General features: G+C 34.4%; 3 protein-coding genes and 1 long non-coding RNA gene across 4 annotated transcripts in view; 2 read left to right on the forward strand and 2 right to left on the reverse strand.

The window, feature by feature from the left end:
- Window positions 1-3,064: 3,064 nt before the first annotated feature.
- Window positions 3,065-5,407, forward strand: LOC138326093 (uncharacterized). The gene is made up of 2 exons (XR_011208870.1): window positions 3,065-3,310; window positions 3,598-5,407. It is a non-coding gene; the product is annotated as an uncharacterized lncRNA (long non-coding RNA).
- A 31,976-nt stretch (window positions 5,408-37,383) lies between these two features.
- On the reverse strand, window positions 37,384-75,124 carry LOC138326571 (phosphotriesterase-related protein-like). The gene is made up of 10 exons (XM_069272669.1): window positions 74,857-75,124; window positions 61,111-61,320; window positions 53,881-54,043; window positions 52,481-52,553; window positions 51,191-51,214; window positions 51,022-51,046; window positions 46,834-46,961; window positions 46,161-46,335; window positions 39,956-40,173; window positions 37,384-37,800 (listed from the first exon to the last, which is right to left on the reverse strand). The coding sequence occupies exons 2-10, from the start codon at window positions 61,127-61,129 to the stop codon at window positions 37,657-37,659; spliced, it is 969 nt and encodes a 322-aa protein (XP_069128770.1). The 5' UTR covers window positions 61,130-61,320; window positions 74,857-75,124; the 3' UTR covers window positions 37,384-37,656.
- LOC138326095 (solute carrier family 2, facilitated glucose transporter member 12-like) lies at window positions 61,336-114,914 on the forward strand. The gene is made up of 14 exons (XM_069272234.1): window positions 61,336-61,582; window positions 65,388-65,457; window positions 77,343-77,573; window positions 78,767-78,883; window positions 80,587-80,693; window positions 82,411-82,494; window positions 84,097-84,200; window positions 102,589-102,697; window positions 102,868-102,951; window positions 103,366-103,563; window positions 103,783-104,137; window positions 105,425-105,547; window positions 107,393-107,525; window positions 113,854-114,914. Exons 2-14 carry the CDS (start codon window positions 65,430-65,432, stop codon window positions 113,984-113,986), a joined length of 1,806 nt encoding a protein of 601 aa, XP_069128335.1. The 5' UTR covers window positions 61,336-61,582; window positions 65,388-65,429; the 3' UTR covers window positions 113,987-114,914.
- Window positions 114,915-140,803: 25,889 nt separating this feature from the next.
- Window positions 140,804-144,179, reverse strand: part of LOC138326572 (PCNA-interacting partner-like) — a 32,435-nt gene continuing 29,059 nt past the window's right edge. The window contains exons 9-10 of the mRNA XM_069272670.1: window positions 142,345-142,475; window positions 140,804-141,581 (exon numbers count right to left, since the gene is read on the reverse strand). Coding sequence (XP_069128771.1) covers window positions 141,248-141,581; window positions 142,345-142,475 — 465 coding nt within the window. The 3' untranslated portion in view covers window positions 140,804-141,247. The remainder of the gene's footprint in view (window positions 141,582-142,344; window positions 142,476-144,179) is intronic.

Below are 144,179 nucleotides of genomic sequence, written 5' to 3' on the forward strand. Positions count from 1 at the left end.
AATAACTTCAGGCTAACAAAATGCACATTGTGACTTTGTAATTAGATAATCAATAAATAACTTCAGGCTAACAAAATGCACATAGTAACTTTGTAATTAGAGAATCCATAAATAACTTCAGGCTAACAAAATGCACATAGTAACTTTGTAATTAGAGAATCCATAAATAACTTCAGGCTAACAAAATGCACATTGTGACTTTGTAATTAGATAATCCATAAATAACTTCAGGCTAACAAAATGCACATTGTGACTTTGTAATTAGAGAATCCATAAATAACTTCAGGCTAACAAAATGCACATAGTAACTTTGTAATTAGAGAATCCATAAATAACTTCAGGCTAACAAAATGCACATAGTAACTTTGTAATTAGAGAATCCATAAATAACTTCAGGCTAACAAAATGCACATTGTGACTTTGTAATTAGATAATCAATAAATAACTTCAGGCTAACAAAATGCACATAGTGACTTTGTAATTAGAGAATCCATAAATAACTTCAGGCTAACAAAATGCACATAGTAACTTTGTAATTAGAGAATCCATAAATAACTTCAGGCTAACAAAATGCACATTGTGACTTTGTAATTAGATAATCAATAAATAACTTCAGGCTAACAAAATGCACATTGTAACTTTGTAATTAGAGAATCCATAAATAACTTCAGGCTAACAAAATGCACATTGTGACTTTGTAATTAATGAATCCATTAATAACTTCAGGCTAACAAAATGCACATTGTAGCATTGTAATTAGAGAATCCATAAATAACTTCAGGCTAACAAAATGCACATTGTGACTTTGTAATTAGAGAATCCATAAATAACTTCAGGCTAACAAAATGCACATTGTGACTTTGTAATTAGAGAATCCATAAATAACTTCAGGCTAACAAAATGCACATTGTGACTTTGTAATTAGATAATCAATAAATAACTTCAGGCTAACAAAATGCACATTGTAACTTTGTAATTAGAGAATCCATAAATAACTTCAGGCTAACAAAATGCACATTGTGACTTTGTAATTAGATAATCAATAAATAACTTCAGGCTAACAAAATGCACATTGTAGCATTGTAATTAGATAATCCATAAATAACTTCAGGCTAACAAAATGCACATTGTAGCATTGTAATTAGATAATCCATAAATAACTTCAGGCTAACAAAATGCACATTGTAGCATTGTAATTAGATAATCCATAAATAACTTCAGGCTAACAAAATGCACATAGTAACTTTGTAATTAGATAATCAATAAATAACTTCAGGCTAACAAAATGCACATTGTGACTTTGTAATTAGATAATCCATAAATAACTTCAGGCTAACAAAATGCACATTGTGACTTTGTAATTAGAGAATCCATAAATAACTTCAGGCTAACAAAATGCACATAGTAACTTTGTAATTAGATAATCAATAAATAACTTCAGGCTAACAAAAAGCACATAGTAACTTTGTAATTAGATAATCAATAAATAACTTCAGGCTAACAAAATGCACATTGTAGCATTGTAATTAGAGAATCCATAAATAACTTCAGGCTAACAAAATTCACATAGTAACTTTGTAATTAGAGAATCCATAAATAACTTCAGACTAACAAAATGCACATTGTGACTTTGTAATTAGATAATCAATAAATAACTTCAGGCTAACAAAATGCACATTGTGACTTTGTAATTAGAGAATCCATAAATAACTTCAGGCTAACAAAATGCACATTGTAGCATTGTAATTAGAGAATCCATAAATAACTTCAGGCTAACAAAATGCACATAGTAACTTTGTAATTAGAGAATCCATAAATAACTTCAGACTAACAAAATGCACATTGTGACTTTGTAATTAGAGAATCCATAAATAACTTCAGGCTAACAAAATGCACATTGTGACTTTGTAATTAGAGAATCCATAAATAACTTCAGGCTAACAAAATGCACATTGTGACTTTGTAATTAGAGAATCCATAAATAACTTCAGGCTAACAAAATGCACATTGTGACTTTGTAATTAGAGAATCCAATAAATAACTTCAGGCTAACAAAATGCACATAGTAACTTTGTAATTAGATAATCAATAAATAACTTCAGGCTAACAAAAAGCACATAGTAACTTTGTAATTAGATAATCAATAAATAACTTCAGGCTAACAAAATGCACATTGTGACTTTGTAATTAGAGAATCCATAAATAACTTCAGGCTAACAAAATGCACATTGTAACTTTGTAATTAGAGAATCCATAAATAACTTCAGGCTAACAAAATGCACATAGTGACTTTGTAATTAGAGAATCCATAAATAACTTCAGGCTAACAAAATGCACATTGTGACTTTGTAATTAGAGAATCCATAAATAACTTCAGGCTAACAAAATGCACATTGTGACTTTGTAATTAGAGAATCCATAAATAACTTCAGGCTAACAAAATGCACATTGTAACTTTGTAATTAGAGAATCCATAAATAACTTCAGGCTAACAAAATGCACATTGTAACTTTGTAATTAGAGAATCCATAAATAACTTCAGGCTAACAAAATGCACATAGTAACTTTGTAATTAGAGAATCCATAAATAACTTCAGGCTAACAAAAAGCACATAGTAACTTTGTAATTAGATAATCCATAAATAACTTCAGGCTAACAAAATGCACATTGTAACTTTGTAATTAGAGAATCCATAAATAACTTCAGGCTAACAAAATGCACATTGTGACTTTGTAATTAGAGAATCCATAAATAACTTCAGGCTAACAAAATGCACATAGTAACTTTGTAATTAGAGAATCCATAAATAACTTCAGGCTAACAAAATGCACATAGTAACTTTGTAATTAGAGAATCCATAAATAACTTCAGGCTAACAAAATGCACATTGTAACTTTGTAATTAGAGAATCCATAAATAACTTCAGGCTAACAAAATGCACATTGTAACTTTGTAATTAGAGAATCCATAAATAACTTCAGGCTAACAAAATGCACATAGTAACTTTGTAATTAGAGAATCCATAAATAACTTCAGGCTAACAAAATGCACATTGTATTTGTAATTAGAGAATCCATAAATAACTTCAGGCTAACAAAATGCACATTGTGACTTTGTAATTAGAGAATCCATAAATAACTTCAGGCTAACAAAATGCACATTGTGACTTTGTAATTAGAGAATCCATAAATAACTTCAGGCTAACAAAATGCACATTGTGACTTTGTAATTAGAGAATCCATAAATAACTTCAGGCTAACAAAATGCACATTGTGACTTTGTAATTAGAGAATCCATAAATAACTTCAGGCTAACAAAATGCACATAGTAACTTTTGTAATTAGAGAATCCATAAATAACTTCAGGCTAACAAAATGCACATTGTGACTTTGTAATTAGAGAATCCATAAATAACTTCAGGCTAACAAAATGCACATTGTAACTTTGTAATTAGAGAATCCATAAATAACTTCAGGCTAACAAAATGCACATTGTAACTTTGTAATTAGAGAATCCATAAATAACTTCAGGCTAACAAAATGCACATTGTAACTTTGTAATTAGAGAATCCATAAATAACTTCTAAATAACTTCAGGCTAACAAAATGCACATAGTAACTTTGTAATTAGATAATCAATAAATAACTTCAGGCTAACAAAATGCACATTGTAACTTTGTAATTAGAGAATTAAACTATTGTGTTAAGATAAACTACCGAGAGTGCTATCGGCCTTCACGCATGACAACTAACCAACATCACCAGCTTCTCGCACAACAACCTGCACGTGCTTCTCGGTCAAGGTCATGCATTCGTAATCAGGAAACATAGCGACATGCAAGGTTGTTTATCATACAAATTCTTCTATCCATGATAAGGATAATCTAGAGCGAATTCAAAGCTGACTATGGATACGTTGATAGATATCAAACAAAATGTGTTTAATGGAGATTAAAAGTTCACAAATGCGTCTAGTAACAATATGTTGGTTAGGCTTTTAAACAAAAAACACATTGACATTATACTCTTTACCGTCTTTGCATATTATAGTGTTAGCTCCCTTGCGGGTAAGTATCGATTGTTACGTCATTATTTTGTGAACTCAATTCACGTCTTTTTCTCCAAAAATTATGACGTTACGCTCGCAAACACATGATGTCACAATCAATACCTACCTGCAAAGGCTGACAATTTTGTAATATGCAAATATAGAATACTGCAATCTAACTGGCGTTGTCATCTTTATAAAGTTGTGATGTTCGACATTTCAAACACTTTTTTATGTTATCGCATACGACGCCTATTTCATAGTGTGCACTTGTATTACTATTACATACTACTTACCGATATATAACTTACCGACAATCTGACATATAGCTTACCAACATTACCGACATATAACGTGCCGACATTGCCGACATATAGCTTACCGACATTACCGACATATAACATACAACTTTCCTGATCAGATGTATTTACTATTTTCGCCTTAACTTGCTATGAGCGTATCAGTGTGTTCAATAACTCTGTATTACATCACGGAGAGAGTTTTGTTTTAAAGAACGCAATTCAAAATTTGTAGAGAAATAGTTCATTCTCTTGACAAACATTAGGTTACTATTAGTTTATAAATAATACTCACTATTTTCTTTTTTTGATAAACAGTCCTTTTTTTTAAAAAAAGAAGAGTTTTTTGTTTACGGTGAAATGTTGTTTAGTTTTGTAGCTTTGTATACTTACTGACAATACTTTTACGTGTTACATTTTTTAAAAGTTATTTCATTAATGGTGTAAAAGGAGTGAAAGTGAGAGCACGGAGCGGGATATTATGATTGGAATGGCGTGTACGTGTTGAGGAACATATACAAATGTCATATGCCTGCTGAAAGACAGACAGTGGCAAACTGAGAGAGAAGTTTTGTAAATGTAATTAAAGAACAATTCATTATAGAATGCTCGCATGTCAAGGAAAGATGATTTACCGGGACTTAATCATGATGTGAATGTTGTTTTCCGATCTGAAGAAACTGAATTCTCTCGTGGGACCAATTACAGCCATGCGCTTACACATGCGCGTTTGAGCAATCGTATCATTTATCTTTCCATTATCTTCGCATCATAAACACTAGATGTAATGGATTTTATATTATCGTCGTTCTACTACAACTTATTCTGATTTGGACATTTTTTCCGCAATTGAGATTTTATATACTTGTTGCTATATGTGTTAATATGTCATTTTTATACTGGGTTATTTAATGTCTTTTTAAAATTATGATGTCATTTCTATATGATATTTGTTATTACGTCACTAGCACGATTATCATTAATGAATATTGTAAATAGTGTATAAAGTACAACAAATTAACTCAAAATTATTTTATGTAATAAAACCAATATCTGGTAACCACATCTTGTTTTGTTTCTACCTCCGACTTTTGATAGAATACACGCTTTACCGAAAACCGCGTTAAACTTCCAGGCTAAGTTTTTTCTAAAGGCAATTAGCTTAATAATTTGATTAGTGCAATTTCTCATTTCTCATTTGGCGTAAAAGCTTTTGTTACATCTTTCTTTCCATAAATTTTGTAACAGTATTGCAAAACATAACTTCCTTTTTATTTGAAAAGTGTCGTTAAATTGTGCCTTTTGAACAACTGAGTCCAGGAGGTTACTTATTTAAAGGTAGGTCAAATCTTAGTTATATCACAGATACCATCGATGTAGATACGACTGTTACAATATGTAGTAATAAATGTCAAGCAATGTTTATACAATTGTTGCCATATCAAGTTACCAATATCAACCGATGTAGATAGAGTCATCACCATATCTAGATACCGATATCAACCAATGTAGATAGAGTCATCACCATATCTAGATACCAATATCAACCGATGTACATAGTCATCACCAAGTCTAGATAACAATATCAACCAATGTAGATAGTCATCACCATGTCTAGATACCAATATCAACCGATGTAGATAAAGTCATCACCATATTTAGATACCAATATCAACCAATGTAAATAGAGTCATCACCATGTCTAGCTACCAATATCAACCAATGTAGATAGAGTCATCACCATATCTAGTACCTAATATCAACCAATGTAGATAGTCATCACCAAGTCTAGATACCGATATCAACCAATGTAGATAGAGTCATCACCATATCTAGATACCAATATCAACCAATATAGATAGAGTCATCACCATGTCTAGATACCAATATCAACCAATGTAAATAGTCATCACCATGTCTAGATACCAATATCAAACGATGTAGATAGAGTCATCACCATATCTAGATACCAATATCAACCAATATAGATAGAGTCATCACCATGTCTAGATACCAATATCAACCAATGTAAATAGTCATCATCATGTCTAGATACCAATATCAACCGATGTAGATAGAGTCATCACCATAACTAGTACCTAATATCAACCAATGTAGCTAGAGTCATCACCATATCTAGATGCCAATATCAACCAATGTAGATAAAGTCATCAGCATATCAAGTTACCAATATCAACCGACGTCGATCGTGTCATCACCATATCTAGTACCAATATCAACCGATGTAGATAGAGTCATCACCATATCTAGATACCGATATCAACCAATGTAGATAGAGTCATTACCATATCTAGTACCTAATATCAACCGATGTAGATAGTCATCACCATGTCTAGATACCGATATCAACCAATGTAGATAAAGTCATCACCATATCTAGATACCAATTTCAACCAATGTAGATAGTCATCACCATATCTAGATACCAATATCAACCAATGTAGATAGAGTCATCACCATATCTAGATACCAATATCAACCAATGTAAATAGAGTCATCACCATATCTAGATACCAATATCAACCAATGTAGATAGAGTCATCATCATATCTAGATACCAATATCAACCAATGTAGATAGAGTCATCATCATATCTAGATACCAATATCAACCAATGTAGATACAGTTGTCACCATATCTAGATATCAATATCAACCGATGTAGAATAAAGTTGTCACAATATATCAACCAATGTAGATACAGTTGTCACCATATCTAGTAACCAATATCAACCGATGTAGAATACAGTTGTCACAATATCTAGTAACCAACGTAGATACAGTTGTCACCATATCTGGATATCAATATCAACAAATGTAGAATACAGTTGTTACATATATCAACCGATGTAGAATACAGTTGTCACAATATCTAGTAACCAATGTAGATACAGTTGCCACCATATCTAGTTACCAATATCAACCAACGTAGATACAGTTGTTACCATATCTAGATATCAATATCAACCGATGTAGAATACAGTTGTCACAATATCTAGTAACCAATGTAGATACAGTTGCCACCATATCTAGTTACCAATATCAACCAACGTAGATACAGTTGTCACCATATCTAGTTACCAATATCAACCAATGTAGAAACCAATTGTTACATATATCAACCGATGTAGAATAAAGTTGTCACAATATCTAGTAACCAACGTAGATACAGTTGTCACCATATCTAGTAACCAATATTAACCAATGTAGAAACAGTTGTTACCAAAACTAGTTACCAATATCAACCAATTCAAAGTAAAAACACATTTTAGAAATCGAAGCCAAAGTCAACAGAATATTAATTTTTTTGCAATCATTATCTTATATTTTCCCACGTTCATGCCTAGAAACACAATATAAAACTATGGTAAGATCGGTAATGGAATATGGCAATATTTTATTTGATAATTGTAGTCAGCAAGAGTCTGACCTTATTGAAAGTGTTCAGCGTAGGGCTGCATTAATGTGCACAGGTGGTTATAAGGTAACCAAATATACTATACTGTTGGGTGAATTAGGATGGGAAAAACTAATTGATAGACGAAAATTGCGGACTAAAAATGTTATTTAAAATTAAGCCTAATCCGTGTCCACCATATTTGAAAACTATCTGCCAATTCAGACTCATATGACACAAAACTTCAACTTAGAAATTCTAATACTGTCAAGAAAATCTTTATATCATCAATCCTTCTTTCCAAAATCAATACGCGACTGGAACAATCTACCTGACACATTAAGAAATAGCTCTTCACTAACGTCCTTCTCTCTAGCACTGTCAAATCTATCCACTCCACAAACAATCCATTTATATACATATGGACACGGGAAAGGTAAAATCAATCACACTAGAATCAGAATGGGATTAAGTGCTTTAAACAAACATAGACATTCTTACAACTTAACCAATAACAAATTCTGTTACCTTTGCGTGAACTCCTCCGAAGATGAAATTCATTTATTTTACATTGTCCAAAGTATAACAGAATCCGTTCCAATATGCTCCGCAGTTTGTCATATATTCGCTCCAAATGTCAATTCTAACCTCATTGTAGAGCTCATGCCAAATGTTCTTGTCAAAATAATCTTATGTGGCTTAGAAACTCTAAACGAAATTGAGAACAAAGCATTATTTGACCATGTATTTGAATATATAATAAATTCTTAACCCCCCTCACCTTCCTCTCTCTCACCTCTCTCACTGTCTCAGTCACCCCCCTGTCCCTCTGTGTGTGTCTCTGTCTCTCTCTCTAAAGTATGTATCGACATTTGAATGTCTTTTGTGTAATGGTACATATTGTTTGTTTGATATATGTTGAGGAGAGCATCTAGTAGCCTTCGGGCTGTCTGTAATCCTTGTTAAATAAATAAAGGATTAAATTAAATTCACCAATTTAGAAGCAATTGTTTCCATATCTAGCAACCAATGTAGATACAGTTGCCACCATATCTAATTACCAATATCAACCAATGGAGAAACAGTTGTCACCAAAACTAGTTACCAATATCAACCAATTTAGATACAGTTGTCACAATATGTAGTTACCAATATCAACCAATTTAGATACAGTTGTCACCATATCGAATTACCAACATCAACCAATTTAGATTCAGTTGTCACCATATCGAATTACCAACATCAACCAATGTAGATACAATTGTTGCCTTGGATAAGCGGTGCGACAGTTAAAAACATCTAGTGACCGAATCCAATAAACATATTATCTAACAATTCTCGCCAATTCTAACCTACATACTACCAACATTTATCCGATCTCCTTAACGTGAAAATTAGCATTACCAAATAGTGCGAATGAATTTGAAGTTTTTTGGAATTCGTTTAGTAAGTCAAAAGTATTACGAGGAAAATCGACTCTCTTATATGACCAAACTTGTGGCTATATGTATTTTCGTAAACTTATCTCCAATACTCGAAGCATTTAGGGCCCCACACACTATAAAATAACAAGGTTGGACAGTATATCATAACCAACTAAAAGAATTTCTCTTTACTAACCTTTCTCTTTTATGTCTTCCACTACATTTCCGACAAAATAGGTAATAGGTTAATCTATGCTTAACCATTGAATAACTGTCCGACACAAAACAATTTTTTAGAGAAATCATTGAACAATAAGTGTTTTTGAGATCGCATGCACAACATGGGGACAATGTGAAACAGTTAGGACCGCATTAGTGCATTTAAGATCATTTGTGTTCATATGTTTTTAATTGATCAATTCACATTTGTAATTTCTATCATTATTCTAGGCTTTAGTGCTTGAGTAAATCACAAAAGATATGTAAACGTTAAGCTGGACATCCGATTAGGACAGCTTTATTTATTTACTGTAGGGGTCAGAAATGTGACACGTATCTGGAAAACTATATTTAGAATATATCTTGAAAAGAGATTCCTTTTTAGTCGGACAATTTATAAAAAGCTCGAATAGGCTTTGGTTAGAAATGATGATGTGTTAGAAGGACCGAATGTATGTCTAGTACATTATCCAATGTTATCCAAATATAATTTCAGAATTGCATTTATATATTTGTCAGCTTGAACCGCGTTGCTGGATCATTAGAATTTACCATTTAAGTTAGTTTGTTTGATTATTTTAACGTCCTATTCACAGCTAGGGTCATGTAAGGACGGCCTTCATTGTATGCAGTGTGTAGCGTGTGTGAAGTGCGATGTGCGTGTTTTAAGAGACTGCGGTATGTTCGTGTTGTGTCTTCTTATATAGTGGAACTGTTGCCCATTTAATATAGTGGGGGAGGAGAAGTAGGTTCCCATGTACCCCTCTGGCAGTTTTTCGAAACAAGGTTGTTTAGGACCGGTATGATGTCTAGTTTCATTTTATGCTTGTTACCATTGAAAACTAATGTCCCATGGGGGTCATATGGCGGCCATCTTGGATTTCAGGTATCAAAACTGGCCAAAATGACACATTCACATATATGCGCATAGATAGAAAACCAGACAACATTCAGAGACAAATAAACACATTTTTGATATGATTGAAACATACAGAATACGATTAAATCATAATAATGACGTTACGTCTTCTTATTTTTGTGAAATGATGGAAAAACAATGAAATTTTCAGCTTTTTTTTTCTAGAAAATCGATAAATGTCATAATTTTTATCACAAGTAAAAACATTGATGGACAAATCACCTTGTAACAGTCATTTCGAATTGAACCAAGTCTTATGTAAACATATGTGTACTATAAAATGACAGATCGCATCAATGAGGTCGGAAAAAAGAGGGACCCCCCCCATAAAAAAATCACAAAAAATGGGCAAAATGACACATTCGCATATATGCGCATAGATAGAGAACCAGACAACATTCAGAGGCAAATAAACACATATTTTGATATGATTGAAACATGCTGAATACGATTAAATCATAATAATGATGTTACGTCTTCTCATTTTTGTGAAATGACGGGAAAACAATGAAATTTTCGGGTTTTTTTCCCTAACAAATCGATAAATGTCATAATTTGTATCACAAGTACAAAATTGATGGTTAAATCACCTTGTAACAGTCATTTCGAATTGAACCAACCCTTGTGTAAACATATGTGTACTATAAAAAGACATATCGCATCAATGAGGTCGGAAAAAGAGAGGGAACCCCCCCCCCCCCCTCGATAAAGATTTATCAAAAACTGGCCAAAATGACACATTCGCATATATGCGCAAAGATAGAAAACCAAAATATCGATAAATGTCATAAATTACATCACAAGTAAAACAATTGATGGACAAAACAACTTGTACCAGTCATTTCGAATTGCATTTACGCTTGTAAACATATGTATATTTTGAAAGGATTTTATGTTTTTTAGCAGAAGTATCGTGGACATCCCCCCTCCCAACACTACTCATAGAGAAAAAAATATCATTATTATTATTACATAAATGACATATTTCCTGATCTATGATTCAGACAGTTCCAAACTACAATTACATTTTTAACAGCCATGGTCATGTAAGGATGTGCCAGGTTTATTGGTGGAGGAAAGGCGGAGTTACCGGAGAAAAATCACCGCCAGCAGTCAATATCTGGCAACTGCCCCTGTAAATTCGAACAAGCTACACAGACGTGGAGAGATTGTGGTTATATGTCGAGACATCATAACAATCAGCCATCCCGGCCCCAATTACAACTAGAACGTGGTTAGAACCGTAATAATTCACTCTCTTTTAGTGAACAACTGGAAACATAGAATTTTTCATAAATTTTCGGCTCGTGCCAGAACGAAACGTACCACTGTGTTCGAATTATTATCCTTGTTTTTTTTGTCCTGAAGACACGATGGTATAGCACAGTTCATTACCACAAAACTAAATCCTTTCGGTATCACGACTGTTACTTGGGTTTTCATCAAACTGCTGCAGGTTGGCGTAGGTTTTCATCACTCCAGGAAAATAAATGTACACATCTATTTCGACGATTCCTTCATACTCCACCAAGTCTAGGAATCGTTGGAGCGATGACAGATGACAGGTTTGGGGGCTTACCTCGACGGCCATTGCCAGTCGGGGGAGTGGTCTGGGGATCAGGTCTCCGAGCACATCAACGTGCTGGAGATAAGGCTGTTCGGTTGGCGCTGCAGGATTTCGAAAGATTCTATATTCCAAGGTGGTTTGTATGACTACAGACAACTCTACACTTGTCGCGTATCTGGAAGGAAAGGGTGGGGGCAAAGTCCCACATCCACGTCAGGAAATGCGGTTGACTCTCTTAGTCAAGCATCTTCCAGACATGTTGAATGTTGTGGCGGATACTCTTTCCAGGCGCCGCAAGCCGGTTGTGACAGAAAGGCAGCTGAATCTCCCGATCTTCGAGGGCATTTGCTAGATGTGGAGCATACCTCATATAGACCTTTTCGCCACTTCGCCACTAATTGTCCACTTTTGTCTCTCCGGTGCCAGACCAACTGACTTGGGCTGTGGACGCTCTATCTCTAGATTGGGACGGGATACATGTTTATGCATTCCCTCCATTCAACCTGGTGGACAGGGTTCTAATAGAAGTTTCGGGAGCATCATTTTCCCCTCCTTCTGATAGCGCCCCTGTGACCGAGATAATCATGGTTTCCGGAGCTCTTGTCGTTTCTCTTGGTGGGTATTCCTCTGGTTTTCCCACTCAGAATCAATCTTCTGCGCGGTCCCGGAAGATCCATTCAAGAGCGTGGAAGCTATCTCAGGAGGCCTCGCTCAGTCAGGCTTTTCTTAAGACTTGTCAGCTCGCATCGCCCGATCAAAAAGTCTTCCTCACCTGCCATCTAACATTCATGGAAGATCGTCTGTGATTGGTGTATCGACAGGAAGATTGATCAGGTCAAAGCCTCTGCCCAGCTGATTGCGGATTCCCTTCTCTATTTGTTTAGGGCTTTTTTGCCTCTAGTACTATTGAAGGCTATCGCATGGCTATTTCCAGTGTACTGTATTCTCATGGTAGACCAGAGTTAGGGTCTTCCAACTCTTTGTCTACCTTGATTAGGTGGTTCAGTCTGGACAGGCCTAGGGTACGGCAGTTAGCACCACAGTGGAATCTAGCACTTGTGTTACTGAAAGGGGCTCCTTAAGAGCCTTTGGTGTCGGTCTCCATTAAGGTTTTTACTTTTGACTTCCTGCTTGCTTTTGCATCAGGCCGTAGAAGGAGTGATATCCATCTATTCACTTTTCGTGCTTCGTTGGGCCAGATATAGCTCTGTTATCCTACTCACTGATCCTGCCTTTTTGGTAAAGATTCACAATCTCTATTGAGTCGAAGGAGAATGATCGGCTGCTTTGTCCCAGTCGGACGCTTAGGTTTTCCCTTGATAAAACAAGGGGCGATGTATTATTCTTGTCCATTAAACAGGGTTAGCAGGATTTGTCCTTCCAGTACATCTCCAGATGGATATGTTAGGTGATCAGGATTGCTTATGAGCAGTCTAATTATCAATCTGGGGCGAAATGCAAGGAGATAGCCCATGAGGTTAGAGCCCTTGCGGCTTCTTTGGCTCGGCTCTCCATAATGGGTCATGTTTCCAGGACATCATGTCTGCTGCCTTTTGGCGTGGTCAGACTACTTTCAATGACTTTTACCTACGGTCCCTGTCCTCTCATTATAATTGACTGTTTCCCTAGGATCCCGTTGTGGCGGCCCAGTCTGTGACTGTTCCTCCTCAACAGATATTATATGTATTCGTAGTTTTTAACTTATGCGACCATGAATCACAATGGTACACCTTTTTCATTGGGAGGTATATCCAAAATTGAAGGAGAATAATTCGAACCCAGTTGTTTTCACTAAAATGAAATAAATTATTACGGTTATTGGGAACTGCCTGAATTATAGATAAAACATATGAACTAGCGTTTGGATGTTAACTGGATCCGGGAATATATTTGTTTTTAAATTATTGGGGAGGGTTTTGGAGGTCATCTCGCTTCTTCTGCTAAAAACCATAAATCTATCCTTTTATAATGCACATATGTTTAGACAAGAGTCAGTTCAAATCAGAATAACCGTTACAATGTGTGTTGACAGAATATTTGGAGTTTTAATTTTTTATTTTTTTCCATTTTTTTCTGCGTTTTCTTTTCTGTGTGTGTGTGTGTAGGGGGGGGGGGGGTTGGCCCTCTCTTTTTTTCACCTCACTCATGCGATATATCTTTTTATAGTACACATGTTTTTACACAAGGGTTAGTGCAATTCGAAATGACTGTTACAAAGGTGATTTGTCCATCATTTTTTTTACTTGTAATGAAAATTATGACATTTATCGATTTCTTAAGGAAAAAAGCTGAAAATTTCATTGTTTTCCCGTCATTTCACAAAAATGAGAAGACGTAACGTCATTATTATGATTTAATCGTATTCAGCATGTTTCAATCATATCAAAAAATGTGTTAATTTGCCTCTGAATTTTGTCTGGTTTTCTATCTATGCGCATATATGCGAATGTGTCATTTTGGCCAGTTTTTGATAAATCTTTATGGGGGGGGGGTCCCTCTCTTTTTCCGACCTCATTGATGCGATATGTCTTTTTATAGTACACATATGTTTACACAAGGGTTGGTTCAATTCGAAATGACTGTTACAAGGTGATTTGTCCATCATTTTTTTTACTTGGGATAAAAATTATGACATTTATCGATTTTTAGGGAAAAAAAGCTGAAAATTTCATTGTTTTTCCGTCATTTCACAAAAATAAGAAGACGTAGCGTCATTATTATGATTTATTCGTATTTAGCATGTTCCAATCATATCAAAAAATGTGTTTATTTGTCTCTGAATGTTGTCTGGTTCCCTATCTATGCGCATATATGCGAATGTGTCATTTTGGCCAGTTTTGATACCTGAAAACCAAGATGGCCGCCATATGACCCCCATGGGACATTAGTTGTCAATGGCAACAAACATAAAATGAAACTAGACATCATACCGCTCCTAAACAACCATGTTTCGAAAAACTGCCAGAGGGATACATGGGAACCTACTTCTCCTCCCCCACTAGTAGTCTTGATGAGAAATGCAACATTTTTAACAACGTCGGAGCTACAAATACAAAGATGTAATTATGATACACGTAAGGGCGGTGCTTTTATTTAGCCAGTAATATAAGCTATACACGTCGTTTATCGGACATTGCGAACTATGAAAACTACAGTATGATGATGCATTCGCCATCTTCTACTGTACATGTATCTAGAAACCAGGATTAATAGGAAATTTGTATGTTAATCCTCGTATCAATGGTATGATCATTTTGATATTTTTTCATTCAATTTCTGGTAATATATCCTGAAATTTAAATACAGATGTATACACTTGATCGTTGTATGTCTTTTTATTTACTGCTTGTAACGAAACACCAATATAAGTAATAAAACAATTGCAGCATTTTGAATTCGGTCGACGTCCTCGGTCGATAATTTTTCTTTGGTCAATAAAAAATGCATCGACCTCATCAAAATGCTATAATTGTATAGTATATAAAACTAAGTTGTGTATAACAATGTATATGATACTAAGTTGTGTGTAACAATGTATATGATACTAAGTTGTGTATAACAATGTATATGATACTAAGTTGTGTGTAACAATGTATATAATACTAAGTTGTGTATAACAATGTATATAATACTAAGTTGTGTATAACAATGTATATGACATAATGAACTAAGTTGTTGTGTGTAACAATGTATATGATACTAAGTTGTGTATAACAATGTATATAATACTAAGTTGTGTGTAACAATGTATATAATATACTAAGTTGTGTATAACAATGTATATAATACTAAGTTGTGTGTAACAATGTATATGATACTAAGTTGTGTATAACAATGTATATGATACTAAGTTGTGTGTAACAATGTATATGATACTAAGTTGTGTATAACAATGTATATGATACTAAGTTGTGTGTAACAATGTATATGATACTAAGTTGTGTATAACAATGTATATGATACTAAGTTGTGTGTAACAATGTATATGATACTAAGTTGTGTGTAACAATGTATATGATACTAAGTTGTGTATAACAATGTATATGATACTAAGTTGTGTGTATAACAATGTATATGATACTAAGTTGTGTATAACAATGTATATGATACTAAGTTGTGTGTAACAATGTATATGATACTAAGTTGTGTGTAACAATGTATATGATACTAAGTTGTGTGTAACAATGTATATGATACTAAGTTTTGTGTAACAATGTATATGATACTAAGTTGTGTGTAACAATGTATATGATACTAAGTTGTGTGTAACAATGTATATGATACTAAGTTGTGTGTAACAATGTATATGATACTAAGTTTTGTGTAACAATGTATATGATACTAAGTTTTGTGTAACAATGTATATGATACTAAGTTGTGTGTAACAATGTATATGATACTAAGTTGTGTGTAACAATGTATATGATACTAAGTTTGTGTATAACAATGTATATGATACTAAGTTGTGTATAACAATGTATATGATACTAAGTTGTGTGTATAACAATGTATATGATACTAAGTTGTGTATAACAATGTATATGATACTAAGTTGTGTATAACAATGTATATATACTAAGTTTGTGTATAACAATGTATATGATACTAAGTTGTGTGTAACAATGTATATGATACTAAGTTGTGTATAACAATGTATATGATACTAAGTTGTGTGTAACAATGTATATGATACTAAGTTGTATAACAAATGTATATGATACTAAGTTGTGTGTAACAATGTATATGATACTAAGTTGTGTATAACAATGTATATGATACTAAGTTGTGTGTAACAATGTATATGATACTAAGTTGTGTATAACAATGTATATAATACTAAGTTGTGTGTAACAATGTATATGATACTAAGTTGTGTGTAACAATGTATATGATACTAAGTTGTGTATAACAATGTATATAATACTAAGTTGTGTATAACAATGTATATAATACTAAGTTGTGTATAACAATGTATATGATACTAAGTTGTGTATAACAATGTATATGATACTAAGTTGTGTATAACAATGTATATGATACTAAGTTGTGTGTAACAATGTATATAATACTAAGTTGTGTATAACAATGTATATGATACTAAGTTGTGTGTAACAATGTATATAATACTAAGTTGTGTATAACAATGTATATGATACTAAGTTGTGTATAACAATGTATATGATACTAAGTTGTGTGTAACAATGTATATGATACTAAGTTGTGTATAACAATGTATATGATACTAAGTTGTGTGTAACAATGTATATAATACTAAGTTGTGTATAACAATGTATATAATACTAAGTTGTGTATAACAATGTATATGATACTAAGTTGTGTGTAACAATGTATATGATACTAAGTTGTGTATAACAATGTATATAATACTAAGTTGTGTGTAACAATGTATATGATACTAAGTTGTGTATAACAATGTATATAATACTAAGTTGTGTATAACAATGTATATAATACTAAGTTGTGTATAACAATGTATATGAATACTAAGTTAAGTTGTGTGTATAACAATGTATATAATACTAAGTTGTGTGTAACAATGTATATAATACTAAGTTGTGTATAACAATGTATATGATATTAAGTTGTGTATAACAATGTATATAATACTAAGTTGTGTATAACAATGTATATGATACTAAGTTGTGTATAACAATGTATATGATACTAAGTTGTGTGTAACAATGTATATGATACTAAGTTGTGTATAACAATGTATATAATACTAAGTTGTGTGTAACAATGTATATAATACTAAGTTGTGTATAACAATGTATATGATACTAAGTTGTGTATAACAATAACAATGTATATAATACTAAGTTGTGTATAACAATGTATATGATACTAAGTTGTGTATAACAATGTATATGATACTAAGTTGTGTATAACAATGTATATAATACTAAGTTGTGTATAACAATGTATATGATACTAAGTTGTGTATAACAATGTATATGATACTAAGTTGTGTATAACAATGTATATGATACTAAGTTGTTGTATATATACTAAGTTGTTATAAAATATATAATACTAAGTTGTGTATAACAATGTATATAATACTAAGTTGTGTATAACAATGTATATAATACTAAGTTGTGTATAACAATGTATATAATACTAAGTTGTGTATAACAATGTATATGATACTAAGTTGTGTATAACAATGTATATGATACTAAGTTGTGTATAACAATGTATATGATACTAAGTTGTGTATAACAATGTATATAATACTAAGTTGTGTATAACAATGTATATAATACTAAGTTGTGTATAACAATGTATATGATACTAAGTTGTGTGTAACAATGTATATGATACTAAGTTGTGTATAACAATGTATATAATACTAAGTTGTGTATAACAATGTATATAATACTAAGTTGTGTATAACAATGTATATGATACTAAGTTGTGTATAACAATGTATATGATACTAAGTTGTGTATAACAATGTATATAATACTAAGTTGTGTATAACAATGTATATGATACTAAGTTGTGTATAACAATGTATATAATACTAAGTTGTGTATAACAATGTATATGATACTAAGTTGTGTATATAACAATGTATATAATACTAAGTTGTGTATAACAATGTATATAATACTAAGTTGTGTATAACAATGTATATAATACTAAGTTGTGTATAACAATGTATATAATACTAAGTTGTGTATAACAATGTATATAATACTAAGTTGTGTATAACAATGTATATAATACTAAGTTGTGTATAAACAATGTATATAATACTAAGTTGTGTATAACAATGTATATAATACTAAGTTGTGTAATAACAATGTATATAATACTAAGTTGTGTATAACAATGTATATAAGATACTAAGTTGTGTATAACAATGTATATGATACTAAGTTGTGTATAACAATGTATATAATACTAAGTTGTGTGTAACAATGTATATGATACTAAGTTGTGTATAACAATGTATATAATACTAAGTTGTGTATAACAATGTATATAATACTAAGTTGTGTATAACAATGTATATGAATACTAAGTTGTGTATAACAATGTATATGATACTAAGTTGTACATAACAATGTATATGATACTAAGTTGTGTGTATAACAATGTATATAATACTAAGTTGTGTATAACAATGTATATGATACTAAGTTGTGTATAACAATGTATATGATACTAAGTTGTGTATAACAATGATAATTATACTAAGTTGTGTAACAATGTATATGATACTAAGTTGTGTATAACAATGTATATGATACTAAGTTGTGTATAACAAATGTATATGATACTAAGTTGTGTGTAACAATGTATATGATACTAAGTTGTGTGTAACAATATATAATACTAAGTTGTGTATAACAATGTATATGATACTAAGTTGTGTAATAACAATGTATATATACTAAGTTGTGTTATAACAATGTATATGATACTAAGTTGTGTATAACAATGTATATGATACTAAGTTGTGTATAACAATGTATATGATACTAAGTTGTGTATAACAATAATGATAATACTAAGTTGTGTATAACAATGTATATAATACTAAGTTGTGTATAACAATGTATATAATACTAAGTTGTGTATAACAATGTATATATAATACTAAGTTGTGTATAACAATGTATATATGAATACTAAGTTGTGTATAAACAATGTATATGATATACTAAGTTGTGTATAACAATGTATATAATACTAAGTTGTGTATAACAATGATATGATACTAAGTTGTGTATAAACAATGTATATAATACTAAGTTGTGTATAACAATGTATATGATACTAAGTTGTGTATAACAATGTATATAATACTAAGTTGTGTATAACAATGTATATAATACTAAGTTGTGTATAACAATGTATATAATACTAAGTTGTGTATAACAATGTATATAATACTAAGTTGTGTGTATAACAATGTATATAATACTAAGTTGTGTGTAACAATGTATATGATACTAAGTTGTGTATAACAATGTATATAATACTAAGTTGTGTGTAACAATGTATATAATACTAAGTTGTGTATAACAATGTATATAATACTAAGTTGTGTATAACAATGTATATAATACTAAGTTGTGTATAACAATGTATATGATACTAAGTTGTGTATAACAAATGTATATAATACTAAGTTGTGTGTATAACAATGTATATAATACTAAGTTGTGTGTAACAATGTATATGATACTAAGTTGTGTGTATAACAATGTATATAATACTAAGTTGTGTATAACAATGTATATAATACTAAGTTGTGTATAACAATGTATATAATACTAAGTTGTGTATAACAATGTATATGATACTAAGTTGTGTATAACAATGTATATGATACTAAGTTTGTGTGTATATAAACAAGTTGTGTACAATGTATATAATACTAAGTTGTGTATAACAATGTATATAATACTAAGTTGTGTATAACAATGTATATGATACTAAGTTGTGTGTAACAATGTATATGATACTAAGTTGTGTATAACAATGTATATAATACTAAGTTGTGTATAACAATGTATATAATACTAAGTTGTGTGTAACAATGTAAATACTAAGTTTGTGTAAACAATGTATATAATACTAAGTTGTGTATAAACAATGTATATAATACTAAGTTGTGTAATAACAATGTATATATACTAAGTTGTGTGTAAACAATGTATATAAGATACTAAGTTGTGTATAACAATGTAATATAATACTAAGTTGTGTATAACAATGTATATGATACTAAGTTGTGTATAACAATGTATATGATACTAAGTTGTGTATAACAATGTATATGATACTAAGTTGTGTATAACAATGTATATGATACTAAGTTGTGTATAACAATGTATATAATACTAAGTTGTGTATAACAATGTATATATGATACTAAGTTGTGTATAACAATGTAAAATATAAATGTATATAAAAAGTTGTGTGTATACAATGTATATGATACTAAGTTGTGTATAACAATGTTATATAATACTAAGTTTGTGTATAACAATGTATAATAATACTAAGTTGTGTATAACAATGTATATGATAACTAAAGTTGTGTGTAACAATGTATATGATACTAAGTTGTGTATAACAATGTATATAATACTAAGTTGTTGTAAATAACAATGTATATAATACTAAGTTGTGTGTTAACAATGTATATAATACTAAGTTGTGTGTATACACAATGTATATAATACTAAGTTGTGTGTATAACAATGTATATAATACTAAGTTGTGTATAACAATGTATATGAATACTAAGTTGTGTGATAACAATGTATATAATACTAAGTTGTGTATAACAATGTATATAATACTAAGTTGTGTATAACAATGTATATAATACTAAGTTGTGTGTAACAATGTATAAAAAAATACTAAGTTGTGTATAACAATGTATATATGATACTAAGTTGTGTATAACAATGTATATAATACTAAGTTGTGTATAACAATGTATATAATACTAAGAAGTGATGGTGATAACAATGTATATGATACTAAGTTGTGTGTAAACAATGTATATAATACTAAGTTGTGTATAACAATGTATAATAATACTAAGTTGTGTGTAACAATTGTATATAATAACTAAGTTGTAGTATAACAATGTATATAATACTAAGTTGTGTATAACAATGTATAATACTAAGTTTGTGTAACAATGTATACTGAATCAAGTTGATGTATAACAATGTATAATGAAACTAAGTTTGTTAATAACAATGTATATGATACTAAGTTAGTGTATAACAATGTATAAATCCTAAGTTTGTGTGTAACAATGTATATGATACTAAGTTTGTGTATAACAATGTATATGAATACTTAAGTTGTGTATAAACAATGTATATAAATCAAAGTTGTGTATAACAATGTATAAATAATACTAAGTTGTGTATAAACAATGTATATGATACTAAGAGTTGTGTATATTAACAATGTATACCATATAATAAAGTTGTGTGTATACAATGTAATGCTGAAACATAAGTGGTGTTGATGTAACAATGAATATAAATACTAAGTTGTGTTAAGTTTGTGTATACATAACAATGAATATTGATTACTAGTTTGTGTAGTAAGATTGTATATGATACTAATGTGTACATAAATGTATATAATACTAAGGGGGGGGGGTTAATACATAACAATGTTAAAATAATACTAAAATTGTGTATAACAAAAATTGTAAATATGATACTAAGATGTGTGTAACAATGTATAATGATACCCAAAGTTTGTGTGTAACAATGTATATAATGACTAAAGTTTTTATAACAATGTAATATCATACTAAGTTGTGTGTAACAATGTATTAATACTAAGTTGTGTATAACAAATGTATAAAATACTAAGTTGTGTATAAACAATGTAAAACATACTTAAATTTGTGTACATAAAAATGAATATGAAGACTAAAGTTTGTGTATAACAATGGTATATGGATACAAAGTTTGTGTAATAACAATGTAAACAGATACTAATACGTGTGGAACAATGTATATAATACTAAGTTGTGTATACACAATTTTATAAATACTAAGTTGTGTGTAAACAATGTATAAACTAATGTAACTATATAATTACTAAGTTGTAACAAATGTAATAACAAGTCTTGTGTATGAATATGAAGTTGTGTCTACTAAGATAATACAAGTTGATGTATAACAATGAATACTAAGTTGTCTTATATCATGTATATAATACTAAAGTTGTAATATGAATTCTGTTCTACATAACAATGTATAATATGATACTAAGTTCAAGTGTGTACCAATGTATATAATACTAATTTTATATGAACAATGTATATGATACGAAGTAGTGTGTAACGCTGTTTATAATGACTAAGTTATGTATAACAATGTCTATAAAAATACTAATTGTACATAACAATGTATATAATACTAATTTGTTGATAACAATGTATATGACATTAAGTTGTGTATAACAATTGTTATATGATACTAAGTTTGTGTATAACAAATGTATTGATATTAAGTTGTGTTTAACTATGTTTTTGATACTAAGTTGGGTATAAACAAAAGTAAAATGCATACTAATTGTGTATAACAATGTATATAACCCTAAGTTGTATTACAATGTTTATGATTACTAAGTTTGATTTATAGCAATGTATAATGATTGCTAAGTTTGTTGTATAACAATGTCTATGATACTAAGTTGGGATTTACAATGTATTTAATAACTAAATTGTTGTATAGACGATGTCTATGATACTAAGTTGTGTTTAAACAATGGTATATGATACCACATTTTTGTGTCTTAACAATGTATATGATATTATGTTGGGTATAAACAATGTATATAATACTAATTTGTTTTAATTTCAATGAATATTGATACTAAGTTGTGTATAACAATATATATATAAAACTACGTTGTGTATAACAATGAATAGTTGATTACTAAGTGTGGTGTATAACCATGTATATGATTCTAAGTGTGGTGTTTAACAATGTATATTGAATACTAAGTTGTGTTTAACATTGTATACATATACTAAGTTTGTGTAAAAAACATCTGTATACTAAAACTAAGTTGTGCTATTAACAATGTACTACAATTACTAAGTTGTGTGTAAAATAATGTTTATGATACAAAGTTGTGTATACTAACAATGTATAACATTTACAAAGTTGTGTATTACATTGTGTATGATAATACTAAGTTGTGTATCAACAATGTATATGTTACTAAGCTTGTGGTGTAATCAATGTATATGAATACTCAAGTTGTGTGTAAACAATGTAATATAATACCTGAGTTGTGTGTAGAACAAAGTATATGATAATAAGTTGTGTATAACAAAGTATGTGATACTAAGTTGTACATAACAAAGTATATAATACTAATTTGTGTTAAACAATGCATATGATACTAAGTTTCTGTGTAACAATTGCTATTATAATAACTATGAGTTGTGTTGTAACAATGTATATGATTCTAGAGTTGGTGTGTAACAATGTATATGAAAATACTAAGTTGTGTGTGTAACAATGTATCAGATACTAAGTTTGTGTGGTAACAATGTAAATATGAATACTAAGATTGTCGTTTTACATTGTATAAAATCTAACTAGTGTATAACAATGTAATATATTAACTAAAGTAGTGTAAAACAATGTAAATAATACTAGGTTTGTATATAAACAATGTATATTGTTACTTAGTTGGAGTTTTAACATAAGTATAATGATACTAAGTTTGTGTCATAACACAATGTATATTAATTATTAAGTTGTTGTATTGAACAATGTATATTATATTAAGTTTGTGTGTACAAATTATATAATTACTAAGGTGTTGTATAACCATGTATATAATATCAAAGTTTTGTATAACAAAGTATATTATATCAAGTTAGTGTATGTACAAATGTATATCATTATAATTAAGTCTGTGTTTAAACAAAGTGTATTTGATACTGAAGTTGTGTTTATAACAATAGTATATGTGAATACTAATTGTTTTGTGTAACTGTGTATGATGATACTAAGTGTGTATAACAATGTATAATGATACTAATTTGTGTATAACAATTATATAATACTAATTTGTGTACATTGTTTATAATATACTAAGTTGTGTATAAAATGTATATAATACACTAGCAGTTTGTGTAATAAAAATGTTTATGATACTAAGATTGTTGTATAAACAATGTTTATCGATACAAAGTTGAGTATAACAATGTATATGATACTAAGTTGTATTCTAACGTGTGGTATATGATACTAAGTTGTGTTTATTAATTTATATGATACCAAAGTTGTGTGGTACAATGTATATGATACTAAGTTGTGTATAACAAATATATATAAAAAATACTAAGATGTACATAACAATGTATTAAGAGAATACAATGTTGAGTTTAACAAGATATAAGATACTAAGTTTACATAACAATGTATATAATACTTAAGTTGTGTATAACATGTATATGTATACTAAGTTGTGTTAAACAATGTATATGATACTAATTTGTGTGTAACCAAATAATACAAATAACTAAGTTGTGTATATACAATTATATATCTACTATGTATTAGTGTGTAACAATTGTATATAATACTAAGTTGTTGTATAACAAATGGTATACTATACTAAGTTGTGTATAAAAATGTATATCATAACTAAGTTTGGTATAAAAATGTATATAATACAAGTTGTGTATACACAATGTATATGAACTATAAGTTGTGTATAACATTGTAATATGATACTATGTTGTAGTGTAACAAATGTAGATGATACTACTAAGGTTGGTGTGTTAACAATGTATATGATACTAAGTTAGTGTGTGTACAAGTATAAAATAAAACTGAGTTGTGTGTATACAAATGTATAATAATACTATGTTGTTGGGTGTGTGTAAACAATGTATTATGATACTAAGTGTAGCTATATAACATATGCATTTGGATACAAAGTTTTGTGTAATGATAGTAGTATAATCTGACTTGTAGTGATATAACTATGTATAACAATGTATATAATGCTAGTTGCGTGTAACAATGTATATGATATACTAAGTTTGTTTGTAAATGTATATAAATACTAAGTAGTGATGTATATTACATGTATCACTGGGATACAAAATTAGTGTATAACACTGTATATAATACTTATTTTGTGTATCAACGATGTATATTATGATACTAAGTTGTGTGTAAAATTGTATATGATACTAAGTTGTGATATAAAATCAGGTCTATGATACATAAGATGTTGTATAAACAATGTATAATAAAATTATGTTGTACATAAACAAATGTAAAATGATACTAAGTTGTGTGTAACAATGTATAAGATACTATGTTGTACATGATACCAAGTTGTGTATAATATGTTTACTATATCAAGTTGTGTTACTAACAATGTATATCTGATACAAATTGTGTGTGGTAGCAATGTTATTTCATCCTATGCTCAGTTGTGTATTATAAACAATGTAATATAGAAACTAAGCTAGTGTATAACCAATGTATATAATCACTACGTTGTGCCTGTGTAAACAATTGTATATAATTACTAAGTTGTGTATAACAATGTATAATAATACAAAGTTTGTGTATATAATGTATATCAAACTTAAGTTGTGTATAAAAATGTATATAATACTAAGTTGTGTATAACAATGTATATAATACTAAGTTGTGTGTATAACAAATGTATATGATTACTATGATGTGTTTGTAACAATGTATATTATACCTAAGTTGTGTGTATAACAATGTGTGTATAACGCACTTTACATCAAACCTTCTGGCTGAGAATTAAATTTTTGGTATGTTTTATATCGGCAACTGTACATCAACCATCCGCTGGGAATTACAGTTTTTGGTTATGTGTGTATTCACGTTGCTGTAGCATCAAACCTTCCTGGATTCTAAATAAAGTTTTGTATGTGTGAATAACGACACTTTACAAATCAAACCTTCCTGGATGGAAGTAAAGTTTTGTACAATGTATGGGGATATAACGTTGCATTACATCATACCTTCCTGGATGGGAATTAAAAGTATAGGAGTTTTTGTGTAATAACGTCACTTTACATCAAACCTTTCCTTGCTGGGAAATTAAAAAGTAATGGTAGTGTGTGTAATAAACGTCACTTTACATCAAACCATTCCTTGATTGTAAATTAAAGTTTTGGTATGTGTGTATCATACGTCACTTTCATCAATACGTTCTCCGGCTGGGAAATTAAAGTTTTGGTATGTGTTAATAAACGACAGTTGACATCAAAACCTCTTCTGGAGGGGAATTATAGTTTTGGTAGATTGTGTGTATAACCATGACATTTTCTCCAACGACCTAAACGGTTCCTAAGTTTTGGTAGTGAATTAACGGTCACTTTGCATCAACCTTACCTGGCTGGTGTAATTAAATATAATGGTAAGTGTGTATAACTTCACTTTTGATGACCTTCCTGCTGGGAATTTAGATTTGGTATGTGTGTAATAGACTCAATTTACGTCCAAACCTTCCGTTGCTGGGAATTGGAAGTTTTGTATATTGTTGTATGACTTGCACTTTATAGAGTCCCAAACCTGAATGTGAATTAGTTTTGGTTATGGGAAGTATAACGTCACTTTACAATAAACAATCCTGGATGGGAATTATTTTGTTGTGTGTATAACAGATACTTTACATCAAACCTTCCCTGGCTGGGAATTAAAGTTTTGGTATGTTTATTATTGACTTCACTTTACGTCAAAACCTTCCTTGGATTGGAATTACGTTTAGGTTGTGTAATGTATAACGCTACTGTAACATCAAAACCTTCCAGTGAATGTAATTAGTTTTGGTATGGGACTCGTTACCTCAACTTCCAATGGGAATTAGTTATGTTTGTGTGTATAACGTCACTTTACGTCATAAACTTTCCTGTATGTGAAATTAGTTTTTGGTTTGTGTGTATAAACGGCCATTTACATCTAACCTTCCTGTAATGGTTATTATTATTTGGTTGTTGGTATAACGGCACTTTTACATCAAAACCTTCCTGAATGGGGAATTAGTTTTGGTTCTTGTGTGTATAACGTCACTTTACATTAAACTTTCCCTATTGAATTAGGTAATTGGTTTGGTATGTTTTTAACGTTACTGTTTCATAACCTCCTGACTTGGAAATTAGTTTTGGTGTCCTGAGTATAAACTGTACAGTTTCCTAGAAGGTAATTAGTTTGTATGTGTGGGCGGTAGTCGTCTACTTTACATCAAACTTTTCCTGGATGGGAATTATTTTTGGTTTGTTGTGTATAAACGGCACTTTAACAAAAAACCTTCCTGAATGGGAATTAGTTTGGTTTGTAGTGTAAAACGGCCACTTTACATACAACTTTCCTAGGATGGGAGTTTAGTTTTTGGTTTGTGTGTATAACGGCACTGTTACATTGAAACTTTCCTGGATGGGAATTATTTTTGGTATGGTGTGTATGACTTCACTTACGTCAAACCTTGCTGGATAGGGGAATTAGTTTTGGTTTGTATGTATAACGGCACTTTACATCAAAACCTTCCTGATGGGAATTAGTTTTTGGTTTGTATGTATAAGCTGGTCACTTTACATCAAACCTTCCTGGATGGGGAATTAGTTTTTGGTTTGTGTGTATAACGTCAACTTTACATCACACCTTCCAGATGGGTAATTATTTTGAATGATAGTTAGTATAGTACGGTACACAGATAAACGTTCCTATGGAATTAAGATTTGGTTTGTGTTAAACGGTCACTTTACATCAAAATTCCAGATGTGGAATTAAAGAAAGAAATTGTGTGTATAACGTCACTTTTACCATGAAACCTTCCTAAAAAACTCGTGCAAGTGTTAGTTAAAGCGTTGTATGGATTGGTTTTACGATACAACATCAAACCTTGCTATCAAACCCTGGGAATTAACAGTTTTTGGTTTGTGTGTATATACGGCACTGTTACATCAAACCTTCCCTGGATGGGCATTAGTTTTTTGGTTTGTATGGTGTATAACGGCACTTTACATCAAACCTTCCTAATGGGATGTCAGTTTTGTTAGTGTGTATAACGGCAAATACATCACAAACCTTCCTGGATTGGAATTTTAAGTCTTTATGGTTTAAGTGTATAACAAATAGTTTACATCAAATTATCCTGGCTTAAGTGTGACGATAGGTGTTAAAACTTTACTTTAACATCAAACCTTTGGCTGGGAATTAAAGTTTTTTGACGAGAAGTGAATACTTCACTTTTAAAGTTTTGACTGGATGGGAATTAAATTTTTGGTTGGTAAAAAAAACGGGCCCACTTTACATCTAACCTTCCTGAAAGGTCCTTTACGGTTTTGGTAATTGTGTGTAATAGACTTCACATTTACATCGTATAAGGGTTATTAATTTGGTATTGTATCAACGAGCACTTTCTTCGACTTCACTTGCTGGAATTAGCATTTTTTGGTTTGTGTGTATAACGTCCCACTTTACATCAAACCTTCCTGAGCAGGATTTAAGTTTTGGTCATGTATAGTGTCACAAATAAACCGCACCTGTAGAACTTGAGAAGTTAACTTTACATCAAACCTTCCTGTCGTGAATTAAAGTTGGTATATGTGCTATGTCGCCAACTGATCCTGAGATGAAGTATCAGTTTTGGTTTGTAAACGAATAACGGCACTTTGTCTGGACATATTAAAAAGACATCTTTACATCAACTGGATGGGAATTAGTTTTTTTTTGGTTTGTGTTATGGGGTAATTAAAACCGGCCAAGAGGCCCCCAATTAGTTTTTTGGTTGTATGTATAACGAAACTTTCACTTCCCTGAATGGGAAAAAGTTTGGCTTTTGTCATCACTTTATGGCACAATTGGTAACGCACTTTACATCAAACCTTGCTGGATGGGAATTAGTTTTGGATTTGTATGTATAACGGTGCACTTTCCTCCTGGATGGGAATTAGATTTGGTTTGTGTGTATTAACGTCACTTTACATCAAAAACCTTCATGGATTGGGAATTAAAGTTTTGGTATGTGTGTATAACGTCACTTTTACATCAAACCTTCCTGGATGGGAATTAGTTTTGGTTTGTGTGTATAACGGCACTTTACATCAAACCTTCCTGGATGGGAATTAGTTTTGGTTTGTGTGTATAACGGCACTTTACATCAAACCTTCCTGGATGGGAATTAGTTTTGGTTTGTGTGTATAACGGCACTTTACATCAAACCTTCCTGGATGGGAATTAGTTTTGGTTTGTGTGTATAACGTCACTTTACATCAAACCTTCCTGGATGGGAATTAAAAGTTTTGGTTTGTGTGTATAACGGCACTTTACATCAAACCTTCCTGGATGGGAATTAGTTTTGGTTTGTGTGTATAACGTCACTTTACATCAAACCTTCCTTGATGGGAATTAAAAGTTTTGGTTTGTGTGTATAACGTCACTTTACATCAAACCTTCCTTGATGGGAATTAAAAGTTTTGGTTTGTGTGTATAACGGCACTTTACATCAAACCTTCCTGGCTGGGAATTAAAGTTTTGGTGTGTTGTGTGTATAACGGTCACTTTACATCAAACCTTCCTGGATGGGAATTAGTTTTGGTTTGTGTGTATGACTTCACTTTACGTCAAACCTTGCTGGATGGGAATTAGTTTTGGTTTGTATGTATAACGGCACTTTACATCAAACCTTCCTGAATGGGAATTAGTTTTGGGTATGTGTGTATAACGGCACTTTACATCAAACCTTCCTGGACTGGGAATTAGTTTTGGTTTGTGTGTATAACGTCACTTTACATCAAACCTTCCTGGATGGGAATTAGTTTTGGTTTGTGTGTATAACGTCACTTTACATCAAACCTTCCTGGATGGGAATTAGTTTTGGTTTGTGTGTATAACGGCACTTTACATCAAACCTTCCTGGATGGGAATTAAAGTTTTGGTTTGTGTGTATAACGTCACTTTACATCAAACCTTCCTGGATGGGAATTAGTTTTGGTTTGTGTGTATAACGGCACTTTACATCAAACCTTCCTGGATGGGAATTAGTTTTGGTTTGTGTGTATAACGGCACTTTACATCAAACCTTCCTGGATGGGAATTAAAGTTTTGGTTTGTGTGTATAACGTCACTTTACATCAAACCTTCCTGGATGGGAATTAGTTTTGGTTTGTGTGTATAACGGCACTTTACATCAAACCTTCCTGGCTGGGAATTAAAGTTTTGGTATGTGTGTATAACGTCACTTTACATCAAACCTTCCTGGCTGGGAATTAAAGTTTTGGTATGTGTGTATATAACGTCACTTTACATCAAACCTTCCTAGATGGGAATTAGTTTTGGTTTGTGTGTATAACGTCACTTTACATCAAACCTTCCTGGATGGGAATTAGTTTTGGTTTGTGTGTATAACGGCACTTTACATCAAACCTTCCTGGCTGGGAATTAAAGTTTTGGTATGTGTGTATAACGTCACTTTACATCAAACCTTCCTGGATGGGAATTAAAGTTTTGGTATGTGTGTATAACGTCACTTTACATCAAACCTTCCTGGCTGGGAATTAAAGTTTTGGTATGTGTGTATAACGTCACTTTACATCAAACCTTCCTGGCTGGGAATTAAAGTTTTGGTATGTGTGTATGACTTCACTTTACGTCAAACCTTGCTGGATGGGAATTAGTTTTGGTTTGTATGTATAACGGCACTTTACATCAAACCTTCCTGAATGGGAATTAGTTTTGGTTTGTGTGTATAACGGCACTTTACATCAAACCTTCCTGGATGGGAATTAGTTTTGGTTTGTGTGTATAACGGCACTTTTACATCAAACCTTCCTGGATGGGAATTAGTTTTGGTTTGTGTGTATAACGTCACTTTACATCAAACTTTCCTGGATGGGAATTAGTTTTGGTTTGTGTGTATAACGGCACTTTACATCAAACCTTCCTGGATGGGAATTAGTTTTGGTTTGTGTGTATAACGGCACTTTACATCAAACCTTCCTGGATGGGAATTAAAGTTTTGGTTTGTGTGTATAACGTCACTTTACATCAAACCTTCCTGGATGGGAATTAAAGTTTTGGTATGTGTGTATAACTTACTTTACATCAAACCTTCCTGGATGGGAATTAGTTTTGGTTTGTGTGTATAACGGCACTTTACATCAAACCTTCCTGGATGGGAATTAGTTTTGGTTTGTGTGTATAACGGCACTTTACATCAAACCTTCCTGGATGGGAATTAGTTTTGGTTTGTGTGTATAACGGCACTTTACATCAAACCTTCCTGGATGGGAATTAGTTTTGGTTTGTGTGTATAACGTCACTTTACATCAAACCTTCCTGGATGGGAATTAAAGTTTTGGTTTGTGTGTATAACGTCACTTTACATCAAACCTTCCTTGATGGGAATTAAAGTTTTGGTTTGTGTGTATAACGTCACTTTACATCAAACCTTCCTGGATGGGAATTAGTTTTGGTTTGTGTGTATAACGGCACTTTACATCAAACCTTCCTAGATGGGAATTAGTTTTGGTTTGTGTGTATAACGTCACTTTACATTAAACTTTCCTGGATGGGAATTAGTTTTGGTTTGTATGTATAACGGCACTTTACATCAAACCTTCCTGGATGGGAATTAGTTTTGGTTTGTGTGTATAACGGCACTTTACATCAAACCTTCCTGGATGGGAATTAAAGTTTTGGTTTGTGTGTATAACGTCACTTTACATCAAACCTTCCTGGATGGGAATTAAAGTTTTGGTTTGTGTGTATAACGGCACTTTACATCAAACCTTCCTGGCTGGGAATTAAAGTTTTGGTATGTGTGTATAACGGCACTTTACATCAAACCTTCCTGGCTGGGAATTAAAGTTTTGGTATGTGTGTATAACGTCACTTTACATCAAACCTTCCTGGATGGGAATTAAAGTTTTGGTTTGTGTGTATAACGGCACTTTACATCAAACCTTCCTGGATGGGAATTAAAGTTTTGGTTTGTGTGTATAACGGCACTTTACATCAAACCTTCCTGGATGGGAATTAAAGTTTTGGTATGTGTGTATAACGGCACTTTACATCAAACCTTCCTGGATGGGAATTAAAGTTTTGGTATGTGTGTATAACGTCACTTTACATCAAACCTTCCTGGATGGGAATTAAAGTTTTGGTACATTGTATGTGTGTATAACGTCACTTTACATCAAACCTTCCTGGATGGGAATTAAAGTTTTGGTATGTGTGTATAACGGCACTTTACATCAAACCTTCCCGGCTGGGAATTAAAGTTTTGGTATGTGTGTATAACTTCACTTTACATCAAACCTTCCTGGATGGGAATTAGTTTTGGTTTGTGTGTATAACGGCACTTTACATCAAACCTTCCTGGATGGGAATTAGTTTTGGTTTGTGTGTATAACGGCACTTTACATCAAACCTTCCTTGATGGGAATTAAAAGTTTTGGTTTGTGTGTATAACGTCACTTTACATCAAACCTTCCTTGATGGGAATTAAAGTTTTGGTTTGTGTGTATAACGGCACTTTACATCAAACCTTCCTGAATGGGAATTAGTTTTGGTTTGTGTGTATAACGGCACTTTACATCAAACCTTCCTGGATGGGAATTAGTTTTGGTTTGTGTGTATAACGTCACTTTACATCAAACCTTCCTGGATGGGAATTAAAGTTTTGGTATGTGTGTATAACGTCACTTTACATCAAACCTTCCTGGCTGGGAATTAAAGTTTTGGTATGTGTGTATAACGTCACTTTACATCAAACCTTCCTGGCTGGGAATTAAAGTTTTGGTATGTGTGTATAACTTCACTTTACATCAAACCTTCCTGGATGGGAATTAGTTTTGGTTTGTATGTATAACGGCACTTTACATCAAACCTTCCTGGATGGGAATTAGTTTTGGTTTGTGTGTATAACGGCACTTTACATCAAACCTTCCTGGATGGGAATTAGTTTTGGTTTGTGTGTATAACGGTACTTTACATCAAACCTTCCTGGATGGGAATTAGTTTTGGTTTGTGTGTATAACGTCACTTTACATCAAACCTTCCTGGATGGGAATTAAAGTTTTGGTTTGTGTGTATAACGTCACTTTACATCAAACCTTCCTGGATGGGAATTAGTTTTGGTTTGTGTGTATAACGGCACTTTACATCAAACCTTCCTGGATGGGAATTAAAGTTTTGGTTTGTGTGTATGACTTCACTTTACGTCAAACCTTGCTGGATGGGAATTAGTTTTGGTTTGTATGTATAACGGCACTTTACATCAAACCTTCCTAGATGGGAATTAGTTTTGGTTTGTGTGTATAACGTCACTTTACATTAAACTTTCCTGGATGGGAATTAAAGTTTTGGTTTGTGTGTATAACTTCACTTTACATCAAACCTTCCTGGATGGGAATTAGTTTTGGTTTGTATGTATAACGGCACTTTACATCAAACCTTCCTGGATGGGAATTAGTTTTGGTTTGTGTGTATAACGGCAATTACATCAAACCTTCCTGGATGGAATTAGTTTTGGTTTGTGTGTATAACGTCACTTTACATCAAACCTTCCTGGATGGGAATTAAAGTTTTGGTTTGTGTGTATAACGTCACTTTACATCAAACCTTCCTGGATGGGAATTAAAGTTTTGGTATGTGTGTATAACGTCACTTTACATCAAACCTTCCTGGATGGGAATTAAAGTTTTGGTATGTGTGTATAACGTCACTTTACATCAAACCTTCCTGGATGGGAATTAGTTTTGGTTTGTGTCACATTGTATGTGTGTATAACGTCACTTTACATCAAACCTTCCTGGATGGGAATTAAAGTTTTGGTATGTGTGTATAACGTCACTTTACATCAAACCTTCCTGGATGGGAATTAAAGTTTTGGTTTGTGTGTATAACGGCACTTTACATCAAACCTTCCTGGATGGGAATTAGTTTTGGTTTGTGTGTATAACGTCACTTTACATCAAACCTTCCTGAATGGGAATTAGTTTTGGTTTGTGTGTATAACGTCACTTTACATTAAACTTTCCTGGATGGGAATTAGATTTGGTTTGTGTGTATAACGTCACTTTACATCAAACCTTCCTGGATGGGAATTAAAGTTTTGGTATGTGTGTATAACGTCACTTTACATCAAACCTTCCTGGATGGGAATTAGTTTTGGTTTGTGTGTATAACGGCACTTTACATCAAACCTTCCTAGATGGGAATTAGTTTTGGTTTGTGTGTATAACGTCACTTTACATTAAACTTTCCTGGATGGGAATTAGTTTTGGTTTGTATGTATAACGGCACTTTACATCAAACCTTCCTGGATGGGAATTAAAGTTTTGGTATGTGTGTATAACGTCACTTTACATCAAACCTTCCTGGATGGGAATTAAAGTTTTGGTTTGTGTGTATAACGTCACTTTACATCAAACCTTCCTGGATGGGAATTAGTTTTGGTTTGTGTGTATAACGTCACTTTACATCAAACCTTCCTGGATGGGAATTAAGTTTTGGTATGTGTGTATAACGTCACTTTACATCAAACCTTCCTGGATGGGAATTAAAGTTTTGGTATGTGTGTATAACGTCACTTTACATCAAAACCTTCCTGGATGGGAATTAAAGTTTTGGTTTGTGTGTATGTATAACTTCACTTTACATCAAACCTTCCTGGATGGGAATTAGTTTTGGTTTGTGTGTATAACGTCACTTTACATCAAACCTTCCTGGATGGGAATTAGTTTTGGTTTGTGTGTATAACGGCACTTTACATCAAACCTTCCTGGATGGGAATTAGTTTTGGTTTGTGTGTATAACGTCACTTTACATCAAACCTTCCTGGATGGGAATTAGTTTTGGTTTGTATGTATAACGGCACTTTACATCAAACCTTCCTGGATGGGAATTAGTTTTGGTTTGTGTGTATAACGGCACTTTACATCAAACCTTCCTAGATGGGAATTAGTTTTGGTTTGTGTGTATAACGTCACTTTACATTAAACTTTCCTGGATGGGAATTAGTTTTGGTTTGTATGTATAACGGTACTTTTCATCAAACCTTCCTGGATGGGAATTAAAGTTTTGGTTTGTGTGTATAACTTCACTTTACATCAAACCTTCCTGGATGGGAATTAGTTTTGGTTTGTGTGTATAACGTCACTTTACATCAAACCTTCCTGGATGGGAATTAAAGTTTTGGTATGTGTGTATAACTTCACTTTACATCAAACCTTCCTGGATGGGAATTATAAGTTTTGGTATGTGTGTATAACGTCACTTTACATCAAACCTTCCTGGCTGGGAATTAGTTTTGGTTTGTGTGTATAACGTCACTTTACATCAAACCTTCCTGGATGGGAATTAGTTTTGGTTTGTGTGTATAACGTCACTTTACATCAAACCTTCCTGGATGGGAATTAGTTTTGGTTTGTGTGTATAACGTCACTTTACATCAAACCTTCCTGGATGGGAATTAAAGTTTTGGTTTGTGTGTATAACGGCACTTTACATCAAACCTTCCTGGCTGGGAATTAAGTTTTGGTTGTGTGTATAACGGCACTTTACATCAAACCTTCCGGCTGGGAATTACAGTTTTGTATAACGTCACTTTACATCAAAACCTTCCTGGATGGGAATTAGTTTTGGTTTGTGTGTATAACGTCACTTTACATCAAACCTTCCTGCTGGGAATTAAAGTTTTGGTATGTGTGTATAACGTCACTTTACATCAAACCTTCCTGGATGGGAATTAGTTTTGGTTTGTGTGTATAACGTCACTTTACATCAAACCTTCCTTGATGGAAATTAAAGTTTTGGTATGTGTGTATAACGTCACTTTACATCAAACCTTCCTGAATGGAATTAATTTTTGGTTTGTGTGTATAACGTTTACTTTACATCAAACCTTCCTAGATGGGAATTAGTTTTGGTTTGTATGTATAACGGCACTTTACATCAAACCTTCCTGGATGGGAATTAGTTTTGGTTTGTGTGTATAACGGCACTTTACATCAAACCTTCCTAGATGGGAATTAGTTTTGGTTTGTGTGTATAACGTCACTTTACATTAAACTTTCCTGGATGGGAATTAGTTTTGGTTTGTATGTATAACTTCACTTTACGTCAAACCTTCCTGGATGGGAATTAAAAGTTTTGGTTTGTGTGTATAACGGCACTTTACATCAAACCTTCCTGGATGGGAATTAGTTTTGGTTTGTGTGTATAACGGCACTTTACATCAAACCTTCCTGGATGGGAATTAAAGTTTTGGTTTGTGTGTATAACGGCACTTTACATCAAACCTTCCTGGATGGGAATTCAAGTTTGGGAATTGTATGTATGTATAACGGCACTTTACATCAAACCTTCCTGGATGGGAATTAAAGTTTTGGTATGTGTGTATAACGTTGCTTTACGTCAAACCTTCCTGGATGGGAATTAAAGTTTTGGTTTGTGTGTATAACGGCACTTTACATCAAACCTTCCTGGATGGGAATTAAAGTTTTGGTATGTGTGTATGAGTATGACACTTTACATCAAACCTTCCTGGATGGGAATTAAAGTTTTGGTTTGTGTGTATAACGGCACTTTACATCAAACCTTCCTGGATGGGAATTAAAGTTTTGGTTTGTGTGTATAACGGCACTTTACATCAAACCTTCCTGGATGGGAATTAAAGTTTTGGTTTGTGTGTATAACGGCACTTTACATCAAACCTTCCTGGATGGGAATTAAAGTTTTGGTTTGTGTGTATAACGTCACTTTACATCAAACCTTCCTGGCTGGGAATTAAAGTTTTGGTATGTGTGTATAACGACTATTTACATCAAACCTTCCCGGATGGGAGTTGAAGTTTTGGTACATTGTATGTGAGTATGACGTTGCTTTATATCAAACCTTCTTGGATGGAAATTAAAGTTTTGGTTTGTGTGTATAACGGCACTTTACATCAAACCTTCCTGAAACTCTTTATTAGAAAGTAACAATGCAAATACATTTGTCCATATACAAGGATAATTAAGTTATTTGTAGAAACAATCAGAATATTAAATGTTTTTGAAATGTCTCTTTTTCCATTTCGTGTAAAGAAATAAGTAATTCTGTTTTGAATTTAAAATTATTCATGTGGAATTAAATATGGATTATAATTCTCTGTTTAAATACATGTGCTGTATCTACATTAAATCCGATTAACAGCCAATTGAAAAAAAAAGGCTGAGAAAGCTGTCAGTTTGGAGGGAGGAAGGACAGCCATCTTTGAGGATTATCTACAACCATTTTCTGTGCCACTGTTTTGGAAATGCCTCGTTGCTCCATCTTTGGAAGGATATTCAGCAATATGTGGGAGAATCCATGACCACCATATTTCATCTGAATGTTAAAAGTAAAGGATTTACATTAACCGTTAGTAGAACATAGATTTACATTAACCGTTAGTAGAACATAGATTTGTTTAGTCATACACTACAATGTTGTAAATGGCAGAGGTCCAATTTTTAAAAAAAATTCATTTTTCATTCCTTTTCTTCAATAATATCTGAGATCTTCCAAGAACTTTTAAAATGTACCTGTTTCTATATGTAACCAATTTTGTAATTCTGCAAGTGTTTGTGATTTACACTTTATATTACTATTGGATGTTATAATCTTCTCATCAAGCTTTTAGTTCAATTTTAATATCATTTTTTAGACTGCTGAAGTTCAGTTCTTTTTCAAGACAATAAAGTTGTAAATGTATTGCTTTACTAAAAGCAATATCACATTTCAATATGAACATTAGTATGTGCACTATCTTGTTTGCCGAAAATAAATTCCTGTTTTCAAATCTAAGACCTAAATTATTGGTATTATTATCGAAATTCTCAATTGTTCAATTAAAATTGATACATTTTCACAGTCCTAAAATATATGAGTGATTGTTTCTGGACATGTTTTACAAAATGCCCAAAGATGTTTGTTTGATTTACCAATTCTTAAGTAATATACATACAAGAGTGCTGTAGGTGACAGATGTTAAGTATTACTAGGATATATGTACATACAAGAGGGCATTTAGTGACAGATGTTAAATATTAATAAGATACATACAAGAGGGAAGTTAGTGACAGATGTTAAATATTAATAAGATACATACAAGAGGGCATTTAGTGACAGATGTTAAATACTGATAAGATACATACAAGAGGGAAGTTAGTGACAGATGTTAAATATTAATAAGATACATACAAGAGGGCATTTAGTGACAGATGTTAAATATTAATAAGATACATACAAGAGGGCATTTAGTGATAGATGTTAAATACTGATAAGATACATACAAGAGGGAAGTTAGTGACAGATGTTAAATATTAATAAGTAATATACATACAAGAGGGCTGTTAGTGGCATAGTTTAAATATTAGTAATATACATACAAGAGGGCTGTTAGTGGCAGATGTTAAATATTAGTAATATACATACAAGAAGGCTGTTAGTGGCAGAGGTTAAATATTAGTAATATACATACAAGAAGGCTGTTAGTGGCATAGTTTAAATATTAGTAATATACATACAAGAAGGCTGTTAGTGGCAGAGGTTAAATATTAGTAATATACATACAAGAGGGCTGTTAGTGGCATAGGTTAAATATTAGTAATATACATACAAGAAGGCTGTTAGTGGCAGAGGTTAAATATTAGTAATATACATACAAGAGGACTGTTAGTGACAGATGTTAAATATTAGTAATATACATACAAGAAGGCTGTTAGTGGCAGATGTTAAATATTAGTAATATACATACAAGAAGGCTGTTAGTGGCAGAGGTTAAATATTAGTAATATACATACAAGAGGACTGTTAGTGGCAGAGGTTAAATATTAGTAATAAACATACAAGAAGGACTGTTAGTGACAGATGTTAAATATTAGTAATAAACATACAAGAGAACTGTTAGTGACAGATGTTTAATATTAGTAATATACATACAAGAGGACTGTTAGTGGCAGATGTTAAATATTAGTAATATACATACAAGAGGACTGTTAGTGGCAGATGTTAAATATTAGTAATATACATACAAGAGGACTGTTAGTGGCAGATGTTAAATATTAGTAATATACATACAAGAGGACTGTTAGTGACAGATGTTTAATATTAAAAAGATACATACAAGAGTGGCAGAGGTTAAATATTAGTAATATACATACAAGAGGACTGTTAGTGACAGATGTTTAAATATTAGTAATATACATACAAGAAGGCTGTTAGTGGCATAGTTTAAATATTAGTAATATACATACAAGAGAGCTGTTAGTGACAGATGTTAAATATCAATGATATACATACAAGAGGGTTGTTAGTGACAGAGGTTAAATATTAGTAATCTACACTCAAGACAGCAGTTAGTGACAGATGTAAAATATCAATAAGATGCATACAAGAGTGACCTCGACAACTAATACAGAATAACCTATGTTAGAAGAATACTGCATGTCATATCTGTGTAGCGACAATTTGATGGTAAAATCTTCTTAGTGAACCTTACCAGCCTTTGTTTGGTGTGTATATCATGAGCGATTGTTACGCGGTCCTCAAAGCCAGCATAAACAAGAGACTTGATCCGTCTAATTCTCTCTGCATCATTTGGCATGTCCAAACTTTCACAAAACTGGTAATGTGAATTTTCTACCCCGAAGAGGTCATATTCACAATAGCAGCCAAGTCTGGCAAAATCTATGAGGCGATCTATGTCACTGATAGTCCCTGGAAAGGTCAACATAAGTTATAATGATACATCTATAATGCAATTTACAATACACATGACTATTTATTACTATATACTATACTGTAAATGTACTCTGTGTACTATTTATGAAAAGTACTATCTAAGTAAGACACCTGATAACTTACTATCTAAGTGAGACACCTGATTACTTACTATCTAAGTGAGACACCTGATTACTTACTATCTAAGTGAGACACCTGATTACTTACTATCTAAGTGAGACACCTGATTACTTACTATCTAAGTGAGACACCTGATTACTTACTATCTAAGTGAGACACCTGATTACTTACTATCTAAGTGAGACACCTGATTACTTACTATCTAAGTGAGACACCTGATTACTTACTATCTAAGTGAGACACCTGATTAATTACTATCTAAGGTGAGACACCTGATTAATTACTATCTAAGTAAGAGACACCTGATTACTTACTATCTAAGTGAGACACCTGATTACTTACTATCTAAGTGAGACACCTGATTACTTACTATCTAAGTGAGACACCTGATTACTTACTATCTAAGTGAGACACCTGATTACTTACTATCTAAGTGAGACACCTGATTACTTACTATCTAAGTGAGACACCTGATTACTTACTATCTAAGTGAAACACCTGATTACTTACTATCTAAGTGAGACACCTGACCAGTGATTACTTACTATCTAAGTGAGACACCTGATTACTTACTATCTAAGTGAGACACCTGATTACTTACTATCTAAGTGAGACACCTGATTACTTACTATCTAAGTGAGACACCTGATTACTTACTATCTAATGAGACACCTGATTAATTACTATCTAAGTGTGACACCTGATTTCTTACTATCTAAGTGATACACCTGATTACTTACTATCTAAGTGAGACACCTGATTACTTACTATCTAAGTGAGACACCTGATTACTTACTATCTAAGTGAGACACCTGATTACTTACTATCTAAGTGATACACCTGATTACTTACTATCTAAGTGATACACCTGATTACTTACTATCTAAGTGATACACCTGATTACTTACTATCTAAGTGAGACACCTGATTAATTACTATCTAAGTGAGACACCTGATTATTAATTACTATCTAAGTGAGACACCTGATTACTTACTATCTAAGTGAGACACCTGATTACTTACTATCTAAGTGAGACACCTGATTACTTACTATCTAAGTGAGACACCTGATTACTTACTATCTAAGTGAGACACCTGATTACTTACTATCTAAGTGAGACACCTGATTACTTACTATCTAAGTGAGACACCTGATTACTTACTATCTAAGTGAGACACCTGATTACTTACTATCTAAGTGAGACACCTGATTACTTACTATCTAAGTGAGACACCTGATTACTTACTATCTAAGGTGAGACACCTGATTACTTACTATCTAAGTGAGACACCTGATTACTTACTATCTAAGTGAGACACCTGATTACTTACTATCTAAGTGAGACACCTGATTACTTACTATCTAAGTGAGACACCTGATTACTTACTATCTAAGTGAGACACCTGATTACTTACTATCTAAGTGAGACACCTGATTACTTACTATCTAAGTGAGACACCTGATTACTTACTATCTAAGTGAGACACCTGATTACTTACTATCTAAGTGAGACACCTGATTACTTACTATCTAAGTGAGACACCTGATTACTTACTATCTAAGTGAGACACCTGATTACTTACTATCTAAGTGAGACACCTGATTACTTACTATCTAAGTGAGACACCTGATTACTTACTATCTAAGTGAGACACCTGATTACTTACTATCTAAGTGAGACACCTGATTACTTACTATCTAAGTGAGACACCTGATTACTTACTATCTAAGTGAGACACCTGATTACTTACTATCTAAGTGAGACACCTGATTACTTACTATCTAAGTGAGACACCTGATTACTTACTATCTAAGTGAGACACCTGATTACTTACTATCTAAGTGAGACACCTGATTACTTACTATCTAAGTGAGACACCTGATTACTTACTATCTAAGTGAGACACCTGATTACTTACTATCTAAGTGAGACACCTGATTACTTACTATCTAAGTGAGACACCTGATTACTTACTATCTAAGTGAGACACCTGATTACTTACTATCTAAGTGAGACACCTGATTACTTACTATCTAAGTGAGACACCTGATTACTTACTATCTAAGTGAGACACCTGATTAGATTACTTACTATCTAAGTGAGACACCTGATTACTTACTATCTAAGTGAGACACCTGATTACTTACTATCTAAGTGAGACACCTGATTACTTACTATCTAGGTGAGACACCTGATTACTTACTATCTAAGTGAGACACCTGATTACTTACTATCTAAGTGAGACACCTGATTACTTACTTACTATCTAAGTGAGACACCTGATTACTTACTATCTAAGTGAGACACCTGATTACTTACTATCTAAGTGAGACACCTGATTACTTACTATCTAAGTGAGACACCTGATTACTTACTATCTAAGTGAGACACCTGATTACTTACTATCTAAGTGAGACACCTGATTACTTACTATCTAAGTGAGACACCTGATTACTTACTATCTAAGTGAGACACCTGATTACTTACTATCTAAGGTGAGACACCTGATTACTTACTATCTAGGTGAGACACCTGATTATATTACTATCTAAGTGAGACACCTGATTATTTTACTATCTAAGTGAGACACCTGATTACTTACTATCTAAGTGAGACACCTGATTACTTACTATCTAAGTGAGAAACCTGATTACTTACTATCTAAGTGAGACACCTGATTACTTACTATCTAAGTGAGACACCTGATTACTTACTATCTAAGGAGACACCTTGATTACTTACTATCTAAGTGAGACACCTGATTACTTACTATCTAAGTGAGACACCTGATTACTTACTATCTAAGTGAGACACCTGATTACTTACTATCTAAGTGAGACACCTGATTACTTACTATCTAAGGGAGACACCTGATTACTTACTACTGATTTACTGATTATTTACTTATCTAAGTGACGACACCTGATTACCTTACTATCTAAGTGAGACACCTGATTACCTTACTATCTAGAGTGAGACACCTGATTACTTACTATCTTAAGTGAGACACCTGATATAACTTTACTATCGTAAGTGAGACACCTATGATTACTTACTATCTAAGTGAGAACACCTGATCTACTTACTATCTAAGTGAGAAAAACCTGTTTACTTACTATCTAAGTGGAGACACCTGATTACTTACGTATCTAAGTGAGGCACACCTGATTACGTTACTATCTAGTGAGGGAGGTCTCACCTGATTACACGTCTATAGTGGAGACACTTGATTACTTACTATCTAAGTGAGAACCACCTGATTACTTACTATCTAGGGAGACCCACCGTGATTACTTACTATCTAAGTGAGACACCTGATCTAAGGGAGTACCTGATTACTTACTATCTAAGTGAGATTACTACTATCTAATAGGTGAGACCACCGGATTACTTACTATCTAAGTGAGACACCTGATTACTTACTATCTAAGTGAGAACACCTGAGTGATTACTTATCTAGATGAGAGGACACGGCATTAATTACTATCTAAGTGAGACACCAGATTAATTAACTACGTCGATAACTGGATACACCTCGGTTTAAGCCTTACTTTCTAAGTGTGACAACCTGATTACTTACTACATCTCAGTTGAGACACCTGAGTAAATTTCTATCTAAGTGAGACAACGGATTAATTACTAATCTAAGTGAGGACCACCTGATTTACTACTATCTAAGTGATACCACCTTGATTGTTTACTATCTAAGTGAATACACCTTGATTACTTAACAATTCAAAGTGAGACACCTGATATCCTTACTATCTATAAGTGATAAAACATGATTAAGTACTAATATCAAGGTAGACACCTGATTAATTACTTTCTAACTGAGGACACCTGGATTAACTTACTTTCTCTAAGTGAGACACACACTAATTACATTTCTATCTTAGTGAGACACCATGATTTTAATTGACTATCTAAGTGAGACACCTCGACTGAATTACTATTCTAAGGGATTACAACCAGATTACTTACCAGATGTACTATTAAGTGAGACAACTGATTACTTAATAAGTCAGTGATACGATGATTACTTACTATTTAAGTGAAGACACCTCTATTAATTACTAATCCTAAAGGGAGACACCTGGATTATACTCTACTATCTAAGTGGAGAACCTGATTAGTACTATCTCTTAAGTGAGACACCATGTTACTTACTATCTAGGTGAGACCACTGATTATATTACTATCTAAGTGCAAACACCTGATTAACCTAGTACTATATAAGTGAGGGCACCTGATTACTTTCTAGCTATGTGTGGACTCCTGATTTTCTTACTATCTATGTAGAAACCTGATTACTTTTACTTCTGAGTGAGACACCTGATAAACTTATATCTAAGTGTGAACACAAGAGATTACTTACTATCTAAGTGACCCTATTAATATACCCCAAAGAGATTAGTGATAAATGAGAATTGTCTATTAATATTACTTACTATCTATTGTAGTCTATTATTACCTACTATCTAATGTGACACCTGATGACTATTATATGAGATACACCTGATTACTTACTATCTAAGTGAATTTGATTACTATTATTATATTACCCAAACTAGTGAGACACCTGAAACTTACTATCTAAGTGAGAGTTGATTACTTAGAATCTAATTACCTGATTACTTACTATCTATAATAAGAGACACCTGAGATATTACTATGTAGTGAGATTGATTACTATTAATATTACCCCAAAGAAGTAGTGAGACACCTGATTACTTACTATCTAAGTGAGACACCTAACAGATGAAATACTTACTATCTATAAGTTACCCCAAAGAGACCTGATTACTTACTATCTATTATTGAGTACAAACCTGATTAATTACTTACTATCTAAAAGAGACACCTGATTACTTACTATCTAAAAGAGAGAACCTGATTTACTATTATATCTAAGTGAGACACCTGATTTACTTACTATCTAAGTGAGACACCTGATTACTTACTATCTATATTACCAAAGATTACTTACTATCTAATTGTGATTGATCTATTATTATATTACCTAAAGAGAGAGACACCTGATTACTTATTCTAAGTGATTACATATTACCCCTATCTAAGTGAGACACCTGATATTTCTATATATAACCCCCAAAGAGATACAAGAGAATTGTGATTAATTTATTAATATTACTTCTAGTGTATTGGATCTATTATTACTTACAAAGAGAGTAAGAGACACCTGATTATTTACTATTAAGTGAGAACTATTTAATTATTTACCCTATAAATAACTAAAGAGAGAATTGTGATTGGTTTATTAATATTAACCCCAAAGAGACTTACTATCTAAGTGAGAATTGTGATTGGTACTTATATCTAATTACACCTGATTACTTACTATCTAAGTGAGACACCTGATTACCCAAATTGGTCTGATTACTTACTATACTAAAAGAGACAATGAGAGAAGTGTGATTGGTCTATTAATATACCCCAAAGAGAGATTATTAATAGAGAGAATTGATTATTTTCTATCTTGAGTCTATTGATTATTACCCCTAAGAGTGAGAGAGACCTGATTGATTGGTCTATATATCTAAGTAGACACCCCTGATAAATTTACTTACTATAATAAACCCCAAAAGATTGAGACACCTGATTACTTACTATCTAAGAGATACACCTGATTACTTACTATCTAAGAGAGAGACACCTGAGATTACTATTGGTCTATTATTATTACCCAAAGAGAGTTAGAGAGAACCTGATTACTTATTATCTAAGTGACCCCAAACCTGAATTAGATTATCTAAGGATTACTTACTATCTAAGTGAGACACCTGATTACTTACTATCTAAGGGAGACACCTGATTACTTACTATCTAAGTGAGACATGATCAACTTGTCCACCCTTCCTCCAGCCTCCTGGTAAATACGAACCAAATCAAATGGTGCATCAGGGTGTCGGCCAGGATGGAAGATTACTGGACAGCCCAGGTCTTGTTGTACCATTCCAGAGGCTTGGACTGCTCGCTTCTCAGATTCTGAAAGAATAAATCATATTCCAAGAGATTACAGAGAATTGATTGGTCTCATTAATATTATCTAATCAAATCAGTTAGAGAGAATTGAAAATTACATTATGTTTATAGTTAAAGCTACAAACAGTTTTTGATGTATAAAAAAAAAATGTCGTTTGAGAATTGTAGCTTTTTAAATGAAGATATTTCTACTTTGAACTTTGTTATGACTGAAAAATAGTTTTACATAAATATTGATTTTTTTTGGCAAAAAGAATAATAAGATAGATTCCAAAGCTGATACTTTGTGTCCCAGAAAAACTCTAAAATTTGGTGATCCTAATCTAAAGACCTTACACAATTACAGTCACATATCTACTGAAGAGAGTAAAATGTCAATAATTTATAACACCACCTTTTTCCTTATTACACAAAGTCACAATTGTGATTTGGACAATTAAATATCTGGTATATGAAAGTTGATTATATCTAACTGTTAAGTGCCCCCAGGAGCAGCCAATCTCCCCTATACAGCCACACTTGATATCTGTATCATCACAGCCAGTCCCCCTCCGATGTATTCGTACATCACAGCAGCCATTTCCTCAATTGTTTTACATGGCAACAGTTTCTGGTCGTCCTCCTTCTCTACATCAAAACCTAGAAATCAAATTGTTTTACAACTTTCACATTTAGTACCAAGTTGTCGATTACTCTATGCTATAAAAGTCTTATTACACATTGTTTTAATTTTGATGCCCTATCTATTCTTAACATTTTTCTTTCCATTTCTATAATAGAAAACCAAACTTTTATTTTTTTTTTTACTTCATTAGCCCCAAACTTATTGAACTCTAAATAAAAACCAAATCAATTGTTTTACATTAACAGAATTTACATGAGTCCTCTCTGTATATGTAATTTATCAAAACGAGTTCAATTGTTTTACCTTGACACAAACCTTTAGTGAGTGGCATATGAAATTATTTAATCGAGTTTCAAAACCAAAAATGTATTAGTTTCACAAGTGTACAGATTAGCCCCCTCCTCCATTACTCTACATCAAAACCAATAACTATTTTTTACCTTACAAATTAAGTAAAACTTTAAATTTCGTCTGTATCAAAACAGTACAAATCTGCCTCGGATTGGCAATTTTCCGTATAAGACAATCATGTGACGTCATATAAAGATGATGATATCAAAACTACATCAAAACCAAAATAGTTTTACGATTGTAATTGACACATGTAGTCCCTTACATTACTATTTATGACATCAAACCATGTGACATGTGCTGGATAGGTCAGTTATGTGATAAACTAGATAATTAAGAGTGATATTCAAAACAGTAAGTGCATTACACAAGGGAAATTATGATTTGAGATATGGTCTTTTATTATACCCAAAAATTGAGTAAACCTTAGAGAATTAGTGATTTGGTATATAAATAATACCCCAAAGAAAATAGAGAATTGTGTTGGTCTTACACAGATTAGCCCCCTCCTCCATTACTCTAGAGAGATCAAGAGACCAAACTGTGTTAGGTTTAATTAATACCTTAGCTCGCAAAGAGAGTAAACGATAATTTGCGATTGGTCTATTAATATAACCCCAAAGAGAGTTAAGACGAAGTGAATGTTATCTATTAATATAAGCCCCAAGAGAGATTAAAAGCGAAAGTGAGAGTGGTCCTATCAATAATAACCCAAAAGAACAGAGAGAATGTGATTGAGGTCTATAATATTACCTCCAAAAGAGAGTAGAGAAGAGTTATTGGTTCTACACAATTAGCCCCCTCCTCCATTACTCTACATCAAAACCAAATCTATTTACCTTACACAATTAGCCCCCTCCTCCATTACTCTACATCAAAACCAAATCTATTGTTTTACCTTACACAATTAGCCCCTCCTCCATTACTCTACATCAAAACCAAATCTATTGTTTGACCTTACACAATTAGCCCCCTCCTCCATTACTCTACATCAAAACCAAATCTATTGTTTTACCTTACACAATTAGTCCCTCCTCCATTACTCTACATCAAAACCAAATCTATTGTTTTACCTTACACAATTAGTCCCTCCTCCATTACTCTACATCAAAACCAAATCTATTGTTTTACCTTACACAATTAGTCCCTCCTCCATTACTCTACATCAAAACCAAATCTATTGTTTTACCTTACACAATTAGCCCCCTCCTCCATTACTCTACATCAAAACCAAATCTATTGTTTTACCTTACACAATTAGCCCCTCCTCCATTACTCTACATCAAAACCAAATCTATTGTTTGACCTTACACAATTAGCCCCCTCCTCCATTACTCTACATCAAAACCAAATCTATTGTTTTACCTTACACAATTAGCCCCCTCCTCCATTACTCTACATCAAAACCAAATCTGTTGTTTTACCTTACACAATTAGTCCCCTCCTCCATTATACTCTACATCAAAACCAAATCTATTGTTTTACCTTACACAATTAGCCCCCTCCTCCATTACTCTACATCAAAACCAAATCTATTGTTTTACCTTACACAATTAGCCCCCTCCTCCATTACTCTACATCAAAACCAAATCTATTGTTTTACCTTACACAATTAGCCCCCTCCTCCATTACTCTACATCAAAACCAAATCTATTGTTTTACCTTACACAATTAGCCCCCTCCTCCATTACTCTACATCAAAACCAAATCTATTGTTTTACCTTACACAATTAGTGGCCTCCTCCATTACTCTACATCAAAACCAAATCTATTGTTTTACCTTACACAATTAGTCCCTCCTCCATTACTCTACATCAAAACCAAATCTATTGTTTGACCTTACACAATTAGCCCCCTCCTCCATTACTCTACATCAAAACCAAATCTTTGTTTTACCTTACCAATTACACATAATCTAATCCCTCCTCCAATTACTCTACCACATCAAAACCAAATCTATTGTTTTACCTTACACAATTAGTCCCCTCCTCCATTACTCTACATCAAAACCAAATCTATTGTTTTACCTTACACAATTAGCCCTCCTCCATTACTCTACATCAAAACCAAATCTATTGTTTTACCTTACACAATTACCCCTCCTCCATTACTCTACATCAAAACCAAATCTATTGTTTTACCTTACACAATTACCCTCCTCCATTACTCTACATCAAAACCAAATCTATTGTTTTACCTTACACAATTAGTGGCCTCCTCCATTACTCTACATCAAAACCAAATCTATTGTTTGACCTTACACAATTAGTCCACCCTCCTCCATTACTCTACATCAAAACCAAATCTATTGTTTTACCTTACACAATTAGTCCCTCCTCCATTACTCTACATCAAAACCAAATCTATTGTTTGACCTTACCTTACACAATTAGCCCCTCCTCCATTACTCTACATCAAAACCAAATCTATTGTTTTACCTTACACAATTAGCCCCTCCTCCATTACTCTACATCAAAACCAAATCTATTGTTTTACCTTACACAATTAGTCCCCTCCTCCATTACTCTACATCAAAACCAAATCTATTGTTTTACCTTACACAATTAGCCCCTCCTCCATTACTCTACATCAAAACCAAATCTATTGTTTGACTTACACAATAGCTCCTTACACACAATAACCATCCCTCCTCCATTACTCCTATCACATCAAAACCAAATCTATTGTTTGACCTTACACAATTAGTCCCCCTCCTCCATTTCTCTACATCAAAACCAAATCTATTGTTTTACCTTACACAATTAGTCCCTCCTCCATTACTCTACATCAAAACCAAATCTATTGTTTTACCTACACAATTAGCCCTCCTCCATTACTCTACATCAAAACCAAATCTATTGTTTTACCTTACACAATTAGCCCTCCTCCATTACTCTACATCAAAACCAAATCTATTGTTTTGACCTTACACAATTACCCCTCCTCCATTACTCTACATCAAAACCAAATCTATTGTTTTACCTTACACAATTAGCCCCCTCCTCCATTACTCTACATCAAAACCAAATCTATTGTTTTACCTTACACAATTAGCCCCCTCCTCCATTACTCTACATCAAAACCAAATCTATTGTTTTACCTTACAATTAGTCCTCCTCCATTACTCTACATACCTACACAATTAGCCCTCCTCCATTACTCTACATCAAAACCAAATCTATTGTTTTGACCTTACACAATTAGTCCCCTCCTCCATTACTCTACATCAAAACCAAATCTATTGTTTTACCTTACACAATTAGTCCCCTCCTCCATTACTCTACATCAAAACCAAATCTATTGTTTTACCTTACACAATTAGTGGCCTCCTCCATTACTCTACATCAAAACCAAATCTATTGTTTTACCTTACACAATTAGCCCCCTCCTCCATTACTCTACATCAAAACCAAATCTATTGTTTTACCTTACACAATTAGTCCCTCCTCCATTACTCTACATCAAAACCAAATCTATTGTTTTACCTTACACAATTAGTCCCTCCTCCATTACTCTACATCAAAACCAAATCTATTGTTTTACCTTACACAATTAGTCCCTCCTCCATTACTCTACATCAAAACCAAATCTATTGTTTTACCTTACACAATTAGTCCCTCCTCCATTACTCTACATCAAAACCAAATCTATTGTTTTACCTTACACAATTAGCCCCCTCCTCCATTACTCTACATCAAAACCAAATCTATTGTTTTACCTTACCACAATTAGCCCCTCCTCCATTACTCTACATCAAAACCAAATCTATTGTTTTACCTTACACAATTAGCCTCCCCATTACTCACATCAAAACCAATCTATTTTTTACCTTACACAATTAGCCCCCTCTCCATTACTCTACATCAAAACCAAATCTATTGTTTTACCTTACACAATTAGTCCCTCCTCCATTACTCTACATCAAAACCAAATCTATTGTTTTACCTTACACAATTAGCCCCCTCCTCCATTACTCTACATCAAAACCAAATCTGTTGTTTTACCTTACACAATTAGTCCACTCCTCCATTATACTCTACATCAAAACCAAATCTATTGTTTTACCTTAGTTAGTCCCCTCTGCCATTACTCTACATCAAAACCAAATCTATTGTTTTACCTGACACAATTAGTCCCCTCCATCATAACTCTACATCAAAACTAAATCTATTGTTTTACCTTACACAATTAGTCCCTTCTCCATTACTGTACATCAAAACCAAATCCATCGTTCCCTGCCCACAAAGACGTTCAAAGTCAAATTTGGTTACATTCCATACAAAACTCTATGACTATAGTAGCGATTTAAAGGATTAACCTCTATTTCCTCTATTGGGCTCCGCCCCTTCTGCCCGGGGGGTCAGAGCCAAAAATTATACCAACTCTGTTCCCCTTCTCCCCCCCAGGATGTTTCTGGCCAAAATTGGTTACATTCTATGCAGAACTCTATGACTAGTAGCGATTTAAAGGCTTTACCTCTATTTTCCCTATTTGACCCAACCCCTAATGCCCCTGGTGGGTCAGAGCCAAAATTTATACAAACTATATACTATATTCCCCTTCCTCCAAGGATGTTTTTGGCCAAATTTGGTTACATTCTATGCAGAACTCTATGAAAAGTAGTGATTTTAAGGAAATGTTGATGGACAGACGACAGACGCAGCACCATAACATGAGTTCATCAGTTCTTCGGGCCAGGTAGGCTAAAAATATTAATACATGTACTGTTAAAATCTAAATCATATTGCTATATATGATTTAGCAAGTACAATATGTACGTTATACCCATACCCATACCTGAGCTGGTGTACCGTAAGTTAAACAAATGTAATAAATAGCTATAGAGGAGTGAAGAATGATTTGAGTATGTTGTAGAAAAAGGTTACTTTATGCCACTAGCTAGCATGGGCTAGGCTTTAGCATGCTTGATGTCGGACCACAATCTGTAATGGCAGACAGCGAGTGAGTGTGAACCTTGATGGTCGTATTACAGTGATGCCAACTGTTCCAACAGTCGTTCTGATGCACATTTCCATGCACTATTTAGAATTTATTGTCCGTTTAATGTCCATAATATACATTATACATTGTACGATATAGACCTTTGTCCATTGCAATTATGAACTGACCGTTAACCATGATTTTAACTTATTCTGTAACATCATATGAACTTGGTACTCACTTTATAATATTCCATCTCAGCTGTGATAGCTTCCTGTACATCATTTAGATACAGGTTTTTCACACTGCTGTATCTGATGATAAAAATAACTGTTATTTATTTTAATTCATAAAGTCAATTGGCATTAGAAATACATCTCAAATTATTTGTATTAATTATCTAGGATTCAGACCAAAGTAGTGTCACAGTAGTCACTACTTCATTACTACCCAGAATGTGATCCTATTGTGTCTGAATACAAGTCCCACCTTGTGTCATTCATCTCTATCCAGAAATTCTAGAAGTCTTCTGTAATTCTATGAGAATGTACAAGCAATCAGAATACACAGTTATCCTTAATCATTTGTTACTTTCTATTGGTCACCAGATCCTAAGCTTTTGATAATATAATACTGGATTATCTCCCCTAGTTGAGGAATTAGAATCAAACACAGCAAATCACCAACTTGTCCAAGCCATATTTCAATTCATCACCTACATGTGTATAATTATTCTTAAAGACTTGAGGTAAGTGAAAATAGTATCTTACCAGAATTAACATTATTTGTTTGAACTTATGGATGCTGGCTTATCCATTAATTTGTTTGAACTTACAGATGCTGGCATATCCATTAATTTGTTTGAACTTACAGATGCTGGCATATCCATTAATTTGTTTGAACTTACAGATGCTGGCATATCCATTAATTTGTTTGAACTTACAGATGCTGGCATATCCATTAATTTGTTTGAACTTACAGATGCTGGCATATCCATTAATTTGTTTGAATTTACAGATGCTGGCATATCCATTAATTTGTTTGAACGTTTGTATCAAATTTGTTTGAACTTAAATTGTTGAATTGTATCACAATTTGTTTGAACTTACAGAGGGTATCTTAATTTATATCCATTAATTTGTTTGAACTTATTAAGATTTGTTGCGTGCTTGCATATCCATTAATTTGTTTGAACGTATACAGATGCTATTGTATCACTTATCAATTTGTTTGAACTTACAGAAGCTGGCATAATCAATTGTTGAACTTAATGTTGAAATTTTGAACTTACAGATGCTGGCATATTCAATTAATTTGTTTGAACTACAGATGGCATTGTTTATAAGATGCTGGCATATCCATTGTTGAACTTTGTAATTTGTTTGACTTATGATCCAACAATTTGTTTGAACTTACAGATGCTGGCATAAATATATAATTCATCAATTTGTTTGAACTTATAAATGCTCTTGTATCAAACAATTTGTTTGAACTTACAGATGCTGGCATATCCATCAATTTGTTTGAACTTACAGATGCTGGCATATCCATCAATTTGTTTGAACTTACAGATGCTGGCATATCCATCAATTTGTTTGAACTTACAGATGCTGGCATATCCATTAATTTGTTAGTACTTACGGATGCTGGCGTATCCACCACAGGTTTTCCATGGTGATGTCATCATCCTTTTGTTCTTGTATTTTTGGGTCAGGATGTGGTGTATACATTGAATGGAACTCCATCTTTAGGTGTTCATGGGCCAATGTTACTCCAGCTTCGCTTGGCTCTATCAGCCCAAGAACTAAACCAAAAATCAGGAAATCAATCTTAATAAAATCACTTTGATACTTTTTTGAACAACTTGCATAGCTAGACCAATTAGCATTTTTTTTTATATCTAACCATTAGGTGTAACAGAAGTGCTCATTTCATCGAAAAACATGAATTTCTGTCAAGTGCCCTGACCAGAAATCAAACCATGGTCTCCAGTGTGATAGCACTGAACCAAAGAATCCTGCTCTGTCAGTTGACAGACAGCTGTTGTATAAACACTATTTCTCCTGCAACTGTCCCACATACTAATTGATAACTACTTTTACCATCCCTCTTCATACCCTTATACCCCTTTACCTCCTTCCCCCGTTCCAATCTGTTTTTTTTTCTTACCCCCTGCCCCCTTTTCATAAATAATAATAAAAAACAATGTAATTTCTAGTGTATGAGAGGAAAATGCCAGAATGGAAGGAAATTGGAGTAAAGAGTAATGTGCATGTATATGTGACAAATGTAGTCTTTGTTAGAACATTGTTTGGAAAATAAAAAAAAAATGAAAAAAAAAAAAGGTAACTACTGTCAGATAAACTTGTGCTTTATCCGTCAATACCATCACATGAATTTGTTTGACAGAACTTTTTCTAACTTGATCCAGAACTTTAGTCTTTCCATGAATGAAAAGTCATTCAGCTGCTAAAGCATGATGTCACATTCACTAGATTAAAACGACATAATTTTTATGATATTTAAAATCTTGTACAGCGATGTCGTCTTTTTTTTTGGCTCATTGCAAAGGTATGTAATGTAAAGAAATTCTTTTTTGGGTAATTATTGTTTTTTGAAGATTTTCATTTTGTGTCAGAGATATTACACGCTGAAAAGAATTACTGGTACTGTTTGCAAATGTGCTCATATATTTCTCACAGTACTAAAAAGGAGTACACTCTCATTCAGTATGGTGAATGCATTTTAATTTTCCTCTGCATCAAAGAAGCATCTTACTTCGAGCAAAACAAACTAGTAAATAACTGCAAATTTGCTTTCTTTTTGAATTCTATAATGGTTGCAGGAAACAGAATACATCACTAGTATCTTACAATACAAGTTTTGTTTTGGTGCTCGTCATTTCGGATAAAGTCTCGCACCAAAATAAACCTTGTATTGTAAGATGCTAACCATATATGCTCTATGTACACCCAACATTAATCAGCTTCTTATACACAAATACAATATAAACCCCAGGTCTACAGCATGTTAAACAATTAACTGTTATACCAACCAAACCTAAGTATCATGTAAGTGAATAATATTTAAGCTACTCATATCAACGTATTTATGGTAAAACAAAACAAGAGGCCCAGAGGGCCTGTATTGCTCACCTGGTTTGTATTGCCAATTAATGTTCTGAATACAGGTACATTGTTTCTTTTCTGAAGGAATTTTAATATTAACCTCTAAATCCCCTATTGGGCCCCACCCCTCCTGCTCCCAGGGGGTCAGAGCCAAAAATTATACAAGTTCTGTTCCTCTTCCCCCAATGATGTTTGTGGCCAAATTTGGTTATAATCCATGCAGAACTCTATGACTGGTAGCGATTTAAAGGATTTACCTCTATTTCCCCTATTGGGCCCCGCCCCTCCTGCCCCCTGGGGATCAGAGCCAAAATTTATACAAGTTCTGTTCCCCTTCCCCCAAGGATGTTTGTGGCCAAATTTGGTTACAATCCATGCAGAACTATAGGACAAGTACCGATTTATAGGATTTACCTATAATTCCCCTATTGCGCACCACCCCTCCTGCCCCTGGGGGGTCAGAGCCAAAATTTATACAAGTTCTGTTCCCCTTCCCCCAAGGATGTTTGTGGCCAAATTTGGTTACAATCCATGCAAAACTCTAGGACAAGTACCGATTTATAGGATTTACCTATAATTCCCCTATTGCGCACCGTCCCTCCTGCCCCCGGGGACCAGAGCCAAAATTTATACAAACTCAGTTCTTATTCTCCCAAGGATATTTCTGGCCAAATTTGGTTACATTCCATGCAGAACTCTATGACTAGTAGCGATTTAAAGGATTTACCTCTGTTTCCCCTATTGGGCCCCGCCCCTCCTGCCCCTGGGGGGTCAGAGCCAAAATTTATACAAGTTCTGTTCCCCTTCCCCCAAGGATGTTTGTGGCCAAATTTGGTTACAATCCATGCAGAACTCTAGGACAAGTAGCGATTTATAGGATTTACTACTATTTCCCCTATTGGGCACCGCCCCTCCTGCTCCCGGGGGGTCAGAGCAAAATCAATACAACTTCTGTTCCCCTTTCCCCAAGGATGTTTGTGGCCAAATTTGGTTACAATCCATGCAGAACTCTATGACTAGTAGCGATTTAAAGGAAATGTTGACGGACAGACAGACGGATGGACGGACGACGACGACGGACGACGGATGCCGCGCCATGACATAAGCTCACCGGCCCTTCGGGCCAGGTGAGCTAAAAATGGGACATAAGACTGTAATAAGCTCTTAGGAATAAAGAGAATAATCTTGTACATTTAGTTTTCTGATGAACTGTAAGGCTCGAAGAAATAAAGAATCCAAATGAATTGTCTCTATTAATTAACCATATATGAAAAATTAGCTGCAATATTGTAGCTCAAAAGACTTTTAGACAGAAAATGGTGTCGTCTTTAGAGCTACAATTGGTGTCTATTACTGCTAATGGAGCAAAGTAATGATTATGCAAATTGTTATAAAACATTTATTTGCATTTCATCTTACTTGTTCGATATCGCTTACTTACTAGGCAATAAAACTGAACCACATAGATTATCAAATTCCCACAGAGGCATTAGTTTTTTACGTAATACATATGAAGGTCTTTCTGAAGGGGATTTTTACGGCAAGTCCAGAAATTGTGAATAGTGACGTCGTGTGAGCGGTACGGTAGATATTAAGAATGGTAGTTATGTTTGTTTTGGACAAAAACAATATGTAAATGCATGTATACGCATAAAATAATTGGAAACCTACAAAAAAGTATAGAAAACTGTGCCCGAGTGATTTTCGGAGGCAGTGCTCCACTACGACACATAGGGACCAATTCGTACCCGGCCGAAAGGTATAGCAGGCCGGGTACGTACAGTTGGTAGTAGACTAAAGGTTACACATTGTGCACACGGTGTGAACTACGAGTGGACACGGAGTGCACGAGGTTTAGACTACAGGTAGACACGGAGTGCATGAGGTTTAGACTACAGGTAGACACGGAGTGCACAAGATTTAGACTACAGGTAGACACGGAGTGCACTACGTGTGAACACGGTGTCCACTACAGGTGGACATCGTGTCCAGGTAAAATGTCCACTACATCCAGACCACAGACAGACTAGATGATGTGCCACAGAGATATGAGAAAATATGTATTTATTCTGCAGTCTATATGGACTTTGACAGATAGAAATATTTATTGCGATCAGAAACATAATATTTATTGCAACATAAAAATTGCCGTTAATTACTGGAAATCATTCGTACTGTAATGTTTATTTGAATAGATACATATAAAGTAAAATGTATCAATATATATTATCATACAATTTAATTTATAAATAAGGACGTTTATTAGAAGTTATAAAAGCAAATTAACTGCGTACGGTAAACCACGTTCTGGTTATGTCTCATCAATGGATAGTTCAAGTCCGCATTTTCCCAGTAAAAACTATTTTTCTTAGCTAGTGATATGTAGTTTAGAGATGAAATTCTTTTTCGAACGCATTAAGTGATGGACCTTGCGTGAAGTAAGATTTTCAGTGTAAGCAAATCGTCGCCAAAGAGATATTTTGATCGGCAAAATATTTTGATTTAAAATAATATATTGATGGACATCAGAAAAGATAGGCATAATAAAAGCAAGGACATATAAACATAAACAAATCAAATTCTTCATAAAATGTTTAACTGTGTATGTGTGGAATATAGTTTTCTAAACGGCAAGGTGCGCGAAATAGTTTTAATCCTGTCAGAGATCTAAATGTACTATTTAAATCTCTGATCCTGTCAAATGTGTAATACGTATACATTTGCTACATGGAACCTGGTTCGTTGCAAAGCATAGGAAAAATGAGAAATCGTCCATAGACGTTAAAAATCGGCATTAGAAATTACATTTTATTGTGTCAACCGATTGTGGAACCTGTAATTATATAAGCACTGGCTTAAGAAAGCAAAAATTTAGTATCGGGCATGTGGCTGCTCGTGAGCATCAACACTGTTCAAAGGACCGATCGCTAAAATGTAGGTCACATGCAGATAGAATCAAAATAAATCCAACTTCTATCCATTTAAACTGTTGATTCATAGTTGTTGATTAAATTCTGAATTTGTCACAATTATTTTAATTCTAGAAACCTTGATAATTTGACAATATCCTATTCTGACCTTCTTTTACAAACCGCGTGAGTTACGTGATAACAATCACAGGTGGTAGGCTAGTTCCTGTGACTCTGAAATAAAAGTTTTGAAAGTTAATGGACATGTGTATTGGCCGAACTTTCAAATCTTTTATTTCTGAGTCACAGGAACTAGCCTACCACCTGTGATAACAATGTATGATCCACACATGTAGTATATTGTACACTTAAAATTTGCCTGCTCGAAAGGTAGACCCCTAGGCTAGGACTGCAGTTGCCATGGTCACTTGGACTTCATACTGTTCCATCAACCACACAGGTATAATAATCTAAATTACCTAACATTGGTCATAGTGGGGTCAGGGGCCTGGGGCCTTCTTTGGGCACCCTTCAATATGTTCAGTCAAGTGTATCACATACTAACAACACCTGTATATATGTAGTACCTTATCCCAACCCTAGGGGGTCCATTTATAGCATGCTGTACCTAGGTGGCAGCCTCTTTACATACATATATTGAACTCATCACACAAATACGTACAGTTATACAACAATGCTAGTCAATAGGGATATGTGTTTTAACTGGTAGTGCATTTTAATTTATTTGATAATGAAGCTTTATATATTAAAATTAAAAATAATCTAAATACCAAGTGTATAATTAATTAAAACATTTATTTCAAGATTATTGGAATATCATATTTCATCCGATATCTTTTCATTAATTTATTTTTTTTACACTGGCTTTTTACATATATCAGAAACCTGATTATCATGACTATGTACATAAAATACCATATTACAATGATGAATAAGTACCTAATTTAAATTAATTTTGATTATAATATATACATGTATTATTGGTAAATTCAATGTTGTGACAGACATGCTTGATTTACGCATTGTACAGCTCCCGTCAGCTCCACTTCATGGCTGCCTGTCATGACAATAATTGTGACAATAATTGAGGTGTGTTCAGCATCACTTACTATATGTTTTGGCAGCTAGTTTTTACCTCATCCCAATCCCCAATCTACCCCCCCCCCCCACTCGGGAAACGGTGTACATGTTTACCCAGGCTCTACAACAAGCATGTACAAGTATCTAATAAGAATGGTACTTATGATTTTTAAACGGTAAAGTATATTTGTTTGTCTTAACAAACTTCCATAGAAACAATTCTAAAATCACATATTATATAAAGATACTGCCCCGTTCTCATAAAGCCGTGCAAACACAGAAGGCAACGATTCTGCCCTCTGGCCATCTATCGATGGTCACCTTGAGGCACCTGTATAGCTGGATACTGTGGCTTACCTGTATGCTTGACAAGTTATAATTATTGGACCATGACGCAATATACGGTCAAGATAACTTGCGGGGTTGGGATCATAAACATATTGTGTGTACCGGTAATTAAGAATCAAAACAAGCTGAATTGGGTACTTGCTATTTTTACGTACAATACTTTTAGAACTTAAAATAGCAAGAAAAATATTATAAAAGTGTATATATTTTAATGAAAGACGATCTACAAGGGTATCGCTAGACAACTGATTGATAGGCACCAAATCTTTTTATTTAAAAGCTATGTATTACATGTACCCGGTATATGATTGTATTACTGATAGCTTATCATAAAAAAAATGTCTCAAAAGCACATTAGGACTGGTTTTTGCTGCAATTTAAAGTTGTTTTTGACTTGTGAAAATGCTTGTATTTACTATTTCATGTAAATGATATATATATATTTAATGCAATTTACCCATAAAACATTTACTTTTGAAAACGTAATATAGACAATTTAAGATATGAAATGGAAACTAATGATATAAAATTAAATAGACATATACTTAATGAATATAAATTAATCTTTATTACTTTTGCAGTGAAAAGGTTTTATTCATATATACTAAAAAAACATCGTATTATATAGTTATGTATACTGTACATTAAATTGTAGATGTTGTAATTAAAAAAAAATAAACACTTAAAAGTTATGATTATGTATTATTTCAAATTGAAGAACTTATTCTTCCCCGATCCCTAACTGTAACGCATCACCTTGTCTGTCTAGGTCTCAATGTACCTGGACACGATGTCCACCTGTAGTGGACACCGTGTTCACACGTAGTGCACTCCGTGTCTACCTGTAGTCTAAATCTCGTGCACTCCGTGTCTACCTGTAGTCTAAACCTCGTGCACTCCGTGTCTACCTGTAGTCTAAACCTCGTGCACTCCGTGTGCACAATGGTGTAACCTTTAGTCTACTACCAACTGTATATTCGTTCTAACGAAAAATGTACATGGTAATTTTTAAGACACACCAGTTTAAAAAGCATGATGTGGGACAGGTATAAACTTGAAACAGAAAAGTTTGACGAATTCCAATGAAGCTATTAATGTTATCTTAACCTACATATATAAAACGAAAGTAAAACATTTCTACTCAGCAAACAAATGTGAAATGTTTTTAGTAGATAAAACAATAATTTGTTCAAGCTAGAAATAAAAAAATAAATACATACTTCACCGAATTGATAAGAAATCTGTAAAAATTCAGATAACGAGATAGCTACATGTGTCTATTGAGTATTTTGGCACGTGCGCGCCCAAATCACATTGATTTTAGTTTTGTATTCTCGGCCTAATTTGGACTGCTGTAGTTGTCTTTGCTAACTTTATGTAATTACCTGTCTGTATCTTGGCCATGATGTAATCGGTATATCACTGCCGGTGTGCTGCCGTCTTCTTAATGAGTGTTATCTTATGCAGACAGAGTTACATGCAATGACGATCCAAGCTGCTTATCTGTGATCTTGACCTGTAGGTAACCGGCATCGTGGGAAATTTATACCCTAGAAATATACCCGCTGTGGCTGATCCATAGTCTATCTTCATTTCTATGTTTATCACATCCAGAAAAACACAAGGATGGAGTTAAATATGATAAATACTTCAACAAGACTTTGTGTTAAGGATAATTTTTTTATTTGTTCATTTTTTGTCTAATCCGGTAAACATGTACCGGTAACATTATGATTTAGAAAGTCCATGTAAACTTCCTGTTTTGAATCGAGTGACACGCAAGAAAAAAGTGCTGCTGTTAATGAAATGTGTTCATTACAAGATATAAAATGAGGGCTCTGTGATACTTATATCAAGGTATAGAAGTTTGCAAATAGTTAGTGACCACCAGTAAAAAGTGCAATCATAAGAAAATAAAAAGAGAAAAAAATATCGAATAAATAAGAAGGCCAAGAAGTGAAAATTTATATTGAGATATTAGCTACGCTGATATGGAACAGGTTGAGCATATGTTTATTTTTTGTTATAACAGCGATAAATAGCTATTTAAAGTTTAATAAAACGGCCAAAACACAACATTTCTGGAGACAAAAATGCCTTAACTCAAAACTTATTCCTGAAACTTGCAGTGGTTGTTTATAATGAGCATTTAAACATATTGAAATCAGTTTTAATCGGGTATTATTAAGTTAATTATTGCTCTATTGTTTCTATTGTTTCGATTGAAAAATGGTTGATAATGTTCAAAAGTTCCTTATAGACATTCCCAACCATCTATAATAGTGTAACAGGGCAAGAGTAGTGTGCAGACTGAGCTAAAGGGAAATTCCCCCTAGCGCGAAGCTAGAAAGCTACCGTATCACTATATGTACAATTTAAAACTACTACAATAGCAATGAATATACATGTGCCCAACCTGTGTAACTGTAGGCAGATACTGATATAGAGATCTATATAGTTTTGATATAACCATCATATGTAGTAGAGATGGAATGGGACTGACAAATATAACGTGTAGAAGAACAGGGAAAATACTAATATGATTCCTGTCGAGTCCCACTACCAGGTATCGAACCCGGGTAATGGTGTGGAAAACTGTGGCTCTACTTACTGACTGAGTCAAAGAAGCTCCTTTTACACTGCTCCCCCTGTTTTTCGTGAGATTTCCTTACCATCTACCATGGGTTATTTAGTTGGGCGCTAATGTGAAGAAGAGAGAAAATAGACATTCCTGTCTTATCGCCTTGACTAGGAATCGAACCCAGGTCTCCGGCATGGAAATCTGCGACACTACTGAATGAGCCAAAGAGGCAATGCCCGTCAGCTGAGTAACAGAGACCTTAGTAAACACTATCATGTACAAACCATAGGGACCCGCTCGTTTTACAAACGTAGTCAAAATGTATTCTGTCAGCTGATACACAGATGACACTTGTATTACAGCTGGCTATAGTATAAGATACATGTAAAAGATGCATTCGACAGGTTGGTCACACTCCCTCATATGGGGAATAGTATTGTTTCTGTATCTCCAGACCGTCTTGACAAAGAAGATTACCTGGAGTGCGTGAGGGGGATGCGACGTTTTTTAAAACTTTCTAAAGAATTTTTTTTTTTTTCATTTAGAAACTGCTAAGTGATTCTAGCTGGTAGCCCTATATTTGAGTAACTCTCCTGCATTAGAGTAGTCATTCATGATCACATATATAGTTTCCCAAACGCAGCATTCTATAAAATGAAAATGGATAAAGATGTTTTAAAAAATATTATCAAAAAAAAGATGGCATAATTTTCATATTGTCCTATAACTGATTTAAGACTATATTTTTGTGCATGAACTATTGAATTATATTGTCTCACTTTTTCATAAGATGACAATTTAGGCCCTCTACATTGACATATCCCCTATGTATGCTAGCCTTTTATGTTCTTATGTGTTACAAAAGCTACCACTACACTTTTTTTCAAAGAAAAAAAAAAGAAACGAAAAAAATGCAATTAATCCTTCTGCATTGGCAACAAAATCCTAGCAATTGTTTTGTGATCAAGGACATTATTAGAGGAAGAAGTGATTGTCTTTGTGGTCAAGGATACTGTGAGAGGAGGAAGTGATTGTCTTTGTGGTCAAGGATACTGTGAGAGGAGGAAGTGATTGTCTTTGTGGTCAAGGACAATGTTAGAGGAGGGAGTGATTTTCTTTGTGGTCAAGGACATTAATAGAGGAGGAAGTGATAGAGGAGGGAGTGATTTTCTTTGTGGTCAAGGACATTAATAGAGGAGGAAGTGATTGTCTTTGTGGTCAAGGATATTGTTAGAGAAGGGAGAGATTGTCTTTGTGGTCAAGGACATTGTTAGAGGAGGAAGTGATTGTCTTAATGGTCAAGGACAATATTAGAGGAGGAAGTGATTGTCTTTGTGGTCAAGGATATTGTTAGAGGAGGGAGAGATTGTCTTTGTGGTCAAGGTACTTGTGAGAAGAGGAAGTGATTGTCTTTGTGGTCAAGGACATTGTTAGAGGAGGAAGTGATTGTCTTTGTGGTCAAGGACATTATAGAGGAGGAAGTGATTGTCTTTGTGGTCAAGGATATTGTTAGAGGAGGAAGTGATTGTCTTTGTGGTCAAGGACATTGTTAGAGGAGGAAGTGATTGTCTTTGTGGTCAAGGACATTGTTAGAGGAGGAAGTGATTGTCTTTGTGGTCAAGGATATTGTTAGAGGAGGAAGTGATTGTCTTTGTGGTCAAGAATATTGTTAGAGGAAGGATTGATTGTCTTTGTGGTCAAGGATATTGTTAGAGGAGGAAGTGATTGTCTTTGTGGTCAAGGACATTGTTAGAGGAGGGATTGATTGTCTTTGTGGTCAAGGATATTGTTAGAGGAGGAAGTGATTGTCTTTGTGGTCAAGGATATTGTTAGAGGAGGAAGTGATTGTCTTTGTGGTCAAGGATATTGTTAGAGGAGGGATTGATTGTCTTTGTGGTCAAGGATATTGTTAGAGGAGGGATTGATTGTCTTTGTGGTCAAGGACATTATTAGAGGAGGAAGTGATTGTCTTTGTGATAAGGGATATTGTTAGAGGAGGGATTGATTGTCTTTGTGGTCAAGGATATTGTTAGAGGAGGAAGTGATTGTCTTTGTGGTCAAGGACATTGTTAGAGGAGGGATTGATTGTCTTGTGGTCAAGGATGAGAGGATATTGTTAAGATATTGGAGGGGATTGAATTGTCTTTGTGGTCAAGGATATTGTTAGAGGAGGAATTGATTGTCTTTGTGGTCAAGGACATTGTTAGAGGAAGGATTGATTGTCTTTGTGGTCAAGGATATTGTTAGAGGAGGGATTGATTGTCTTTGTGGTCAAGGAAATTGTTAGAGGAGAGATTAATTTCCTTTGTGGTCAAAGATATAGTGAGAGGAGGGAGCAATGGTTTTGTAATCAAGGACATAATAAGAGGAGGAATTGATTGTCTTTGTGGTCAAGGATATTGTTAGAGGAGGGATTGGTTGTCTTTATGGTCAAGGATATTGTTAGAGGAGGGATTGATTGTCTTTGTGGTCAAGGATATTGTTAGAGGAGGAGGTGATTGTCTTTGTGGTCAAGGATATTGTTAGAGGAGGAAGTGATTGTCTTTGTGGTCAAGGATATTGTTAGTGGAGGGTTTCGAAAACTTTAGAAAGAAAATGCCCTCGACTTTCATTCAATGCCACATAGGGGTCAAATAGACTAAAATGACATGCTGAAATAAATGACTACCCTACTTTCAAGGTCTCAGAGATCAAATACATGTAGGTAGAAGAAAATCTTTGAACAACTTCTTGGTAAGTTAAAGCCTCAAGTATTCTAGTAATGTGACCTTTAGCATCATAGAAATATCAATTCAAATGTGTTTTCCAGGACGACCTTGGCCTACTTGGTATTATAAGTATATCATAAACTGACAATTTCATCTGAAAAGTATACAATGGTTCAACTGTTTGTGAAAGACAAGGAGAGCATTTTTAGCCCATTTAGTGTTGTATTTATGATTTCTTTTTTTTTTCTATTACTCTGTGCTTCTTTTTTATGTTGAATTATATTGATAATCAGATGAACGTTAAGACCCATTGGACCTCTTGTTGGTGGGGATTTTCATATTGAGAACATTGATTAATCTTCAACTTTTTCAGGTCCACAGAGGATCTACAGAAATCCAAGGGAGGTAACCAAGCATGGAAAATGAGGATTTGCAGGAGGGAGGTAAGGTTATTGTTTCATTACATTTTCAAAGTGAATGATCTTTCATATCTAGTTGTACCAAGCATTCAAGACCCTTATAAAAAAATTATCAGCTTATAATTAAGAATACCTTGTGCCATTTTTGTGTCAGATATTTTTTTGAAATCCAGCAAGGACGTAAATGACAGTAATTAAGTATGATCTCTAACAAACTGGTGTAAAACATACAATATGTGAATATGGATACATATATATGATGTGTCAGATCCATAAAAGCACCAACATGCCATTCAGATAGAGTAACTTTTAGAAATGTCATGCATTTCAAATGCAACCAGAGATCAATATCATGTTTAAAACTTTCGGGTAATATTGGAAACGTGACAGCCATCAGCAATACCTGTACAGATCAGAACCTTTCCAGTCAAATCACGTGACCACCATAAAACCATACAGATTGGAATAGATTGGAACAGCTTGGAAACTTCCGAGCTATTTTAAACATACGGTAAACCTTTGGTTAGTTCGAACAAAATTAAATAAATAATGATGGACCAGTTCGAATTATCCGAAATTAAGCTTCAGGAAAAAATTGTGAGTTCGAACTATCTGAGTTGAAATCGGTAAAAACCAGTTTTGAGTACCGATGTACCTGGCATAAGCAATGTAAGGCAGAAAATCTGTAGGGAAAGAATTTAGTTTCCTGAAGATAATATATTCAATCATTTTCTCGTGAACATGAGCATTTAATTGGTGAATTTATAATTAATTGCGTAGCAGATGCCACATGCTTATGTGCACGTGGACAAGGCCCCATACAGCACCGTTCACGATCGCGGCCTATAATTTATATCGACGTCCGTTAACTGAGATAGAAACTTTATTTAAACCACAGAAAATCTAGTTAGATCTTTGTTATATTTCGTAACAAACGTAAATTTATTTATTAACTTTTTTAGTTAAAGAAAATCCGGTTGCATTTACGAAACTGCTGTTGAAAATATTTGTTTACATTCATTTCGTAAAATTAGGTCACAATTGCACTAGTACTGTGACTGTCAGATTGTTCAAAACCCGATAGCATATTTTCTGCTTCTAAAATTACGTAACTAGTTTTAACCTGATGAAAAGCTATGAATCTATTGTTCAATTACCCAACACGTGGATTGTTTTTGGCTGGAGCTGAATATGTAATCACAATCATCACTTGCTGTGACCCAGCGGCTGGCTTTTGATGCTCGCTGTGACACCTCGTAACTGGCCTGTCCAAGCCAGCGTGAGGCACGTGTTTACAGGTAATTTAACACCTTGATTGGCTGATTAAAGATAGATTGAATGCATGTTTTAATGTCGACTTAAACTGATATCCGTATCTAGATTGGACTTAACAAACATTGGCAATTTCTTCCACGTGTTTCCATCGGGTACAGCAAATTTAGATATACATTGTCAGGGGCTAACATTAAACATTTGGCCTTGCTGCTTTGTGTACGATATATCGGCATGAACAATTTTTATTTATGGCTTAAAATGTTCATTACTTATCTGCCGTATGGTCATTATAATGATCATTCATACAATCTTTATTCCAAACGTCTAAACTGTTGCAATATTAAAAATATATCGCCATTTTTAGGGACCCCATTGCGTCGATTTGCCGACAAAAATCTTACTTTTACGTCCATAATTTGACTTGTTCGAACTATCCGAAATAGGATTGATTATAAAAAGTCAGTGTTCGAACTATCACTGGCTAAAAAATTACCGTTTTTCTGGAAAAAATTGTGTGTTCGAACTCTCCGGCGGTTCGAATTAACCGGAGGTTTACCGTATATACTAGAATTTTTTTTTAAATTAAAGTTTTTTAACTTAGAGAGGCAGAGACAAATATATAGAACACTTCAATTTAATGCTTTTTCTATGACCAAAATAGAGCAAGTCATAGACCATATAACTTTAAGCTTTTTACAGAGATTAAACATCTTTTAAAACAAAGCTATATATTGATATCATCACTATTATATAACTGGTAGCATCCAGATGAGGATTACAAGGTGTACATCAAAGTGTTTGGCTATAGTTCATGTAGGTAGAAGTCTCCAATTTGACTAAGAACAATATTAATAGCCCAGAGTCTAATTTGTGGTGTACCAAAAGAGAAGGTTTGACTACAGTATTATTCATATTTTAATTTGTTATAAAATTTGATTTGATTTCAATCTTATATTATGCTATTATCCGTCTGACTTACGACTGTTACAACAGTGAGTGAGTGACAGGACATTCAAAAATCCAAGATGGCGACCTCATAGATTGATTTTATCAGGCAGGTTGTTCCCCACACCACCACCACTTTTTATATTTATTTCTGTTCTGGGTGCAGGGTGTTAATTGCAGTGATATATGGTATATTCATGTAAATGGATGTCAACTTGTTTTTTTCAATGTACAAGCTTTGTCATATCAATATCACACTAACCAGGTGATTGATACAGGCCTAGCTATATGCCTCTTGTCTATAGCTTGTAAGACACAATACTCCAGATTGTTTATATACAAATGAGGTACCTTACTCTGTCTTTTTCATTTGGGAGTAAATATGAGATAAAGGAGTGCGAATAAATTCAATTACGAAGACTGTCAAATAAGGCCCCAAAGTGAAAGTATTTGTAGTTGTATGATAGCAGTAAACACTTCAAAATTGTACAAAGTACACAATGATAAAGACTTGAGAATGTTTCTACAAACAAATTTGTTTAATGTTGATGTTATTGTAAACATCATCTTTCAATAATTTAGATAGAATTCATAGATGATATTCATTGATTCCAAGAAAAATCCTTACTTTTAAAGGATAGAAACACAATTGTATTCATAGTATCAGGGAGGATTTGGTACTTCCAAATTCAGAAAGTAATTAGAGTATTCATTTATATTTTGGGAGTAATTTACTTCTTGACTTCCTATATCTAAAGCACTGGACTGTTTTTAGCCCACCATCATCAGATGTTGGGCTATTCAAATTGCCCTGCGTCCGTGGTCCGTCGTCTGTCGTCCGTCGTCCGTCCGTAAACAATGCTTGGCCAGACAGACATCTGTGATTTTGGCAGTTGAAGTTTAATTGTTATCGATATTTCTTGAGAACTACTGAAGGGATTTTGTTCAAACTTCACATGGAGGGTAACTTTGGTCCCTAGTTGTGCCATACAGATTTTGAGGCTGATCGGAAAAACAAGATGATTTTGATACTTAAGGTTTGATATCACTATTTCTCAAAAAGTGCTGATCCCCAAGGTTTGATATCACTATTTCTCAAAAAGTGCTGAAGGGATCTTTCTCAAATTTAATATGTAGATTCCTCTAGGGCCCTAGTTGTGCATATTGCATTTTTGGACCAATCGGTGAACGAGATGGCCGCCAGGCCACCATCTTGGATTTTGATAGTTTCATTTCAACAGATTTTATTGCAAATAATATGCAAATGGATTTGGCAACAGGCAAAGCCTATATTAGCCATCTCCAAACAAATCAGGTATAGTACAATTATCAACAAAAATATTTTAACATTTCACATTATTATTAGTGTATCTCCCCAACCTATCATTGTAGAAAAATTAAAAAAAAAAATCTTTTAGTTTCAGATATATATTCTGATATGCATTGCAATAAATATGTATTTTTTTCTTTGTCACAATTGTCACAGCCATGCAGTAAAGTTTTTGTGTTAAAATGCGTGTGGGGAATATTAGAATTATGTATTTTGGTTCTGAGTGATGATCTTTGTTCATTAAATAAAGGACATATGAAAAGATAGTGTTCGGCTGTTTCATCACCAAGGCCACAAGAACAAATTGGAGAATCTCTCAAATGATCGCGAAATAGGTCAGAATTTAGATTGCTAGAGGAATTTCTGAGCTGGCACAGAGTAATATTCATAATTCGAGAACCTTTGTTTATAAAGGTATTTGTTATATCATGTTCCATTTTATTAATATTAAAAAGGAGTGTTTTAAATTGTGCAACAGTATTAACATTCGATAAGTCAAAGTTTAAAGCGAAAGAATTAAATTCTCTAAAGGTACTTGGAAAAAAACTAGTTTAGTAACTTGCAGTTCTGCACATAGGAATATTAAAATATCTTGTCATCCTTAGTGGATATCTCTCATTTTCAGGCTGATATAAAAATGGTTGTACAATTTCAATCAAATGCTGTGGAGCAAAGCCATGGAGTATCTTAAACATAAGAATAAGTTTGTGTTTTTGACGCCGATCAGAGAGAGATTCCCAAGCTAGTTCTTTATAAAGTATATCATGAGAGGTACCTCTGCGCAATCCCGTTATAATCCTAGCGGCTTCTAAGTGGACAGACTCTAACAGAAGTTTACATAGTTCAGTACAGTTATCCCATAAAACATCAGCATATTCTAAAATAGGTAAAATATAACTTTTATAAATGTTTAAAAGAGTTTTACGTGTCACTCTTTTTTTTGATGTTTTTAAAATATTTATCCTTTTAAATGCTTTCTAGTATACATAATCTATGTGATGAGTCCATTTACAGTCGTCAGAAAGTAAAACTCCTAAATGTCTATGTGTGCTAGCTGTATGAACCGTGTTATTGTCTAAGTATATATCGGGATGAATGACATTTCGTTTCCTTGAAAATATTAATGATTCAGTTTTAGTGGGGTAAACTTTATGTCCCACTTCAGGGCCCAGGTACTTATATTCGAAAGATTTTGTGAAAGTGTATGGGCAGCATAGATTTGGTTATTATCAATTACTTCACTAATCGACGTGTCATCTGCAAACAATTTGCAATGACTAGTAACAATATTAGTTATGTCGTTAATATATAATAGAAATAAAAAAGGGCCTAAGACAGATCCCTGGGGGACTCCAGCGTTAACAGTTTTAAAGGTAGAGAAAATGCCTTCAGTTAAAACACGTTGCTTCCTATCAGTAAGATAATTTCTAAACCACCCTAATAATTTCCCTTTAAAACCATAAGATTCTAATTTGAATAATAGTCCATCATGCCACACTCTATCAAAGGGTTTACTTATATCACAGAAAACAGACCGAACTTCTCTTCCTTTGTCTAATGAGTCAGTGATATTATTGTATATCGAGAGAAGTTGGTTCACAGTTGAATACCGGGAATGAAGCCGGACTGATGTTTGGTGATTACTTCACAATCACGTAGGTAATTATAGAGATACTTAAAAATTACTTTTTCTATTATTTTACTGAAGCAAGAGGTGATAAAGATGGGACGATAGTTGGAAATATCATTTACATCACCTTTCCCTTTGTATATGGCATTGATGATAGCAGCTTTCCGTGGCAAGGGAATACAACCAGTTTCCATAGTTTTATTGCAGAGAAGGGTAAGAGGAATAGAAATAGAGGGTGTCAATAGTTTTATGAATTTTGGGACAATACCATCAGGTCCTGCAGGTTTCTTTTCATTAAGATTAGAAAGTTGATCTTTGATATCCTGTTCAGTAAATACAATATTGTCAGTCTTAAAAGGAAACTTGGGAGGAGGGGGAAGAGGATCAAGATCATTAGAAGAAGTGGAAATTGAAGACAAGTATGTATTTAGGTGTTCCGCTTTTTCAAAAGGATGTTGGAGAAAAGACTCATCATGTTTTAGAGGGGGGATAGACGTTTGCTTATTATCAATTTTTAACAAAGATTTTGCAATTTTCCACCATTTATCTGGAGACAAGCTATAGTTATTTAACGATGATTCAAGTTTCATGAAATAATTCTGTTTTGTTTCTCTAATTAAGTTAATAGTTTCATTTCAAACTAATCTGTACCTTTCCCATTGAGTAGGGGAATTTGAATTAATAGTTTTTTTGTGGATGCGGTTCCTCTGTCTAATTTTTAATCTGATCGTGTTTGTAAACCAAGGCTTATCATTCGGTCGCACTGTAACTATTTTTTGTGGTACATGGTCATTTATTTGTGTGTTAATTGTTTCAACTAGAATATTATTAAATTCGTTTACATCATTATTTTGTGAGATAGATATCCAGTCAATATTACTAATATTATAATTAATCCTATCAATATCAGCACCATCATATTCATATATCGTTTTCTTATATGCAGTTTGTCTATATACTGAATATGATATACAAAAGTTAATAAGACAATGATCACTACAAATTGGAGCAAGAACATTTGTATCCCTTATAAGATGATTGTTGTTAGATAGAACAATGTCAATAGAAGAAGAAGAGGTAGGAGTTATGCGAGTGGGTTCTTTAATAAAACTGTTTAGATTATGTTTTGTAAGTAAACTGCCTAGATGAGAGTGTGGCTGAAGGTTTGACATATCAACATTTATATCACCTGTTATAACTACATCAGTAATATTATCATCAAAAACAATATTAAACATGTCATCTAATTTTCGCCAGTATTCTACATTAGATTCTGGTCTATATATACACCCTAGTAAGAACTTGTAGCTATCTACTAAAACTTCTAACCAAATAATTTCAATATTATTAGACTCCAAATCTCTTCTTCGCTTACAGATTACAGTATCTCTTGTATAAAATAATAATGCCACCACCAAATCCTACCTGTGTATCCCTTCGATGAAAACTACTAAAACTGTCTAAAACAAGGTCAGAGTCCAGAACTAACGGGTCAAGGTGTGTTTCAGTAAGACATATAATATCATTTTCAGTCAGCTCACTATCTATTATACCTAATTTATTTCTAAGTGATCTTACATTAACATGTGAAATTTGGAGAGTGCGCAGAGGACCGGGATTTTGTTCGATATCATTACACAATAATAGAAACTTTATAAGAAATAATTTGAATGCCAAATTTTTTTCAACAATAGAAAAAATATTAATATAAAGTATATCAGAATAAAATTGCTTGAATGTTATAGATATGATTTGTAACTTCCATGCATATCACATGCCCATAGCTTGATAGAAATTTTACAATCCATCAACCGGTATCAAGAAAGTATGGCGCTTTGTGGTACATGAAATACATGGAAGAAAAGGTATTGCATATATAGACAGGTCATGGGGAGGAGATACACTATCAACAAAATAACATAAACAAATATATACAAAACTAAGATTAACATGAGAAAGTTTGTTTTTTTTTACCTGTATGGGGTAGAGTTAAGATTTCATTTACATCTCTTTTTTGCAAGGAGATAATGAGTATAAATTTATCAATACAGTAACCACATGGCTAGGTGGGGAACGATATATTATTAATCTAAAAAAAAATTGCACGTGTCAGCGTTTGCCATCATAGTGAAATCTCCTGCGCAATTAACAAAAAATCAGGCGATTCAATTTTGAGAAGGTAAGATAGCTTGTGCAATGTTAGCATATAATTATATGAAACTGACCGTGACGGCATACACATGTGGTTGCTATAGATACATGAAAATACATTGTAATATTCGGAAATCGAAACTATAATAGTCATAATTATGTTGTATATAACATTAGAGAAGTGAACATGCATGGTGAATAAATTTAAACATGATTTTCAACAGATGATGCACTGTTGTGTAATGCATGTGTACACAGAGGAATAATCCAAAGTACAATTTCAAAGCTATAATAATTGATTACAGAATCTACATTTGACTCATCAGTTTTATAGCAGTTTAAAGTTGTGAAAAAAATTATAAAATAATAAAATAATCTTACAAAAGATTCAGTTTTGATACTACTATTGTGAATGTATGTAACACACAGACACGTACAATCGTAACAGTCCAACCGTGAACGCGACCACCCGCACGCGTACGTGACGACCCGTCATGTACTCATAGCTTAACGTATAGGGTAAAATGCTTGTCAACAAAATTTGCATATCTATATTTACACGCAGATTCAACAGGGTAATGACTTGGTCCTGTGTACACATATGCAAAAGAGTTATACTTTTCCATTGTAAAAATCATCGGAAAGTATCATTTTTAACCAAAAAATATGATAGTTAAAGTTTGTTATCGCTATTTCTAAGATAGTACTGAAGGAATCTGTCCCAAATTTCATATGTAGGTTCCCCTTGGGACCTAGTTGTGCATATTGTATTTTGGAACCGATCGGTCAACAAGATGGCTGCCGCCATTTTGGATTTTGTTATTCAAAGTTTGTTATCGCTATTTCTCAGAAAGTACTGAAGGGATCTGTCTCAAAATTCATATGTAGGTTTCCCTAGGGCCCTAGTTGTGCATATTGTGATTTGGGACCGATCTGTCAACAAGATGGTCGCCAGGCAGCCATCTTGGATTTTGATATTCAAAGTTTGTTATCCCTATTTCTCAGAAAGTATTGAATGGATCTTTCTCAAATTTCACATGTAGGTTCCCCTAGGGCCCTAGTTGTGCATATTGTGATTTGGGACCGATTGATCAACAAGATGGCCGCCAAGGAGCTATCTTGGATTTTGATAGTTGAAGTTTGTTACTGCTATTTCTCAAAAGGTACTGAAGCGATCTGTCTCAAATTTTATGTGTAGTATGTTTGAAAAAGTTTAAAAAAAATAGAGAAAAGATCCATCTTTCTATTGTCAGATATAGATCATTCTTTGGTGGGCGCCAAGATCCCTCTGGGATCTCTTGTTGACATTTACATAAACTTTATTTTACTTGAAACATCAGCGAGTTCCACCTTTTGATATAGCACTGCGCTCTGGCCCTACACCAGACATCAGTATCTGTCATAATGTCAAAGTCTGGTGTCAGGGCCAGAGTATCTTGGGCTAGCTGTTTGGATTGATACAAATGTATTTGTATTATAGAGAGAGACACTCTTTAGTTTCAATCCACCATTTGAATAATTAAAACTTTCCTAGAATGATATTTAGATGGTTGTGACCAAGTGTTGTTATTTCCAAGATGACCAACATTTTGGGAAGATATATATTTTTTTAAATAATTTCTTCCCCAGTTCTTATCAAAACCCTGGTACACTGTATAGGGATATAATGGTAGTCAGAACAACTGTGGTTAAATCACAATGATGTATGAATACAGAAGGTAATGTCATAAATGAGGTACATATTTACTGCCTTTCCACGACAGTTATACATGCATTGATTTTGTACATACATATGTAACAGATGTGATGGTTTGGTGATGTTATGATCATATAAAATAATAATTATCCAATTGTAGGAGTTAGCTATCATAAATATCCATATATCAAACCTAATATCATTGGAGTATGACACTGAAATTGCATTTTCACTAGGACTGCTACAAACATTATATATACATGACAGCTGATGTAGACATATCTTAAGTAGGCAACAAAATGGAAATTCCATAATTTACCAGTAAGTGTTGTGATCATATCCATTCTACATTTCACAGTGAAATAAAGTTACAGAGCTTGTGTTTAAAATACTCACAGTGATGGTATAAATGTGTGTCTTCAAGGGCAAAGACTTTGAGAAAGGATGGAGGAGTGTAGCATTGCTGGACTGGGTTGATCATTGATGACCAGGTAGCTTTATTGGTAGACCATCCAGCTAGTGTTCAGAGGTTCTGGTTTTAATCCAGGTCTAGATGCTACATTTTCTCATTTCCTGTTAAATCTACAAATTAAAATTATTTCATATGACTTTCAAGGCCCCTTTGTCTTGTAGCAGGGTAAGAGAAAATGTCGCGGCCAGACCGTGATTTGAATCCGGACACTAGCCAAATGCTCTACCGCTGAGCTACCTGGTCAGCAATGATCGACATAGTCCTGCTACAGTCTCTTATTTTAGCTCTGCCTGGAAGATATAACACACAACCCAGATTTGAGAATTTCCTTGCTTAAAGCAGGAGCTAAACACTGCACCTCTAGACCATGTCCACACAATGTACATGTAGTAATAAAACTGCTTAAACAGTTTCCAAGCATTTATTTCCTCTAAACAGTTTGTTTAAAGCATCTATTTGTGGAGTGCATTTATTTAGTTGAAAGTGTATGGTGTTAATGCTTGGTGACGGCTTGGACTCACTACACTATAATATGTTTAGTTAATATGTTCACCAGATGTTTGTTTTTATGAATATCTACGTGTCTGTACAACTGAGTTAGTTGTACTCTACCTGGAGCTATGTCATGTTCACCGATGTAAAATAAGGATACCAGGAGATGTGTTTTAGTATATAATAGGACCAGAATGTAAGATTTAATCTAACATTAGCATGAGTGGTTTTGCCTCGGTAATTACCTATGTTCAGAACAAAATTAATCAACTCAAAATAATATTTGACAATATCTCCTAATGTCAAACAGAGGAAATGATGTGACTGGTACCACTTTTATCTGACTGTATGAGATGTATATATGAGGATTATAGATACCTGTATTTGTAACTATGGAGACAATTATGTGTCTACTCTCTGAGATGTGACAGAGGAATACAGATACCTGTATATGTAACTATAGAGAATTAATTATGTGTCTACTGACTGAGATGTGACTGAGGAATATAGATACCTGTATTTGTAAGAATTTGGAGAATTATTGATGTGACTATAACAGCAGTGACATCTCTATACCTGTAACCATGGAGAATTATTGATGTGACTATAACAGCAGTGACATCTCTATACCTGTAACCATGGAGAATTATGGATGTGACTATTACAGCAGTGACATCTCTATACCTGTAACCATGGAGAATTATTGATGTGACTATTACAGCAGTGACATCTCTATACCTGTAACCATGGAGAATTATTAATGTGTTTATTATATAACAGCAGTGACATCTCTATACCTGTAACCATGGAGAATTATGGATGTGACTATTACAGCAGTGACATCTCTATACCTGTAACCATGGAGAATTATTAATGTGTTTATTATATAACAGCAGTGACATCTCTATACCTGTAACCATGGAGAATTATGGATGTGACTATTACAGCAGTGACATTTCTATACCTGTAACCATGGAGAATTATTGATGTGACCATTACAGCAGTGACATCTCTATACCTGTAACCATGGAGAATTATTGATGTGACCATTACAGCAGTGACATCTCTATACCTGTACCCATGGGGAATTTACTGAACAAATCATTCGATGTCTATAGTGATAATTATAATATTCCTCTGGTTAAAACAGACGATTCCAAAAAAGGAGGTGTTTTGTGTACTGCTAATAAAGGTAGAGGTCATTTTTATAAATCTTAGATATATGTCACCATGACATATTTATTTTATAAAAGGATTTAGAAAATAATTGATAGCTTGAAGTTGAAGGTGCAATATTGATGTGATTTTATTTGTGTGTTTGCTAGCGATATATATCATAACTGTAGGAGATATCATTGCATGTGTTTACATTAATGATTTGTAACAATATATTGTCATTAAGACCTTTACATTGTGTTTATTATGTACCTACATTTAAAACTTATATCATTTAGAAACAATTAAAAATCATACATTACAACTAGCTCTGACGTAACATGTTGACTGTATGGTTTTGGAAGATTTTGGAAAATTCAATTTTAAAGGGACAATTCAGTGAGGCTAATTCTATTACATAACTAAGAGGAAAAACAGTACATAAAAGTATTTTTCAACATTCTTTATGAAACATAAGACAAAAACTATAACCAAATGATAACTGATACTATTGAAACTGAAATTATGGTTTTATACGATTATATAAGCAACTACTCCAACTTACATTTATTTATTTAAACTACTTTATTTCTGATGCAACCTGATGCTGAATGGTCCCTTTAATGGTTATAATAATAGGTACAGATTTGGTCGCCTATGACCCAATCAAATGGTCAACACCACTTGATGTGTGTATAAAGGCCAATTTGCTATAAAGACTCACTGGGTTTGACTGTACCCCAATACATGTTTTCTATGACAGAGATTCTACTGAAGGACTACACCTCTAACAATGGATCTGTGGACTCATTTCATGATGAAGATCCTGTACGTTCTATCCAGATGGAGTTGGACGAGCGTCACCTTGACAACAGTCCTGTTGTCAGCCCAACCCATCAAACCTCCCAAGTGTCAGCCATCTCTCCAAACTGTTACCTGGGGCTGGCAGCTGTCATGGCCTCCCTCGGTGGAATACTGTTTGGATATGATATAGGTAAAATAGTTTTAATGACGTTCCTATCATAAACACTACCGGATAATCTGATGTAGGAAAAAGTGGATGCTTACATAGTAATGATTTAATTACTAAATATCAACATAAAAAATAGTGTAAACATCTGGAAAGCTAGGATATATATTTCTCGCACCTCAGACAGTGAAATCTTGCATGATAACCCGTGCTAGACTTTTCTATCTCGTCCCATCTGTCTGGTACCTTTACGTGATTTTTGGTGGAATTTTACGCCATTCATGTAACAGTCCACGCTTATGAAGTCATACTCTGCAATCGGTGATGTCACACGCTTCAGATAACCAATATTATTAAGATATGTACATTCAGTCATTTACCATGCATTGTTTGGCTGTTGCTTTTAATTATAAAAACAGTATGTACTGATTGATCATCGTTTTTCTTTGATATAACTGAACTTTACTTTATGCGGAATTACTAAATTCAAAGCGCAGATGAAATGGTTAATTGGCTTTAAATCAGGAGGCCCAAGACAGGATAATTTCATGCTCTGAATGTGTATAGATGGGTTTTGTTATATCTTAAAAGATGCGAGAGAAAAAAAATCTATTACCTGTAAGTGATCAAGTCCTGGTATCTCAGTCTCGGGCTAAGATTTTGTAACATCCCAACCTTGGCTAACGCCTTGGTTGAGATTATATGTTACAAAATCTTAGGCTTCCGCTGAGATAACCAGATCTCGATCACTTTGAGGTAAAAGATTTTATTAATCTCTATATCAGTGAAAGATTTTTATTGGTAATTTAAAGCCCAAAATGACCATGGCTGTCGATGGGCCAATAAATAAAAATAAACATTTAACAAATTGACTGCAGTAAGCATAAGGCTTGCCGGGTACTCACCTTCCAAAAATGTCCCTACAATGACCTAATCATTGCTTACTGCAGCACATACTCTCTACATAGTCTCATAATTCAGTTTGAATCCACTAATGCAGGACAACACTTCACAGAATGTGAATATAAAATTGTACATGTATGTACTTACATCTGTTTTTGATAACAATGATAAAAACACAATTCTATCCATAATGTTGTATTATATATTTATTTATACAATGCATTACACACAGATAGGTGATATCTCTTTATTTATGTTTGTATTTAGAACAACTTTATACTGCTTTATATATCTATCCATTGATTTGTTTCCAGGGATAATATCCGGAGCAGTCCTTCAGCTTCAGGAGCAGTTCTGTCTATCCTGTTTCCAAAGGGAACTTGTAGTCAGCATCATGCTTGTGGGGGCAATGCTGGGATCCCTATTTGGAGGTATAGTGCGTCGTATGGTTTTCAGGACATGTACAGTCAGGTATTTGCCCCTATTTAACCCCTTAACTCCCAACTACGCCAAACTACGCCAATAACGTGTCGGTGTTGAATAAATCGTCGTAACTCTCTTAATTCAGGAGCTATTCTGATTATACCTACTAAAACTAGAGATAACAAGTAATATTTTGTGTTCTTACAAAATTTTCATTTGACAATGTCTTAATGCTGTATTTTTGAGTTTAAAAAAGATGCCGACTGAAAAATTGAACATTTTAAATTGATGTTGTCGTCTTTTGGCCAGCGTAACCTTCAGTGCACGGTCCAGGTATGGAATCCCTAGTTAATTAAAAAGTACTGAAATATAATGCTTGAACTTTACAATGTTGATAACTTATTATCCCAATTATATATTTATCTTGCAATATATCTACAAACATTGTTTAGGTCACCTGACCTCAGGTCATGGTGACCTATTGCGATAGTCTTTTGTCCGACGTCGTGTGTCGTGCATCATCCATTAACATTTCCTTGTGAACGCGATAACTTGAGTAAATATAAAACTAGCTTAATGAAACTTTGTATGTAGACTAACATCGGAAAGTTCTCAAACGAGATTGAAAATCAGAATGATTCAACAATGATTTATGGAGTTATTGCCCTTTGCACTAATTATTATTACTGGACCTTGTGAACACGATAACTTGAGTAAATATAAACCGAGCTTAATGAAATTTTGTATGTGGCTAGCTAGACTAACATTGGAAAGATCTTGGACGAGTTCGAAATTCAGCTGGATCCTACTCTAAATTAAGTACAGAGTTATTGCCCTTTGCAACAATAATTATTGAACATTTTGAATATGATAATGTGAGTTAATATTCATTAAGCTAAATGGAACTTTGTATGTAGATGTACAACATGTAAGTTCCTATTTTTTGAACAAAAGACACCAGTTAGTTAGTAACTAATTTGTTTAAAATATCAGGATACTGTTGAGGTTGTGATCTGAAGTTTCTAAATATATATATGAGTTGTTTACAAAAATCATTGATGTAAAAGGGTGAAAAATCACTTTGAAAAGAAAATGTTGGATTTTCAGGAACTCTGCTAAAAATTTTTGGGAGTTAAGGGGTTAAACTATTGATAGTATGCCTATATATCATTTCCAAGGGGTACTTGAACATTAACTTATTAAGTTGATAAAAGGTGTATGCGTTGAGCCTAACATTAAGTATTACTGTTGACTCGTACCTTAGATTGTTGTGTTGCTTGTCAATTTTGGCAAAATATGCCTAAACTGTACATTTAAGTTAATTAAGTCCACAGGGTTCATACAAATCATACACACTTTTGATCAACTTAGTTATGTTAAAGTATATCTAAGAAGTGATATATCTATAAAGGCATACAAAAATTAAAGACTTTGTTCCTTGAAATACTTATGTAATTTCTAAACCAATTATTTCTTCAGAAAATATATCACTGGATGATTATATCTTGATAACTCTGAATTCTTCATTTTGAATAGAAGTTTGATACATGTATTACATTACATCATATTGGTTGAGCTAGGCTCTAGTGCTTGCTGCTAAGGTAAGAGTTGGTATATCTGTATGATACCAGTGTCATCATATTTTTGTTTTCCCTATTCTTTTTGGTTTTTTTAATTCTTTTTTTATAATTGACATTATTATATTTTACAGGTTTTATTATAGACAAATATGGACGCAGACTGACTATCATTCTGAATGCAGGAGTTTTCCTTGTGGGGGCTTTCATTTTAGCCCTGTCCACCTCGTATCCTCTTATAGTAAGTTATGGACTATTCTCAGAAAAGTCTTATCACATGTTATCTCTCTCAGCAGAAAGGAATAAATTGATCCTTTGATTAGTCACAAATTATCTCCCCTAAAAAGATTTATTTTTAGCCCACGATCTGAGGATGGTGGGCTATTCAATACACCTTTCGTCCGTGGTCTGTTGTCAGTCTATCCTTCCGTCCGTATGTCTGTCTGTTTGTTAATAATTTTTGCTTCCCCTATATCTCAGAAAGTACTAAAGGGATCTTTTTTTCAAATTTCATATGTAGGTTCCCCTAGGGCTCTAGCTGTGCATAATGCATTTTGGGGCTGATTAGTCAACAAGATGGCTGCCAAGCACTCATCTTGGATTTTGGTAATTAAAGTTTGTTACAGCTATTTTTCAGAAAGTACTAAAGGGATCTTGCTCAAATTTGATATGCATATTCCTGTAGGGCTCTAGGTGTGCATAACGCATTTTGAGACCGATCAGTCAACAAAGTGGCCACCAGGCAGCCTTCTTGGATTTTGATAGTTAAAGTTTATTACCAGTATTTCATAGATAGTACTGTTGGAATCTTTCTCAAATATCATATGTAGGTCCCCTAGGGACTTAGTTGTGTCTATTGCATTTGGGGCAGATCAGTCAACAAGATGGCCCCCAGGCAACCATCTTGGATTTTGATAATTGAAGTTTGTTACCACTATTTCTCAGAAAGTGCAGTTGGGATCTTTTTCAAATTTCTTATGTAGGCTCCCAAAGGGCCCTAGTTGTGCATATTGCATTTTGGGACTAATCAATGATCAAGATGGCTGACAGGACGCTATCTTGGAATTTGATACTTGAATTTTGTTACCACAAAATCTCAGAAAGTGCTGAAGCGATCTGTCTTAAAGTTAATCAATACATAATATGCAGTAGAAACTCGAAAAGCAGAGAAAAATTCCCTCTTTCCATTGTCAGACGTAGATCATTCTTTGGTGGGCACCAAGATCCCTTTGGGAACTCTTGTTAATTATTGATCTTTGTTATTACTCTAAATGTAAATTGATATGAAGACTAAAATTCAATTATCTCCCCTGGTATTTACTGGTTGATCCTAGTCAAATGTGAAAACAGTTATCTCCCCTGGTATTTACTGGTTGATCCTAGTCAAATGTAATAACAGTTATCTCCCCTGGTATTAACTGGTTGATCCTCATCAAATGTGATAACAGTTATCTCCCCTGGTATTTACTGGTTGATCCTAGTCAAATGTGATAACAGTTATCACCCCTGGTATTTACTAGTTGATCCTAGTCAAATGTGTTAAGTATCTCCCCTGGTATTTTCTGGTTGATCCTAATCAAATGTGATAACAGTTCTCTCCCCTGGTATTTACTGGTTGATCATAATCAAATGTAATAACAGTTATCTCCCCTGGTATTTACTGGTTGATCCTCATCAAATGTGAAACAGATATCTCCCGTGGTATTTACTGCTTGATCCTAATCACATGTGATAACAGTTATCTTCCTTGGTTAGCAATGACTGATTCTGCTTAGAAGTTGTACCTTTTATGTTTCTACTATACACTCTGAATTATACCGAATAGGTTTGTTGATTTCTTGAATCAATCCATTTATGAAAATCACTTGACAATTAACCTTATCTAGCCTTTAATTTAACAGCACTTGGCTTCTTGGTCTATAATTGGAGAGATCTTTGAGTAATTTTGTAATTTACAGTTGTTTGGTCGTCTAGTCATTGGAATAGCTGTTGCTGTGTCGGCTACAGGAGAATGTGTATATATCTCAGAGATAGCACCCGCTGTAAGTATGGATATGTCTCAAAATATATCAGAGATAGCACCCGCTGTAAGTATGGATATGTCTCAAAATATATCGGAGATAGCACCCGCTGTAAGTATGGATATGTCTCAAATATATTAGAGATAGCACCCGCTGTAGGTATGGATAAGTCTCAAAATATATCAGAGATAGCGGCCGCTGTAAGTATGGATATGTCTCAATGTCTCAAATATATCAGAGATAGCACCCGCTGTAAGTATGGATATGTCTCAAAATATATCAGAGATAGCACCCGCTGTAAGTATGGATATGTCTCAAATATATCAGAGATAGCACCCGCTGTAAGTATGGATATGTCTCAAAATATATCAGAGATAGCGGCCGCTGTAAGTATGGATATGTCTCAATGTCTCAAATATATCGGAGATAGCACCCGCTGTAGGTATGGATATGTCTCAAAATATACCAGAGATAGCACCCACTGTAAGTATAGATATGTCTCAAAATATACCAGAGATAACACACGCTGTAAATATGGATATGTCTCAAAATATCTCAGAGATAACACGCTGTAAGTATGGATATGTCTCAAAATATACCAGAGATAACACCCGCTGTAAGTAAGGATATGTCTCAAAATATACCAGAGATAACACCCGCTGTAAGAATGGATACGTCTCAAAATATATCGAGATAACACCTGCTGTAAGTATGGATACTTCTCAAAATATATCGAGATAACACCTGCTGTAAGTATGGATATGTCTCAATGTCTCAAATATATCGGAGATAGCACCCGCTGTAAGTATGGATATGTCTCAAAATATATCGGAGATAGCACCCGCTGTAAGTATGGATATGTCTCAAATATATCAGAGATAGCACCCGCTGTAAGTATGGATAAGTCTCAAAATATATCAGAGATAGCGGCCGCTGTAAGTATGGATATGTCTCAATGTCTCAAATATATCGGAGATAGCACCCGCTGTAGGTATGGATATGTCTCAAAATATACCAGAGATAGCACCCACTGTAAGTATAGATATGTCTCAAAATATACCAGAGATAACACACGCTGTAAATATGGATATGTCTCAAAATATCTCAGAGATAACACGCTGTAAGTATGGATATGTCTCAAAATATACCAGAGATAACACCCGCTGTCAGTAGGGATATGTCTCAAAATATACCAGAGATAACACCCGCTGTAAGAATGGATACGTCTCAAAATATATCGAGATAACACCCGCTGTAAGTATGGATACTTCTCAAAATATATCGGAGATAGCACCCGCTGTAAGTATGGATATGTCTCAAAATATCTCAGAGATAGCACCCACTGTAAGTATGGATATGTCTCAAAATATACCAGAGATAACACAAGCTGTAAGTATGGATATGTCTCAAAATATACCAGAAATAGCACCCGCTGTAAATATGGATATGTCTCAAAATATCACCTGCTTTAAGTATAAATAATAATTAAATATGTTTCAAAATATATCAGAAATAATGAATAAGTGAAATTAAGTATTGTTAAAGTACCATAGGAGCCTACAAACTTAAAAAATAACATGTTACTTATGAGTGTATGAAGGATGGATTTGTTAATTTCTTCAGAAAAAACGTGGAGTACTGGTGTCCCTTAACGAGCTTGGCATTACACTAGGACTACTTCTGGCCTATCTCATTAACTTCTTCTTCATACAAGTCGACAATGGCTGGTAAGTGTGTACCATATGGTATCGGTCAAAAAGTAATTTCACATAGAATTTTACTTAAACTAGAAGGATACAGAAAGAAATAGTTTCTACACTAGCTAGTTATCATCACATCTTTTCAGAATACCGTATTTGACCTAAAGAGGGTGCCTGCTGTAATAAAGGTGCCCCTGCCTTATTCTTAGGGCGAGCATACTCTCGCCCTATTGTTTTCCTTGTCGGGTGTGGAGTCTGTGTACATCCGCTAAGCGCAGGTTCCAACTGCGCACTTGATACCGGAAGTCACTCTCTTACAAACCACTTAATAGATTTCGCCGTGATTTAGTAACACCAACCTTTAAAAAATAAGAGATATTTATCAGCGATGTTCTTCTGTAAATTAACAATGGTGACATTAAACAGTGCTTAACACGTTCATTTTGTTTAAACTTCAAGCGGCGTATCATACAAACTCTTGCATCGGTCACGATATTCTAAGCATCTGATTGACTTTGGAAACCTCTGGAACAATACAATGCGAATCAGGTTTATGTAGCCAATAAAAGAAAGTGACGAAACGGATAACTTTTTGTAACGGCCAAGACATTTACAGTGTTACTCGGCAGATTATATTTATTTAACATCATCCTAGGTCCTAGGTATACATATACGTTGTACTATCGCTTACTAACCTCAGTGGCCATAGACAGTATTTGCTATGGTTCTAATAAATATTTATAAAATCCAGCGGCGTAGCTAGGGCTGGATGGGGCTGCATGCCTGGAGGTGCAGGGGGCTGTCGCTTCTTACTCAGGGTCCAGGGCGAAGCCCCGGTAGGGGGGTATGGGGGACGAAGGCCTCCAGAAGCTGACGGGAAATTGTTACAATGTAGTAACCATTTTACTTCTATGGTAACTTTTAACGTATATACCAATGGTTAAATGGAGGTAATGATATTTTGTTGATAAACATGCAAAGCTATACACAAAATTAGAACAGTGGTGATTTTTTTTATATACATATAATCGTACTATAATAGACTCCCCTGACAAGTGGTCGAACAATAAACACCGATTTTTGTCTGTAAAAATTAAAAAAGTAAGCACTGAGAGAATGTTGTGTTATTTTAACAGATGAAAAACTTATGGCGAATATTTTAAACAAAATTGAAATTAAGTTTACGTGTTGGTTTGTTTATGACAGCAAGTCAAAGACCACTGTCAAAATGGTGGAAATTGCGTAAGAAGGGGACCAGTCCTTGACCACCTCAATAAAAACAAGAGGCCCAAGGGCCTTAACGGTCATCTGACTCATGGCACAAAACAACAGTCACAGTATAATGGAGTGGTTAACAATTAATATAAGCAATACAAGGAACTTTTTTTTGAATATGTAAGTTTCTGAAATAGGTAAAGGTCATTTGTTGAACAAACTTGGTAGCCCTTCATCCATATATGGTATTAACCCATTCAAGGATGAAGGAGGAGTCGGATTTCAAAGCCAAATATCAGCAAAGCTCCCATTTTGGACCCCTGACGTTCTATCCCCATGGGTCTTACCTCGTCCTTTATAAAATATGTTCCCCCTTCTGAGCCCCGCCCCTCTGTCCCCTAGGGTCTTACCTAACTCGTTTATATTAAATATGATTGTCCTTCCCCAGTGATGTTTCACACAAAATATGGATGCATTAATCCACTTAAGGGTTAGGAAGGAGTAGGCTTTTAAAGCAAAATTTAATCAAAATTCCCCATTCTGAGCCCCGCCCCTCTGTCCCCAGGGGTCGGGCCTAACTTGTTTATATAAAATATGGCAGTCCTTCCTCTATGATCTTTTACGCAAAATATGGATGAAATCCACTAAAGGGTTAAGGAGGAGTAGGATTTTAAAGCTAAAACAAGTACTCATTGTAATGGACACTAATACATAATTCCCCAAACGACCCCCTCCCCATCTCCACCTGTGACAAATTAAGAATGCAGTTGCACAGTATATGAACATTTTGAAAGAAATTTTGAGGTACTTTTACATTCAATGAATTGCAGACGAAAATTTGAAAACAGGAGGTTTGCCCAGCAAAAATCTTTCAAAATTTTTATCATACTGACAAGCATTCCTTTATAACCCTTTATACTAAATTTCATTGAAATCAGAGACCAAAATATAAAAACAGGAAGTTGGCCCAGTGGCCATCTTGGAATACCAAAATCTTTACCAAAATGTTTGCATGTTGTTCGCCATCCCTTAAAACCTCTACAGACTAATTTTTGTTGAGATCAGAGACTGAAACCTGAAAACAGGACGTGGGCTCGCAGCCATCTTGGAATACTAAAATCTTTATGAAAATATTTGCATGTTGTTTGCCATCCCTTTAAACCTCTAGACCAATTTTCATTGAGATCAGATACTGAAGACTGAAAACAGGAAGTGGGCCAGTGGCCATCTTGGAATACTAAAATCTTTATATAAAATATGATTGTCCTTCCCTAATGATGTTTTACACCAAATATGGATGAAATCCTCTCAAGAGTTGAGGAGGAGTAAGATTTTAAAGCTAAAATTAAGAAAATTTGCCCTTTTGGGGCCCCACCCCTCAGCCCCTAGGGGTCCGACCAGGCTCATTTATATAAAATATGATTGTCTTTCCCAAATGATATTTCATACCAAATATGGATGAAATCCATCTAAGGATGAAGGAGAAGTAGGATTTTAAAGCTTAAATTAAGAAAATTTGCCCTTTTGGGGCCCTGCCCCTCAGACCCTAGGGGTCCGACCAGGCTCATTTATATAGAATATGACTGTCCTTCCCTAATGATGTTTCACACTAAATATGGATGAAATCAACCCAAGGATGAAGGAGGAGGAGTAGGATTTTATAGCTTAAAATAAGAAAATTTGCCCTTTTGGGGCCCCACCACTCAGCCCCTAGGGGTCGGACCAAGCTCATTTATATAAAATATGATTGTCTTTCCCCAATAATGTTTCACACCAAATATGGATGAAATCCATCCAAGGATGAAGGAGGAGTAGGATTTTAAAGCTAAAATTAAGAAAATTTGCCCTTTTTGGGGCCCAACCCCTCAGCCCCTAGGGGTCGGACCAAGCTCATTTATATAAAATATGACTATCCTTCCCTAATGATGTTTCACACCAAATATGGATGAAATCAACCCAAGGATGAAGGAGGAGTAGGATTTTAAAGCTTAAAATAAGAAAATTTGCCCTTTTGGGACCCCACCCCTCAGCCCCTAGGGGTTGGACCAAGCTCATTTATATAAAATATGATTGTCCTTCCCTAATGATGTTTTACACCAAATATGGATGAAATCCTCTCAAGAGTTGAGGAGGAGTAAGATTTTAAAGCTAAAATTAAGAAAATTTGCCCTTTTTGGGGCTCACACCCCTCAGCCCCTCAGCCCCTAGGGGTCCGACCAGGCTCATTTATATAAAATATGATTGTCTTTCCCAAATGATATTTCATACCAAATATGGATGAAATCCATCTAAGGATGAAGGAGGAGTAGGATTTTAAAGCTTAAATTAGAAAAATTTGCCCTTTTGGGGCCCTGCCCCTCAGACCCTAGGGGTCCGACCAGGCTCATTTATATAGAATATGACTGTCCTTCCCTAATGATGTTTCACACTAAATATGGATGAAATCAACCCAAGGATGAAGGAGGAGTAGGATTTTATAGCTTAAAATAAGAAAATTTGCCCTTTTGGGGCCCCACCACTCAGCCCCTAGGGGTCGGACCAAGCTCATTTATATAAAATATGATTGTCTTTCCCCAATAATGTTTCACACCAAATATGGATGAAATCCATCCAAGGATGAAGGAGGAGTAGGATTTTAAAGCTAAAATTAAGAAAATTTGCCCTTTTTGGGGCCCAACCCCTCAGCCCCTAGGGGTCGGACCAAGCTCATTTATATAAAATATGACTATCCTTCCCTAATGATGTTTCACACCAAATATGGATGAAATCAACCCAAGGATGAAGGAGGAGTAGGATTTTAAAGCTTAAAATAAGAAAATTTGCCCTTTTGGGGCCCCACCCCTCAGCCCCTAGGGGTCGAACCAAGCTCATTTATATAAAATATGATTGTCTTTCCCCAATAATGTTTCACACCAAATATGGATGAAATCCATCCAAGGATGAAGGAGGAGTAGGATTTTAAAGCTAAAATTAAGAAAATTTGCCCTTTTTGGGGCTCAACCCCTCAGCCCCTCAGCCCCTAGGGGTCGGACCAGGCTCATTTATATAGAATATGACTGTCCTTCCCTAATGATGTTTCACACCAAATATGGATGAAATCCACCCAAGGATGAAGGAGGAGTAGGATTTTAAAGCTAAAATTAAGAAAATTTGCCCTTTTTGGGGCCCAACCCCTCAGCCCCTAGGGGTCGGACCAAGCTCATTTATATAAAATATGACTATCCTTCCCTAATGATGTTTCACACCAAATATGGATGAAATCAACCCAAGGATGAAGGAGGAGTAGGATTTTAAAGCTTAAGATAAGAAAATTTGCCCTTTTGGGACCACACCCCTCAGCCCCTAGGGGTTGGACCAAGATCATTTATATAAAATATGATTGTCCTTCCCTAATGATGTTTTACACCAAATATGGATGAAATCCTCTCAAGAGTTGAGGAGGAGTAAGATTTTAAAGCTAAAATTAAGAAAATTTGCCCTTTTGGGGCCCCACCCCTCAGCCCCTAGGGGTCCGACTAGGCTCATTTATATAAAATATGATTGTCTTTCCCAAATGATATTTCATACCAAATATGGATGAAATCCATCTAAGGATGAAGGAGGAGTAGGATTTTAAAGCTTAAATTAAGAAAATTTGCCCTTTTGGGGCCCTGCCCCTCAGCCCCTAGCGGTCGGACCAGGCTCATTTATATAAGATATGACGGTCCTTCCCTAATGATGCTTCACACCAAATATGGATGAAATCAACCCAAGGATGAAGGAGGAGTAGGATTTTAAAGCTTAAAATAAGAAAATTTGCCCTTTTGGGACCCCACCCCTCAGCCCCTAGGGGTTGGACCAAGCTCATTTATATAAAATATGATTGTCCTTCCCCAATAATGCTTCACACCAAATATGGATGAAACCCGCTTAGTGGTTAAGGAGGAGTAGCGTTTTAAAGGAAAAAGTTTACGCACGACGGACGGCGCACGGCGCACGATGATGGACGAATCACGATGACTATAGGTCATCCTGACCCTTCGGGTCAGATGACCTAAAAATTAAACATAGTATTTATGACTATTTTTCTACCTATTCTGTTCTATTTCTAACAATTACAACAACAAAAATTATTTTCTAAATCAACAATCTGTTCATATTCGACAAAAATAAAAGTCAACTATATTTCGTGAGTAGACACCGGAAATCATGGATTAACAGGCGTTTTAACGGGGTGGGAAGTGAACCAAAATTGAAAAATTCACTTTGGCCAAGAACATGTTGCAATTACTATTTCAGTTGATTTGCTTTCATTTTAATATAGTTATATGTTTTTAGAATATTTCTAACTTTACATGTGATGTTGTTTATTGTGGTATTCGTAAGTGTTTCCCGATTCAAAATCCACAATTGCTTGAGGGATTTTGGTGAAGAAGTCTAATAATGTCTTTGACATGATTCAAACATAATCAAATTTAACAACTAAATGCACTTGGTAACCTGAAGTATATAGACTATTCTAATAAATTTCCAGAATGGCCAATCTTCAAGTCTTTCAAATGTGCACAAAGTTATGTTAGACATAAAGTTGGACATATAATATGTATTTATCCGTAATTTATATTCTGCAGCATTACGTGAATTCAAATGTGTTTTTTTTCTGACTGTATAAAAATATAAGTCAGGTTATTATGCACGGGCGCTACGCCACTGAAATCACCCAGCCTTGGGTAAGAGAAACAGAATAAAATACATCATACAATATCAGTCTGGATGACTGAGCTCTAGATCTAATGTACCCAGAAAGGCATTCAAGCATGACACAGATAAGTCACAACGTGCACAGAGACTGGACAGTGCTGTACGGACGACTATTTTGAACAGCAAAACAAGTCTATCGTATCAATATCAATAAGATAACAAATCAACTTCTATGTAACAAACAACACAGTTAACAAAGTTCACAGTAATTTCACATTTATAGGTCTGATGAAGTAATTTAAAGGAAATTATTTATAATACATCAAGGACATAAAACAATCTCACAAGGATAATGAGCGATAGTGCTATGTATGTACACCTGTTTCCGAGGATGATTTCATACAGGCTTGTGAGTATACATATATGTATATCTGCGGGTTATTTATGAATTAGGTGTTACAGTTTTGTACATGCAAAATATCTCACCGCAGAAGCCTTATACATGTAGATGCATATCGTTCTGGAAATTAAAGTTTTAAGAAGTATTTAGCAAGCACTTAATGTCTAACAGACATATTTCTAGCTCTTAAAAAAATAAAATGCTGCATTGTCCAGCTATCTTGTATCACAAATAAACAACACACTTACCTTACTTTAGAATTTTATTTCCTATCTAATTTACAGAATAAAGTAACAACCACATATTTATCTGATATTAGATAGATTGAATGTCAATGACCTGGACTGACAGTTGTGTTTCATTGTGACAGCTGACAGGTTGAGATGGCCCCTTTCACTCCAGTATTCTGTCAAGACAACAGGGTCCAGGTGCTAGAAAACATCAAAGGATTTTCGCTATAGTCCGTTTCAAAGTTTGAGGCAGTTCCCTTTGAAGTGACGACTGTCTAGCTGCAAGCTTTTGGGCTATAGTCTATTTCAAATAACTTTAGAAATAATAAGTGCACCCCCAGTTACCCGCGCTCTGCACCCACTTTAGGTCTAATATGGTATTTTCTTTGTTACTGGCAGATTGCATTATCATTGGATAATTTACCAGGTTTATGAAACTTATTAGTCTCCTGCCAGTGAAACCGGAGGGGACTATAGTGTTTGTTCCCGTCTGTCTGTCTGGAAAATACAGCTTACCTGTTACCTGTTACCTCTTCTTAGACACCGTAGTTAGCTGGTTCCAGCTAGTTGTGGCGCGTTTTGTTCATTTACTAAATAGTTGTCCGGTTGTGCCATATAAAAACTGGGGTAAAACTTGCATGGTACTGAATTCCAGTGAGTGTTCAGTCGGTTTTTAAACGAGTTCAGAGTAGGGGCTTCTACTACGAAGTTGGGAAGGGAGTTCCATGAATCTACCACTCGCCGACTAAATATACTTTGTGTGACTTTAGTCCTGCTCTGTTTCTTAAAGAGTTTTAAACTATTACCTCTAGTATTAGCTGAAGACATTGTAAATAGCTTATCTTTATCTAGTTTATCTATACCATTCAGAATTTTATAGACTTCGATCACATCGTTCCTTTTACGTCTATATTCTAAGGTGGGAAGTCCCAACTTTTTAAGTCTTGAATGGTATGGTAAATTTTCAATAGAGTGAACTCTTTTAGTGGCTCTACGTTGGACGTTTTCGAGAGCGATCTGATCTTTTTTTAGCAGTGGAGACCATACCTGGGTTGCATATTCTAAGTTAGGTCTAATTAGGCTTTTGTACAGGGTTAAGAACATGGTTATATCTATATAGACAAATGTCCTGAATATTAGACCCAGTATGCGATTTCCTTTATTAACTGCTTGACTAACATGCTGACTAAATTTAAGTTTGTTGTCGAAAAGTACACCTAAATCTTTCTCACACTGTACCTTCTCTATTTGTTCACTTTGTGGGAAGGAATAATGCGTGTCTTGTTCTAGATTGCCTATATTGAGGTGTTTGCATTTTTTAGTGTTCAAGGCCATTTTCCAGTCTCTAGTCCAAGTGACTACACTGTCTATGTCTGCTTGAAGTTCTTGAGACTCGGTGGGGTTGTTATTGTTTCTAAAAAATTTAGAGTCGTCAGCAAATAATTTTATTGTGCTATGTTGGACTACTTCGGGCAGGTCATTGATATATATCAGAAATAGAACAGGACCTAAGACACTACCTTGTGGTACACCACTAGTCACATCTACTCATACATGCCATATTTTTCTAGGGGTGGAAAGGGAGATTGATAACCATTTTGAGGGATTTTGGTCTCAAAAGAGGGAGGTATACGCGCTACAATATATGAATAAATTAAATATCTGCTTTTTTTATGATGAAATTCTGCATTCATATTGAATTTTACTGAAATAAAGGAATGTGTGGTTTTGCAAAAGTAGTCACATCCCTATATACACCCAGTTCTGGAGCAGTTTTATTGTTCGAAATATTAGTCTGGGCTTTTTAATAATCTCTGACAATAACGGATAATTAACTTAGATAAAGTTCTTAAATTTACAAGCATTAAATTAAAAAAAAAACCAGAATCGTTACAGTAGTATTCAAAATGTAATTTAATCTGAGAGAGAAAAAAAGTAAATTTCTTTTTAATTTTATTTATTTAAATTACTGATAAATTTTTATTATTAATATATTTTTTTTCTAAAAATAAATTCACAAAGAAATTCCAAAAAAATAATACTTTTTCCATTTTTAAAAACGTGGTTATTAGGAAATCCGGAAATTCTATAAAATCCGGATCATCTACCTATTACAATTACCCAAAATGGTGGCCATTACGATTGCAAAGTTTGTGACATCCATCAAATACAGATAGGCCTATTTAACATTAAAAACGTGAGTACATCATTCACAGTTGTAAGCAGTATTTGTTTTGTTGTAATGTTCACTAGCTGTAGTCATAAAATCTATTGAAAGGCCAGCTGATTGTTTTCTAGGCGGCCGATCGGCTTCTTGACTTCAGTTTACGTAATACACAGACGTGAGTGAAAGTGACACAACAAGCCAAGGTGGAAATAGCCCAAGGCTGCTAATTAGGGCCACTTGGGTGTTGGTCAGGGGGTCAGGGGGTCAGGGAGTGGTTACTCTCGTGCTGAAATTAACCTAGCATGTACACAAATGTGGCAACGAAAATAAAACGGAGGGGTTTATAGAAATCGGGGATTTAGACTCTCCTGCTGGGAGACAATAAAAGGCTTTAAAATACGGGAGGTTTTGTTTCACGCCGGGAGGTATGGCATGTATGTCTACTAGTCCAGAAGTTTCACCATGAATAACAACTCGTTGCTGTAGATTGGATAAGTCTTCTATCCACTTCAGTACTTTTCCAGTGATACCGTAACCCTTTAGTTTTTAGCTCACCTGGCCCGAAGGGCCGGTGAGCTTATGTCATGGCGCGGCGTCAGTCGTCCGTCCGTCCGTCCGTCCGTCCGTCAACATTTCCTTTAAATCGCTACTAGTCATAGAGTTCTGCATGGATTGTAACCAAATTTGGCCACATACATCCTTGGGGAAGGGGGAACAGAACTTGTATAAATTTTGGCTCTGTCCCCCCCGGGGCAGGAGGGGCGGGGCCCAATAGGGGTAATAGAGGTAAATCCTTTAAATCGCTACTTGTCCTAGAGTTCTGCATGGATTGTAACCAAAATTAGCCACAAACATCCTTGGGGGAAGAGAACAGAACTTGTATAAATTTTGGCTCTGACCCCCTGGGGGCAGGAGGGGCGGGGCCCAATAGGGGAAATAGAGGTAAATCCTTTAAATCGCTACTAGTCATAGAGTTCTGAATGGATTGTAACCAAATTTGGCCACAAACATCCTTGGGGGAAGGGGAACAGAACTTGTATAAATTTTGGCTCTAATCCCCCAGGGGCAGGAGGGGCGGGGCCCAATAGGGGTAATAGAGGTAAATCCTTTAAATCGCTACTAGTCATAGAGTTCTGAATGGAATGTAACCAAATTTGGCCACAAACATCCTTTGGGGAAGGAGAACAGAACTTGTATAATTTTTGGCTCTGGTTCTCCGGGGGCAGGAGGGGCGGGGCCCAATAGGGGAAATAGAGGTAAATCATTTAAATCGCTACTAGTCAAAGAGTTCTGAATGGAATGTAACCAAATTTGGCCACAAGCATCCTTTGGGGAAGGGGAACAGAACTTGTATAAATTTTGGCTCTGACCCCCCGGGGGCAGGAGATGCGGGTCCCAATAGGGGAAATAGAGGTAAATCCTTTAAATCGCTACTAGTCAAAGAGTTCTGCATGGATTGTAACCAAATTTGGCCACAAACATCCTTGGGGGAAGGGGAACAGAACTTGTATAAATTTTGACTCTGGCCCCCTGAGGACAGGACGGGTGGGGCCCAATAGGGGAAATAGAGGTAAATCCTATAAATCACTTCTTGTCCTAGAGTTTTGCTTGGATTGTGACCAAATTTGGCCATAAACATCCTTGGGGGAAGGGGAACAGAACTTGTATAAATTTTGACTCTGACCCCCTGGGGGCGGGAGGGGTGGGGCCCAATAGGGGATTTAGAGGTTAATATTAAAATTCCTTCAGAAAAGAAACAATGAACCTGTATTCAGAACATTACTTGGCATTACAAACCAGGTGAGCGATACAGGCCCTCTGGGCCTCTTGTTTAAGTAGATGTTTGTGAGGGACTTTATCAAAAGCTTTACTGAAGTCAATATAAATTGCGTCGACATTACTCCCTTTATCTATGGCTTCTGCCCAATGTTCAAGGACCTCCAATAGGTTGGTAGTACACGATTTGCCAGATCTAAAGCCATATTGATGTTCTGTGAAGAGATGGTTCTCGTCCATATGAATTACGAGTTTGTCCCTAATGATTCTTTGGAGAATTTTGCCTGGGATTGAAGTCAGACTTATTGGACGGTAGTTCTCCACTTTGTTGTGGTTCCCACTCTTGTATAAAGGAGTCACATTAGCAATTCGCCAGTCGTCTGGAATTTTCCCTTTGTCTAAAGATTTCCTGAATATGATTTCCAAGGGTTGTGATATTTCATTTGAAGTTTCAACAAGAAGTTTAGGATGAAAGACATCAGGCCCTGGAGATTTATTAGGGTTTAATTTCTTTATAGTTTTTTCAATTAAACTCCTGTCGAATTCGATATCATGAAGTTCTGTTTGATATGGTCTCACTTGGAAGTGTGGTTGATCTTCACTTTCTGGTGGGTTAAAGACTGATCCAAAGTAGTTATTCAGCTCATTGGCGGTATCATAGTGGTTAGTGGTGTGTGTACCATCCGCTTTTACCACGTTGGTTATAGACATTCCTGTTCGTGTTTTTTCTCCGACATATTTCCAAAAGAGCTTGCTGTTATCTTTGATGTCTTGCACTAGTTTCTTTTCATAATGATAGTGTGAACGTCGAATCTGTCGTGTTGCAGTGTTCCTGGCTCTCTGATACACTTTAAAGTTACTTTCTGTTTTACAATAAAGGTATCAGACCCACTTCCGCCTTTTTTGTCGGATGGACTGCTTGGCTTCGTTGTCAAGATGGGGCTTCCAACGCTTCCTAACTGGGGATGTCTTGTTTACGGGTATTTTATCTTCAATTAGTTTAGTTATGGTTTCAACAAGAACATTCCATGCTTGGGTCGTTGACATGTCCTCAACTTGAATGATGTTTAGCCAGTTGACAGAGGTTAGTTCTTCGCGTATAGCGTCGTAATGCCCTTTGTGATAATTCCTCCTCTCCTGTTTAGTATGATTGTCACTATGTGATACACTCAGTTTAAAAGACAATAGAATATGGTCACTCCTTGGGATGAAATTGGGGTCAAAAGGTCAACTATAAATGTCTTTATTACTTAAAAAAGATTGTTTTAAAAAATATGTTTCCAGACGATAACTTGAGAAAAATTCAACTTATTTTGATCAAACTTCAATGGTAGCATATGAGAAAATACAGCTTGGGATTGAATTTGGGGTCAAAAGGTCAACAACAAAGGTCACTGTTAATAAACATGTATTGGTTCACCAATCCTTTTAGTTTCCGGATGATAAGTTGAGAACACATTAACTGAATTTGATATTGTCTATTTAATTATCTACAGGTAGTACAGGTTGATATTGTCTGTTTGTCCACAGGTGGTACGTATTTGGTCTGTCGGTCATTCCATTGGTTGATATTGTCTGTTTGTCCACAGGTGGTACATGTTTGGTCTGTCTGTCATTACATTGGTTGATATTGTCTGTTTGTCTACAGGTGGTACATGTTTGGTCTGTCTGTCATTACATTGGTTGATATTGTCTGTTTGTCTACAGGTGGTACATGTTTGGTCTATCTGTCATTACATTGGTTGATATTGTCTGTTTGTCCACAGGTGGTACATATTTGGTCTGTCTGTCATTACATTGGTTGATATTGTCTGTTTATCTACAGGTAGTACATGTTTGGTCTGTCTGTCATTACATTGGTTGATATTGTCTGTTTATCTACAGGTGGTACATGTTTGGTCTGTCTGTCATTACATTGGTTGATATTGTCTGTTTATCCACAGATGGTACATGTTTGGTCTGTCTGTCATTACATTGGTTGATATTGTATGTTTTCCACAGGTGGTACATGTTCGGTCTGTCGGTCATTCCATTGGTTGATATTGTCTGTTTAACCACTGGCTGTACATTTTTGGTCTGTCTGTCATTCCATTGGTTGATATTGTCTGTTTGTCTACAGGTGATACATGTTTGGTCTGTCTGTCATTCCATTAGTTAATATTGTCTGTTTATCCACTGGCTGTACATTTTTGGTCTGTCTGTCGTTCCATTGGTTGATATTGTCTGTTTGTACACAGGCGGTACTTGTTTGATCTGTCTGTCATTTCATTGGTTGATATTGTCTGTATATCCACTGGCTGTACATATTTGGTCTATCTGTCATTCCATTGGTTGATATTGTCTGTTTATCTACAGGTGGTACATGTTTGGTCTGTCTGTCATTACATTGGTTGATATTGTCTGTTTATCTACAGGTGGTACATGTTTGGTCTGTCTGTCATTATATTGGTTGATATTGTCTGTTTATCTACAGGTGGTACATGTTTGGTCTGTCTGTCATTACATTGGTTGATATTGTCTGTTTATCTACAGGTAGTACATGTTTGGTCTGTCTGTCATTCCATTGGTCGATATTGTCTGATTTTTTTTACAGATGGTACATGTTTGGTGTGTCTGTCATTCCATTGGTCGATATTGTCTGTTTGTACACAGGTGGGTACATGTTTGGTCTGTCTGTCATTACATTGGTTGAAATTGTCTGTTTGTCCACAGGTGGTACATGTTTGGTCTGTCTGTCATTCCATTGGTTGATATAGTCTGTTATCTACAGGTGGTACATGTTTGGTCTGTCTGTCATTTCATTGGTTGATATTGTCTGTTTATCCACTGGCTGTACATTTTTGGTCTGTCTGTCATTCCATTGGTTGATATTGTCTGTTTGTCCACAGGTGGTACATATTTGGTCTGTCTGTCATTATATTGGTTGATATTGTCTGTATATCCACTGGCTGTACATATTTGGTCTGTCTGTCATTACATTGGTTGATATTGTCTGTATATCCACTGGCTGTACATATTTGGTCTGTCTGTCATTCCATTGGTTGATATTGTCTGATTGTCCACAGGTGGTACATGTTTGGTCTGTCTGTCATTACATTGGTTGATATTGTATGTTTTCCACAGGTGGTACATGTTCGGTCTGTCGGTCATTCCATTGGTTGATATTGTCTGTTTAACCACTGGCTGTACATTTTTGGTCTGTCTGTCATTCCATTGGTTGATATTGTCTGTTTGTCTACAGGTGATACATGTTTGGTCTGTCTGTCATTCCATTAGTTAATATTGTCTGTTTATCCACTGGCTGTACATTTTTGGTCTGTCTGTCGTTCCATTGGTTGATATTGTCTGTTTGTACACAGGCGGTACTTGTTTGATCTGTCTGTCATTTCATTGGTTGATATTGTCTGTATATCCACTGGCTGTACATATTTGGTCTATCTGTCATTCCATTGGTTGATATTGTCTGTTTATCTACAGGTGGTACATGTTTGGTCTGTCTGTCATTACATTGGTTGATATTGTCTGTTTATCTACAGGTGGTACATGTTTGGTCTGTCTGTCATTACATTGGTTGATATTGTCTGTTTATCTACAGGTGGTACATGTTTGGTCTGTCTGTCATTACATTGGTTGATATTGTCTGTTTATCTACAGGTAGTACATGTTTGGTCTGTCTGTCATTCCATTGGTCGATATTGTCTGATTTTTTTTACAGATGGTACATGTTTGGTGTGTCTGTCATTCCATTGGTCGATATTGTCTGTTTGTACACAGGTGGGTACATGTTTGGTCTGTCTGTCATTACATTGGTTGAAATTGTCTGTTTGTCCACAGGTGGTACATGTTTGGTCTGTCTGTCATTCCATTGGTTGATATAGTCTGTTATCTACAGGTGGTACATGTTTGGTCTGTCTGTCATTTCATTGGTTGATATTGTCTGTTTATCCACTGGCTGTACATTTTTGGTCTGTCTGTCATTCCATTGGTTGATATTGTCTGTTTGTCCACAGGTGGTACATATTTGGTCTGTCTGTCATTATATTGGTTGATATTGTCTGTATATCCACTGGCTGTACATATTTGGTCTGTCTGTCATTACATTGGTTGATATTGTCTGTATATCCACTGGCTGTACATATTTGGTCTGTCTGTCATTCCATTGGTTGATATTGTCTGATTGTCCACAGGTGGTACATGTTTGGTCTGTCTGTCATTACATTGGTTGATATTGTCTGTTTGTACACAGGTGGTACATGTTTGGTCTATCTGTCATTACATTGGTTGATATTGTCTGTATATCCGTCTGTCATTACATTGGTTGATATTGTCTGTTTGTCTACAGGTGGTACATATTTGGTCTATCTGTCATTTCATTGGTTGATATTGTCTGTTTGTCCACAGGTGGTACATTTTTGCTCTGCCTGTCATTACATTGGTTGATATTGTCTGTTTGTCTACAGGTGGTACATGTTTGATCTGTCTGTTATTACATTGGTTGATATTGTCTGTTTGTCCACAGGTGGTACATATTTGGTCTGTCTGTCATTACATTGGTTGATATTGTCTGTTTATCTACAGGTGGTACATGTTTGGTCTGTCTGTCATTACATTGGTTGATATTGTCTGTTTATCTACAGGTAGTACATGTTTGGTCTGTCTGTCATTCCATTGGTCGATATTGTCCGATTTTTTTTACAGATGGTACATGTTTGGTGTGTCTGTCATTCCATTGGTCGATATTGTCTGTTTGTACACAGGTGGGTACATGTTTGGTCTGTCTGTCATTACATTGGTTGAAATTGTCTGTTTGTCCACAGGTGGTACATGTTTTGTCTGTCTGTCATTCCATTGGTTGATATAGTCTGTTATCTACAGGTGGTACATGTTTGGTCTGTCTGTCATTTCATTGGTTGATATTGTCTGTTTATCCGCTGGCTGTACATTTTTGGTCTGTCTGTCATTTCATTGGTTGATATTGTCTGTTTGTCCACAGGTGGTACATATTTGGTCTGTCTGTCATTATATTGGTTGATATTGTCTGTATATCCACTGGCTGTACATATTTGGTCTGTCTGTCATTGCATTGGTTAATATTGTCTGTATATCCACTGGCTGTACATATTTGGTCTGTCTGTCATTCCATTGGTTGATATTGTCTGTTTGTCCACAGGTGGTACATGTTTGCTCTGTCTGTCATTACATTGGTTGATATTGTCTGTTTATCTACAGGTGGTACATGTTTGGTCTGTCTGGCATTCCATTGGTCGATATTGTCTGTATATCCACTGGCTGTACATATTTGGTCTGTCTGTCATTCCATTGGTTGATATTGTCTGTTTGTCAACAGGTGGTACATGTTTGGTCTGTCTGTCATTACATTGGTCGATATTGTCTGTTTGTCTACAGGCGGTACATGTTTGGTCTGTCTGTCATTCCATTGGTTGATATTGTCTGTATATCCACTGGCTGTACATATTTGGTCTGTCGGTCATTCCATTGGTTGATATTGTCTGTTTGTCTACAGGTGGTACATGTTTGGTCTGTCTGTCATTACATTGGTCGATATTGTCTGTTTGTCTACAGGCGGTACATGTTTGGTCTGTCTGTCATTCCATTGGTTGATATTGTCTGTATATCCACTGGCTGTACATATTTGGTCTGTCGGTCATTCCATTGGTTGATATTGTCTGTTTGTCTACAGGTGGTACATATATGATCTGTTGGTCATTACATTGGTTGATATTGTCTGTTTGTCCACAGGTGGTACATATTTGGTCTGTCTGTCATTACATTGGTTGATATTGTCTGTATATCCACTGGCTCTACATATTTGGTCTGTCTGTCATTACATTGGTTGATATTGTCTGTATGTCCACAGGTGGTAGATATTTGGTCTGTCTGTCATTACATTGGTTGATATTGTCTGTATATCCACTGGCTCTACATATTTGGTCTGTCTGTCATTACATTGGTTGATATTGTCTGTTTATCTACAAGTGGTACATGTTTGGTCTGTCTGTCATTACATTGGTTGATATTGTCTGCTTATCTACAGGTGGTACATGTTTGGTCTATCTGTCATTTCATTGGTTGATATTGTCTGTATATCCACTGGCTGTACATATTTGGTCTGTCTGTCATTACATTGGTTGATATTGTCTGTTTGTCCACAGGTGGTACATGTTTGGTCTGTCTGTCATTATATTGGTTGATATTGTCTGTTTGTCTACAGGTGGTACATGTTTGGTATGTCTGTCATTACATTGGTTGATATTGTCTGTTTATCTACAGGTGGTACATGTTTGGTCTGTCTGTCATTACATTGGTTGATATTGTCTGTTTGTCCACAGGTGGTACATGTTTGGTCTGTCTGTCATTACATTGGTTGATATTGTCTGTTTGTCCACAGGTGGTACATGTTTGGTCTGTCTGTCATTACATTGGTTGATATTGTCTGTTTATCTACAGGTGGTAGATGTTTGGTCTATCTGTCATTTCATTGGTTGATATTGTCTTTATATATACTGGCTGTACATATTTGGTCTGTCTGTCATTACATTGGTTGATATTGTCTGTTTGTCCACAGGTGGTACATGTTTGGTCTGTCTGTCATTACATTGGTTGATATTGTCTGTTTGTCCACAGGTGGTACATGTTTGGTCTGTCTGTCATTACATTGGTTGATATTGTCTGTTTATCTACAGGTAGTACATGTTTGGTCTGTCTATCATTACATTGGTTGATATTGTCTGTTTGTCAACAGGTGGTACATGTTTGGTCTGTCTGTCATTACATTGGTTGATATTGTCTGTTTATCTACAGGTAGTACATGTTTGGTCTGTCTGTCATTCCATTGGTCGATATTGTCTGTTTTTTACAGATGGTACATGTTTGGTCTGTCTGTCATTCCATTGGTCGATATTGTCTGTTTGTACACAGGTGGGTACATGTTTGGTCTGTCTGTCATTACATTGGTTGAAATTGTCTGTTTGTCCACAGGTGGTACATGTTTGGTCTGTCTGTCATTCCATTGGTTGATATAGTCTGTTATCTACAGGTGGTACATGTTTGGTCTGTCTTTCATTCCATTGGTTAATATTGTCTGTTTATCCACTGGCTGTACATATTTGGTCTGTCTGTCATTACATTGGTTGATATTGTCTGTTTGTCTACAGGTGGTACATGTTTGGTCTGTCTGTCATTCCATTGGTTGATATTGTCTGTATATCCACTGGCTGTACATATTTGGTCTGTCTGTCATTACATTGGTTGATATTGTCTGTTTGTCTACAGGTAGTACATGTTTGGTCTGTCAGTCATTACATTGGTTGATATTATCTGTTTATCTACAGGTGGTACATGTTTGGTCTGTCTGTCATTACACTGGTTGATATTGTCTGTTTATCTACAGGTGGTACATGTTTGGTCTATCTGTCATTTCATTGGTTGATATTGTCTTTATATATACTGGCTGTACATATTTGTTCTGTCTGTCATTACATTGGTTGATATTGTCTGTTTGTCTACAGGTGGTACATGTTTGGTCTGTCTGTCATTACATTGGTTGATATTGTCTGTTTGTCCACAGGTGGTACATGTTTGGTCTGTCTATCATTACATTGGTTGATATTGTCTGTTTGTCAACAGGTGGTACATGTTTGGTCTGTCTGTCATTACATTGGTCGATATTGTCTGTTTTTTTACAGGTAGTACATGTTTGGTCTGTCTGTCATTCCATTGGTCGATATTGTCTGTTTGTACACAGGTGGGTACATGTTTGGTCTGTCTGTCATTACATTGGTTGAAATTGTCTGTTTGTCCACAGGTGGTACATGTTTGGTCTGTCTGTCTGTCATTACATTGGTTGATATTGTCCGTTTGTCTACAGGTTGTACATGTTTGGTCTGTCTGTCATTACGTTGGTTGATATTGTCTGTTTGTCCACAGGCGGTACATGTTCGGTCTGTCAGCTATTCCAGCCGTTGTACAAGGTGTTGGTATGATGTTCCTGCCGAAGAGTCCTCGCTTTCTCATGTTGTCACGACAGGAGACAAAGGTCAGTTCATAGTCAAACGTTACCATAATCAAAATCGGCCGTTAATTATTATCATCATGTATTTCATCTTAAAACAACATATTTATGAGGTCAAGGAACACAATGAACAATTATAATTGAGAATTAGCTTTGTATGAAATACTTGATACTATGAATGTTTTGGTATTTAGGCCCAGGAAGTTTTAATGAAGCTGAGAGGCAGAGATGTCGACAAAGAGATCAATGCCATGAAACTGTCTATAGCTGGGGAACTGGTAAGTATATCAGAACTTACATATATCAAGGAAAACCAACTTAAATTGAGATGAAATAGAAAACCTCTCTACATGTGCTTGCTTTTAATGTCATTTTACTGCTCTTATAAGGATTCATTCAGTTTTAACACCCGAATTTTACCACAGTAATATATTTGTATGAAGACTTTTCTTATTTCAAAGGCAAAAACCTGTTGTTATAGCTACTGGAAGATGTTTTTATTATCCCATTGTTTGAATATTAAAATATATTCAGCCATCACTATTGTGCAGTGTTAATCTCTATCTAAAAAATCTTACATTGAAAAAAAGTAGTTTTCTGTACTTCGCCATTTGAAGCTGTTTTAATTACCTCCCTATTTGAAGCTGTTTTGTTTATCTCCTTATATGAAGCTGTTTTCTTTACCTTCCAAGAACCAGACCTGTTGTAATCTGTGTAGCAGTACTGAGAATATGAGAGGCCGGATGCTGATTGGGGCAGGCCTAGTCTTCTTCCAGCAGTTTACAGGCCAGCCCAATGTGCTGTATTATGCACCCACGATATTTGAGGCTGTAGGCTTCGGCTCCCATTCTGCCGCTACCTTGGCAACTGTAGGTCTAGGGGTTGTTAAGGTCAGTTTCAATCATACTAAATCTTAATTAGATTTTGTTTATATGCATGTATTTCAAACTGCATTAAACTTAAATATAAAATAATAGCCAAAGGTCATATATTAGATATTTCAGCAAATTAACCAAAAGAAATTCTCTATAAAGAGGTGTAGCCATGTTGAGTTTAGGAAAGTTTATTACATGTTAATATTCACACTAACCTCTTATTCAATGGACCAGGTGGTTATGACTGTGATAGCGTTACTAAGTGTGGATAAGTGGGGCAGACGGAAGTTCCTCCTGACCGGTGCTGTATTGATGGGCATCGCCATCTTGTGTCTGGGGCTTGTAACCCACCTTCAGAATCACAAACTTCAGAAAGAGACCTGTATGGAAAGTGAGGAGTGTGTGCTGGGGTCAAACCATCAAAACCTTTTATACAACCAATCACATGTGGTCACTAACCTGACTAACCCAAACATAACCAACTCCACTGAGGACACACCCCTGGTGCACGGGGACAAGGCCGGGCGAGTGGTGGCATTTATAGCCCTAATGACATTCGTAGCTGCTTACGCTATCGGTTTTGGACCAGGTAAATCAACCTTATAAACCATTTTACATGACTTTTTCTGTGTTCAATATTGTACCTTTTTTCCCATTTGGAACAATTTTTAGCTCGCCTCTCGAAGAAAGGGGGGCTTATGGATTCACTCATATCTAGAGTCGGCATTGGAAATCTCAGGTTAAGGTTTTGGTGTAAGTGTTGAAAAACTGTTATCTGTCACATCAAGCATTGATTTCTACAGTCAGTTTGGATTATAATTGTTGCTATGGGTGTGGACAATCATTTAAAGGAGCCAAATGCTGGATTTTGAAAATTTCAAGAGGCCCTATAGCAAGGTATAGGTTTTGGTTCAAGTGATGTAATACTGTTTTCTGTCACAAATGACGTTGATTTCTACAATCATTTTGGATTATAATTGTTGTGATGGGTATGGAAATTACTGAGAGGAGAAAAAATGCTGGATTTTCAGAATTTCAAGAGGCTCAATAGACTGAAGCAGCCAGGTTAAGGTTTTGGTGCAAGTGATGTAATACTGTTATCTGTAACAAATGACATTCATTTCTACAATCATTTAGGATTATAAATGGGTATTGACAATCACTGAAAGGGGGAAACTGCTAAATTTTGAGAATTGGCTGAAAAGTTAAGTTATGTAATGAAATTGCTATATTTTAAGATACTGGTAAATTACAAGGAACCTGATTTAAATCAACAAAATTCCAGAGGGGAGCTTTTCTCTTCTCACACAGCTCTTGTTAGTTTTAACCATTTCTCATGTATTGTGACTTCGTTCTGAACGCAATGGGCAATTTTTCTGTGTAATTGCATGATACCTGAATGAAAAACCCCAATTGTTATTCACAACAACTGTTTTAGTTATGATTTTAAAAATGTTGAATATACTAAAGATGGCACACATTGATTTAAATGTTGGAAGTGTACTGGTGATTTTATGATATTACCATAACTTATTTTTTTACCACGAATGATGTCGGGGGTTCTTATGACGTCAGAGATGTCACAAGAAGAGGCTCCACTGACAGGGGCAGTGGGGAATTTGATTTGGTAATAGCGATAACACTGTACATTACAGAAAACGCCAGTTAGTCAATTTGTCTGCAAACTATAGGCCATAAATCCTCCAGGAAGGCAATTTAATGCTTAAGTAACACCAAAATGTTATTTATAATTCACTTTGTTGTGTCACACATTATTTACTGTATAACTGATATGTGCAATATGGTATTTGCAGTATCTTGACCTTGACCTTTTATTTTGATGACCTCTAACCTTTAAATTCTATTTTTGAAACAGTGACATGGCTGGTGCTCAGTGAGATTTTCCCGTCCTCATTAAAGGGACGAGCTATTGGTATTACAACAGTCCTCAACTGGGGCACAAATATGGTCGTGTCGTCTGCATTTCTCAGTGTGATTGGTTTGTATCAGGTTGACAGTTAATTATAGTTTGATAATGTTTGTATGTCTATATGGACTGTATATAACTTATATAACAGACATATTTAATTATAGTTAGATAATGTTTGTATGTCTATAGGGACTGTATATAACTTATATAACAGACATATTTAATTATAGTTAGATAATGTTTGTATGTCTATAGGGACTGTATATAACTTATATAACAGACATATTTAATTATAGTTAGATAATGTTTGTATGTCTATGTGGACTGTATATAACTTATATAACAGACATATTTAATTATAGTTAGATAATGTTTGTATGTCTATAGGGACTGTATAACTTATATAACAGACATATTTAATTATAGTTAGATAATGTTTGTATGTCTATAGGGACTGTATATAACTTATATAACAGACATATTTAATTATAGTTAGATAATGTTTGTCTGTCTATAGGGACTGTATAACTTATAAAACAGACATATTTAATTATAGTTAGATAATGTTTGTCTGTCTATAGGGACTGTATATAACTTATATAACAGACATATTTAATTATAGTTAGATAATGTTTGTCTGTCTATAGGGACTGTATATAACTTATATAACAGACATATTTAATTATAGTTAGATAATGTTTGTCTGTCTATAGGGAGCTGTATATAACTTATATAACAGACATATTTAATTATAGTTAGATAATGTTTGTATGTCTATATGGACTGTATATAACTTATAAAACAGACATATTTAATTATAGTTAGATAATGTTTGTCTGTCTATAGGGACTGTATATAACTTATATAACAGACATATTTAATTATAGTTAGATAATGTTTGTATGTCTATAGGGACTGTATATAACTTATATAACAGACATATTTAATTATAGTTAGATAATGTTTGTATGTCTATAGGGACTGTATAACTTATATAACAGACATATTTAATTATAGTTAGATAATGTTTGTCTGTCTATAGGGACTGTATATAACTTATATAACAGACATATTTAATTATAGTTAGATAATGTTTGTTGTATGTCTATAGGGACTGTATCTATGTGGACTGTATATAACTTATATAACAGACATATTTAATTATAGTTAGATAATGTTTGTCTGTCTATAGGGACTGTATAACTTATATAACAGACATATTTAATTATAGTTAGATAATGTTTGTATGTCTATAGGGACTGTATATAACTTATATAACAGACATATTTAATTATAGTTAGATAATGTTTGTATGTCTATAGGGACTGTATATAACTTATATAACAGACATATTTAATTATAGTTAGATAATGTTTGTCTGTCTATAGGGACTGTATATAACTTATATAACAGACATATTTAATTATAGTTAGATAATGTTTGTATGTCTATAGGGACTGTATATAACTTATATAACAGACATATTTAATTATAGTTAGATAATGTTTGTCTTCTGTCTATAGGGACTGTATATAACTTATATAACAGACATATTTAATTATAGTTTAATAATGTTTGTATGTCTATAGGGACTGTATATATAACTTATATAACAGACATATTTAATTATAGTTAGATAATGTTTGTCTGTCTATAGGGACTGTATATAACTTATATAACAGACATATTTAATTATAGTTAGATAATGTTTGTCTGTCTATAGGGACTGTATATAACTTATATAACAGACATATTTAATTATAGTTAGATAATGTTTGTCTGTCTATAGGGACTGTATATAACTTATATAACAGACATATTTTTATTCAATAATTATACCACCATTATATATATTGTCCTGCTGATAATCTATTATGTGTATAGAAGTATAATATTTTGCCCTTTGACCTTCAGGTGAGCTGGGCGTGTCCTTGACCTTTTTCCTCTTCAGTCTGATCTGTGTAATATCCATTGGATTTATTTTTCTGTTTGTACCTGAGACCAAGGGACGGACCCTGGAACAGATATCAACAGATCTAACAAAGAGGTAGGTTATAATAAGGCAAACTTCAATATCTACCATAACCCGCTATTGACTTGATCATCCTGTCTTATAAGCTAGATGTTTATCACAACTACTAATAATAATTACACGGGTGTTACAGACAGGTAAAAGTTCCATACCTCAGGCTCATGTCAGTGTTTATAAGATACATGTGGGTATATACAGTGGAACTTCCCTAAACCGATCATGGTCGGTGCATAAAATTTAAGCCGGTTTAAAGAGGGTTCGATTTGGAGAAGTGAACCGAATATTGATCATCATGCTCCGGATTTATTTATATGTTTAAAATGAATGAAAAGCAACAATCTTGACTTTGTTACCTCTCAATAACGTTATAATTGTGTGAATATTCTTGGGGATGCTCATCTGTACTGACCTACATACAGTAGGCTACCAATCCCTTCATCTTTGCGGTAACATACGGGCTCATTAAGGGTGCACATGATACTGTCGATGCCGGTCTAATGTGACATGGTCATTTTCTAAAGCAATATATGGCTTCAGCTTCTTCATACAGGGAATGTACGATTTTACAACAACTAAAAACAACCTATGTGAGGCCTCAAAATTGAATACGAAATTATATCTTTACTAGCTCTACGTGTTGTCAAATAGTAAACAAACCGCGTGGTTGGCCTTCAGTCCCATTCTTCAATTCGTTAAATATCTAAACAATACACATGACTTATCAATTACATCACCTCTTTAGCCCTCACAGCCGTGTACACACCTCAGGGCAGTTTTGGGAAGTTTTAATTACTATCAATAAAAAGGAATTAATTTCGTTCTTCACATCTGTGCTCGGTTTTGGGAAGTTACCCTGTAGTAAGTATGTATTCTTTGAAGAGGTTTACAAAACATGCTATAAAAGATATACCTCTAAAAAGATGTGGATGTTTATCCCTTTAGTTTACTGTAATCTAGACTACTTACACATACTAGTACTCAGTTTTAAACCTTCCATGATTTTATAAAAGTTTTGTCTGAAAATAAGCAAAATATCTGTTAGTGTTGTTGGGAGAATAAGGAAAGTATCTGTTGGTGTTGCTGGTAGAATAATGAAAGTATGTGTTAGTGTTGGTGGGAGAATAAGGAAAGTATGTGTTAGTGTTGGTGGGAGAATAAGGAAAGTATGTGTTAGTGTTGGTGGGAGAATAAGGAAAGTATGTGTTAGTGTTGGTGGGAGAATAAGGAAAGTATGTGTAAATGTTGGTGGTAGAATAAGGAAAGTATGTGTTAGTGTTGGTGGGAGAATAAGGAAAGTATGTGTAAGTGTTGGTGGTAGAATAAGGAAAGTGTGTGTGTTAGTGTTGGTGGGAGGAATAAGGAAAGAAGTATGTGTTAGTGTTGGTGGGAGAATCAGGAAAGTATGTGTTAGTGTTGGTGGGAGAATAAGGAAAGTGTGTGTTAGTGTTGGTGGGAGAATAAGGAAAGTATGTGTTAGTGTTGGTGGGAGAATAAGGAAAGTATGTGTAAGTGTTGGTGGGAGAATAAGGAAAGTGTGTGTTAGTGTTGGTGGGAGAATAAGGAAAGTATGTGTTAGTGTTGGTGGGAGAATAAGGAAAGTATGTGTTAGTGTTGGTGGGAGAATAAGGAAAGTATGTGTAAATGTTGGTGGTAGAATAAGGAAAGTATGTGTTAGTGTTGGTGGGAGAATAAGGAAAGTATGTGTAAGTGTTGGTGGTAGAATAAGGAAAGTGTGTGTGTTAGTGTTGGTGGGAGAATAAGGAAAGAAGTATGTGTTAGTGTTGGTGGGAGAATCAGGAAAGTATGTGTTAGTGTTGGTGGGAGAATAAGGAAAGTGTGTGTTAGTGTTGGTGGGAGAATAAGGAAAGTATGTGTTAGTGTTGGTGGGAGAATAAGGAAAGTATGTGTAAGTGTTGGTGGGAGAATAAGGAAAGTGTGTGTTAGTGTTGGTGGGAGAATAAGGAAAGTATGTGTTAGTGTTGGTGGGAGAATAAGGAAAGTATGTGTTAGTGTTGGTGGGAGAATAAGGAAAGTATGTGTTAGTGTTGGTGGGAGAATAAGGAAAGTGTGTGTTAGTGTTGGTGGGAGAATAAGGAAAGTATGTGTTAGTGTTGGTGGGAGAATAAGGAAAGTATGTGTTAGTGTTGGTGGGAGAATAAGGAAAGTGTGTGTTAGTGTTGGTGGGAGAATAAGGAAAGTGTGTGTTAGTGTTGGTGGGAGAATAAGGAAAGTGTGTGTTAGTGTTGGTGGGAGAATAAGGAAAGTGTGTGTTAGTGTTGGTGGGAGAATAAGGAAAGTGTGTGTTAGTGTTGGTGGGAGAATAAGGAAAGTATGTGTTAGTGTTGGTGGGAGAATAAGGAAAGTGTGTGTTAGTGTTGGTGGGAGAATAAGGAAAGAAGTATGTGTTAGTGTTGGTGGGAGAATAAGGAAAGTATGTGTTAGTGTTGGTGGGAGAATAAGGAAAGTGTGTGTTAGTGTTGGTGGGAGAATAAGGAGAATAAGGAAAGTGTGTGTTAGTGTTGGTGGGAGAATAAGGAAAGTGTGTGTTAGTGTTGGTGGGAGAATAAGGAAAGTGTGTGTTAGTGTTGGTGGGAGAATAAGGAAAGTGTGTGTTAGTGTTGGTGGGAGAATAAGGAAAGTATGTGTTAGTGTTGGTGGGAGAATAAGAAAGTATGTGTTAGTGTTGGTGGGAGAATAGGAAGTATGTGTTAGTGTTGGTGGGAGAATCAGGAAAGTATGTGTTAGTGTTGGTGGGAGAATAAGGAAAGTATGTGTTAGTGTTGGTGGGAGAATAAGGAAGGGAAAGTATGTGTTAGTGTTGGTGGGAGAATAAGGAAAGAAGTATGTGTTAGTGTTGGTGGGAGAATAAGGAAAGTGTGTGTTAGTGTTGGTGGGAGAATAAGGAAAGATGTGTGTGTTAGTGTTGGTGGGAGAATAAGGAAAGTGTGTGTTAGTGTTGGTGGGAGAATAAGGAAAGTGTGTGTTAGTGTTGTGGGAGAATAAGAAAAGTGTGTGTTAGTGTTGGTGGGAGAATAAGGAAAGTATGTGTTAGTGTTGGTGGGAGAATAAGGAAAGAAGTATGTGTTAGTGTTGGTGGGAGAATAAGGAAAGTGTGTGTTAGTGTTGGTGGGAGAATAAGGAAAGAAGTATGTGTTAGTGTTGGTGGGAGAATAAGGAAAGTGTGTGTTAGTGTTGGTGGGAGAATAAGGAAAGTGTGTGTTAGTGTTGGTGGGAGAATAAGGAAAGTGTGTGTTAGTGTTGGTGGGAGAATAAGGAAAGTGTGTGTTAGTGTTGGTGGGAGAATAAGGAAAGTGTGTGTTAGTGTTGGTGGGAGAATAAGGAAAGTATGTGTTAGTGTTGGTGGGAGAATAAGGAAAGAAGTATGTGTTAGTGTTGGTGGGAGAATAAGGAAAGTGTGTGTTAGTGTTGGTGGGAGAATAAGGAAAGAAGTATGTGTTAGTGTTGGTGGGAGAATAAGGAAAGTGTGTGTTAGTGTTGGTGGGAGAATAAGGAAAGTGTGTGTTAGTGTTGGTGGGAGAATAAGGAAAGTGTGTGTTAGTGTTGGTGGGAGAATAAGGAAAGTGTGTGTTAGTGTTAGTGGGAGAATAAGGAAAGTGTGTGTTAGTGTTAGTGGGAGAATAAGGAAAGTATGTGTTAGTGTTGGTGGGAGATTAAGGAAAGTGTGAGTTAGTGTTGGTGGGAGAATCAGGAAAGTATGTGTTAGTTTTGGTGGAGAATAAGGAAAGAAGTATGTGTTAGTGTTGGTGGGAGAATAAGGAAAGTGTGTATTAGTGTTGGTGGGAGAATAAGGAAAGTATGTGTTAGTGTTGGTGGGAGAATAAGGAAAGTGTGTGTTAGTGTTGGTGGGAGAATAAGGAAAGTATGTGTTAGTATAAAGCTATATTATCATTAATGTAATGGTTTTTTTTTTCTAATTTTAAACATTATTTTAACATCATACAGTTGTGTAGTTGGTAAATGCCCTTGTTGTTGGTAAGGTATTTCTCTTCACACCAACTTACATAGTGGTGGTTTATATATTAACTCAGATTTAATGCATGGGTGTTGGTTACTTGTTTCGATGGATTCACGGTTTTAATCACTGATGGATGACACAACTATACAGTGTTTGGAGGTTTTATAATTTGTCAGAGAAGAACTGCTCACATCTGATCCCATTTCTGTTTAATTTACACTGTGCCAGCAGATGGCTTGTTGAATGCTCTACTGACCATTCTAACCCTACCTTTAACTTAAACGTTTATTTCATATTAGGTCAGGAAACATCTCCAATAGAACCCACATTTTGCATGAAATAGAGTTCCTTTGTTTTTTGGTGAAGGATCATACTAACTGTGGTGATTCACAGCTCCTGTAATCAGCAACAAAAGTGTTAACATTTTATATACATAGTGACTACATTAAAAGTATGGACTAGAAATAAATAGAATATATATAACGTGGTGATAGGTCTACACTGTATTTCTTAGGTGGTAAGATATCTTATATTTCATTTTATCATATGACTTCCGTGTTTTCTCATTCAATGAAGCCATTTCAAAAATTTTATTTTTTACCTGCATGTAATATAACCTATTTGCATTAATGATTGATTGCGATGAATGGTACGTATTTCTATGCGTGGGAAACAACCTTCTTTTTACTACATTGAACTGAATTGAACGACATCACCATATGTACTACTTTACTGCATGCCGACAACTGATCGAGAATGACTGTAGGCGAATGTGTTTTCGCGCCAAACGCCAACCTCTGACGTCATGAAAAATTCACAATGTACAATGATCAACCTATTATCAGGTGGATACGGTGAGTTATCCACCAAAGTAAGTTATATATCCCGAGGCCAGAGGCCGAGGGTTATATCACTTTGGAGGGTTGATAACTTGTGGTATCCACCTGAAAATAGGTCAATAACTGTTTCATTATATGACATTTACAGGATATTAACAAGGCTCTTTATAAAAAGACTACAATAAACAGGATGATATTTGCAAATGCACTTTTTACAAAAGTAGTTTATTCATTTCATGTACAGTATATGGTAAATATTCAAATGCTTCTTGCTTATGTTTTAGACTGGTAGAGCCGGATTATTTGATGGCTGCATCAACTGCCCATCTGGCATTCTTTAACTTTTTCCATAAATTAAAGTTTGCAGTTGATCACCGTTGCCTCTGCCATATATATATATATATACATGTATATGTTGCCGACTATAATAATGACATCACAATAGATTATCCTGATTAGGAAACTCCCTTTACGCTATATTTGGGTATGACTCAAAGTCAAAAGTGATTATGACGTCACAACAAAAGGGAGATTCACTCAATCTATTTTTGACACTGGTTACTGGTTCGGGGTTGATATCACAGTTGATGAATACTTCTGAGAACCATATCAGCCAATCAAAATACAACAAAAGCACCAGTGATATAATAATGTAAAATGTCGCTTGTTTAGTTGCTTATATGCTACAACATGGATTTCAACATTTTTCCTTGTATTGAATTCGTAGCTTCATGCAGTTATTAATATTATTTACATGTAACGGTTTGATAAAAAAGTACGTAATAAAACTAGATTCATGCTTTAAATAAACTGACTAATTTTCGCACTTATTTTTACGGCGCATTGGTACTTGACCGACTTTTGTTTACTAGTGATCATGAAACGGTCCGAATCGCAACTGATTGATGGATTGATCATTTGGCAGAAAACTCCAAATGGGAAGAAACAAAAGCAAATATTAGTCAGATGATAAATAGAATGCATCATTTGTTTCCCTTCATATTGGATTTATGAGTCATTTCGATTTTTTCATTTTTTACTTGCCAAAGCTTACAAAAAATGAAAAATTCTAAACTTGTATCATAAATCTAATATGAAGGAAAACTCATGACAGATCCTCTATTTATTTCTACTTTTTACTAACCAAAATAGGTATCTTTGTATTTCACATTACAGGTACGTCTATTTCTTACCCTAGGTGTTTATTTTACATTTTACTTCTATTTCTGATGGGTGGCACTCAGTGGTATCTTTTATTTGACTTTACCGTGATATATCTCCTGCCATAACCCATTGTTTAAACGTCTCTGTTCAGATAAGTTTGCTTTCACTAAGATAATATTTGAAAGAAGTCTAGCATATTTTGAATTACTTCCAACTAATATTGCAAGCACCAGAGTTTTTTTATTTACAAAACAAGAACAAAATTTTACTACTGGCAAAAGTGACACTTGTCATGAAGACATTCATGAGATATTTAAAATACTTTTCATTGTAGCTTACAATTTCTGACCATTTGACCTTTCAGAACACCAATGTCATCAATCAACGTACGTCTGAGAATGCTATGGTGCTGTAAGTCTCTTACAACAGAAGTTAATCTGCCATCTGGTTACAAACCTGTCCCTGAAGTCCGAATGTCATCTCTAGCTGTAAGCTGAAGGTCAGGTCAAAGTTCTTATCTGTACCTGAAGTCCGAATGTCATCTCTGGCTGAAAGCTAAAGGTCAGGTCAAAGTTCACATCTTTACCTGAAGTTCGAATGTCATCTCTGACTGTAAGCTGAAGGTTAGATCAAAGTTCACATCTTTACCTGAAGTCCGAATGTCATCTCTGGCTGTAAGCTGGAGGTCAGGTCAGAGTTCAAACCTGACTTGAAGTCTGTGAAGGTTATCTCCCCTGACTATTTGTAGATGATCAATTCCTTCACAGGACAAATCAAACCGACATTCAAAACCTTTCTTTGATTTCTAGACATACAGAAATTATTTCTAAAAAATTAACAGAACTCAATGTGATCAATTTTTCTAACACAAACAAAAATCTTTAATTAACAGAACTCAATGTGATCAACTTTCCAAGCATAACAAAATTCTTTAATTAACAGATCTCAATGTGATCAACTTTCCTAACATAACAAAATTCTTTAATTAACAGAACTCAATATGATCAACTTTCCTAGCATAACAAAATTCTTTAATCAACAGAACTCAATGTGATCAACTTTCCTAACATAACAAATTTCTTTAATTTAAAAACTCTCCATCTCAGACTAGCATTACAGAAGAAAAAATCTCAAAAACAGTATCTTAACTTCTGTGTGAATGCTAAATGTTATGGACAGTTTAAAGTTAAGGTCTTTTTAGCAAATATTTATGAAATAGGCTCAGTAATGTAGTATTGTGGGGCCAAGAAAAAAGGTTGTGGTTATTTTAAATAGCTTGTTAGGTTAGTTACATTGCCTATTGTAGTTATTGATGGGGCAGTAATAGAAACCAACAGTAGGTAGTTACATTGCCTATTGTAGATGTTGATGGGGCAGTAATAGAAACCAACAGTAGGTAGTTACATTGCCTATTGTAGTTGTTGATGGGGCTGTAATAGAAACCAACAATAGGTAGTTACATTGCCTATTGTAGTTGTTAATGCATTTATAGAAACCAAACAGTAGGTAGTTACATTGAAGGGGCCTAATACAAACCAACAGTAGGTAGTTACATTGATGGGGCTGTAATAGAAACCAACAGTAGGTAGTTACATTGATGGGGCTGTAAATAGAAACCAACAATAGGTAGTTACATTGCCTATTGTAGTTACATTGATGGGGCAGTAATAGAAACCAACAGTAGGTAGTTACATTGATGGGGCAGTAATAGAAACCAACAATAGGTAGTTACATTGCCTATTGTAGTTGTTGATGGGGCTGTAATAGAAACCAACAGTAGGTAGTTACATTGATGGGGCAGTAATAGAAACCAACAGTAGGTAGTTACATTGATGGGGCAGTAATAGAAACCAACAGTAGGTAGTTACATTGATGGGGCAGTAATAGAAACCAACAATAGGTAGTTACATTGCCTATTGTAGTTGTTGATGGGGCTGTAATAGAAACCAACAATAGGTAGTTACATTGCCTATTGTAGTTGTTGATGGGGCTGTAATAGAAACCAACAGTAGGTAGTTACATTGATGGGGCAGTAATAGAAACCAACAGTAGGTAGTTACATTGCCTATTGTAGTTGTTGATGGGGCTGTAATAGAAACCAACAGTAGGTAGTTACATTGCCTATTGTAGTTGTTGATGGGGCAGTAATAGAAACCAACAGTAGGTAGTTACATTGATGGGGCTGTAATAGAAACCAACAATAGGTAGTTACATTGATGGGGCAGTAATAGAAACCAACAATAGGTAGTTACATTGCCTATTGTAGTTGTTGATGGGGCAGTAATAGAAACCAACAGTAGGTAGTTACATTGATGGGGCAGTAATAGAAACCAACAGTAGGTAGTTACATTGATGGGGCAGTAATAGAAACCAACAGTAGGTAGTTACATTGATGGGGCTGTAATAGAAACCAACAGTAGGTAGTTACATTGCCTATTGTAGTTGTTGATGGGGCTGTAATAGAAACCAACAGTAGGTAGTTACATTGATGGGGCAGTAATAGAAACCAACAATAGGTAGTTACATTGCCTATTGTAGGTAGTTACATTGATGGGGCAGTAATAGAAACCAACAGTAGGTAGTTACATTGATGGGGCTGTAATAGAAACCAACAGTAGGTAGTTACATTGATGGGGCAGTAATAGAAACCAACAGTAGGTAGTTACATTGATGGGGCAGTAATAGAAACCAACAGTAGGTAGTTACATTGCCTATTGTAGTTGTTGATGGGGCTGTAATAGAAACCAACAGTAGGTAGTTACATTGATGGGGCAGTTAATAGAAATTGTAGTTACATTGATGGGGCAGTAATAGAAACCAACAGTAGGTAGTTACATTGCCTATTGTAGTTGTTGATGGGGCAGTAATAGAAACCAACAATAGGTAGTTACATTGCCTATTGTAGTTGTTGATGGGGCAGTAATAGAAACCAACAGTAGGTAGTTACATTGATGGGGCAGTTATAGAAACCAACAGTAGGTAGTTACATTGATGGGGCAGTAATAGAAACCAACAGTAGGTAGTTACATTGATGGGGCAGTAATAGAAACCAACAGTAGGTAGTTACATTGATGGGGCAGTAATAGAAACCAACAGTAGGTAGTTACATTGATGGGGCAGTAATAGAAACCAACAGTAGGTAGTTACATTGATGGGGCAGTAATAGAAACCAACAGTAGGTAGTTACATTGATGGGGCCTATAGAAACCAGCAGTAGGTAGTTACATTGATGGGGCAGTAATAGAAACCAACAGTAGGTAGTTACATTGATGGGGCAGTAATAGAAACCAGCAGTAGGTAGTTACATTGATGGGGCAGTAATAGAAACCAACAGTAGGTAGTTACATTGATGGGGCAGTAATAGAAACCAACAGTAGGTAGTTACATTGATGGGGCAGTAATAGAAACCAACAGTAGGTAGTTACATTGCCTATTGTAGTTGTTGATGGGGCTGTAAATAGAAACCAACAATAGGTAGTTACATTGCCTATTGTAGTTACATTGATGGCTGTAATAGAAACCAACAGTAGGTAGTTACATTGATGGGGCTGTAATAGAAACCAACAGTAGGTAGTTACATTGCCTATTGTAGTTGTTGATGGGGCTGTAATAGAAACCAACAGTAGGTAGTTACATTGACCTATGGGGCAGTATATAGAAACCAACAAGTAGTAGTTACATTGATGGGGCAGTATAGTAGAAACCAACAGTAGGTAGTTACATTGATGGGGCAGTAATAGAAACCAACAGTAGGTAGTTACATTGCCTATTGTATTTATTGATGGGGCAGTAATAGAAACCAACAGTAGGTAGTTACATTTGATGGGGCATTTATATAAACTCAACAGTAGGAAGTTACATTGATGGGGCAGTAATAGAAACCACAGTAGGTAGTTACATTGATGGGGCAGTAATAGAAACCCAACAATATGGAGTTACATTGCCTATTTACATTGGTAGTTGTTGATGGGGCTGTAATAGAAACCAACAGTAGGTAGTTACAACTATTGTAAGTTACATTGGGGCAGTAATAGAAACCAACAGTAAGGTAGTTACATTGCCTATTGTAGTTGGTTGATGGGGCAGTTTAGAAACCAACAGTATGTAGGTATACATTGCCTATTGTAGTTGTTGATGGGGCAGTAATAGAAACCAACAGTAGGTAGTTACATTGCCTATTGTAGTTACATTGATGGGGCAGTAATAGAAACCAACAGTAGGTAGTTACATTGATGGGGCAGTAATAGAAACCAACAGTAGGTAGTTACATTGATGGGGCAGTAATAGAAACCAACAATAGGTAGTTACATTGCCTATTGTAGTTGTTGATGGGGCTGTAATAGAAACCAACAGTAGGTAGTTACATTGCCTATTGTAGTTGTTGATGGGGCTGTAATAGAAACCAACAGTAGGTAGTTACATTGCCTATTGTTATAGTTGTTGATGGGGCAGTAATAGAAACCAACAGTAGGTAGTTACATTGATGGGGCAGTAATAGAAACCAACAATAGGTAGTTACATTGCCATTGATGGGGCTGTAATAGAAACCAACAGTAGGTAGTTACATTGCCTATTGTAGTTACATTGATGGGGCAGTAATAGAAACCAGCAGTAGGTAGTTACATTGATGGGGCAGTAATAGAAACCAACAGTAGGTAGTTACATTGATGGGGCAGTAATAGAAACCAACAGTAGTAGTTACATTGATGGGGCAGTTATAGAAACCAACAATAGGTAGTTACATTGCCTATATGTAGTTGTTGATGGGGCTGTAATAGAAACCAGCCAGTAGGTAGTTACATTGATGGGGCAGTAATAGAAACCAACAATAGGTAGTTACATTGCCTATTGTAGTTGTTGATGGGGCTGTAATAGAAACCAACAATAGGTAGTTACATTGCCTATTGTAGTTACATTGATGGGGCAGTAATAGAAACCAGCAGTAGGTAGTTACATTGATGGGGCAGTAATAGAAACCAGCAGTAGGTAGTTACATTGATGGGGCAGTAATAGAAACCAACAGTAGGTAGTTACATTGCCTATTGTAGTTATTGATGGGGGTAATAGGGCAGTGGGGCTGTAATAGAAACCAACAGTAGGTAGTTACATTGATGGGGCAGTCATAGAAGACCAACGGTAGGGTAGTTACATTAGGTTAGTTACATTGATGGGGCTGTAATAGAAACCAACAATAGGTAGTTACATTGCCTATTGTAGATGTTGATGGGGCTGTAATAGAAACCAACAGTAGGTAGTTACATTGATGGGGCAGTAATAGAAACCAACAATAGGTAGTTACATTGCCTATTGTAGTTGTTGATGGGGCAGTAATAGAAACCAACAATAGGTAGTTACATTGCCTATTGTAGTTGTTGATGGGGCAGTAATAGAAACCAACAATAGGTAGTTACATTGCCTATTGTAGTTGTTGATGGGGCAGTAATAGAAACCAACAGTAGGTAGTTACATTGCCTATTGTAGTTATTGATGGGGCAGTAATAGAAACCAACAATAGGTAGTTACATTGCCTATTGTAGTTGTTGATGGGGCTGTAATAGAAACCAACAGTAGGTAGTTACATTGCCTATTGTAGTTGTTGATGGGGCAGTAATAGAAACCAACAGTAGGTTGTTACAGTTACATTGATGGGGGGGCAGTAATAGAAACCAACAGTAGGTAGTTACATTGCCTATTGTAACCAGCATTGTTGATGGGGCAGTAATAGAAACCAACAATAGGTAGTTACATTGGTATTTACATTGATGGGGCAGTAATAGAAACCAACAGTAGGTAGTTACATTGATGGGGCAGTAATAGAAACCAACAGTAGGTAGTTACATTGCCTATTGTAGTTACATTGATGGGGCAGTAATAGAAACCAGCAGTAGGTAGTTACATTGATGGGGCAGTAATAGAAACCAACAGTAGGTAGTTACATTGCCTATTGTAGTTACATTGATGGGGCAGTAATAGAAACCAACAATAGGTAGTTACAATTGTAGTTACATTGCCTGGGGCAGTTATTGTTATGGGGCTGTAATGGGGGAGAAACCAAGCAGTAGGTAGTTACATTGAATGGGGCAGTAAGTTAATAGAACTCAACAGTAAGGTAGTTACATTGCCTATTGTAGTTTTGGTTGATGGGGCTGTAATAAGAAACCAACAGTAGGTAGTGACATTGATGGCTAGTTTGTAGAATAATTGTAGTTGTATTGATGGGGCCTGTCAAGAAATCAAGCAGTCAGGTAGTTACATTGATGGGGCAGTAGTATAGAAACCGCAGTGTAGTTACATTGATGGGGCATGTAATAGAAACCAACAATAGGTAGTTACATTGCCCTATTGTAGTTACATTGATGGGGCAGTATATAGAAATCCAGCAGTAGGTAGATGGGGGCGAGTATATAGGACAACCTATTGTAGTGTTACATTGGGGCAGTTATAGAAACTCAACAATAGGTAGTTACATTGCCTATAGTAGTTGTTGATGGGGCTGTAATAGAAACCGAACAGTAGGTAGTTACATTGAAAAAAAAAGAAAATTGTAGTTAGTTGATGGGGCGTAATGAGAACCAAACAGGTAGCATTGTAGTTACATTGGGCGATGGGGCTAGTGATAGAAACCAGGGACAGTTAGGTAGTTAAATTGTTTATGGGGCAGTAATGGGGACTGTAATAGAAACCAACAGTAGGTAGTTACATTGCCTATTTGTAGTTGTTGATGGGGCTGTAATAGAAACCAACAGTAGCAAGTAGTTACATTGCCTATTGTAGTTTACATTGATGGGGCAGTAAAATAGAAACCAACAGTAGGTAGTTACAATGCCTATTGTATTGATGGCGGCGAGTAATAGAACCAACAGTAGGTAGTTACATTGCCTATTGTAGTTGTTGCATGGGCAGTAATAGAACCAACAGTAGGTAGTTACATTGCCAATTGTAGTTACATTGATGGGGCTGTAATAGAAACAGCCAACAGTAGGTAGTTACATTGCCCTATTGTAGTTGTTGATGGGGCAGTAATAGATACAGTAGGTAGTTACATTGCCTAATTGTAGTTATTGATGGGGCAGTTATAGAAACCAACAGTAGGTAGTTACATTGATGGGGCAGTAATAGAAACCAGCAGTAGGTAGTTACATTGATTACATTGAAACCTATTGTAGTTACATTGAGTTGGGGCAGTTAATAGAAACCAACAGTAGGTAGTTACATTGATGGGGCAGTAATAGAAACCAACAGTAGGTAGTTACATTGATGGGGCAGTAATAGAAACCAACAGTAGGTAGTTACATTGCCTATTGTACATTGATGGGGCAGTAATAGAAACCAACAGTAGGTAGTTACATTGATGGGGCTGTAATAGAAAACCAACAGTAGGTAGTTACCTATTGTAGTTACATTGATGGGGCAGTAATAGAAAACAAACAGTAGGTAGTTACATTGATTGGAGGCAAGTAATAGAAACCAACAGTAGGTAGTTACATTGATGGGGCAGTAATAGAAACCAACAGTAGGTAGTTACATTGATGGGGCAGTAATAGAAACCAGCAGTAGGTAGTTACATTGCCTATTGTAGTTACATTGCATGGTGGCGTAAAGTAATAATAGGTAGTTTACAATGCCTATTTGTAGTTACATTGATGGGGCAGTTAATAGAAACCATCAGGTAGCCAGTTATATTGTAGTTACATTGATGGGGCAGTAATAGAAACCAACAGTAGGTAGTTACATTGATTGAGGGGGCAGTACATAGAACCAACAGTAGTATTTATTGCCTATTGTATTTGTGTGGGGCGGCAAGTAATAGAAACCAACAGTAGTGTAGTTACATTGCCTATTGTAGATGAGTGATGGGGCTGTAATAGAAACCAACAGTAGGTAGTTACATTCGCCTATTGTAGTTGTTGATGGGGCAGTAATAGAAACCAACAGTAGGTAGTTACATTGATGGGGCTGTAATAGAAACCAACAGTAGGTAGTTACAATGGGGCAGTCAATAGAAACACAACAATAGGTAGTTACCTCAGTAATGAAAACCCCCACACCTCTATGGGACAGGTATAGAAACTACTAGTTATATGATTGTACAGTTACATATTAATGAAAAATCCTCCACAACCCTCAATAGACAGGTATAGCTACATTATATAGATGTACAGTTACACATTAATGAAATCCTCCACACCTCTATAGGCAGGTCATAGCTACAATATATAGATAGTACAGTACAGTTACGTATTAATGAAATCCTCCACAACCTCTATAGATTGACAGTTATGAGCTACATTATAATAGATGTACAGTTACATATTAATGAAATCCCCTCCACACCTCTATAGACAGGTATAGCTACATTATAATAGATGTACAGTTACATATTAATGAAATCCTCCACACCTCTATAGACAGGACATATGGGGCTACATTATATATAGATGTACAGTTTACACATATTAATGAAATCCTCCACCACCTCTATAGACAGGTATAGCTACATTATATAGATGTAACAGTTACATATTAATGAAATCCTCCACACCTCTATTAGACAGGTATAGAAAGCTACATTATATAGATGTACAGTTGCATCTCAACCTCTATAGACAGCTATAGGTAATGAAATCCACCACACCTCTATAGACAGTCCTCCAGTTACACCACAATAGACAGGTATAGTAACCTACATTATATAGATGGTACAGATTACATATTAATGAAATCCTCCACACCTCTATAGACAGGTATGGGCTTACATTAATAAGAGTACAAGTTACATATTAATGAAATCCTCCACACCTCTATTAGACAGGTAGTAAGCTACATTATATAGATGTACAGTTACATACATATTAATGAAATCCTCCACACCTCTATAGACAGGTAAAACTACATTATTAACACTTACATATTAATGAAATCCTCCACACCTTTATAGACAGGTATAGCTACATTATATAGATGTACACTTACACATTAATGAAATCCTCCACACCTCTATAGACAGGTATAGCTACATTATATAGATGTACAGTTACATATTAATGAAATCCCCCACACCTCTATAGACAGGTATAGCTACATTATATAGATGTACAGTTACACATTAATGAAATCCTCCACACCTCTGTAGACAGGTATAGCTACATTATATAGATGTACAGTTACACATTAATGAAATTCCTCCACACCTCTATAGACAGGTATAGCTACATTTTATAGATGTACAGTTACATATTAATGAAATCCTCCACACCTCTATAGACAGGTATAGCTACATTATATAGATGTACAGTTACATATTAATGAAATCCTCCACACCTCTATAGACAGGTATAGCTACATTATATAGATGTACAGTTACATATTAATGAAATCCTCCACACCTCTATAGACAGGTATAGCTACATTATATAGATGTACAGTTACATATTAATGAAATCCTCCACACCTCTATAGACAGGTATAGCTACATTATATAGATGTACAGTTACATATTAATGAAATCCTCCACACCTCTATAGACAGGTATAACTACATTATATAGATGTACAGTTACATATTAATGAAATCCTCCACACCTCTATAGACAGGTATAGCTACATTATATAGATGTACAGTTACATATTAATGAAATCCTCCACACCTCTATAGACAGGTATAGCTACATTATATAGATGTACAGTTACATATTAATGAAATCCTCCACACCTCTATAGACAGGTATAGCTACATTATATGATGTACAGTTACATAATAATGAAATCCTCCACACCTCTATAGACAGGTATAGCTACATTATATAGATGTACAGTTACATATTAATGAAATCCTCCACACCTCTGTAGACAGGTATAGCTACATTATATAGATGTACAGTTACATATCAATGAAATCCTCCACACCTCTATAGACAGGTATAGCTACAATATAATGATGTACAGTTTCCAAAATAATGAAATCCTCCACACCTCTATAGACAGGTATAGCTACAATATAATGATCCTCCACACCTCTGTAGACAGGTATAGCTACAATATAATGATGTACAGTTACATATTAATGAAATCCTCCACACCTCTATAGACAGGTATAGCTACATTATATAGATGTACAGTTACATATTAATGAAATCCTCCACACCTCTATAGACAGGTATAACTACATTATATAGATATACAGTTACATATTAATGAAATCCTCCACACCTCTATAGACAGGTATAGCTACAACATAATGATGTACAGTTACATATTAATGAAATCCTCCACACCTCTATAGACAGGTATAGCTACATTATATAGATGTACAGTTACACATTAATGAAATCCTCCACGCCTCTATAGACAGGTATAGCTACATTATATAGATGTACAGTTACATATTAATGAAATCCTCCACACCTCTATAGACAGGTATAGCTACATTATATAGATGTACAGTTACATATTAATGAAATCCTCCACACCTCTATAGACAGGTATAGCTACATTATATAGATGTACAGTTACATATTAATGAAATCCTCCACACCTCTATAGACAGGTATAACTACATTATATAGATGTACAGTTACATATTAATGAAATCCTCCACACCTCTATAGACAGGTATAGCTACAATATAATGATCCTCCACACCTCTGTAGACAGGTATAGCTACATTATATAGATGTACAGTTACATATTAATGAAATCCTCCACACCTCTATAGACAGGTATAGCTACATTATAATAGATGTACAGTTACATATTAATGAAATCCTCCACACCTCTATAGACAGGTATAGCTACATTATATAGATGTAGGAGTTACATATTAATGAAATCCTCCACACCTCTATAGACAGGTATAGCTACATTATATAGATGTACAGTTACATATTAATGAAATCCTCCACACCTCTATAGACAGGTATAGCTACATTATATAGATGTACAGTTACATATTAATGAAATCCTCCACACCTCTATAGACAGGTATAACTACATTATATAGATGTACAGTTACATATCAATGAAATCCTCCACACCTCTATAGACAGGTATAGCTACATTATATAGATGTACAGTTACATATTAATGAAATCCTCCACACCTCTATAGACAGGTATAGCTACATTATATAGATGTACAGTTACATATTAATGAAATCCTCCACACCTCTATAGACAGGTATAGCTACATTATATAGATGTACAGTTACATATTAATGAAATCCTCCACACCTCTATAGACAGGTATAGCTACATTATATAGATGTACAGTTACATATTAATGAAATCCTCCACACCTCTATAGACAGGTATAGCTACATTATATAGATATACAGTTACATATTAATGAAATCCTCCACACCTCTATAGACAGGTATAACTACATTATATAGATGTACAGTTACATATCAATGAAATCCTCCACACCTCTATAGACAGGTATAACTACATTATATAGATGTACAGTTACATATTAATGAAATCCTCCACACTCTATAGACAGGTATAGCTACATTATATAGATATACAGTTACATATTAATGAAATCCTCCACACCTCTATAGACAGGTATAACTACATTATATAGATGTACAGTTACATATTAATGAAATCCTCCACACTTCTATAGACAGGTATAGCTACATTATATAGATATACAGTTACATATTAATGAAATCCTCCACACTTCTATAGACAGGTATAGCTACATTATATAGATGTACAGTTACATATTAATGAAATCCTCCACACCTCTATAGACAGGTATAGCTACATTATATAGATGTACAGTTACATATTAATGAAATCCTCCACACCTCTATAGACAGGTATAACTACATTATATAGATGTACAGTTACTGGTTATGTTGACCATAAACAAACATACATTCACTACCTAGCTAATTACCTGTGTTATTTCCCTTTTCTAATGGGTAAAACTTTGTCATTTTATTCAGGAAATATTTGCATGTGTATTACAATCATAATAAAATGAAATACTGAACAATATATTGAATAAGTGTACCTATAACTTTTTAAGTAAATGTCAAGTTTTCTCTCGGTAGCTGTTTAATTACGCTTTATTGTTATATAAATCTTTTTCTCGAATTATGATCAAAAACAGGTCTGGATAATCTCTGAATTATCTTGGTTTGACAATATACTTTATTTTTACATGTATGAACAAATTGTTACTTGACATGATGATGTTTGTTGATATCTATACATGTATACACCTATATGTACACTCAACCACTCTCTATACATGTACTTCAGATGTTATGTGATGTTCATGCGTACTTCAGATGTTATGTGAAGTTCATGTAATACTTCAGATGTTATGTGAAGTTCATGCGTACCTCAGATGTTATGTGAAGTTCATGTAATACTTCAGATGTTATGTGAAGTTCATGTAATACTTCAGATGTTATGTGAAGTTCATGTAATACTTCAGATGTTATGTGAAGTTCATGTAATACTTCAGATGTTATGTGAAGTTCATGCAGTACTTCAGATGTTATGTGAAGTTCATGTAATACTTCAGATGTTATGTGAAGTTCATGCGTACCTCAGATGTTATGTGAAGTTCATGTAATACTTCAGATGTTATGTGAAGTTCATGCATACCTCAGATGTTATGTGAAGTTCATGCGTACCTCAGATGTTATGTGAAGTTCATGTAATACTTCAGATGTTATGTGAAGTTCATGCGTACCTCAGATGTTATGTGAAGTTCATGCGTACTTCAGATGTTATGTGAAGTTCATGTAATACTTCAGATGTTATGTGAAGTTCATGTAATACTTCAGATGTTATGTGAAGTTCATGTAATACTTCAGATGTTATGTGAAGTTCATGTAATACTTCAGATGTTATGTGAAGTTCATGTAGTACTTCAGATGTTATGTGAAGTTCATGCAGTACTTCAGATGTTATGTGAAGTTCATGCAGTACTTCAGATGTTATTGAAGTTCATGCAGTACTTCAGATGTTATGTGAAGTTCATGTAATACTTCAGATGTTATGTGAAGTTCATGTAATACTTCAGATGTTATGTGAAGTTCATGCAGTACTTCAGATGTTATGTGAAGTTCATGCGTACTTCAGATGTTATGTGAAGTTCATGCAGTACTTCAGATGTTATGTGAAGTTCATGTAATACTTCAGATGTTATGTGAGTGTTCATGCTACTTCAGATGTTATGTGAAGTTCATGTAATACTTCAGATGTTATGTGAAGTTCATGTAATACTTCAGATGTTATGTGAAGTTCATGCAGTACCTCAGATGTTATGTGAAGTTCATGCTAGTACTTCAGATGTTATGTGAAGTTCATGTAATACTTCAGATGTTATGTGAAGTTCATGTAGTACTTCAGATGTTATGTGAAGTTCATGCAGTACTTTAGATGTTATGTGAAGTTCATGTAATACTTCAGATGTTATGTGAAGTTCATGTAATACTTCAGATGTTATGTGAAGTTCATGTAATACTTCAGATGTTATGTGAAGTTCATGTAATACTTCAGATGTTATGTGAAGTTCATGCATACCTCAGATGTTATGTGAAGTTCATGTAATACTTCAGATGTTATGTGAAGTTCATGCGTACCTCAGATGTTATGTGAAGTTCATGTAATACTTCAGATGTTATGTGAAGTTCATGTAATACTTCAGATGTTATGTGAAGTTCATGCGTACCTCAGATGTTATGTGAAGTTCATGTAATACTTCAGATGTTATGTGAAGTTCATGCGTACCTCAGATGTTATGTGAAGTTCATGTAATACTTCAGATGTTATGTGAAGTTCATGCAGTACTTCAGATGTTATTTGAAGTTCATGCAGTACTTCAGATGTTATGTGAAGTTCATGCATACCTCAGATGTTATGTGAAGTTCATGTAATACTTCAGATGTTATGTGAAGTTCATGAAGTACTTCAGATGTTATGTGAAGTTCATGTAATACTTCAGATGTTATGTGAAGTTCATGCAGTACTTCAGATGTTATGTGAAGTTCATGCAGTACTTCAGATGTTATGTGAAGTTCATGCAGTACTTCAGATGTTATGTGAAGTTCATGTAAGTACTTCAGATGTTATGTGAAGTTCATGTAATACTTCAGATGTTATGTGAAGTTCATGTAATACTTCAGATGTTATGTGAAGTTCATGCAGTACTTCAGATGTTATGTGAAGTTCATGCAGTACTTCAGATGTTATGTGAAGTTCATGCAGTACTTCAGATGTTATGTGAAGTTCATGTAATACTTCAGATGTTATGTGAAGTTCATGCAGTACTTCAGATGTTATGTGAAGTTCATGTAATACTTCAGATGTTATGTGAAGTTCATGCAGTACTTCAGATGTTATGTGAAGTTCATGTAATACTTCAGATGTTATGTGAAGTTCATGTAATACTTCAGATGTTATGTGAAGTTCATGTAATACTTCAGATGTTATGTGAAGTTCATGTAATACTTCAGATGTTATGTGAAGTTCATGAAATACTTCAGATGTTATGTGAAGTTCATGCAGTACTTCAGATGTTATGTGAAGTTCATGCAGTACTTCAGATGTTATGTGAAGTTCATGCATACTTCAGATGTTATGTGAAGTTCATGCAGTACTTCAGATGTTATGTGAAGTTCATGCAGTACTTCAGATGTTATGTGAAGTTCATGTAATACTTCAGATGTTATGTGAAGTTCATGTAGTACTTCAGATGTTATGTGAAGTTCATGCAGTACTTCAGATGTTATGTGAAGTTCATGTAATACTTCAGATGTTATGTGAAGTTCATGCAGTACTTCAGATGTTATGTGAAGTTCATGTAATACTTCAGATGTTATGTGAAGTTCATGCAGTACTTCAGATGTTATGTGAAGTTCATGTAGTACTTCAGATGTTATGTGAAGTTCATGCAGTACTTCAGATGTTATGTGAAGTTCATGTAATACTTCAGATGTTATGTGAAGTTCATGTAGTACTTCAGATGTTATGTGAAGTTCATGCAGTACTTTAGATGTTATGTGAAGTTCATGCAGTACTTCAGATGTTATGTGAAGTTCATGCAGTACTTCAGATGTTATTATGTTGAAGTTCATCATGTAGTACTTCAGATGTTATGTGAAGTTCATGCAGTACTTCAGATGTTATGTGAAGTTCATGTAATACTTCAGATGTTATGTGAAGTTCATGCAGTACTTCAGATGTTATGTGAAGTTCATGCAGTACTTCAGATGTTATTTGAAGTTCATGTAATACTTCAGATGTTATGTGAAGTTCATGCAGTACTTCAGATGTTATGTGAAGTTCATGTAATACTTCAGATGTTATGTGAAGTTCATGCAGTACTTCAGATGTTATGTGAAGTTCATGTAATACTTCAGATGTTATGTGAAGTTCATGTAATACTTCAGATGTTATGTGAAGTTCATGAGTACTTCAGATGTTATGTGAAGTTCATGCAGTACTTCAGATGTTATTGAAGTTCATGCAGTACTTCAGATGTTATGTGAAGTTCATGTAATACTTCAGATGTTATGTGAAGTTCATGTAATACTTCAGATGTTATTTGAAGTTCATGCAGTACTTTAGATGTTATGTGAAGTTCATGTAATACTTCAGATGTTATGTGAAGTTCATGTATACTTCAGATGTTATGTGAAGTTCATGTAATACTTCAGATGTTATGTGAAGTTCATGTAATACTTCAGATGTTATGTGAAGTTCATGTAATACTTCAGATGTTATGTGAAGTTCATGTAATACTTCAGATGTTATTTGAAGTTCATGCAGTACTTTAGATGTAGATGTATGTGAAGTTCATGTAATACTTCAGATGTTATGTGAAGTTCATGTAGTACTTCAGATGTTATGTGAAGTTCATGTAATACTTCAGATGTTATGTGAAATTCATGTAGTACTTCAGATGTTATGTGAAGTTCATGTAGTACTTCAGATGTTATGTGAAGTTCATGTAGTACTTCAGATGTTATGTGAAGTTCATGTAGTACTTCAGATGTTATGTGAAGTTCATGTAATACTTCAGATGTTATGTGAAGTTCATGCAGTACTTCAGATGTTATGTGAAGTTCATGCAGTACTTCAGATGTTATGTGAAGTTCATGTAATACTTCAGATGTTATGTGAAGTTCATGTAATACTTCAGATGTTATGTGAAGTTCATGCAGTACTTCAGATGTTATGTGAAGTAAATGCAAAGACTAAATTAAAACCCCAGTGACAATGAAATTATTCTTAACTCAGGACCAAAAACTTTGCTTAGGATGAGGGGTCAAAATAAATGACCTTATTGACAATATCTGTTATAACTATTCATTTATTTTCATATGGTATAGAAATAGAGGATATCTTACATGAGTCTAAAGAAATGACTGAACTGGCCAGTTATGTGATGAAGTAAATTTGAACACAACATAAATTCTGTAGTATTTGATTTTAACCTTACACATATATTGTATACGTAGAGATCATGTACACATATTGTATAGGGATTGAATATTGTATACATACAACTCATCTACACATATTGTATATATAGAGATCATGTACAAATATTGTATAGAGACTGAATATTGTATACATAGAGATCATGTACACATATTGTATAGAGATTGGATATTGTATACATAGAGATCATGTACACATATTGTATAGAGATTGGATATTGTATACATAGAGATCATGTACACATATTGTATACATAGAGATCATGTACACATATTGTATAGAGATTGGATATTGTATACATAGAGATCGTGTACACATATTGTATAGAGATTGGATATTGTATACATAGAGATCATGTACACATATTGTATAGAGATTGGATATTGTATACATAGAGATCATGTACACATATTGTATAGAGATTGGATATTGTATACATAGAGATCGTGTACACATATTGTATAGAGATTGGATATTGTATACATAGAGATCATGTACACATATTGTATACATAGAGATCATGTACACATATTGTATACATAGAGATCATGTACACATATTGTATAGAGATTGAATATTGTATACATAGAGATCATGTACACATATTGTATAGAGATTGGATATTGTATACATAGAGATCATGTACACATATTGTATAGAGATTGGATATTGTATACATAGAGATCATGTACACATATTGTATAGAGATTGGATATTGTATACATAGAGATCATGTACACATATTGTATACATAGAGATCATGTACACATATTGTATACATAGAGATCATGTACACATATTGTATAGAGATTGGATATTGTATACATAGAGATCATGTACACATATTGTATACATAGAGATCATGTACACATATTGTATAGAGATTGGATATTGTATACATAGAGATCATGTACACATATTGTATAGAGATTGGATATTGTATACATAGAGATCATGTACACATATTGTATAGAGATTGGATATTGTATACATAGAGATCATGTACACATATTGTATACATAGAGATCATGTACACATATTGTATAGAGATTGGATATTGTATACATAGAGATCATGTACACATATTGTATAGAGATTGGATATTGTATACATAGAGATCGTGTACACATATTGTATAGAGATTGGATATTGTATACATAGAGATCGTGTACACATATTGTATAGAGATTGGATATTGTATACATAGAGATCATGTACACATATTGTATAGAGATTGGATATTGTATACATAGAGATCATGTACACATATTGTATAGAGATTGGATATTGTATACATAGAGATCGTGTACACATATTGTATAGAGATTGGATATTGTATACATAGAGATCGTGTACACATATTGTATAGAGATTGGATATTGTATACATAGAGATCATGTACACATATTGTATAGAGATTGGATATTGTATACATAGAGATCATGTACACATATTGTATAGAGATTGGATATTGTATACATAGAGATCATGTACACATATTGTATAGAGATTGGATATTGTATACATAGAGATCATGTACACATATTGTATAGAGATTGGATATTGTATACATAGAGATCATGTACACATATTGTATAGAGATTGGATATTGTATACATAGAGATCATGTACACATATTGTATAGAGATTGGATATTGTATACATAGAGATCATGTACACATATTGTATAGAGATTGGATATTGTATACATAGAGATCATGTACACATATTGTATACATAGAGATCATGTACACATATTGTATAGAGATTGGATATTGTATACATAGAGATCATGTACACATATTGTATAGAGATTGGATATTGTATACATAGAGATCATGTACACATATTGTATAGAGATTGAATATTGTATACATAGAGATCGTGTACACATATTGTATAGAGATTGGATATTGTATACATAGAGATCATGTACACATATTGTATAGAGATTGGATATTGTATACATAGAGATCATGTACACATATTGTATAGAGATTGGATATTGTATACATAGAGATCATGTACACATATTGTATACATAGAGATCATGTACACATATTGTATAGATATTGGATATTGTATACATAGAGATCATGTACACATATTGTATAGAGATTGGATATTGTATACATAGAGATCATGTACACATATTGTATAGAGATTGAATATTGTATACATAGAGATCGTGTACACATATTGTATAGAGATTGAATATTGTATACATAGAGATCATGTACACATATTGTATAGAGATTGGATATTGTATACATAGAGATCATGTACAAATATTGTATAGAGATTGGATATTGTATACATATTGTATAGAGATTGGATATTGTATACATAGAGATCATGTACACATATTGTATACATAGAGATCATGTACACATATTGTATACATAGAGATCATGTACACATATTGTATACATAGAGATCATGTACACATATTGTATACATAGAGATCATGTACACATATTGTATACATAGAGATCATGTACACATATTGTATACATAGAGATCATGTACACATATTGTATAGAGATTGGATATTGTATACATAGAGATCATGAACACATATTGTATAGAGATTGAATATTGTATACATAGAGATCATGTACACATATTGTATAGAGATTGGATATTGTATACATAGAGATCATGTACACATATTGTATACATAGAGATCATGTACACATATTGTATAGAGATTGAATATTGTATACATAGAGATCATGTACACATATTGTATACATAGAGATCATGTACACATATTGTATAGAGATTGGATATTGTATACATAGAGATCATGTACACATATTGTATAGAGATTGGATATTGTATACATAGAGATCATGAACACATATTGTATAGAGATTGGATATTGTATACATAGAGATCATGTACACATATTGTATACATAGAGATCATGTACACATATTGTATAGAGATTGGATATTGTATACATAGAGATCATGTACACATATTGTATAGAGATTGGATATTGTATACATAGAGATCATGTACACATATTGTATAGAGATTGGATATTGTATACATAGAGATCATGTACACATATTGTATACATAGAGATCATGTACACATATTGTATAGAGATTGGATATTGTATACATAGAGATCATGTACACATATTGTATAGAGATTGGATATTGTATACATAGAGATCATGTACACATATTGTATAGAGATTGAATATTGTATACATAGAGATCATGTACACATATTGTATAGAGATTGGATATTGTATACATAGAGATCATGTACACATATTGTATAGAGATTGGATATTGTATACATAGAGATCATGTACACATATTGTATACATAGAGATCATGTACACATATTGTATAGAGATTGGATATTGTATACATAGAGATCGTGTACACATATTGTATAGAGATTGGATATTGTATACATAGAGATCATGAACACATATTGTATAGAGATTGGATATTGTATACATAGAGATCATGTACACATATTGTATAGAGATTGAATATTGTATACATAGAGATCATGAACACATATTGTATAGAGATTGGATATTGTATACATAGAGATCGTGTACACATATTGTATAGAGATTGGATATTGTATACATAGAGATCATGTACACATATTGTATAGAGATTGGATATTGTATACATAGAGATCGTGTACACATATTGTATAGAGATTGAATATTCATGTACACATATTGTATAGAGATTGGATATTGTATACATAGAGATCATGTACACATATTGTATAGAGATTGGAAACTTCTTTTAATTAGTCTTTGCTGACAGCAAAAGAATCTCATTTCATGGCTAAGTATGTACATTTTAAGTACATTTTGTATCAATAGTTCAAAATTGGTATTTTGCTTATTAAGATATAAAGTTTAAACAATGTACGTATTATGGTTTCAGGTGACCAGTTGTTCCAATTACATGTTCAATAACTTACATTTTTAGGTCATCTGACCCGAAGGGTCAGGATGACCTATAGTCATCATGTTTCGTCCGTCGCCGTGCGCCGTGCGCCGTCCGCCATGCGTTAACTTTTCACATTTTGAACTTCTTCTCAAGTTCTACCGGTGCAATTTGGCTGAAACTTGCATGAAATGATCCTGACATGGTCCCGACAAAGTGTTGTTATTTTTCGGGTCGATCCGAAATCCAAGATGGCTACCACGACACTATATCTAATTAATTTCCTATATGTTAAGGCCCTTGGGCCTCTTGTTTGAAATAAAATTTGTTGAAAGAAATTGAAAATGATCCTGACATGGTCCTGACAAAGTGACACCATATATAATTAATTTTACTATTGCCAAGGTAGTCAGATGACCGTTAAGGCCCTTTGGGCCTCTTGTTGTATACATGGAAATAAGTAATTTTTATGATTTTTTATTATTATTATTATTTTTTTAATCCATTCAAAACTGGTGGTGTACTTTAAATGCTTTTGATATACTGTAACTTCATATCACTTAAAACGTTATCTTTTCTTTAAAAGTTTTGCCTATACACAATATCTGGAAATTTCATAACTATAATTACATATTTATTAAAATAATCCGTAAACTATTTGGGAAACCCATTGATACATACACAAGTTTTTATTAAGTTGCCGAACTCATTTCTTTTTGTATGATATCAATATAAATATTCTGTATTCAGGCACTGATTTCTCGTAACAATAAATCATTTATTTTACATGAAGTCTGTGTGTTCGAGAAATAAGGATCTTGTGTGTTTTACGAACGTCTGTATTAGCACAAGGTTGTAATGTAATGAATGGTCTATATGGACAAATCCGACTACTATACAATTCTGTAATGACGTATTCTTCACTGTTCTTTATTATCAAACGCACATTTAACACATCACAGTATCAGGGGCTAATTGTCCTTTTTGAATTTTTGTATAAAATGATGTTTTAGATTTTCTTTATATATTTTCTGATGGTGCTGTTTTGCTTATCTTTGAAATAGGTGTTTGTGAGTTTTTAGTTGCTAATAATGTTTGTTTCTATCATAGAGTGTGAGTTTTTGCTAATAGTGTTCATTTATCTTTCAAGTGCAATATTTAAAAGATAAGTTTACCATTTCATAATCCACAGGGTCAAAATGAATAACTACCATTGTGATAAAAATCTTTTGCCATAGTGATAAAAATAACTCAGATTTGGCATATCCCACTGATTCAGAACCAATGTAATATGATATAACTCATTTTCTTTAAGAAAGAATGTCACCAGGTGGTTGTAGTCATATATATATGGATACACGTCAAACTGGGCAATTCTGTTGTTCTTGTCCATTATTTTTTTTAATTTTTTTTTTTAAATTTTAGGGTTTTATTTTGACTTAAATAGATACTTTCAAATTGGATAATTAGTAATATAATAATCAATATTATAATATCAATTATTTGTGATTCCATTTGTATGAATTGTATAGCTGTACATGTTTCACGTTGTGTGGATATTTTCTTGTGTTCTATTTATGGAACCTATACAGGTATCAGTAATACTACGGGTACAATTTATGTAAGGTATCGCCAGAAGGTTGAGGATAGTCAGTATTTGGTCTGAAGACAAGTTATCAAGTGTGTTGCTGTTAATGGTTAATGTTTTTAATGTCATCTGGAAACGACTGCTGTAGATTTATTTCTTCCTGAAAATTTTACTTGCTCACTATCACCATGCAATGATCCATTTTGCAATTAAAGTTATATGTGCTATATGTAACAGGGGGATTTTGAAATGTTCTTTTCCTTCGGTAACCTATTCAAAATTATCAGGTTTGATCTATTAATCGGTGGAAATCATTCAAATGGACAAACAAACATGAAAACATACATGTATAATATGCTTCTTAAACATCAGTTACAACACAGTATTAATGCACAGAACTTGTTTTTCATGCGGGAAGGGCATCCAGTTGACCCTCGACTTAAACATTATCACAAGTCAAATAGCTATTTCTCAATAATCTCAAGTCAAAATTACAAAATACTGTTTCTTAATACCGTAGTAACTGTGACATTTCTATATGTCATATTCTTTCATGTTGCTTATTATCTCTAAACTTGAAAATAATGGTATTGTGAAAAAAAATCTGGGAAACGACGTCGTGCGACAACCCTAAAAACTCCATATATTTTAAACAAGAAAAACAGTTGCTGAATGGGATATTTTTGACAGATCTGTGACTTAAATAAACTATAAAATGTTTGAACTTTCCTCAAACGAATTCAAATATTTTCTATCATATCTAGACGTTTATCAATCAAATCAAATTTAAGAGGTGTACCATTTTGGATACTCAAACTTGCTGAAACACAGGGCTGGACATGCTTCAAAGCTCTCTATTTATAAATATATGCACTGCTGACAAGTAAACAAATCATAAATTTATAAACTGATCGAAGGTATCTACGTATTTGTGGAATGTTAAAAGAAAAATTTGGTTTCAAGCACACGTTTGATAATTTTATAAATTATCTTCAAAACATGTACCATTTTTAAGTACACTGTACCACAGGGACCTGGCACGAAAAAAATTTAACCAATAGTATACATATATATATATATTATAGTAACAAGGGTATGAACTCGGCGGTCGAGAAAAACGGACCGATTTTTTTAAAACCGTGATTATTTTAATAAATGGGTTCTATACAACATTGACGGATATCATACCTTAAAGAGAAATAATTTATCTTTCCATTGAGTGCTTGATGAACAAAATTGGCCAAGTATTGGCGAAGTTATGGCTTGATGAATCGGGAAATTTGCTAAAAATATGCTAGGTAGACATTTCCCTGTCCGGTCGAAATGTCGTCTTGGCTCTAATGAGTACCTCAAAAACCAAGCCAAAATCACAAAATCTACGCTTGTGGTGGTAAACAGTACCCATAATTGTGTTCATCCACAATCTCCTTTGGAGGTGTCATGACCCGTACTTTGTAGAAACTCCATTTAGACATCATGTAGCTCACTTACTTTAACCGTCACCGCCATGTTCATTTTTCTCTCGGAACGCTTCTCGACTTTACATATCGTGACTACATTATGCAAGTTATGTAATGTTGTGCTTGTGTGTGAACTCGAGAAGCGTTCCGAGAGAAAAATGAACATGGCGGTGACGGTTAAAGTAAGTGAGCTACACGATGTTTAAATGGAAGTTCTACAAAGTACAGGTCATGACTCCTCCAAAGGAGATTGTGGATGAACACAGTTATGGGTACTGTTTACCACCACAAGCGTAGATTTTGGCTTGGTTTTTGAGGTACCCATTAGAGCCGAGACGACATTTCGACCGGACAGGGAAATGTCTACCTAGCATATTTTTAGCAAATTTCCCGATTCATCAAGCCATAACTTCGTCAATACTTGGCCAATTTTGTTCATCAAGCACTCAATGGAAAGATAAATTATTTCTCTTTAAGGTAAGATATCCGTCAATGTTGTATAGAACCTATTTATTAAAATAATCACGGTTTCAAGAAAATAGGTCCGTTTTTCTCGACCGCCGAGTTCATACCCTTGATACTATAATATATATATATGTATACTGTTAGTTAAAAAAAATCGTGCCAGGTCCCTGTGCACTGTACATGTAAATAGAGTAATTTTAGACAGGAATGCCAAAATTAATTTTTATCTGTCATTTTTAGTTGTAAAACTAAGACCTGTGCATAGTAAGGATTGAAATTCTCAAAATCTTTGGTGTTGAATAAAATATCAAAAGCTTGCCTTAATTTGCGAGTATGAAACTCATGGCATATATAACTTTGAAGTTGTTAATTAATGATCATTGATTTGTTAAAATTCTAATATGAATTACTGAATCAATTATTATTCTACAGTATCCACGCATTAAATTTATTGTTTTGGTTGTTATTTTGAATTGTTTGTGTTTCATAGCATTTTCAGCCATTCCGAGATATGGTCCAAAAGTGAAGGCATTTAATAAATAAGCATTCTTAATATTTTATGTTTTTGTATGATTTTTTTAATGTTCTATGGTGATGTACATTTTATGCAGGAGGATATTGGACTGATGAAGACTTCTCTAGCTGAAATATTTATCTTACTATAGAAGTACTTGATAGTGTGTCTGTAAGACCACTCTAAATACACATTCTGTACTAGATTTCATCAGTGATCCAGATTATTATCCATTCATTTGATAATACTTGACAGCTCACCCTAGAATATATAGTCAGATTATATCTTTAGTGTTTATTGTATTAGTGAAGAGGTTACGGCCGGGTTGTTTGTGATTAAGGAGATATGTTATAGTATCACAAGTACAATAAGTTGTACTCAAATACCTGTATTGTGGTTTGCCAAGCTAGGTTACTGAATCTCATATTGATGTTACATTATCTTTATACATGTGTTTCTAATGAGTTTGTTACATTATCTTTATACATGTGTTTCTAATGAGTTTGTTACGTTATCTTTATACATGTGTTTCTAATGAGTATGTTAAGTCTTTCACATGTCAAGATAATTATTAGATAGTGTTGAATAAGAGAAACCAAGCATTTTAATTATTTATGTGAATAATTCTATTGTATGTGTGTACTGCAAATTGTACTTATCTTGACCATAAAGTTTGTTTATGTGTTAGTAACACTATGTCTATATAACAGGTCTAATAGAACTGTTGAGAAGTAAAAAGGTTAGTGTTTTTCCTTAAAACTAAATCTGGATCAGTCAGTGTATCATTTAGAACATTTAGTAAACTAATTACAATGTACTTCATCCATTATCCATGAAGTCTTCGATAGTTGGTCATTGTCAAATGTATTTTTTCACCTTTAAAATGGTCAGTCACTGCATCATTTAGAATGAAATGTTATACTTAGTAGTAGGCAGAGATTAATATAGGACAACGAATGAAGCATTACAGGAAATAATACATGTATTTACAATGTAAATCAGGTATTTACTTTTGCTGACAATTGAAAAACATTAGAAATATTACGACAATTTTGTATGTGTTGAGTGTATATAACAGTACATAATTCAGATTTTGTATGTGTTGTGTGTATATAACAGTACATAATTCAGATTTTGTATGTGTTGTGTGTATATAACAGTACTTAATTCAGATTTTGTGTGTGTTGTGTGTATATAACAGTACTTAATTCAGATTTTGTGTGTGTTGTGTGTATATCAGATTTTGTATGTGTTGTGTGTATATAACAGTACTTAATTCAGATTTTGTGTGTGTTGTGTGTATATAACAGTACATAATTCAGATTTTGTTTGTGTTGTGTGTATATAACAGTACATAATTCAGATTTTGTTTGTGTTGTGTGTATATAACAGTACATAATTCAGATTTTGTATGTGTTGTGTGTATATAACAGTACATAATTCAGATTTTGTATGTGTTGTGTGTATATCAGTACTTAGCTCAGATTTACACAATGCTATCATTTCATCCTACCTATTTATCCTACATATATTTGTATTTTATGAGACATGTCATGTTGCGATGTTGGGAAATCCTAATCTAGTTTTTGAATTCACAATAAATATTTTACTATCATACTATAAATCAATTGTTTGTTATCCGTTTTCTTCCTGCAGATTAGTGAATTATATCATATATTAACAAATCGTTGGATATCACCAATGGAATGAGCTACAATTGTATACTACGGAATAGGGAAGTTTCAGTGAACTCTATTATCATGTTAAAATTTTATATCATAGTAACTCCCTCCGTTCTCTACAGCATTATGTATTTCTATCCATACAAATAGTACAACTGTCATGGCAAATATTGCTTATTCTTTGAAATATCTTTTGTTATTTGTTTTTTGAACTGGAAGGCGTAAAACCAATTATAACAAGAGGTCCAGAAGGCCAGTATCGCTCACCTGGTTTGTAATGCCAAGTTATGTTCTGAATTCAGGTTCATTGTCTTTTTTCTAAAGGAATTTAAATATTTACCTCTATTTTCCCTATCAGGCCCACCCCTCCTGACCCCAGAGCCAAAATATATACAAACTATGTTTCCCTTCCCCCAAGGATGTTTCTGGCCAAATTTAAAATATAAACTTTATTTATTTTACATCGATTACGGAACAAGCTATACAACTTATGTAAATCACTCTCGATGGCCCAGATGTAAGCGCGCGAGGGATCTTACTGTGGGAGGAAACCGGAGTGCCCGGAGAAAACCCACGTGATTGGGCAGGTGACCCCTAACCTTTTCACGTCTGTGCCGGGGATCGAACCCCGGCCGGCTAGGTGAAAGGCGAGTGGCTTAACCACTACACCACCTGATCACCCAAATCTGGCCAAATTTGGTTATTATCCATGCAAAACTCTATGAAAAGTAGAGATTTAAAGGATTTACCCCTATTTCCCCACCCCACCTGCCCCCGGGGGGTCAGAGCCAAAATTTATACATATTCTGTTCCTCTTACCCCAAGGATGTTTCAGGTTTAATTTGGTTACAATCCATGTAGAACTCTAAGACAAGAAGCGATTTAAAGGATTTACCTCTATTTCCCCTATTGGGCCCCACCCCTCCTGCCCCCAAGGGATCAGAGCCAAAATTTATACGAACTCTTTTCCCCTTCCCCCAAGGATGTTTCTGCCCAAATTTGGAATCCATGCTTAACTCTATGACTAATAACGATTTAAAAGAAACTTTAATATTGACGGACAGACGGCGTACCATGACATAAGCTAACCGGCCCTTCGGGCCAGGTGAGCTAAAAACTTGTTATTAAATTGGCATTTTGGATAAAATAACATGAAATGAAGTCATAGGGATACCAAAGATATTAATTGCAAATTAAAATGTTTTTTATTAATAAATAAATTCAAAATAAATATGACAGACACAACTTCATAAATTAAAACATGTACAACGGATTTTATAATGAATTATTCAATCTTCATGATGCATGAAAAGTTACAGTTGCTATAAATTTAGAATTAAGAAACATAATTTAAATAAAAGTTATCATTCATTTGGTAAATTCTAAATGTCTCCAAGTTAACATACTTGATAATTGCATTACCCCTTTTCCTGAGTATATACAGTGATTTCCCCATCTATGTCCTAAATAACATGTCAAGCATATCACCATTTATTTCTATGCAAATATATTAGTAACTCAGAAATATACAATTATGTACAACCTATCAGCTCAGTATTAAAATGTTTCCGATTACACCAAGTCTTCCCCTAAAACACTTATCAATATTCACATTGGAATAAAACTTTGGGAATCATCAGTTTAATTTATACACGGAAGAATTTTGTTAACTGTTGTTGACCTTTGACCTGAGGAAGAAGCTTTCTACGACATGTTTTGGTTTCTGTCTTTTTCTTCTTGGCTTTTGCAGGAGAATCTCCTGACACTAGAGGGCGCTTTTGTCCTTTACCAGGATTCTTTTTTGTCTCCTTAACTGGTTTGTTTTGTTCATTGACCTTTGATTCCTCGTGTCCTTGACCTGGTTTTTCTGTGACCCCTACTGTGGTGGGAAGATTTTCCTGGTCATGGAGGGTCTCTGCTACACGATTCGCTACTCCCACATCTTTATTGGTGTGCTTTCCTGGATGTACAATTGTTTTGCTGCAAAACACAACAACAAAAAACATTTCAAATGAGACATGCTGTAACAACAACAGTTCTATATAGATAAATAACAGTTTCCTCTCCCCCCCTCCACCTTATTACAGAACTCAGTTGCTATATAGTGACGTGATAGCGACTGTCCAAGAAATCAGCAGAAAACCTTCAGTTAAATTCAAATGCTTCATCTTACAAGAATTTTTTGAATTACTCCTAATCCATGTTATTGTGTATAGGTAATCATTTTATAAACAGTATCATATGTGAGGGAGACAACAAGAGTTGACTCGATACAGATTTAGACAATACTAGTATCACATGTCAGTACCTAGTTCACTGTGTTGTCCCTGTCGAGCATCCCTCTTGGAGCCTCTCATGTATTTTCTGATGTTTTTTATTTACACTTATCAGTTACTTAATACCACACAGAATGAAATTGGCTATTTATCATGATAAATTGTTGAAATTATATAATACAATAAAATTTATGTATTCTGTATTTTCTTCATAATCAAACAGTTGTCAATTTAACATCTGTATGTAATACTTGATTAGAGATTATATTAGGGAAACGAATACTCATGTCTCCCTCACATCATGGCAATAAATGTACACACATTTACAAAATAACATTATGTAGCATATACAGAGAAAATTACATTTTCTTTTCCAAGGATTTAGAGGCAGATACATGAAGATTAAAAGATATATCAGAATGAGTGTAGAATAACACTCTGTTTAATACCAAATTGAATATACTCGCCTGGGAATGACAATAACTTCTGATTGTGTAAGTACAATATCATTGTCTTTGTCATTTGCCTGGATATCCACCTGGTGTGTTGGGCCAGCCCAGTCCATGCATGACTTGTATCTCTTCTTGTGGATCGGTGTCTATCAGAGAAAAATACAGTTAATGTGGGAGTGCATATTAAATGTACTAAACTCTGTATATTGCGCTTACAAATGTGCAATATTACAGATAAAAAGTGCTATACTGGGGTAATACATAAAAATTTCCATTCTACTTTCATTTTCCCGTTTAATCTTTAAACCAGATTAGAAATATCATCTGGTCAAGCGTATGAATATTTAATGTTTCCGTCCTGTTACCAACAATGTATTCAATGTGTACTTACACCTATATATAAGGACAAATAATTTAAAAATTGGTTTTAAAGTTGTGTGTTCTTTAAAATCCAATAGTAATATTGTGTTGATAGAATAGCATGTATTGAAAAATACAATCGCATAATTTTTATTTGTTCGCTTGTTTTAAACTGTTTTGATGAGGAGAACTATATATTCAGAAGCTGATGCTATGGCTATTTATATTTTTGACGAATGGACTTCATATCAACTGTATGCCCAATCTGGTAACAGTTTATTTCTTATATTTCCATTACGATTATTAAAATTCAAAACTGTATGTGTATATCTTTTGAATTTCCCACTTGCGCTAGTGCTGATGTCACCAAGTTCAATATGTGGGCTTCATATCAACTGTAAGTCCAATCTGGTAACAGTTTATTACTTAACAAGAATTCCATGGAAGGGGATGTGTCGCCTGCACAGTATCACAAGAAATAGCTATTCACAGTTGAAAATATTCTTAATAATTAAGTGAAGTTATCAAGTCCCGTAACTCTTGCAAATATTTACGGATTTTGACCATTATGGAACACATTCGAGATCTCATTGATATAAAGCAATATACCAACTTTGGTTGAAATCGAACAATAAATACTTAAATTATCGCACGGAAACCATTTCCCGGACACCGACGCCAACATAGTGATAATTAAGTGTCGCCCGTGCTTTGCAGGCGACACAAAAATTAGGTCCATGAAAAATGTATTGGGTGAAACCAATTTGATTAAAACAAGACTTTCGTAGTAATTTCGCTCCACTACGATGCTCTATGTTACGCTCCAATACAAGATCTTCACACCATCCCGTTTGGGATCACATAAATATGACCCCTAGCTTAGAATCGTAAACATCTCGTATAGGAGATTTTCAGAAAAGATGGCGATGACGTCACACAAAGGTACATCCGGGCGCTCAAAGGTACAACTCTGTATATTTACACATAAACATAGTGGGAACACAGCCGCTTGCGATGATTGTTTACATTCTATTGTAATAAATAGTGCGACAATCCGAGAACTATTGCGTTATTTTAATTATAAAAAGGGTAAATAAATATATTTAACAAAAATATTTAGATATAAACATCTGGTATTCATATATATTACTCTGTTTATACTCCATTTTCGACCGCCACGAGTAAAAACACGGTCGACATTAGACATACGTATAAACATTGACAGAAGTTACAAAATTATCAGAAACTACATATTAAATTCCAAGTTTTCCCAAATAATATAATGACATTTAAACAATCGATTACTGTTTTCTAAGTTTAACTTGGTAAAACATCTTACGATGTGTGATTATGACTAAATTAAAATTTGCCTTCGTAGATTACCCCAAGCGCACGGCAGCCATTACGTACAGTACTGCCGAGATCCCGAATTTCGTCATTTTTCAGAGTCACAAAATTATATATTCTGGTTAACTTTTCGTCAGAAATTT

Source organism: Argopecten irradians, chromosome 6, assembly GCF_041381155.1.
Source record: "Argopecten irradians isolate NY chromosome 6, Ai_NY, whole genome shotgun sequence".
Classification (NCBI taxonomy): domain Eukaryota; kingdom Metazoa; phylum Mollusca; class Bivalvia; order Pectinida; family Pectinidae; genus Argopecten; species Argopecten irradians.

What these genes read in the sequence shown, in the direction of transcription:
- LOC138326571 (XM_069272669.1), bottom strand. An exon ending in TGGTGGATACGCCAGCATCC is followed by an intron (nt 52,554 to 53,880) that starts GTAAGTACTAAC and finishes TTTTATCATCAG; the next exon opens with ATACAGCAGTGTGAAAAACC. An exon ending in TACAGATATCAAGTGTGGCT is followed by an intron (nt 46,336 to 46,833) that starts GTATAGGGGAGA and finishes GGAATATGATTT; the next exon opens with ATTCTTTCAGAATCTGAGAA.
- LOC138326095 (XM_069272234.1), top strand. Translation starts at nt 65,430, where the DNA reads ATGGAAAATGAGGATTTGCAGGAGGGAG. An exon ending in TCTCAGAGATAGCACCCGCT is followed by an intron (nt 82,495 to 84,096) that starts GTAAGTATGGAT and finishes TAATTTCTTCAG; the next exon opens with AAAAAACGTGGAGTACTGGT. An exon ending in TGTCTATAGCTGGGGAACTG is followed by an intron (nt 102,952 to 103,365) that starts GTAAGTATATCA and finishes TTACCTTCCAAG; the next exon opens with AACCAGACCTGTTGTAATCT.